A 144,179-nucleotide genomic window follows, 5' to 3' on the forward strand; every position below is an offset into this window, starting at 1 on the left:
AAAACTGTGAAGAGAGAAAATTTGCTCATTACCCTATATCCAGAGAAAAATCAATACTTAAATATATTTCCTCCTGGTGTATTTTTTGTATTTTATATTATATATATTACATTTGTCATATGATTTAAATTATTTTAAATCTTACTTATTATCTTAGCATTTTACTCTCTATTGGATATTTTTCAGAACCACAATTTTTAGCATTTTGTTTTGGGTTTACCATAAAATTATTTCATTATCCACCCTGGCAGGGTGGCTTAGTTGGTTGGAGCATTGTCCTGTACAGCAAAAGGTTGGGAGTTTGATCCCTGGTCAGGGCACATGCCTAGGTTGTGGGTGCAGTCCCCAGTTGGGGTGCATATGGGAGACAACCGATCAATGCTTCTCTCTCTCTCCCTTTCTCTTTCTCTAAAAATCAATAAATATCTTTAGGTGAGGATTTAAAAAATCATTTCATTATCCAATTACTGTTGGTTGTTGTATTATTTCCAGTGTATTATTATTATACATATACATGACCCATATGTCACTTGAGGACTCCCCTTCCTTTTAAGATAAGTATACCCAGGTGACTTGCTAACTCCATGAGCTTTAAAATACTAAAACTTTACCCAGATTTATGAAAATTCCTGGAATTTTTTTGTTATTGGAGCACAGACTGATTCTGCAAGAGTGGTCAATTCTATATTCATGATGTTAGTAAGAAGTCATGTGCATTTTTATTCTCATTGTCTCATAAAAGTACAGTGGAGTTTTCCAGGTGCTACATGACATCAGATAACAGTATCCTTCTCAGGGCTAATGGGATGTTTGATTGTACTGTCTCGGTATTTAAATTTTTTCAACTTTGATTTTGAATACAGTACAGATGAAGGTACAACACAGAGAAACAATAATCCATGAGGGTCCTGAAAACATTTTAAGTATGTGAGGGGTCATGAGATGTGAAAGTTAAGAATCACTAAGTTTACTGCAACAAGGCATTTTTCCGAAGCAAGAAGATTCTGTGTCAGAGAATTAATAGTGTGCCAACTCTTGTTTAAGAGTTTTCTCCATAGTAATACAGAGCTACTATTTAGATGAAAATTCCTAAGAGTTGAACTTTGGATGAGAGTGAGGAGTAGAGAGTGTGGCATCCTCATATTTTTCCTTTAGAAAGTTGGTGGAGAATGTGTAGAAATATGCTGAGGCCAGTTAGGAGACTTGTAAGCCTAGTGAGAAAGGATAAAGCAGCAGTAGTGTGACTGCTGCAGGCAGGATAAATGAGATGTATGAGCAGATACAACCCTACGCAGGTTTATTGCCTTCATGTCACAGAAGAGAAAACAAGGCGTGAAGTGGGGAAGTAATAGCCAAAGCAGACTTTGAGACGGATCTTCTGACTCCAAGTCTCTTGTTCTTTTTATAATAGCAGGACTCCTCAAGACGCAGTTGTCCTTGAGAAAAAACATATATGGTTGACGTGGACACAATGTGATGCAAATCTAAAAACTCACTCTTCTCAGAGCCTTTTTTCTCTATTCTATAACCCTCTCTAACATATTAACTCATTCATGAATATTATCTACGTGGGTCCATGAGTCTGATGTGGTTCTTATATTTTACCTCTGTCTCTAACCCTATCTCTGTCTTTCTCTTCCTCTCTCTGTGTGTCCATCTCTCTCTTTCTTTGTTACTTATTTGTTATTATTACTGCCCATGTAGCAGTATTACATGATGATCATAAGTGAAACATACTAACTTTGCATATATAATCTTCTTAAGACCTCTCTGAATCTCGTATGATTCTCTTGTTCCCCAACAGGTGCCCTTCGAGAGCAATACTTGGCAGAATAAAATATGGGCAACTGTAGCTTTGTTCAGAACTTCTCTGTAGGAGTGCTAATATGACAGAAAGTCACCTCCAAATGTCAGTTTGTGGTTTCTTGGTTAATATAGTTCCTTGGAATGACATGGAGCTTTTGATTTGACTTTGACACTATGAAAACAACAAAAGACATTAGGTCATGTCCATATAATGATAGGTGTTTGCCATCTCCATTGCCTTTTTGAAAGAACATCTTCTTCAGAAATATTACTTTCAATATTTTTCCATATTCTTTTCCATTAAATTATTAATATTGAAGGGGGAACTGTGAACCTCTGTGTACTTATTCTGTATAGTGAACTACAGTAAATAATTTCCATAAACTATAATGACTTTATGTCCAACTTCAAAAAATTTTATAATTAATATTATTCTTAAATAGTTTAAATGGTCTATTTTTGGAAAGAAAAAAATACTTGTAAAGGATCACAAAAGTAAAAGAAGGACTTCAGAGGAAAAGAAACATGTTTCATTCTTAAGATATTCTTCCTAGGGTCTGTCACATGAACATGTGCACTATTAAGAAATTACACATTGTCACAATTCTCTGCATGAACAATCACGGAAAATACATATTCACTAATACTGAAAGCAAATAAAGCTTAAAACTGGGCAGAAACAGTGGAAAAGTGATAAAATTGGGAAGTTTTTTATTCTTTGTAAAGTATATTTTATTGATTATGCTATTACAATTGTCCCATTTTTATTCCCCTTTATCCCCCTCCACCCTGCACCCCTTCTCCCACCAGCACCCCCCCAACACCTTAGTTCATGTCCGTGGATCATACATATAAGTTTTTGGCTTCTCCATTTCCTGTGCTATTCTTCACCTCCCCCTATTTTGTATCTACCAATTATGCTTTTATTCCCTGTAACTTTTCCCCCATTCTTCCCCTTCCTCCTCCCTGCTGATAACCCTCCATGTGATCTCCATTTCTGTGATTCTGTTCCTGTTCTAGTTGTATGCTTAGTTTTTATTTATTTATTTATTTTTACGTTCAGTTGTTGATAGTTGTGAGTTTGTTGTCATTTAACTATTCATATTTTTATCTTTTTCTTAGATAAGTCTCTTTTAATATTTCATAAAATAAGGGCTTGGTAATGATGAACTCCTTTATCTTGACTTTATCTGGGAAGTACTTTATCTCCTTCCGATCTAAATGATAGCTTTGTTGGATAGAGTGATCTTGGATGTAAGTCCTTGCTTTTCACAACTTTGAATACTCCTTTCCAGCCCCTTTTTGCCTGATAGTCTTTTGAAAAATCAGCTGATAGTCTTATAGAACTCCTTTGTGGGTAATTCTTCTTTTCTCTTGCTGCTTTTAAGATTCTCTCTTTATCTTCAATCTTGAGTAATTTAATTATGATGTGTCTTGGTGTGTTTTTCTTTGAGTCCAATTTGTTTGGGTCTCTCTGAGCTTTCTGGACTTGTATGTCTATTCCTTCACCACACTGGGGAACTTTTCTTTCATTATTTTTTCAAATAAGTTTTCCATTGTTTAGTCTTCCTCTTCTCCTTTTGGCACCCCTATGATTTGGATGTTGGAACATTTAAAGTTGTCCGGAGGTTCCTAAACTTCTCATTTTTTTTGAATTCTTGTTTTTTCATTTTGTTCTGGTTGAATGTTCATTTCTTCCTTCTGGTCCAAATCATTGATTTGAATCCTGGTTTCCTTCCCTTCACTGTTGGTTCCCTGTACATTTTCCTTTATTTTACTTTCCATAGCCTTAATTTCATCCTCTATTTTGCGACCATACTCCACCGTTTCTGTGAGCATCTTGATTATCAGTGTTTTGAAGTCTGCATCTGATAGGTTGGCTATCTCTTCACAGCTTAGTTCTATTTTGGGAGCTTTGATGTGTTATTTCATTAGGGCCACATATCTTTGTCTCAGCATGCCTATTACATTGTAAGGGGCAGAGCCTTAGGTATTCACCAGGGCAGGACAACCTACTACACTGCCTTGTGGTACTACTATATGTGGGAGAGGGGTCAGAGTGGAAATACTGCTGCTTGCTCAGCTCTTGCCCAGCTTTCAGTTACTACCCCCACTACCCACAAGTGAATTGCACTCTTCAATGTGCTGCCTTGGTGCTGATTCTTGGGTGGCTGGGCTTGTGTATGTTTTAGGACCCCATGAGCCCCTTCAACAGACTTTATGTGAGACTGGAAGTTTCGCCCGATGCCTATGCAACCCCCACAGGTTTTTACAGCCAGATGGTTTGATGCTTTAGTTTCCCATGCTGGAATAAAGTCTGTCTTGCTCCCCATTTGTTCCTTCCAGCTTATCTGCATGCAAATGTGGGCCAATCCGCCAGGTGCTGCCTGTCCCACCTAGTCCTCTGTCATCACCTTTCCTCAGCCCCAACTGCTCATCTTCATCCCTCCTACCAGTCTGGATGAATGTTTCTTCTTTAACTCCTTGGTTGTAAGACTTCCTATACAGTTCAATTTTCTGGCAACTCCGGTTGTTTTTTGTTTTTAAATTGGTTATTATCCTTCTTTTGGTTCTGTAAGTGAGTGAAGTGTATCTACCTATACTTTCATCTTGACCAGAAGCCCCAGGAAGGTTTATATTCTTATGACACAGTTAAACATATTGCTCATTAAGGATGCTCTTCATCATTGGAAAATTCTAATGAGACTACAGAAGTAATTATTTATGATGGTAAATACAGTAACCCTTTTCTACAGCTTACCTTCCATTTTAAGAGTTCCTGGTAATTTTCCAGCATCTTCAGATAGAAGATTTTCTCTTTTAATATAATCACATTTTACCTCAGATCTAATTGCTCATAGTCCAACATCTTGTGTTATAAATTAGTTCTTAATTAGCTTCAGGGTAAAATTTTATTTCCCATGAATCCTACCCTACTGTCAAAACTGAAGACATATGGAAGCCAGAAATGTTACAGTTTTGAATCAAAGTCCAGCCCTTCCAAGAGTGTCATATTCAACCAAAGAAATATTGTAAGATAGTCAACAATTTTCATGCCCTTCACCTCAAACATGCTGTAATGCTACACAAATATCCTTAAATTCCATTAGGATGTGTGTAACATCTGTGCTTGCAGCAAAGGTGACATACTGAAGACAAATTAGATGTGAACTTGGATTACCCATCATGAGGTAAAATATACATATGTAAGAATATCTCAGTCATTATAATGATCTTCATTTTTAAAGTTGCAAAAACTTGTAAAATACAAGTCTCCCAAATTTCCTGGGGGAGATGTTCCTAGAAGTTCTAATTAATCCAATTTGAGCTATGCACACAGGCACTGGTTCTGTAGGGAGCAAATCTGGTTCTGGGGCAGGGGGTTTGGGATCACACTCACCACTGTAGGACATACTATATATTTACTTGTTTATATTTTTATTTCTTATCTTTACCATTCTTTCCTTCCTTATTTCCTTCTTTTCATACTTCCTTCCTCCTCATTTCATTCTCTCTCTTACCCATGTGCTCTTCTTCATTCCCTTCTGTCTTTTAGTTTTTTGTCAGTGTTCATTTTGTTAGCATCTAACTGCTCTATGGGGGGTGGATGGTGGGAGCAACAGAGGCAGACTGGGCAGGATGCTGTTTCTGGCACCTTCATTGTGCCCCTACCAGTTCCTGGCACACAGTAGCACTCAGAGCAGGAAAAATATTTAATAGCGATAAGATGATCTTATAATACTGTTTACATAACGGCCCACCAATGTTTGCTTTCTATACTCACCATGGGCCTTTTCAACACCACCAAATATTAAACATGATGTGCACTGTCTGCTACTGTGTATGTTTTCCCCCATGAAATGCTACAGAATGATGTGGATTTTTTTTTTTTTTTTGTCTGTTTGACTCACTGACATATTCCATGTGCTTGGGGAAGATTGTTGCTCATTGTGGAGAGTCAATAAACTCTAATTGACTTAAAGGGTATTTTTGTCCTTTTCCTTTTGGAAACTTCTTTCTGTTTGCTTCTGAAAATTTCTTTAATTTAACAAATGGGACTTAAGTGGGTACACAGGGTGGGTGACAAGAACAGGGACAAAACAGATTTACTGTGACTGTGTCCTTGTCACTCCTCCCATAAGGACAGTTCCTGACAATCCTAGATCACAGCTGACAGGGTCCTTTGAATTTGTGTATTAAGACTTCTGCCAGCTTAGGTGGCAAAAAATTATGTTTATTTTTATGTTGTATGTTTACTTGTTTCCTTTCTAACTACTATTACTTTCTTCTTTTTTCCTTTATGTTTCTTTTGACATATTTTTCATAGATATTGCTCTTGCAGCCATTTTCTAAGATTCTTGTCTTAAACTTTTTTCCCTGCACTCCAGTTGAGGCCAGCAACTTCAAAGTGATCAAAAGGACTTGATTAGTCCCATATTTTTATTAGGAAGGCCTTTTCTAAAAGGTCATATGTTGTTAACATGCTTCATTTTGTCTGGAGTCTTGATAGAAAAATTTTCTGTTCAATTCTATAATTCTAACTTTAATCTTAAGCAACTAGCAAGATCAATTACCTATATGGTATTAACAGCTAAAGGAATGTAGATATAATGATAATTAAGTAATTAAATTATTCAAGGATGCTCTGTATTCAAAGAAACTAACCTAAAAGAGTCTTATTTTAAAATAGCAATACTTCAGTGCACCTACAATTACAACACCCTTAGTAAAAATACTGAATTAAATTTCACACAAAGCCTGCTTCTTTATAACTATCTTTCTTAAAATTTAATTTTATGTGCTCATTAACAGCTACAAATAGAAGATATTCCACATCTGTCTCGAAGACAAATAAAGTTTGCATAGGTAAATAGAACACACACATATACACAGAGCCTGTCTTAAAATAGACACACACAGTGAATGTTATCAGAGATAGCAGAAGAGAAATTAAAAATATTTGAAATACAAGAAACGTGTTTATAGGGGAATATTTTGTGAATCAAATTTCTATAATTGGTAGAAAATAAAAATGGAGTTATTTAGCCTTTTAGGGTAAAATGAAGAATTTGATGACAATAAGAAGTAGATCATGACAGGACTGTCCAGGAAAACTGTTTGATAACCAGTTTCATAAGCCATATGGCTACCATCATGAGGCTTGTTGGGAGGAGCTCCTACTAAGGGGCAGATGAGCAAAATCTGAGGGGACTGAGTGTGTGAAATACAGGCAATTATCTGGGAAGAAGGGTTGGCCCATGCCAGGAAGGAGGCAGCTGTCTGAATCACCAAGAGACATATTGGACTTCAGTTCAACTCAAGCTAAGATACTACTTGGGGTTACTGAGCTGATAAAAAAGGGTGTGAAAGCAGGAGGATTAATTCATCAGTATTGTTGACATGCCCTGGCCCCCAGATCCTGACAAAAAGTAGTAGTTTTAGGGAAAGCCAGGCAGGAGGAGCAGATAGAGAGGTCTAGGCACTAGTCCAAGAAGACATCTAAAATAAACATGAGGAATGAAGGTGAAAATCCAGTCAGACAGGATGGTCTAATTCATGGGGATCAGGTAGAGGAGCCATAATTGATGCTGTCCTAGGTAATCTAGTATTGCATCCTTATCACTACAGCCACATTTTAGGGACATTTTCTTTAGAGATAGCAGATTATTTCCAGATCCCTCTCAGCAATAAGAGCAGGCCCCAACAATTGATTAGTTATGATTTACATCAGGATAGTGGTCCACCTTCAACCAAATGGTCATTATCATTTGCAGAGGAGCAGGGCTGCAGGACACAGAAGCTGACAGGTTGATATTTGATATACTATGGGATTGTTGTAAAATCAGTAATATCAGAAGCCATAATCCCCTTTCTTAAAGATTTTATTTATTTATTTTAGATAGGGAAAGTGAGGGAGAAAAAGAGGGAGAGAAACATCAATGTGTGGTTGCCTCTTGCACACCCCCTACTGGGGACCTGATCCATAACTCAGGTATGTGCCCTAGATTGGGAATCAAACCAGCTACCCTTTGATTCACAGGCCTGCACTCAATCCATTGAGACACATCAGCTAGGGCCATAATCCTTTTCATGTTAGTGTTGTATTATATTCCATTCTGTGACTATACTGCTGTCTATTTATCTATTTCATTGATGAAAATTTGGCTATTTCTTTATTATTATTATTACAGTCAAACCTTGGTTCTCCAGCATGTCCCATGTCGAACAATTCAGTTTTTGACCAAGTTGTTCATGGAAAAAAATGTCTCAGCTGTCAAACAAAACTTCGGTTCTCAACCTGACAACCCTTTCATGCTGAAACTTGTATGATCAGTTATGCGTCTCTCAGGCAGCAAACAAAAGAGAGAATGTGCAAGTATGAGTATGATTCAGTTTTCCAACAAAGCACTTCTCCAACAGCCTTCTGGAACAAATTAAGTTCAAGAAGCAAGGTTCCACTGTATTATTATTATTATTGATAATAATGCTGCTTGAAGATTCTTAAATGCTTCCTTATGCACATGTGAAATATTTCTCCTAAAGTAAGAGAAAAATTGCTGGATTACATGGTTTGTATCTTACAAGATAATCCCAAAGTTTTTTCCAAAGTGATCATCCAATTTGTATTCCTAAAGGTTGTGCATGAGTACCCATTGATCCATGTTCTTACAAACACTTAATAGTGACAGATTCTTAATTATGTTTTCCAATTTGATAAGTGTGTTAATAGCATTTCATTAACATTTAATTTGCATTCCTCTGATGATTATATATCTCTTATTACTATTACTATTAGGATGATCATCTTTTTATTTTTGTCATAATCTCCTCATATTGTAGCTAAAACTTTCTAAGATTGACGCTTCATTTTAAACTTTTGACCCCTTGACCCACTTGTAATTTATAACTTTACTCACCTTTAAAATTCCAGATTAAAATAATTTAAAGAATGAAACTTTAGAATTCAAAGGCAATGTCAGTACCTCCTTATCAAATCTTCTAAATAATGTATCAGTCATTACTACATTACATGTGCAAAATGACATTGGGCCCTGCCTTATTTGTTTGCAGTAATGGGGACCCCACCATTTCAACTATGATAAGGTTCTTCCTAAAGATTTGCGAACATATAGCTCTCTGTTATTTCCAACGATTAACTAGAAGTTTTATTTTTAAAGAAACCCCAAAGAAAACTGTGTTAGATTGCAAAAATGCCTATGACCCTTTAGATATCACTGTATCTAAATCCCTTGCATCTCTTCCTATTAAGGGATGGAAATGATTTTCCTACCACATAAATCTGGGGTGGTCTTGTGACTTACTTTGACCAACAGAAAGCATCAGAAGCAATGGTGTATTGATTCTGAGCTCTGGTATCATGAGGTTTCACATTCATGGGGAAGAAAGTCATGAGAAGAAAGCCAAACTAGCATTCTGGAAGATTAGAGACCCCCTTCAGCCAAGATGAGTTATCCCAGTAAAGCCCATCCTAGGCCACCAGCCCACAGTAAACCCAGGAGCTGACTACTGACACATGAAGAGTCACAGAGGAGAACACCTAAAACCAGGAGAACTGATCATCTGAGACCTGCCTAAATTGAAGGACAGAATCGAGAGCCAAATAAATTGTTTTAAGCCACTAAATTGTAAAGCAGCTCATTATGCAGCTATAGCTAACTACTATAAAGACAATTTCCTTTCTACATAACAATCCTTACACCTGTGCTATAAAACATGACTCCATAGTGACTTTATTCAGAAAAATACCCTTTAGTTCAATAGCATTACCTTTCAAATTTGATGACACTAAGCTGTATTCATTTCACCATGAATGTCTTTGAGTGAATGATTTAATTATCAACTATGAAATTCCTGAATCAATTTCAAAATAATATACCATGGTAACAATAAAAGTAAAATGGAGTTCCAGAGATGAATAACCAAAATGAGCACATTAAAAATAGTCACAGATATATTGAATTTATAAAACTATTTAAAATAAAAGATTAGAAATGTGGAGATTTATATGTAATTCTAAAACAATTCCAATAAGCTAGGTCGAACTATTATCATTTATTTTACATATGGGTCAACCCAGACTTAGAGAGATTACATGGTGTATAAATGTTCACTAAGCTGGCCTGGCTGGTGTAGCCCAGTGGATTGAGCATGGACTTGCAAACCAAAGTGTCACTGGTTCAATTCCCAGTCAGGGCACATGCCTAGGTTGCAGGCCAGGTCCCCAGTAGGGGACACAAGAGAGGCAAGCACACAATGATGTTTCTCTCTCTCTCTTTCTCCCTCTCTTCCCTTCTATCTAAAAATAAATAAATAAAATCTTTTAAAAAAAAGTTCACTGAGCTAAGAAGTGGGTAAGGTAAGGTACAGAAAAAAATCCCCAGTTTCTCTGGTTCCAAAGTCCATGCTCATTACTACTATGCCAGAGGTTCTCAACTCTGGCTGTGTATTATCTGTATATTGGAATCATTTGTGGAAGATTTTTTAAATGTCAATTTCTAAGAACCCCTTCCCAGGATAATTAGATCAGTATCTGGGGTTCTTCAGAAACATAGGCTATTTTTAAACTTCTCAAATGATTATAAATATGAAAAGCTGGAGTTGAACTCTATTATGCTTTGGACTCACAATTAAATGGCAATCCTGAGAAGCCTAGATGGCTCCTTGTGGCTTAATCCCTGCCCATCTCCAGCTTCCTCTTGCATTTATTTCCATCCCATAGAGTATTAGTATTATTCAAATAGAGCTTCAATCTTTCCAGAATCATACAGATGTGATAATGGAGTTAGAATTCATATAAGGGCCATAAAATCATGTTGATTCTACACTCAAATTTACCACACATTTGTTTGTGTAACCTCAAACAAGTCCTTTAATACCACAAAGTATGGACCAAGCAGGTCTGGAGCTATTTCTTGTCCAACACCTTACAGTATTTTTAAAATATACTATAGTTCTAAAGAGAATCTATAATTTCACATGTTCATCCCTCAATCTATCATTAATCTCTCATTTTTATTGATGCAGATATCAGTGCGCTTCTTCCTACTTTAGCATTCATGTCACTAGCTAGCACTTAATATTTGTTTAAAATTATGTAAAATTTACATAAAATGTATGGGTGTCTTTAATTGGCATTAGACTAGGAGCTTACCACTGAAAGCATTCGAGTAAGAATTCGAGAATCAATGAACATTCTGTATTTCACTGCCATCTATTGGATTTCAGTTGTATCCCAACTGTTTTAGGTTTTTCACATACAGATCAATTTGTTTAAAACAGTCCTGTGTACCTTGGGCATGAAGGTGTGTGCTCTTTTGAGTAAAATGAGATCTTCTTGTACTATCTATCAAATAAGACTAAGCTTATTAAAATGACTAAATATTCTATTCAGGAAATATATCTGTGGTCTTCCATTCTTGCTATCTGTTATAATTATAACTTAACCCACCATGAAGGACTAAGGCCAAAATGAAAGGATTATGAAAAAATATCATCCAAAGTATCTTCTAGGACAAGATTGAATTGAAATGTGCTACTGAGGCATTCATATATTTAGGTTATCAATAGTTTAGGCAGACTTGCCAGTATTAGTACATTGATTTTGATTTTGGGTGAAGATATAAGTAGGGGGTGAGAAATATGATCAGTGGAAAGGACCAAAACGTTGAGAATCTACTTCCAAAAACCATTAAATACAGTTGCTCACATGGACTAGCATAACTGCCACAGCCTCCCTCAAACACTCGGAGGGGGACCATGCAACCTGAATCTCTGTCAGAAGACAGACAACAAAAAATTAATTTTTAATTTCTTGCTGTACCTTTTTTTCAAATTATGATACATTCTGAGACTAGAGAATTTTTCTTAATTGAAGATATATTGTAGCTAATATTCAGCATCAACTTTCCACAACATTTTATTTAAAAAATCAAAGAGCAGCTGAAATAATTTTACAGTGGACATTTAACCATAACCTAGATTGTCATTAATATGTTACTACACTTGCTTTATCATGTATCCATCCCTCCATCCATGATTATTTTATCTCACTTTCCTTATTTTATTGATGCAAATCAGTTCATCTCTCTAAATTCTTCAACATTCATATCATAGCTAGAATTCAATGTTTTTAAAAATTGTTAAACTTACATGTAAAATACATAAATATTATAGGGAAATTTGTTAAGTTTTGACAATTAAATATACTTGCATAACCCTATTCTTATCTTGACATATAGAACATTATGATGATGCCAACTGAAGAAAATAGACTATTTTCAATACTCGGATGAGAATCCTTGGATGCAGAGGGCTGACTATATAATTTTTATATCATTTTATATAAGAGATTTGAGATTTTTGGTATGCTCAGGGCAGGAGGCCTGGAATCAGTCCCCTGTGGATACCAAGAGATGGTTGACATTTGGGGGAGTCAAAGTTACACACATATTTTTATCTATGGGAGGGTCAGTGCCTCTAACTCCTGTGTTATTCAAGAGTGGACTGTACTTATACATCTAACTGTCTATATCTATATTAATCTAAACAGAAGTTCATACCAATGTCTCTAATTCTAATCCATTACCACATTCTAACCTTACCCCTTGCTTATCTATAATGTTCTGTTCCAACTGTGAGTAATGTAGCCCATGCTATCTGCCAGTTATTTACTTAATTTTTAAATTCTAGTACACATGTCTAGCACCAATAGAATTGTCAAACTCTATCTCCATGGCCAACAAATTTATGAAGTATAGTACTAATGTGCTATGAGTGCTTACTTACAGTTCTCTTTTCTTTCAGTTTCACAGAATCCACTTATTTCCAAAAATACTTAGGTTGTCAATTTTCCTCTCAACCCTTCAATAAGCTTGTTTCATACATAAGTAATACAGTTAAGATCACAGTCCGCATTCCTTTCTGGGATTCACTTTCTAAAACCCTTTATTTTATTAAAAGTGCACACATTGAAGTTCATTTCTGTGCTGTAAATTTTGTTGGGTTTTGACACAGCCATGTTATCTTCTATCCACCATTGTGGTATCATACAGAATAGTTTCACCATCCTGTAAAATCCTTCTTGCTTTACAAGTCTAATCCCTCTCTTACTCCTCTAAATCCTAGCAACTATTGATCTTTTTACTCTCTCTATAGTTCTTATTTTCCAGAATTTCATATAAATGAATTCTTATGAGTATACAGCCATTCAAACTGCTTTCTTTTATTTAGTAATATGCACTTAGGGAAAGTCCCTCAATTGAACTTCATCACCATGTTTGTATTGCTGTAAACTCTTTTACATTAATTACATTAATTGTCACAATATGTTTATTCATTTACTCATCCAAAGATAGCTTGGTTGCTTCAAGTTTTTTGGTGAATTTGAATAAAGCTTTCTAAATATTCACATGTAGGTTTTCGGGTGGACATAATTTTTCAAATCAGTTGGGTAAATATTTTCAAATACACAGTCTAATTAATATGCTGAGTATGTTTAGTTTTCTTAGAAATTATTGAACTGTCTTCTGAAGGGGCTGTGCTGTTTGCATTCCTACTAACAGTGAATGAGAGTTCCTGTTGTTCCATATCTTTGCTAGAATTTGATGTTGTTAGTTTTTTTTGGATTTTAACCATTCTGGGTGGACATACACGTACACAAAATTTGTGCATGGATTTTCATTGTAGCATTATTCATACTATCCAAAAAGTGGTAGTAACTTTAATAACTTATATGTCCTGAAACTTATTAATGGACAAATAAAATGTATACCATGGAATATTTTTTCAGGCATTAAAAGGAATGAAATACTGACACATGCTATTATTCTGATGAACCTTGAAAACATTATGCTAAGTGAAACAAGCCAGACACAAAAGGCAATGTGCTGTATGATTCCACATAAATTATATGTAACAAATGGGCAAATCTGTAGAGACAGATAGTTTATTAGTGGTTGTCAGAAGACGGATGAGGAGGAAATTGCAAGTGACTGTTAACAATTATGAGTTTGTTTTGGAATTAAGCAGCGGAGATGGTTGCACAATTTATGAATGCTACAAACCACTGAATTGCACACTATAAAGTGGTGAATTTTATGTTATATGAATTTTACCTCAATATTTTAAATGCAAAAAGAATAAAAATATAAATCATGGAAATACAAATTATAATTACAGTGCATACCACTACACTTCTGCGAGAATGAATAAATTAAAGAACTGATAATAACAATTAAAGGCAATGATATGGATTTCTGGGAACTCCCATACATGGCTAGTGGGAGGGTACATTTTTTTTCATATTCTAGGAAAACTCTTTCAGTATTTACTGTCTATTGATCTAATGATCTATTTGCACATGTATATCATTATATATTAATGTATAGTAATAAGTCTAATAAAATGTATGCAAGATATTCACGGAGAATGTATAAAACTTTATGTAAGAATATAGAAGTAAAACTTTAAGACAAGATTAAGTATTATGAAGGTACCAACTCTTTCCAGCTCATTCAATCTACATAAAAATATAAATTTTCATGTAAATTTAAAAACTGATTTTGAAATCCTAAACATCATTTGGGAAGGCACAAACCTCAACAGAACAATGCCAAAAGTCACATATACATATTTGCTTAACTTTACTAATAATTAAATTTTCAAAAATAAGGAAACCAAAGTTTGGCAATTCCAAATGTTGGTATTCTTGCAAGGAAAGAAGGTTTCTACTGCTGATGGGTGTGTAAATTGCTAAAGCTTTTTGAAATTAATTCGTTCAATGATAGAAATGTTGAACATGCTAAAACAAAGCTATTCCACTTGTCAGAGTCTATCCTGGAAAATTCATGGCCATGCTCAGAAGACATGTGAAAGAATGGTCTTTCTTTCTTGTAAGAATAAAAATGTGGAAAGAATATAAATGTCTATCAAGTGAAGAAGGAAAATGTATATGGTTATTCCTGAAATGGGAAGCAATACATCAGTTAAAATGAATGGCATAGAGCTACAGATGCTGGTGTGGAGAGATGTAAAATATAATACAGGGGGAGACTGGGTTGCTCAAAGATACGTGCAGTGCAGTCCTACTTATGAAAAATTTTATATAATGAAACAATTATTTTTTTACATTTATGGTGCTTTATTCAGATGGTCAGTGATCTGAGAAGGTAGTGGGGTTTGTAACCTAACAGATCATCTTAAATTCCATTTTAAAATGACCCTTTTTATAAGGAGACCAAAATGTAGGCAAGGGGTTTGGAATTCAGGGAAAAGTTACTTGGATTAAAAAAAAAACCCTGCATTTTTCTTCTGTTGATTATGTTTCAGTTAAAGATGCTTCAAAATAAGAAAAAAAAAACTGCAGCAAGTGGTTAAGGCCCTGGACTTAAAATCCATATAGTTTTTCAACCATACATTGATAGTGTTTACAGCCATACAACCCTGAATGTACCCAATCTCCTCTGATCTTGGAAGCTAAGCAGGGTCCAGCCTGGTCACATTTGGATGGAAAACAATTATTTAGATGCATAGATAAGTGACAAAAATCTTGGATATTAGGGTTATGTGTTAGAATATGGTTGTCCTTGAGGAATGAAGGAGGGGAATAGAGTTGGTGAGACTAAGAAAAGAACTTCATAAAAGTTTTGTGTAATTTTTCCAATAAAAAAGAAGGAGTTCTTATTTTAATAAAAGCAGGTTTAATTGCATAGTGAAGCAGTGGTCTTTTATTTTTCACTGGAACAGAGTAAACTGAGCAATCAGAGGCAAAAATGCATTTCACTGCTAATAAGAAATCTCACAAGGCAAACTAAGGTCACATCTTTCAATAATTTGAGCAACACAAGCACATGTGAATGAGGTGGAGAAAAGCAGCTGGCAGATGGGAGGAACTGGAAGATTGAAAAACACCTACATGAGGGATAGATATATCATGGAAGGGACAAGAGAATTCCTAAGTAGGAATCTGTAAAAAATAGGTAAAGATAGTTAGAAAATGCCTTCCTTGTTTTGAGAAAAAGAAAGTTAATTTATTTAGACAATATGTCTGTTTGTCAATACCATAACTCCATACCTTTTTGTCAGAATAGGGCCTTTAACCATCTGGTTCTAATTATTCCTGTCTTCCAAACTCTTATTTCTCTTACTGAAGGCATCATAGGAGATGAACCATACCCCTAACACCATACTTCTCTTCTTCATTAGCTCCCTGTGTCACTGAAACCTCCTTACAGAGCCCATGATCATGTGATTATTATAAACACAGTTCTATGAAGGCATATGGCAAACCACCAAAAGCCAAAGGATGTTTGTTTGTAGTAGGAGGAAGAAAAACAGAATTTTCCTCTCCCTCCTCCTCTCCTTCTCTCCATCATTGTCATCATTATAACAGTTCCTTCCTGTGAAATTCTGAAAAATTAAAAGCTGATTTCCTAGGACTTCAATCATCACTATGAAGAGCTGAGAGCTCTGGTTCAAGACCGTGCTTACTGACTGAATGGGAAGAATAAATGTCATGAGTCATATATATCCTCTTGGTGTTTAAAGTTGAAATGGGAACTCAAATTTCTGCCCAAGAAAATAACACTGGCATAAGTTATGTTTTTATATCTATGCCATTACATAAATATCCTTCTGTAATTTTCAGATACAAAATCTTTGTAAGGGGCTAAAGAATTCAGTGAATTACTAAAGGTTTGAAGTTTGTCACTTTGTAGCAAAATCCTGTGGGTTATTTGAGATTATCTTCAATTGGTTAGAGTCAGCCAATTACATGCTATTCTCTTATTTTTATTCTTATCTCTCATTTCAAAGGGCCTTGGCCAAAATCCCCCAGCTGGCTAAGGTTTCTCCCTTTGGGATCTGCCTTGGTAGTCATGATTCAAATTAGACTGTTTACTCTTTTACGGGTGAGAATTACACCCTGGAAATATCTATTATATAATCCTATTGAGTTAATTGAGCATGCTATCTAGATTAAATTCACTACTAAAATTATCTTTGAGTAATATGCCCATACAGCTTAATTTTTGGTAATCTGCCCACATTTTCTGCCTTGATGATCTCATCACATATGAACAGCATTAAATATCATCTATATTCAAGTAGACTCAAAATCTGTACATATCTTCATGTTAGAATGCCTTCCTGAACTCTTGATTTATTTATCCAACTGCCTCCATTTGGATGTGACGTCTGATCTTTAATATTTCTGTAGATGAACTCTTAATATGTCCCCTCATCTGCTCCACTTTTTACCTTCCCAACTCAGTGGACTCCCCATCATTAAAGCTGTTCAGAACAGAAAACCTGGGATTCTTTTGGACTCCTCTTCCTCACACATAGTACTTCCAAACTGCCAGGGAAATCTCATGACTCTACCATTAAAATACAGGGTGGGGAAAATTTACAGTTGTTCATAGTGGAAAATATAATAATAAATAAAAATACAGGAATAAGCTGTTTTGGCATACTCACAATGAAATATGTATATGTATATATATATGCAAAATACCTCTTACAGGCATATTTTCCACTTTTTGAGGAAGTTATTATCTAGTCATGTCATTTAACAAAAGAACAAAATCGACAAAAACACCTGTGACATGACAGGTGCTTTGACACATTATTTCTCACCACAAATCATGGAGATTTGATTTATTTTACCTGTTTTACAAGAGGGGACATGAGGTAAAGAAAACCCAGGTAGTTAATCTGACAGAGTGCAGTGATCTTAACTCAAAAGTCCTGACTCCAAGACCAGAGTGTCAGAGATGCTCCACTGCCATCTCCTCACCAGGCCCCCTAATTCTTTTCACACCCCCAGGGGAATGCTACAGCAGTAGAAATGAATAAATGGTCACTCTGCTCTTCAGTTATCTCTTGTCAACCTTACTGACAATAAAACCTTTCATGAAACTCTAAATTTGTTAACTTTGGGACTCTTTGGTTTCCCACTATAATTAATGTCACCCTCTAAGGGAATTTACACTGAAATGAATATTAGCTTATGCATCATTCAAAAACATACTAGAGAATATGATAAAAACAATATTATAATATCTATGATGGAAATTACATTCTTTCAACTTTTGGGATATATTTCTAAATACACACCAGCAAGGCTTGAACTGAGAAAAAGAACCAAAACCAAGTAAAATTGTGATTAAAATAGAAATGTAGAATGGTAGTTTCAAGGGCGAAATCATGCCCTTTTATTATTAACTTAGTATACACATTTTTCATAGAAATAATTTTTAGATGGTGCTCTTCAAAATTTAAGTTATAATAAGGTAAATTATTGTTGTTCTAGTACAGTTGTTTCCATTCTCCCCCATCACTCCCTGCTCCCTGCCCATACCTACCCCCGCCCTTGATCCTGTACTTGAACAACAGCAAAAAAGGTAGTGTTCTTGTTGACAGAATTATAACAATAAGTTTTAGCTGCAATGATAAAACTCAACTATTAGGCTCTAAAACTTGTGTTTCATATAAATCCCACAATTAAAATATTTACTTCTCAATGTACTTTAAATAAAATAATAAAATCTAAAAGAAATCAGTTATATGTCAAATTCTAGCCAACATAAGATAATCAAATCATTGTATTACCTGCCATGAGGAAACTTTTATTTATTTTTTGCTGGTAAATGGAGAGTATTTAATGATTCTGGGAGTGGTGAGAAAAATTACAAAATGTGTGCCATTGACGTAATGAGAAATGAAAGTAAAGTTAGAAACAAATTATTTATATTTTACATTTACTGTTAAGTCTTCCAATAAACTGGTTTACTAACAAAAAAAGAAGGTAAATTAGAGAGCTTATCATCTTACCAGTTTCCATAAGTTTCCTCAGTCGTATCTGATTGCCAATGAATTTCTGCCCCACTCTCTTGGATGAAGCAAAACATAAATAAAAGATCTACCTTGCTTATTGAACTTGAAGACATTTCAAAATACGTATTAAGTACTTTACACTTTGTCTAAACAAATCTTCCACACGTTCTCTCTGAGTCCTGCCCACTATCTTCTAAGGTTCTGTCCAGTCATTCAAATCATTTTAGAGCTTCCTTTAAACATTTCCTGTTTTTGCGTTTGAACATTAACATAAACCTAAAAATTAATATGACAATTTTCCTAATATTTAGAATCATTTGATAACAAAAATTAAAATAGCTTAGAGTATCTATATTATCCAAGAATTTATCTAACAACTTTTACTCAGATGACCCTAAAAATCAAGTCAAGCAGTTTTTCAAATGAATTTAGAAACATATATTTAAACATACTAAGATTGGCAGGGTTTTTCATACTGAAGAGCTGGTCTGTCAGAAGTTCAACATAAAATTACCATACAATCCAGTAGGAGATATCTGACATTAGGTATCAAAAACAAGAAAAATGAAACATGTTCACTCAAAGATGTGTACATAAATACCCATAGTGGCGTAACACATAATCACCAAAAACTAGAAACACCCACATGCCCATCTACTGATGAATAGATAAAACTGACATATGTATCATGTGATATCTAAGAGCTTTTTGGGTGACTTTTAGTCTTTTCATATGATGTCATCAGTAAATAATTATAAATGTTCTACCTTTTACCAGTATTTTTATCATTCTGTAACTATGAGATGGTTGTATTAGCTAACTTTTCTTGAATGGTGGTTCAAAAAAAGTGATAGGTGGCAGCCTTAGCTTGTTTCTCGTGAGCGTGGAGACTGCTGTGCATTTACCAAGGCCAATTCCCTTATCCTTTTCTGCATACAGACTGTATTTTCCATTCTCATTGACCATCAAGTGAGACCATACAATTGGATGGGGTATGGGCAGAAGTAATGTACATCACTCCCAAGCTCGTCCCCTAAAATCTTCAAAATTATCTTCCTACTTCCCCCCCGCCCCAATCTGAGGCTACAGACCAAAAGTACAGATTCCTTGGTGGGTGGTGGATATTGTGGCAAAAAAAGGAGGAGCCTGACTGCTTTATTGGGAAAGCCATTTCAGTTTGGGGGCTGCTTGTTTCAGTAGTGACCTTATCTTGATTACTGTGCTTATTTCAACAGGAATGGTATTAATCTGAACTCCCAAATAATCTTGGCTGTTTGTGTGAGTGAATAGAATTTCAAAGCCATTCTCTGATTCCTATTATATTAATAACTATAAGTCTAAAGTCAATCAGAAAATCTATTAAATAACTTTCAAATTGTATAAGATTATATAATTTTAATTGTTTTTTGTAATGAATTATAGCCAGAGATTATGCAATGTTCAATCATACTGTGTCCATAGAATAAAACTCTCTTGCTAATATTGAATGATTTCATGTTAGTACATTGCTGAATTCAATTTGTTGAATTTCATTTTTGATGTTGAGTCTCAAATAATGTGATATTGGCCTGTTGTTTTTAATTTTTCCATTATTTTTATTTATTTTCATTGTACTTTTTTGAGGTATTTCTACAATATTTTCTAGGGATTTAACTTTGTACATATCTTCAAGGAAAATATGTTTTCTGTGGATCATTTTAAATAGAATATGTACATTTATTGCTGGAAAGTTTGAAAAAATTTACTTTAAAGTCATCCTGGCCCAGCGTTCTTTGTGGAGTTATTTGGTAACTATTTCAGTTTCTCTCATGGTCACTTGATATTTAAATATTCTAACTCTGGTCAATTTTAGACATTGTGATTCTTCTGAAAATTACCCATTTTGATAATTAATATATTAATTTATCAATTCTAACTTGTTCTTCCATATTTTATTTATGATTTGAAATCAAAGCAATTCCATTGCCAGGTCTCAATGACATGCAAAAAATTGTTAAAAGCAACATATTCTAAACTAAACCTGTTTAGACTTCTTTTTCCTAAATGAGACAATTGTAAATAGTATTCATTTGGACATTCCTCATAACAAGCTGACTCCTATTCTCTAAGGTGAGGCAATAATAAACAGAACTTGGAAATATTCTTAATCATTTTTGAAGCAGAAAATAACTAGAATTACACTCACATAAATATGAGAGAATTGGTGTCAACAGAAGAGTTGACACCAAATCTGAAAGTCAAATATTCATCAGCTGAGTAATAGATGCTCAATAATTATCTGCAGAATAAGTAAGTGAGTGGGAGCCCGAATCACTATTGCCCATACTCTCTTGGATATTTCTGCCCACTGGCTGGAAACTGGGAAGAAAGTAGCGTCAGTTTTTAAACTTCAATATATTAAAAAGTGACAAAACATGGTTCTTGTAGAATATGTAAGTTCTATAGGAGAAGAGTAGCTCAAATGGAGAGGGTCCACTGTTTAATTCTGCCCCAAACCTAGGATTTATTTAAAAAGATTCTATTTGCTTAACTTTTATCAAATTATCAAATGTGTCTATATATATTTACTAATGTTTTGTTAGAAAATACAGCTTTTCAAAATATGGCTATCCTAATAAAAATGCCCTACTATATAAAATAATGGATTCCCATATGTCTAGTGGCCTAAGAGGAGGGGGGAGGGATTTCCTAAAATTTTCCCGAGATATCCCTGAATGCAATTTGGAAAAATAAAACCTTATTTAAACATAGTTTGGAAATTTAAGTGATTAGAAATATCAACATGAAGAATGAATCCCATGTCTTCAAAGCTTTCTAGCAATATAAGCTTTTCATTCACACTGTTCCATAATTTAACACCCATGAGCTAAGTTGATGGTGACAATTTTAAGAAAGGAAATGTAATGTTTGTAGCACAAAGAAATCTATTGTCTCAACTTTTCTAGCCAAGAACATGCCTTTGTAATGCCTCTAACATGTGCACCAACTCTGATGGTCGTGAAAAATTGGATCCTGTTGATTCTCTATATGTCCCTGTTCCAATTGTTCTCATTACTATCCCTTGGCTTAGAAGTAGCAAGTGAACGTTTTATTGACAAAACAGAGAGCATCAAGACTGAATTGCCTTGGAGAAGTGTCTGTTCAAGTCTTTTGCCCATTTTTTAATTGGGTTGTTTTTCTTCCTGGAGTGGAGTCCTGTGAGTTCTTTATATATTTTGGAGATCAAACCCTTGTCCGAGGCATCATTGGCAAATATGTTTTCCCATAGAGTTGGTTCTCTTTCTCATTGTAAAGCTGTTTTCTTTAGCCATGCAGAAGCTTTTTAATTTGATGAGGTCCCATTTGTTTATTCTTTCCTTTATGACCCTTGCTCTAGGGGGACATATCAGTGAAGATGTTGCTGCGTGGAATGTCTGAGATTTTCCTGCTGATGCTTTTCTCCAGGACTTTTATGGTGTCACGACTTATATTTAAGTCTTTTATCCACCTTGAATTTATTTTTGTGTATGGTGTAAGTTGGTGTCTTTGCACCCACTGAGTAAAGGCATTGCAGCCACCTTTTGTTATGCAGGGGAGGCAATTCTCCACATAATAGGTCAAAGTGTTCTTGATCCTTTCCTGACAAAGACGAAATGAAAGACAGACAATGTGCCACACATGTCTGTAAGTTAGTGTCCAACTTTAATACATGGTTCAGCAATGGCAAGATAGCATTAGGTTCCCATCTTTCTGAAAAAAAATATTTAACATATGTCCTGCTGTAAATTTCTTGCTTCTTCTGTCAGAAAAGTAAAGTTTTACTCCGGTAGTTGCCTATAAATTTGTGGGTCTAGTTCCATATTCCACATCTCTTAAGTTTTCCCTAAATGCACATGGCAAAACAATTCCCTAAAGTGATGATTAATTTAGGAAAGGACAACAAGTGGACTTTGGAAATATGTACTATTTGAAGAGTAGTGATGAGACAATTAATGCACGAGAGCATAAGACCTGGCTTAAGGCTGTGGGTGTATGCACAGCACATAAAAGATACTGAAATCTGTATTTACACTAGTCATGAATGAACAGGAAACTGTACACGTTCTTCATTCATACTCAATGATAGCTAAGAACGTCTAAGTGTAGAATCAATTAGTTTACTTGAAAATTAAAACTATATTAATTTTTTGAAGTTAGTGATATATAGAGAGTTCTGGAAATCATATTTTGTTGTTATTGTTTTTAGAAGAGAGTGTTTTCTTACTTTCTGGAAAAGCAAATACTCCAAGTTCATGTTACATTTACCTTCTTCCAGCCTTTGATATGATATTTCTCCAAGAAGCCTTGATTCTTCTTACTGGATTATGTTACTTCAAAAACAAGATCTATGATTTAATCCATTTTAAAATACACATTTTATTTATGAATAGTTTGAGATTTTTAAAAAAATTATAAAAGTGGTACCAAGTTACCACATACCTCATACTTTCTCATATTTTTAACATTTTATATTAATATGATATATTTGTTACAATCAGTAAACAAATATTGATACATTATAACGAACTAAAACCTGTGCTTAATTCTGATTTTCTGAGTTTTGACATAATGTCCTTTTTCCGTTCTGAAATCCCATCTGAGATACCACAGTACGTTCAACATTATGTCTTCTTAGGCTCCCACTTAGGCTGTGATATTTTGTCAGACTTTCTTTATTTTTACTGACCCTGATAGATTTGAAGAGTATTGGTCAAGTCTTTTATAGAATGTCCTTATTTAAGATTTGTCTGATGTTTTCACTATGATTAGACAGGAGTTAGATGATTTGGGGAGGAAGACCAGAGAGGTAAAATGCCACTTTCATCACATCATATCAAGGGTACATACTTCCAACATGATTTATCAGTGTTGATGTTGCCCTTGATTACCTGACTGAAGCAGCATTTGTCGTTTGTCCACTGTAGAGTCACTCTGTTCATGCTTCTTTCCACGCTGCATGCGTTCGAAGATGACCACTGCGCACAACCTGACACGAAAGGAGTGAGGAGTTCTGTTCCCCTCCCTGAGGAAAGATTAGCTACAGACATTATTTAGAATTCTTCTGCAAGAGAGATCTGTCTACCTGCCCCCACTTATTTATTTATAGGATACTTAATTTATGTATTGAGTTACAGTCAAATCTACTTTAGGTTTTCTTGTTCAAATAATTCTAGCTTTGTACAAATTAAAACAATTTCACTCAACATATAAAAACAGAGTTTAAAAATAAATCCTCTAAAACAAACTGTCCTCATAATAATTAGCTACTATTGCTGTGGTTTTCTATAAATCAGTCATTGTAGTTAATGTTATAAACATAGTTATATTTCTCAAAACACTGCAGGGCATCTGAAAATAAGTAAATAAGGCCCTTGCTAAGTCATCTCTAATAGTTTATGTACATGTTCAGGTTCACCCAGCTATGTAAGGCATGCTTCAAAATAAGGTGTGAAAAAGGAAAAAATAATTAGCTTTTATAGATTTGTGTGTATGACACCAAACTGACAGCCAGGGGATTTCACATCAATCATTTTTTGGCAATATTTTTAGTTTCTTAGTTCTGAAGTTAAAAACTACAACTTTATGTTACTGTGTCATGATTATATTAATATAGGCCCTTTAAATTAAACATAATGGGTATAGAAATTAATTAAAAACTGGAAAAAGAAGTTTGATGTGATTTAACAGTTCACTAGCCCAACTTGCAGAGTCATCCACCACCTTAAAAATATTTTTCCAGGTCATGAATGTCTTTCAAATATACACGATCTGAAATACGGACTTTCAGATAGGTGAACAATTCATTTATACTTATGTGAACTAGGACTTTTCTTTTGGATGAAGACACAGAATACTTGTGGACAGTTTTAGTATACACTGAATTGTCCAGATAGTTGACTACTATGTAAAATGAGGTAAGGTTTGGTCCGAATTTAATGAAGATGTTTTTACCTTTCTTTTTAAACCATGTTTTTGTGTAAATTGATAGGTTATTATTTTCATTGTTGGTTAGTATCCTACATCATTTAATTAATGTCAACTTGAATATTTAATGACTAAAACCTAAATAAGGTATCCTCACTGTAATAGTAAGAAGCAATAAAAGGAAAGTAATTTATAACAGAACTGCACTACCAATCTGTCTGCCTAGGTATCAATCTAAAGCAAGAAGGTCACAAACAGTGGTAAGTCTCTTAACCTAGGTTTAAAAGACTAATTAACATGTAGATGTAGTAAACATAGCCGACTGAAAAAATCATTATTATAACACCTGGAAAGAGAGAGATATTTTGTTTAGAAGAGTACTTTGAGAACCCACTTTGAATAAGGGCATTCATGGCTGTCTAACAGCCCTGGCCACTGGCCACACCAGGAGCATCTTCCCCACCCCCAAATAAACCATGATGAAACAGCATTCCCAAATTCCAAGCCCCAGCGCATTTCAAGAATAATCCTCTAGAGGGCGCCAGCTACCTCACTACTTCAGAACAAAGCTGGAAAAACAAAGGGGTTTTACCAAATCAGGTTAGCCAAAGAACATTTGTACATAACCCATAGACACTGACAACAGTGTAGTGATAGCCAGAGGGAGGGGGCAAGGAAAGGGTGGAGGTGAGCAAAGGGGAAAAAAATGGGCCAACTGTAATAGTGTAATAACAAAAACAAAATTAAAAAATCAATAAAAAAAGACAGAAATCACTTTCTTAGAAGTCCCTTATTCTGCTGACTCTTGGGCCGTTGCTTTTACCAACCTTTCTCCAAGGCTCTGGCCTTCTGCTGTATAGCTTGGGCTTTCTCTTACTGGTCTCCCAGTTCCCAATTTCACAGCACACAGCACACTTCTCATCTGGTGCTTTTTCACACTCTCAGTTCTCAGGGCCACAGCTTTTCCTCCTGCAAAGAAGCTTCTCAAGGCCTGAATGACTCTTCCTCTACAAACCAGGTGGCAGACTAGTAATTTCTCTTTTCTCCTGCATATCATGTTTATATTTTTAAACAATTGGTAGAGACACTAACCATCATTTACAGCCTTGATTCCCTGGGGGCGGGGAGAATTTACAAATTCTAAATCAATGATTTACAAATTGACTTAAGACACAATCCATTCATAAATAAATGCCTCTTGGTAATGACGAAATGTCAAAAAAGACAGAGAAAAAAATAACAAGAAGTTCATTTTCATAGTTTGTTCCAAAGTGCTGGGTTTGCTTCCCTTTGATTTTAAACTTTTTCTGTCACATGAGCCTCATTCCCTAATTTGTCCTGCTGAGCAAGAGTCAAATTAAACAAATAAGACCTCGGGAGAGAGTGAGTCTTGGTAATAACTTCTTTGGGGCCTCTTTATAAAGGATCCAAAAACCATATTTCTGCTTCAGTGGGTTCTCTCTCATCCACTTCAAGAGAGTGCTTACCAGACATCTCGAATTTAATCTGAATCAACATTATATGCAAGAGCATTGGTCAGAGAATACTTCATGTGCTTTCAGGGTAAAATTTTTTCATTGCTTACCAAAGGTCAAAAAAAACCAACTTACCTTTAGCCTTCAGAGATCCTATTTTAAAGCATGCTAGAAAGTCACAGTGTGGGGGCTCTCCTAACTAATTGTAATCTGTTTTAAATAGATTATTATAACATTTATTTCTTTAAATGATTAAAACTACTCTAAACTAAATGCCACAGATTCAATATTTGTTTGAAATTTATTGATTTACCAGAAGAGGGAGCAATCTATCTAGTCTCTAAATACTTGATCAGTCTGCCCTTCTATAATTTATATACACATAAAACCTTTGAATACTAGCTACTGTTTTATGTGAATGTGTTTTGGCACTTTAAATTTATTCTGTATTGAAATAAAAGGTAAGAAAAATTAAATTTCCTAATTGCATTAAGAAATTGCAATATGTTTTGAGTAACAAGTCACTTTTTAATTATATCCCTTTCCTGAAGAAATTAAATAAGCTATTGATACAGTTAAAATGGAACCAGAGAAAAGAGAAAATGCCAAAAGATAGTTTAATTACCCCTTGGTAGTTATTGCTAATCACTTCCTTTTTCCATTGCATTGATGGCATTTTTTACCATTTAACCACTAAGAGATTAAATGATGTTGGATGATGTTTTCAATTTACTTCTTGTTTTCACAACATCTTAATAAATGTAACAGGTGAAAATGGATTAATAGTTAATACAAAATTATTTTGAACTACTCACTTAAAGATTGGAAGAAAGGGATAATATTAGCTATAAATATTTATTTTTTATTTTTAATTGCCAATTATAATATTCAGCATATTATTTCAGATGATCTTGTTAAAAATGTGTCAATGGTTATTTTTCAGCTTAAATGATAAGAAAAATATTTCAGTCTTGTTTGTTTCATACCTAGGTAAGATGCTTTTGAAATTAAATTTTTCTGTATTTGTTCAAAAATAACAAATTATCGGACTGTATTAGGTATTAGAATTGTGGGAAATACATTAAACATAGAACCATGAATATACAAGTATAACACAAAATGCACCTGTTATTTAAATACAGAACTGATGTTTCCGAAGGCTATATGGAGGGAAGGTGAATTCTGGTGACTGTATCATGGATATATTGTACTATCATCCTGAGGACTGTTAATCAGGAAGAATTGATGTGCCTTTCCAAGCTATTCACCTGGTTTCTCTTCCCACAAGAACCAAGAGCTTTGCTATACTGCTGACTCTGTTCTTCAGTGTCTCTTTTGAGCAAAAAGGCACTCCTCAGCTCATTCGGTCTTGGGAGAGAGCCTTGGGAAGAGTGGACACGATCCAAGGGTGTTACTGGAATTAGGGCTCCACCGGGCCAGGTTAGTGTGAGCATGGCTGTGGTTTGGTTTTCAGAGGGTTTTTTTCCTACTTGCCTTGTGAAACTGTCCCCATTTGAACCTCCAGTTGCCTTTTTCTCCTGGCCCAGATGGAAAGGCTGGATTTTACATTGAGCCTTATTTTCCTCTATGTCTAATATACCCTCTGGCTATAATAACATGTATGTTATGTCACTTGTGACAGGTGACCTAGGCAGGCAGTCATGCTTTAAACCACCAGGGCTCCATGTAGCACATGGAAAGAAATATTAATGGTGATTCCACAGGCAATCAAATGCACACATGCCATATCCATCCCTCCCCTTCAGTGTGCAGGTCAGTAGCACAGGGCTGGAACAGGGCTGTCAGACCTTCCTAGCCTCAGACTGTTGAGGCATCTTCCTAACACATTAGCATGGAGTAATAAAATTCTCTCCAAAGGTAATAAAAGCCATTTCTGTCAGGCTAAGTTACTTTAAACGTCAATGAAATAGCATTTTGATTTTAATTTCTTTAACAGTAGAAGAGCATGAGCTTTGGCAGGAAGGTGATGTTCTGTTCTAGAATTTCCACTGCAGAGGAGATTTGAAATTCTGGCCCATTTTCAGTAAGGCTTGAAAACTAAGATTATAATGCCAACAGGAACGAACAGCATAGGGAGGGATGCTCCTCCTCTTCTTATCCTTTATCACCAACTTCTCCACTTTGCAGTCCCTTGGCCTATCTTCCTGGCTGAGGACAAACTGAATAGAGTCAGATTAACCCAGAGGTTGATGCAGATCAAGCTTCAGGGTGCATCCCCTGCACTCAGGAAAAGTACTAGCGATATGTTCATATGGTCTTACGTTTTTGTAAAATCTGAAAAGTATTGTATTTTGATAACAACTAGTTAAGAACACCTCTTCATTGCCTTTTGCAGGGTGAAGCTGACATGATCCCAGGGATTGTTAGGTGAATAAGAGTTGAATTGGGCAGTTATCCATCTAGTTTAAAAAAAAAGGGATATATTTATATAGATCACAATCTCTTCTAGGTATAGTAAAGGTAGTTCTGGCTGTCTGCCTTAGAAATGTCTTCTTTGATCAGCCAAGCTGGTGGGAAGACTAACTCTTTTTAGGAAATAGTACAAGATTGTTGTATGATGAGGTGACCGGAGACTATTCATCCAAACATTAAAAGATTAAGTATTATAGAAGTGTTTCATGTAGTAATTGATAAATGCATTGTCATTTCTCCATATTTTATATCAGTGGTGTTTGTTAGCTTTTTTTAAAAATTGCATTTTATGGTGATTCCTAATGTATTTTCTCATTTTAGATCAATATTCACCATTGAATTATTTTTGTTTCATAACATTGTTTACTTTTCTTAAAGAAGGTCCTGAGATTTGTTCAAGTTGATGGACTTGTCACAAAGGCTGACCTGAGCCCTGACTCTGAGTGGACTTCTGACCACACCTGGTGACTTGCTGCTTCCTGTCAGAATGTGGGCACCTTGTACCATGCAACTTACCACACCTAGGTAGTTTTCCCCTGCCTACAACTTCATACACTTCCCACTGTTTCTGCATTATCTCCAATCACGAATAGACAAGGAAGAGAGCAGGTAAGTGTATGATACAAACATCTTCCCAGTCCTGTTTTCTCCTCTCTCCCTGGGACCTTAGTAGTGTCCCAGCAGGACACCCTTTTGTGTTTCTTTCCAGAATGACTTTCAAGAAACCCACAAATGTCAATCTGAGATCCTTTACTCCTTTGTAGGGTAATATATTTTCATGGGACTTTGATGGACAGCACCAGTTCTGCTTGACTTCTAGGTCCCTGTGTGGACTAGGTCAACATCACCATCAAGAAATATCTATTGAGTGCTTACTATGTTCAAGAACTGTGTTGGGCAATGGGAATTTGAGGATTGCAATTCCTAATGATAAGAATTTTTTTCTTTTTCTTTGCATTGATAAAGTACATTATGTTTAGCATCACATTTGACCCATACACATTTTTGCAGCAAGTGTTATTGGAGTTCTTTCAGAGATGACGAGGAAACTAAAGCTCAGAGAGTCTCAGAGAGTTTCTGTGACTCTTCCAGGTTCACCATGTTCATAAGTGACAGAGGTTGGGCTGGATCTCTTCTCTGGACTCCTCCCCATGGCCCTCCCTCTGTAATGCAGATGCTTCCTAGCAGAGTATCCCCTGGCTCAGTGTTAGTTGTGGCTGGTGAATAGCCTGCCAGAAAATTTTCTTGCAACATTTTGGAACATTTCTTGGCTGGGTTCAAATTCTGATTCCTTCAATTGCTATCTTTGAGTAAGTCAATTCACATCTCTCAGTTTATGTTTCATTGTTAAGTGGAATAATAATTATCTTAACTTGCTGTGGACATTTATGGAGGTACTGAGAGCATGAGTTCCTAGGTGAGACTGCAAAGGACAGAGGTAAGGATGCTGAAGAATGTACACATGATCTAATAATTACCTTCTTGGCTTAGATCCATCTCTCTCTCTCTCTCAATTTAAAAGTGACAAATGCAGACAAAGCTTCTTTGGAACAGTATTATCTAATTACATTCTTCTGTCATCCTTGTTAAAGGCAACATCTATTCTAAGCTGGTGAATATCATTCCCAGGCATGTTGCATAACTTATTTACCTATATTTAAAATTGTATCAGTAATGCTATATACTTAGGAGAGCTTCTGGAATATAGTAAGTCCCAATAATGTTATTGTAAGTCTCTCTTTTTTCTGTACCCTGGTTAAATATTAATATAGCCAATATGATAAAGTTAAAATGATATTTATTATTTTAATTTGCATTTTCCTCATTACTGATGAGGTAATGCATTTCATAAGCTTATTAGCCATTCAATTTTCTTTTTGTTTTTTGATCATTTCCCCTGGTTTTCCTTTTGTGTTTTACTTATTGAGGTTCTTTGTTTATTCTGAAAGGAAATCTGTGACTTATGAAAGTTATACATACTTTTAATATCTGATTTGTCTTTTAATTTTGTTAATTCTTATTTTACCATATTTTGAATTTTTTTAGTCTTCACCTAAGGATATTTTTTCATTCCTTTAGAGAAAGAGGAAGGGAGAGAGAGAGAGAAACATTGATGTGAGAGAGAAACATTGTGTGGTTGCCTTCTGGTACATGCCCCAGGTGGGGATGAAACCCGCAATCTGGATATGTGCCCTGACTGGGAATTGAACCCATGACCTTTCAGTCTACGGGACAACACTTCAACCAACTGAGCCACACTGGCCAGGACCAAAGCTATTTTTATCACAGTTAAGTATATCAAGCTTTCTTTCAGATATTGTAGTTTTTCTGTCTTGTTCAATAAATTATTTCTTCAAACTTTGTATTAAAGAGATATTCCACCTATATTTATTCTACAAGTTTCAAGTTCCCCCTGAAAAAAGTATTTAATGAAACTGATATTGTCTTTGTTGGTGATGTGAAATAGGTATACAAATTTTTTTCCCATGATGAAAGCAATTTTTCACAGCAAGAGTTATGAATGATCTAGTCCCATTTCATTACATACAATGGCACACTTGTTATACACCATATTTCCAAATATGTAAGTTTATTGTGTTCTGATCTAATAGTCAAATAGTCAATTCCTATACCAGTAAGCACTTTTAATGATGGGTAGATAGAACTTTGTTAATGGAATGTAACTAGCAAGAAGTTCTGTAGCCAAGCACATAGACAGCACTGGTTACGTTTCCTTTGGGTTATACTTCAAGATCTTCAGCTACCTCACTTCTTATGCAGACATCATCATGCGGTACTTGCTACAAAACATGGCTCTCTGCCAACTTACTGCTGCCTTCCTGACTTGCTGACCTACTCAATGGATATTAAAGTCCTTTAAAAAGACACATGACAGTGATTCAGCTAAGCTTCCACATGACTGATCATGGTCCTCACTCCAGATGTGCTCCCTGGTCAAAAGATAAACTTGGAAATATAGAATCAGAGAAAATCTGCTGTCAGCGTTACTTACTACAACACATCTCCACCCAGCTTTGTCAGCCATGGTGCTCCTACCTGTGGGCGGGAACACTAACGTCTAATCTTTTTGTAAGGGTCTTGACCAGGACAGCAGGCCACACTCAAGTCACCTTCTCTGGTCATGACTAGAACTCTTTTCTATGTTTTCCAAAATCCAAAAATTCTAAAAATCTTAGAAAGCTACAGCTTGAATCATTCTATTGCTTCAAGATTTGTCCTTGGGAGAACTGGCATCTGTATAGATGAACTTGATCCTGTTTTAGGCTCAGAAGTTAAAAAGAATATGACTTTGCTATATGGAAGGAATTAAAATCTTCATATATTTATGAAACATTTACCTCCATTAATAAGGTTCAATAAAAAAACTATTAAAATATATTTGAAAACCTTCCTAGATAGAGTAATGGAGCGCAACCCACCGGCTCTAGTTTTGTAAACAGTTCACCCATCAACCTCATCAAAAAACATTTTCCCCATTGATGTTTTCCTCCCTTCCCTGTGGCAGGTAAGTATCTGGTGCTGAAAGTGTTCAAAGCTCATCACTTGGTGAGAGCATGCCTGAGAACCTCAACTGATACAGCCTCAAGGACTAATACTCAAACTTCATCCAAAGCAATGTAATGATTCCACTAGAAGCTCAGTCAAATGGCAGGTGCCTTGACCAGAGTCCTAAGCATTGAACTTTTAGACAGAATAAATACAAAGTTACTTGGTTGGGTTATTTGTAAACTATTCTTGTATGCAGAAAAGGAATAGCTTGGCTACAGAAAATAAAAATGGGTACAGAAAATTTCCATGTGTGCTGAGTCTTCCATTCTTTTGAATTCATTTAGTTATATTGGTTGAACTGAGTCTACCAGACTTGAGTCCATTAGCAAGGTTACTTCTTGGACTCAAAATCTAGAAAGAGCTATGAACTAAACTGAAAATAGTGCTAATAAAGCTGGCAAATTTAGTGAAAATATTATTTCATAATATAGAATCAATGTTGGTACTTGTCCTTAGCAGGTATGATGGCTTTTGAGTTTGCCATATTTAATTAAATCAATAATAAATTGATATATTGAACACTTCTATCTTTTGAGATATTATCCCCAGTGGTTAAATCCAAAGACTAGACTGACCTTTGATTTTTACTATTTTCTCATAGTCCTGAAAGACATGATTCTTACATTTGAGGATAGACCAAGTCAAACCAAGTCATGACACTTTCTTGGCAGAAAAAATTTAAGATGGTGAAGTGTTATGTTTTAAAAGCTGGTAATTTGGCTTAGTAAATGTATATGCATAAACACCAGTGAACGGTGATTTCTTTTACTTGAGCTTACTCTTTAATAAAGATAAAGAAAACTTTGTAATATGGCTTTTTACCTATACTTATGCCAATAATTAAAAGTTGCTCATTTTTATAATCACCCAAAATACTTACCATGTTATTATAAAATGAATATGTAGGTGAAAACTGAACTCATGAATATCATACATCTCCAGGGATTTTTGAAGCTCTGTGTAGGTATTTTCATGGTTCGATTACAAAAGGAAAACAATCAGAGTCATGTACACTTAGGAATCAGTAAGTCATAATTGCTGAGTACTCGTGAAATGACAAGACAGAGAACCTCTGTTTAAGGACATTATATTCTCCCTTGGAGAGCTGCAGGAGTGCCTGATGCCAGGTTTATGTCTCAAACTGAAGATCAATAGCAAGGCATGTTGTATTAAGTTAAATATCTAAAAAAATTCCAGAAAGTGATTCTTAATCAAATGCATGATTAAAAGCTAAAGATGTTAATATTAAAAGTAAAATGGAATGTTACAAAAAGTTGTCTTTTAAAAGAGAAAAAATGAAATAGCTGATAAAATAGTAAAAAAGGAACCAATGGAAGAAAGAGTACATTATATAACTTGGAATTCTTTTTCTTTGTGTTTGCACTCCTTTAATTCTATTCCTACCCTTGGTTTAACAAAGCAAGCCAAGGACAGACTTCAAACGAGGTGGGAAATGATGCCAAAAGTGTAACGGGAAACCTGGTTTGTTAAGATAAGAGCAATTTGTTTAACATATGGGAGCTTCATCTTCTTCATATATGGTCTGTGAACTGAATTTTTACTAACAGATAAGCTATTAATTTCAAAAGGAAATAGAATCCATCTTATGGGATTTGCAGAGTAATGGTTTTTCTTTCATATTCCTTTTCAGATGTTCTTTTTATAACTACAGATTATCTTAATTTTCAAATATTCAAAATGTATAATTAAAGTTACAGTTTCACCTCAATTTTAAAGTATTAAATCTTGTATAAATCTTGGATAGACTTCTGCCTTGGCAAAATGAAAAATGTGTCTTGAATTCCTCTGATTCCTCCTCCAGCCATCCTGTCTGCCATCTGGACAGGAATCATTCTTCACATCTCAAAACATACACACCTACTTCTTCCTCCCTGGCACAAGCATGGCCCTGCTTTCAGAACATAACTTCTCTTATATAATAGTGTTGAGGGCAGAAAGTGTTTGTGCTTCATTTTCCCTTTTGCAATATCAAAAAATATGTATCCCCTTGGACTTGAGTGTATACATTTCCTGTTGTTCATTTCTTTAGTCAAGTGAATATACTTCTTTGCACCATAGACCCTTCCAAACTGAAGATTCCTGCTTGGGATGGAACCAATATTTCAGGGCCATTTTTCCATCATGTAGAAAAACATAATATTATAAAAATATAACATTTTTATTTCTTAAAATATAACATTATCCTTGGATCGGCTACAGCAAATTTACCTAACAAATTTTTAAAGAGAAAAATTATTTAAAATGCTTGGCACATATGTTTTCTATTAACCTACTACTTTTTATCTCTTGTTCCCTACTTCTAATTTTTGCATTTTCAAAAGATTATATACTGCACATAAAAAAAATAAAAAGAGCAGTGGGATTGGAGCAGATGTGGTGGCAGGGAGAAGGATGTCATGGCAGGTTCCTTAGCCTCGAGGAAAAGATTTATCATGAGATTCTGTGCAGGTCACTTAATCTTTCTGAACTTCAATCATATATATTTTGAGGTTCAATCTTTCTTTTTAAAAAAAATTTGTTATTAAATTAGAGTTGTATGCCTTTTCTCCCCATCCTTCCACCCCACCCCAGCTGAACCCACCTCTCTTTTCCCCGCCTTCACCCTCCCCCTTGATTTTGTCCATGCGTCCTTTATAGTAGTTCCTGAGAGGTTCAATCTTTCTAAACCTCAACAATATATATTTAAGTTTATACATTAAATATAAAAGTATTTATCAGACAGTCTTTTGTCGTAATCATTTTGTGAAGCACACAACATTGAACTCTTAGAGGGTTATAAAGATATTAATTGGGTATTCAGGAATCTGACAGGCTAACTCTGGTCCTGACTGGCCTTAGCGGGACTAGGCTGGATTCCTGGGTTTAGATTGGCTCAGTCCTACCACAACTAATGGACCCACAGCCATCAAGGAAAGCTCTTCTCATGACAGAAGGCAGAAGCTCCAAGGAGTGGATGCAAATTTTCAAGCCTCCAAAGGCCTATGTTTTACCCATGTTTTATTGAACAAAGCAAATCACACAGCCAAGGCCAAAGTCAATGACGAGAGAGAGATTTGTTGGCAAATAATTCAATCTAAGACCAGTTATAATATTCTTGATTTTCAATGAATGCTTAAAAAAATGAAAAGCCACTTTATTTAAAATGTCACATTTTTAGACCCACAACTTCAAATCATATACCTAAATGTTTGTTATGAGTTTATTAGGGGTTTAGATTGATAAATATTTATTTTATGTAAAAGAGTTTGTATTTAAAGATCCTAATATCTGGACGACCAGTGTAAATAACCCTTCCACTTAAATACCAAGATCTATTCAAATCTAACAACATGTTTTACTCTTAACCTTGGCTTGTCCTCAAAGTTTCAGGGTCTATGGAAATTTTAGAGTATAGATAAAATACTTCTATATGAGGACTATTAGGATGATTTCTTGGAAAATTTAGCATTTGAGACAAAACCTTGAAACGAAGCAACAGAGAGATACTGAGAAGCAGCAGAGAGATACTGAGATACTGATGTAGCAACTGAGGGCAATGTTATAGTCTGGGGAAGAACTAAGGCAAAGGGCACAAAGAGAGGACTATTTAAAAGGCAGTGAGATGCCAAGAATAGGTACCTGCGTTAAGGGAACAACACGAAGCAAGACAGAGCAGAAGCATAGGGCACTTCCTGTGGGCATCACAGTTACACAATGTGCAGGGTATGAATGTTTCAGATCTCTTTGTAAAAGCTGTTTACTTAAACACATTTCTTATTTGTCCATGTGCTCTCTATTTATTATTTATGAAGTCATTATTTACTAAAGCCATTATTTTTTAGTGATTTCATTTTTTTCTGACCAAAGTATTTCTAAAATATCTGTTAATTCCTGGGCTTACTCTTAGGAGAATAGTTAGAGGTAACATCTGGCAAATGAAAAATTCCACATTTTCTTCCAAATTTTCTTCCTATAACTTATCTAATTAAAAGGAAATGTTCTTACCCTCTCCTGTTATCTAGGAAAATGATGTGTCTAATATTCAGATATTGCCCACATATGTACATATAAATACTCTTCATATGTATATAATTTTTAATTTTTATATTATGTGTAATTGTTTAATTATGAGAGTATGTATTTGTAGGAAAACACCAGGAATTTTAATTGTTTCACTTTTGTTAAATATAATTCTTTAAAGGTATCATTGAAGATGGACTGCAGGTGTTTTGCCAACTATTTGTGCAGAGGTTAGCTAATGGTAGTTGAGAAGGTTTTCCTCCTTTTTACATTAGGATGAAAAGCATTAATTCTGTAGATGAAAGACTAAATACTTTTCCTTTGATAGTGCTCGCCTTTCAGCAACCCTTCCCAGTAAACCTGAAAGGCGACCTCTAACCCGGGCACATGGTGCAGCTCTTCTGCAGATCCAGAGACAAAGTCATCATTAAAGCCTGAAGCTGCAGGCAGACATCCATGCCACTTTGGATGCACTTCAGAGATGCTTCTGTAATTATAAAAGCTTTTAGCATTACCTCCCGCTGATTTAAGTACATTCTGATTTAAAGAAGTTAAATACAGTGTTTCAACCGTGATGACCAGTGGGTATCAAGGAACACCCTTTTTCAATTTTACAGCTACAGTTCCTGCTGTGATGGGCAATTTTGCTGAGCTAACACCAAACTCCTGCCAGACCTTCATCTGTGCTATAAACAAACTTCTGAAAATATAAGCCACCAGGAGAAAGTATATAGCAGGATATCACTCACGTAGAGCATCATTCTGAAATATAATTTTTGCTAAATATTTGACTTCTCTTTTTTACTTCAGAAAGAACCATTTTCCCTGACTAGTGAGGCTCAGTGGATTGGGCATCGTCCCACAGACAGAAAGGTCACCGGTGTGATTCCTGGTCAGCACACATGCCTGGGTTGCGGGCCAGGTCCCTGGTTGGGGGCATGAGAGAGGCAACAGATCAATGTTTCTCTAGGACATTGATGTTTCTCTCCCTCTCTTTCTCCATCTTTTTTCTTCTCTTTAAATATAAATAAATAAAATCTTTTTAAAAAATCCACCATTTTCCTGTGACTGTTTAGAAATAATATACTGAAAAGGAGTTGTTAAGGACTAAATGGCATTCTTCTTTTTAAAAAGAGTCCACACATATAAATTCTTGCAATAAATGTCTTAGGGTAGTGCTACTCAAACTTTCCCAGTAAAGAGCCACTACTGGCAGTGGGTGTGGAGATAGTGTAGAGAACAGCCATGCCTGATTTTCATTTAAAATTAATGTGAATTGCCAGTGTGCTTTATAGATCACCTATGACATAAGATATTTTATTATGTTTGTTTCAATATAAGATACTACCCCTCCTGCCCCCCCAAAACAAAACAATCTCCAGGTGCTTGTCATCTATTGCATGACATGCTTTGTTTAATTTGTGAATTCTAGTGCTCCTGACCATGGGCTTATATGTCTAGGCACATGAATGTACTGTTCTGAGAAGTAGGGAATATTGCAAAAATCTAAATTCAATTGATTCATTTAACATACACTGTACATAGTACAAATGTCACATAAACATGATTTCTTTTCTCAAAGAGCTTTTAGCATTGTTGGAGAGATAAGAGAGGTAGTGAATAGCTATAATGCGTAGAATACAAAAAACTAATGAGATTTAGAAGAAAATAAAATAGAGACAATAGCTCGCTGGATCGGTGAAAATCTTTGTGGAGAAAAAGGGTTAGAGTGTGGGTACCCAGAAAGGGATGAGTGGAAGAGACTTTAAGCAGTGAAAACAATATCAAGAAAGGCAGAAGAGTGTGTACAGAAATTGTTGCATTCTTTTTTTCAAATGCAGAGAAGGCAGCATTGGTAGTAGAAGATAACTTTAAGACAAATCACTGCAGTTAGTGACTGCACATTATTCATACTTTAATGACAAAATAGGCCCTCTGCAAATTTAAAAGTAAGCTTAAAATAATCACTCCCTTGTACATTAGGAAACAGATTAAGGAGTTTGCAGGTTATGTTACCAACATGGATCTCAGTGTTCCTATTTTTTAAGGAGCCTGACTACAGCACCATAATAACCCCAGGTTAAAGAACAAAGGTGCTTCTCCATCTCTCAGTTCTGAAATTTATACTTTCTCCAAAACACATTTATAGAGCTTTATAGTGATGACTACAAGAACTGCAGGCTCTTAGTATAATCACTGCTATCTTTCTTTAAAAATTCATTTACTCCCTTGTCATAACAACACAAAAATCCCTTCCAGGTGGATGAAAACCCTGATTGTAGAATGTAAAAAAAAAAAAAAAAAATAAGGCTAGAAGATAACATGGAGGATTTTTCTTCATGCCTATGGGATAGGCAAATATTTCCCCCACAGGTCACACACATCATTAACTATAAAGGAAAAGGCTATAAAATTGGAATTCATTAAAATTAGGACAGTCTGCTCATCAAAAGACAAGATTAAGAAAGTGAAAAGGCAAAGAAAGAAGAGGAATAAAAGATTTATAATGTACTTTATATTTAAAAAAACACAGTGCCAACACTTAAAAAACATTCCTACAAATCAATAAATATACCAGGATATGTTAGGTTCCAAAGTGCTACTTCCAGATAAAAGCCAGTTTTTAAAAAGTATAAATGTATTTGTCTTTCATCACCTGGCTTATTTCACTTAGCATAATACTCTTCAGATCCATCCATGCTACTGCAAAGGGTAGGAGCTCCTTCTTTCTTTCTGCTGTATAGTATTCTATTGTGTAAATGTACCACAGTTTTTGATGCAATGATTTACTGATAGGCACTTAGGTTGCTTCCAGCACTTGGCTATTGTAAATTGTGCTTCTATGAACATTGGGGTGCATAGGTTCTTTTGAATTGGTATTTCTGGATTCTTAGGGTATAATCCCAGCAGTGGAATTGCCAGGTCAAAAGGCAGTTCCATCTTTAGTTTTCTGAGGAAATTCCATACTGATCTCACCTATAAGTGGAACCAAATCAACAAAACAAGCAAGCAAGTAAAATATAACCAGAGGCATTGAAATTAAGAACAAACTGACAGTAACCAGAGGGAACATAGGAGGGGATAATGGGGGGGGGAAAGGGGAAGGGTTTTCAGGAACACTTATAAAAGACACATGGACAAAACCAAAGGAGGGTTGGATCAGGGAAGAGAAGGGGGATGGATGGGGTTGGGGGAAATGGTGGAGGGAAAATGGAGACAACTGTACTTGAACAACAATAAAAAATATTTGAAAAAAAAAGTAGTCAAAAACAATATATAAATGAATGAGCATTCTTATATTTCAATACAATTTTATTTACAAAAAAGTGTAAATATAGAGTGCAGCAAAAGTAGGTCTTCAGTTGTTATGAAAAATAATAATAAATGTTAATACAACAATAAACTGTTTCACATACAGCTGTAAATCTACTTTTTGCCCCACCCTCTATATGTACACAAAAACGTGTTACCTGAATATTCTTAGCAGCATTAGTTTACAGTCCTAACCGGGGAACAACTTTAACGCTGAACAACGGAATGGGTAAATAAGTTGTGGTATGTTCATCAAAGAAACAGAACAAACCACTGCTATATACAACATGGATGAATACTGAATAAAAGAAACAAGACACAAAGGAAGCCAAACAGTATTGTCCACTGTATGATTCCATTTCTGTAAAGATTAAAAACAGGCAAAACTAATTTTACGTAAGAAGTTGAAATATTACTTCCCTTTGGAGATCATGTACCACGGAGGAGACAAAAAAAGGAGGCTTCTCAGAGGTCCTCTCTCGGCATCCAAGTGGTTTTTACACAGATGTGTTAACTTTGTAAGATTTCATTGAGCTGTATACTCATGAGAGACTATACATTTCCACCTGCAGGTTGAAAAAAGTATTTTCACATTTCAAACCACAAATCACCAACCATGGAGTCCGACCTACGGATTAAAAATACTGATTTCAAACCTCGGTTGGCTGGATTGGTGGGTGCAAAGGGCAGTCTGTAGCTAAGTTCTGACAGTTAAAAGTTACACAAGGAGTTTTGACTACGTGGAGGTAGGCATTCCTAACCCTGCATTGCTCAAGGCTTAACTGTATTTTCAGGTCTTGAAGCAGAGGCAAATGGCTGCTTTGGATAAAAATGGAAACTGTCCTATGGTAAGAAGAAGAATTGGAAACTGGATCAGTTGTGAGAGGAAAATCCACTCTACATTGCCAGAATATTATACACTATTTTCTATCATATCTGTAGCCAGTTACTTTTATCTTCTGTTTAAACACTGAACTTTAAAACTGAATAATACTTTGAGTAAAGCCCATTAAATTGATAAAATAGCAACTATAAAGCCTCTACTTCACTATTTATAATAATGATATTTAACTCATCGAATACCCTCTGTCTAAGTACTTTTATGTATTAACTCACCTTAACTCACAAACTCAGTGACAAAGTCATATAGAAACCATTATTATTTCACTTAAAAGAGGAAGGGTCTAGGACTCATAAGGGCCAAATAGTATAACCAAGGTCCCATGACTAGTGACAGATCATGAAATGAATTCGGGCATCTTAATTTAAAATTACATGCTTTAAAACACTGCACTACACTGATTCTCCTTCCCAAAACAACATAAATTCAATTTTTGTATTCTCCAGTGGAGGATGTACTCACTAGCAAACTGGTCACAGAACAGTCATAGAACAGGCTTGAGACTGATGTTTGGGTCATGCAAATACACAGTGGATGAATGCCTAAAGATGAATACATACCCACTTTTGCAAGTACACTGATAGAAAACACACCTGTGAATATATTTAAAGATAACTGCTAAGTATGCATGTGAGCATTAAATAATAGCAGCAGCAGCATAGAAAAGATATGGTATCCCCGGAGAAAAGTATTTTCTTTGTAAAAATATATCAGACATTTTTGAGCTGTAGGTAACTGAATATCCAAGTCATTGGGGCTTAAACAATGTATTTACTGTCTCTTTTTTTTGTTTTGTTTTTCAAAAAATTATATTTCATTGATTATGCTATTACAGTTGTCCTGATTTTCCCCCTTTGTCCCCCCTTTCCATCCAGCACTCCCCTTCCCCTTAGGCTATTCCCCACCATTGTTCATGTCCGTGCTTATAAGTTCTTTCACTACTTCATTTCCTATACTGTACTTTACATCCCCATGGCTATTCTGTAACTACCTATTTGTATTTTTTTGATATATTTATTGATTATGCTATTACAGTTGTCCCATTTCCACCCCTTCACTCAACTCCCTCCTACCCCCCCTCCCTCCTACATTCCCCCCCTATAGTTCATGTCCATGGGACATACTTATAAGTTCTTTGGCTCCTACATTTCCTACACTATTCTTACCCTCCCCCTGTCTAGTTTCCACCTATCATTTATGCTATTTATTCTCTGTACCTTCTCCCCCCCTCTCGCTCTCCCAATCCCCTATTGACAACCCTCCATGTGATCTCCATTTCTGTGGTTCCGTTTCTGTTCTAGTTGTTTGCTTAGTTTCCTTTTGTTTTGGTTTTAGGTGTGGTTGTTAATAACTGTGAGTTTGCTGTCATTTTTACTGTTCATAATTTTTATCTTCTTTTTCTTAGATAAGTCCCTTTAACATTTCATATGATAATGGCTTGGTGATGATGAACTCCTTTAACTTGACCTTATCTGAGAAGCACTTTATCTGCCCTTTCATTCTAAATGATAGCTTTGCTGGACACAGTAATCTTGGATGTAGGCCCTTGCCTTTCATGACTTGGAATACTTCCTTCCAGCCCCTTCTTGCCTGTAAGGTCTCTTTGGAGAAATCAGCTGACAGTCTTATGGGAACTCCTTTGTAGGTAACTGTGTCCTTATCTCTTGCTGCTTCTAAGATTCTCTCCTTCTCTTTCATCTTAGGTAATGTAATTAATTAGGATGTGCCCTGGTGTGTTCCTCCTTGGGTCCAGCTTCTTTGGGACTCTCTGGGCTTCCTGGACTTCCTGAAAGTCTATTTCCTTTGCCAAATTAAGGAAGTTCTCCTTCATTATTTGTTCAAATAAGTTTTCAATTTCTTGCTGTTCCTCTTCTCCTTCTGGAACCCCTATAATTCGGATGTTGGAACATTTCAAGATGTCCTGGAGGTTCCTAAGCCTCTCCTCATTTTTCCGAATTCTTGTTTCTTCATTCTTTTCTGGTTGGATGTTTCTTTCTTCCTTCTGGTCCACATCGTTGATTTGAGTCCCAGTTTCCTTTGCATCACTATTGGTTCCCTGTACATTTTCCGTTGTTTCTCTTAGCATAGCCTTCTTTTTTTCATCTAGTTTTCGAACAAATTCAACCAATTCTGTGAGCATCTTAATAACCAGTGTTTTGAACTGTGCATCTGATAGGTTGGCTATCTCTTCCTCACTTAGTTGTATTTTTTCTGGAGCTTTGAAGTGTTCTGTCATTTGGGCCATTTTTTTTTTTTTTGTCTTGGCGCCTCTGTTATTTAAAGGGGTGGAGCCTTAGGTGTTCCCCTGGGCTGGGTAACACTGGTTGCTGTGCTGTGACGCTGTACGTGGGGGAGGGGCCGAGCGGGAGCACTGGCGCCTGTTCCACTCTCCACAGGATTGCAGTCCCTCCCTCTGCTACCCACAATCAAATTGGGCCCCTCTGGTGCTGGTTCCAGAGTGGGTGGGCTTGTGCACACTCTAGGCCCCTGTGGGTCTCTCCAATGACCTCTCCTGTGAGGCTGGGAGTCTCTCCTGCTGCCACCCCAACCCCCACGGGCGTTTTCAATCAGAGGTTTGAGGCTTTATTTCCCTGAGCTGGAGCCCTGGGTTACTCGGTCTGCTTCGCTCCCGGTTCGTCCTGGTTTATCTGTGTGTGAATGCGGGGCTGCAGGGTGCTACCCGCCACTCTGTCTGCCCTGTTCCCCGCCACTCTGAGTCCGGCCCTCTCGGTTTATCTGTGCGCAAATGTGGGGCCGCAGGGTCTGCTAGTGGTCAGACTGCCTGCCCTATTGGTCCCACACTCCGCCAGTCTTGGTCCCGCCACGGCCACTTGAGTCCTCTCCACCCAGGTGCCCATTTGGCCCCTCCTACCAGTCTGGATGTATGTTTCTTTTTTATCTACTTGGTGTTGCACTGCCTTGCAGTTCGATTTTCTGTCAGTTCTGGTTGTGCGAGGAGGCGCAGTGTGTCTACCTACGCCGCCATCTTGGTTCTCTTCATTTAATGTCTCTGAAAACCAGAAAAATGGATGTTGCTATTCAATGATTTGTCAATGGCAGGAAGACTCAGACACTATCTTCCTGCTCAACCAAGATGATAGGGTTTTTTCCACAGCAAAGTCTGCATTTTTAAATTTCAAAGACTTACACAACAGCACCTGAAGGGACCTTTTCTTATTTTGCATTTCTTTTTATCACAAAAGAAAGTGCTTGCCAACCTTCCTCCTCACTCTCAAGTTCATTGCTTCCTTTCAGTAGTCGGGGTTGCATGGCTTGTCCATGCTAAGTCAGTCACTGGCAGAGGGATCCAACTGTAATGACTGGCTTTGACTAACTAACACTCACCTTCTAAGGATGCCAGTTTGAAGGCCTGTGCAAGGCTGCACACCCCCAGCAAATTGGGGACTATGGGCTTAGAAGAAACTGTGGAAGGCTGGTTTTGGTCAGGCAACCACCCAGTGTGTGCCACAAGAAAGTAGTAATGCTGAAAACAATCATGACTTTACAACCAGGAGCCTTAGCCACAAACCAAAGTGCCACTTTCACATTTCTGTGTGGAGATGTTTTTTCTGTCTATGTACATATTTCTCAACAGCACATAAAAATGTGAACGCTAAAAATTTGAGTATTTGAGAATATTGTTTGATTACTCTTTAAAATGGCATTTCCTGAATACATATTAAATCAGATATGTCAATGATTAATATGGTGAATGTTTAAATCATTTTTACTTAAAAGTATGACCTGCAGTACCATATTGGAAGCAAACAGGAACACTAAGACAAGGAACATAAACTTTTTAAAAAAATTCTTGCCTAGGAAAAGGTTTAGAATTAACCAAAATTTATTTTTGTTAATGTAAGCCTGTAGGTGTCTGATGTATAATGTGTATAAAATATATACAAAGTTGATAATAGAAACATTCAAGAGTCAATGCACTTAATTTCATTTATTTATCATCTTAACTGCCTTCTTCCTAAGTTATATCCTCTTTGAAAATGTTTCAAGTAATGTTACTACTTTTAACAGTATTGATACTCAGTATACTTTAAAATACCTCATTAAAACTGCAGTATAGAAACATGTTTCATTTTCTATGATAAATGATAGCTCTTATATCGTCAACTTTGGGGTCTTCCTTCACTTTTCAAGAGGGAAAGCCAGTTTTCTGAACCCTATGCAAGAGGGCTATTAATAATTATTTATAAAGTGTAAACAAAACAGTCTTCTTGTGCTTAAGCTGCTATGAAATTTCAAAATGACACTTCCTATGAAAGTACTATGTCACCAAAACCTTCTACAACTGTGTCCTTCTGTTAGGTGACATTACCATTTTCTTGATTTTGACAAGCAAGTTCTCAGAGTTACCAGATGCTTAGATCTGAATTTTTAGGTTTGATAAAAGTATAGTTGGATGGTGGAGACAGGCAGCAGTTTGGAAAGATTTGGGAGTTACTCTCACGGTGTTTTACTTTACTTGATCACACTCTAGCATTTAGAGATAAAGAAAATTCAGATCATGGCTCCTACAGAAGGGAAGCAAAGGCAAATTAATGAAATGTTTCTTAATTTTAAAAAATGTGCCTGTAGGAGCCATACCACACTCAGTAGGGTGAGTCTTTGTGAATTTAAAATTAGTGATTTTGCTACTTCAGATTATAGCATGAAAAAGAAGGAAACTCGCTCATTTCACCAATTCTGGGTTTGGGCTTTGAATTCCTGTCCACATAGCTCTGAAAAATAAATTGAGGATACACTTACTTTATTTCGACTCCATGAATGTCTATATCATCAGAAAACTTAAAAAAGTACAATGGTCACCTTGGGAAGCGAGTGCCATATATTTTATGGACGAAGTGGGGCCCTCAAGTGCCAGACAATCCTGGGTCACAGATCACCCCTCATTCTATGAAAACCCTTCCTCATCTGGTCACCACCAAGGTCTAAAGAAGCCAAACACAACAACTTTTGAATTCTACAGAATAGCTTTTGGAAACAAAAGTGATCCCTTGGGGAAAATAAAAGGAAAAGTCCTTCTCTCCCCATTCGCCTCTCCCTCTCACCATTCCTCTCCCTCACGCCCAAGCTCCCCTTCTGCCTCTGCAAACAGAAAAGTGCTAAAACCACCCCTCTCCCTCCGCAAGCGCTACGGGAGTAGCTCCTTTTCTGTAACGGTTTTTAAAACAATTTTAGCATCTCATCTGGAAGTAACTGGGAGGGGGGGAGTCGTGAGGGGAGGGAGAAGTTGGGGCTCTTTTTGTACACACCTCCCATCGGGTCCCCACAGAAGCCAAGCGTCCTGGCTTCACGGGGCCCTGGAGAGGCAGGTGGCTGCTCTTCGCTCCCACGGAGTGTGCCGGTCCAGGACAGGGAGAGGTGGGGGTGGGGTGGGGTGGGGCGAGGGGGGGGGCTTCCGAGTCACGTGCGCACGCAGGGACCTTAATAAATACCCGGGGCAGCCCCGAGCAGCGGAAGCTCTGGATGCCTGGCTCTGCATACAGCGGCCAAACAGCGCTGGAGCTCCTGGTCCTCTCCTGTCTTCGCCCCGGTGTCTGACGCTGTCCCCGCCCCCGCTTCTGGAGAAAGTGCTCAGACAGGCTCGGGCGCGCACGCTGTTCGCTGTTCGGCTAGGTAGGCGGCCTTCTCTGCTCTTCGACTTCAGGCTCCAACTTTGAATCGCTTTGCCTGCCACTCCGTGCAGGTCCCTAGAGGAGCGCAGAGGCCCAGGCTCGAGTCTCGCTGCAGTTGGCGCCCCGGTAGCCCTGGACGTGCGGTGCTGTGACCTTCTCGAAGGGGGCTGCCTGTGTGCCGGGGCAAGAGGCCTGTCCGCTCGGCTTGTCGGGCTCCGCTTTCGAAGGGGAACTTCACACTGGAGAGGTAAGGACATTTCTAAAACTCATCGCCGAGTCCTCACGCATCCTCCTTTTCCTAGCTACCTTCTTTTTCTTAACCCCTACTTTTAAATAAAACCTATTTGCAGAGCAGGGTCAGATGCGAGGGTGGGTGGGCTGCGTGGAAAGCAGCGGGGATGGAGAGTACGGGGAGCTGGTTCGTGTAAGTGACTGAGTTTCACCCCCTTCTCTGACACGCGCTTCTTTTTGGATAAAGTGAGCAGCGTGTGCGCTTATGGCGTGTGACAGGAAAAGCTCTGAAGTTGCGGGTGAATTGTCCATTCTGTCTGGTGCGGGCCACAAATTAGGCACACTTCCCAGAAAAGTGATTGAGTTCTTTTCGGTTTGTGCCTGGGAAACAGGAGACTTCCTCCGGTGACCGAACCATTCATTCGCATTCGCTCACTGGGCCCTCTGGTTTTACCAATGGGTGTATGCACGAATAACATTTTGTACTTCTTTACAATAGTCACTTGAATCTCAGAATGGTGCGGACATTCTGAATACCTGTGACCCGGAGATAGGACGCTGGGATAAACATAATGCTTTAGAACACAGTAACATGGACCTCTGATTGATACAAAACGTTCTAGGTAGGTGAGGCCCTTTGCAGGCTGTATGTAATTATAGACATTTAAAGTGTTGTAATTCAGGAATTATTTTCAAGCGTTAACTCTTTGGAGCTACTTTTGCCATTTCTTTTTGACCTCGTGCATATTATCTTGGAAACTATATTGTCCGTTTTGTGGAAACAACACATCGTGTTCAGTCCTCTGGAGGAAAAAGGGGGATTAATTGTTTCAAAGGTACATGTTTATTCGGTGGCATTATATGTAGACAAATCAAACTGGCACATTCCCTTTGTAACTGTTTTACTTTTATTACCAGAAAAGTCATATCTGCCTAGATTTTCACATAAATTACACTACATGTCGTTATAGCCAAAAGGAGTGGAAGAGCCTGTCTTGGAGATTTTCCCAGGGAGGTCCTGAGATCATTCATTATGAAGCCTTCCACACTGGAGTGGCTCAGAGCCGCCACAGTGCTGCTATTCATGGCCACAGCCATTCCAGCCATGGTGGTTCCTAATGCCACTTTATTGGAAAAACTCTTGGAAAAGTACATGGATGAGGATGGCGAGTGGTGGACTGCCAAGCAAAGAGGGAAAAGGGCCATCACAGACAATGACATGCAGAGTATCTTGGACCTCCATAATAAATTACGAAGTCAGGTGTACCCAACAGCATCGAATATGGAGTACATGGTAAGGAGATTTTTCTAATGATAAGTAGAAAGAAATATTTTTTTTAATGCTTTTGGCCTACTTGGCTAAATTCCCTCACACTAATATTTAATCTTTTACCATTTGTCTTGTATGAAACTTAAAAAACAATTTTCTTTGATAGTATCTTCCTATTCATATTCTTTTATTGGTGTTCACTTTATTCTAAGCACCTTTTGAATTTCAGAGTAGAATTAAATACCTTTAGATGTCAATGCTCATACCAAGTGCTCTAAATTCTACCATTACCAAGAACATTCCAATTTTGAAAATGTGAACAGCTGGTATATTTGCTTTTAAGTTACTTAATAGAACAATTACTTTCTAATGGTTAACTAATGGAACATTCTTATGAATGGTGAATCTGAAAATTCAGGGACCAGTAATTTGAAGAAGCTTTCAGAATGGCTGCTTATATAAAGTGGGGAAAAGTAGGTTTACAGTTGTTTGTATGGAAAATAACACAATAATTAATACATAATACACAAGAATAAACTCTGTGTTGCATACTCACCACTGTAAACATACTTCTGCTGCACCCAGTGTGGGTGTATGTAGACGTGTGTGTGAGTGTGTGTATATGTAATTTTTTCAAATGGGTCCTTGTTTCTTACAATTTGTAAATGGTATATTGTACAGGGTACGTTTCTCTGGTGGACTTATGTTGAGTGCTTGGCAATGACTTTTTTTTACTTCTGGATTTATTTGTGAACTTCAAAATGTGGAAATCAGCCTAGGCAAAGGATTAAATAAAAATATGTGACATATCCTTAATAACCTCTATACTTTTACAGTAAAATAGCCAATTTGGGAAACAAATTATTTTTTAAGGTTACTAGCATATGACTCATTAATATACTACTTCATACCCTAAATATTTGGAGAATTTTTTAAAAATCTGTTAACACTACTTGTATGAATTACAAAAGTATTACCCAAGACTGGTAAATAATCATTGGTGATAGCAAACTTATTTAGTGAATATTGGGAATAGCATTTCTTCTTGGATACATTGCAAGGTACAGTTAATTTCAGTGCATTCTAGTGTTTCTTTTTTTCTGCATTTACATTCATTCAGATTGGTTCTCTGTTGAGATTACTTTCATTGAACATGGGAGTTTAAACTTCACATTACCCATTACAAAGTGTGAAAATATATTATTTTAGCTTTCAATGGAAAAATATTTTACTCTAAAGACAGCAGGTAGCAATCAGACTGTCTGGATTTAAATTCTCGCACTGATACCCATTAGCCATGTGACTGTGGACAGTTTACTTATTTTCCTCTCCTTTTGTTTCCTTGTGTCAATTTAAAATAACATGTGTACTCGCCTCTAGGGTTGTTGTGAGGCTTGAATGAGATAGCTTGTGTAAAGTTTACCTCATTACCAGGCATATTGTAGAGTCTCGTGAAATGTTAATAAGACGTATAACTAATTTTATGTCTCCACATACTGTTTAAATAGAATATCTGAGGAAATTGTTAGCTCTTTTCAAAATTCTGTGCAGGAAATGACATTGGTAATGTCTCATATTTCTGCTTTTGGTATATTTTAAAGTGTCCAAGGTAAAAAAAAATATTCTATGACTTCATCCATGAGCTTTCAACCAGAAGGAGCTAATTATGGACCCTTTCCAAGTCAGCCACCGTACACTCATTCCACGTGGATAGGTATTCAGTTGCTGTTTACTTAAAATAAGGAAGAACTTGGGAGCTCAAACCCCCAAGAAGGAATCTGAGAATATTTATGTGTGTTGTAGTAATATGGAAATAATGAAAGAACAGTTCTGTGACTCGTTTTCATGTCTGACTTCCAAAGAAAATAACTGTCTATTGTCTGATGTCTGGTCTGGGCTGTTTATCTGACTTTCTTTTTAGTTTCACTGGCTTCCTTCTATCCTTGAATGTAGGTTCAGAAGGCAGCCAGGGAACTGTGACTGGGCAGTGACCTGGGCTGCAGAGCAGTTCAGTGCCAGCTGTGGCACTGGCACACATTTTCTAGAATACATATTTAAGGGGGAGTTAAAAGAACAACAATATTTTATTCAAAATACTGTTGATATGTGTATTACATGATAATATAAGTACAGATGTTTATCAACCTTGTAAAAACATAATTCATTCAGATAGTTTTTGAAAGTGAATTTATTCTGAGAAAAATCTAAAACCAGCTAAAGAGCTGTTTCCTGTGAAATATGTTGGCCACTTTTACTCTATATGCCATATTACATTAAAAGTTTCAGTAGCTAGTAACCTTATTTATATTTGGTGCTTATTTTGGTCTATTCTTTGTCCTTGAACCTATGGTAACCAAGCCGCACTCACACTTTTTAACATCACACCTACCTCTACTCTTATACACTCTGGAAAGTCACATCTTCCTTTGAAGAGCTTACAGGTTGATTGAGAAGAAAGAATAGACACATTTGAAGGTTTTCAAGTAAGCAAAGAAAACCAAATTCTTTGTATCTGTATGAATAACGGCAAGAGAGTACAGAACAATGGAATATTCCTAATGGTCAGAGTTAATCAGTGGGGAAATTATTTATATATATAGTGTATGTGTATGCATATGCATGTGTATATGTATATGCATGTGTATATGTATGTATATGTATATGTATATGTAGTTCCTGGAAGGTGGTCAGGAACGCGAACCGTGGCAGAGGGTGGAGGGCATATCTCAGGATGAGGTATGAGGAGCAGAGATAAGAGGATGAGGAGCAGATAGATTTGGGATGGCAAGCTGGTTGTCAAGAACTAGAAGCAGTTAGATTGTGGCAGAATCAGGTAGGGACGAATGAGTTATTGATTACGGAAACCAGTGATCCGAAGGGGAGGGATTACTTGTATTTCATTTAGGGTAAATTTAGAAATTGAAGCTTTTAGGTCATCAGATGGAGTGTTGCTGAAGAATCAATGGAGTGAGAGGAAAAAATACTGTCTCAGGATAGCAGTCAGTTCACCGTTTGTCTGTGCCCCTTACTGGCATGTGAACTCTGACAGTCAGTGACCATTCTGGGCTTTGCTTCACTCACAGGTAAAATTGGTGTAAGGATATAAGCCCCACGTGCTGTGGTGAGATAACACGTTTGAGCTGTTGAGCATATTCTCTTTGTTCAAACCTTTCCTTTCCATGGGTTTTAAGACCCCATCACTTGGTTCTTTTATTTTTCTGGTTAATTCGTCAACATGTCCTTGTTTTTTGCTTATTTCTTAAAACTTTGTTTCCCAGGTCTTCTCTCTTGGCTTCTCCCTTCATTCAGGACCTTATCTACTCCTTTGACTGTAAATACCATTTATATATTGATGACTCTAGAGCCTGTATCTCCATTCAACAATCCTCTCTGAGATTCATTTTCATGAGTCCTACTGCTGGGTCATCTCTGTGTAATACTACCCAACAGTTATTGGAAGCTTAAGATGTCTAAGAAGAAAATGAATTACTATCTTACCCTTTTCCTCTGCCCCTGCTTGTCATCATACTTCCCTTCATGGATTCTTTCTCATCCACACCTGCTCAGTCAGTCCCCTCTAAGCAAATAACAACAACAAGAAAAACAACCCGGAAAATCAGGCACATCTTCAACTCCTGCCTTCTCTCCACCCACTTTCACACAACATACACACACAAGCATAAATATGCAATTACTTGCCAATTCTGTAGATTCTGTCCCAGAAATATCTTTTGAATCCATTTCTTCTATTTCGTCCTAACTTTTGTTCACCCTGAGATTGGTGCCATGGCTCCCATCTAGCAGATGATACCCGTCTGTTCCTACTTTGTATTTTACTTTAGTCCACCTTCTTCACTGTTACTAAATCTTTGTTTTCCCTCAACAAATCTGTGATGGTTACTCAAATGCACAAAACTGGTGTTAGCTCCTTGCTGCTCACAGTGAAAACCCATGCTGATTGGCTTAGAAAAAGAAGCATGGCCAGTCCACTATGCCCTTATATCAGTGCCCTTGCATATGCATGAAGCTGTGTTCACACCAAACTACTCACCATTCTTAAAGATGGTGGTGTTCTTTGTGCTCTGTGCCTCCTTGCTCAGTGTCCTCTGTGCCCAGAGTGCCTGTGCTTCCTGTCTCCTTCCAAATGCTTCCTCAACACTAAGAACAAACATCTTTATGTAAACCTTTCTCTGATGCACCCATTCCCCTGCCCCACTCCTTCTGTGCTCCTAACATATTTTATTCAAGCCTATTTAGTATTAAAATTTTGTTGCAATTAAATATTTACATGTCTGCTTTCTTTTCCATGTCTCTGAATTCCTAGAAGGGTAAGGATTGTGCCTTATTTCTCCTTATGAGCACATGCCTGATGCATAAAAGAAGTACTCAGTAAATATTTGTTGATTACATATTGTTGAATGCTCAATAGATGTGTTGAATGTAGTGGTGGATGGAACAATCGGTGAGATTATATAAGAGACAAATATGGGGGTCAGGTAAGAAGGAAAAATATAATAAAAGTCTAGAAGGGAGGATATTACCAACACTAGAGATACTTACAAGGAATTTGAAAACACTAGAGATGAAGGAATGAATGCTACATATAACTCAGAGTTTTTTCCTGCTTCTTAAAATATTCATGGTATACTATGAATACCATAGTACTATCGAGCCACTGAGATAATAATAAAAATATTCAAATGTTCTAGAATTGAAATAATAAAATGAATTAATGGGTATTTACCTCTTGCTACAAATTTTTAACACGGATGACTAGAATCCCAAATAGTTCACTGTGATATACAACATACCTACGTCTAGAATGTGCTTTAGCAACCGGGACACCTAACATAAAAATGATACATGGGCCAATTATATGAGCCATTTTCCACTGTTATGGCTATTTCTAGTCTTTTAGAGAACTGTTGATAGACTGTGAGGGAGGGTGGATGTCTGTGCCTGCTTGCTCTCCCCTCACATATGGGTGACACTAGGGAAAACCTTGGCATGCATTTGTTCTACATTTCCAAATGCAGAACAAAATGCAGCTGGGTACCTCTCCTTTTGCTTGGCAACCAGAGGGTCTGAGCCAGCCAGAGACTCTGAGCCAACCAACCAGTGGTCCTCTTGGTCCGTGGTGTATGTTGGTGGCTTGGTTCCAGTTTGTAACATTCCTTCTAAGACCATGCTTCACACTGGAAATCAAGTTTCTTCTTCTGGGCTTCAGCACAGCAGATAATTCCAGAAACTGGACAGGGGACAACCTCGTTTGCTGAACAGGGTGATGCTAGTCTGTCTGGGTTTTGCCTTATTTCCAACTCTCTCTAGCCTGAATCCAAGCCTAAAAAAGTGTTCCTTAGCATGTGAATTTCTCTATTCACTGGAGTAAATCCATACCTTCTGATGATATTTGTTACTAATAGCATATATTCAGAATAAATGCAGATAATGAAATGATGGTTTCATAACTCATTTACTTAAAGTTCAGTGTTTACACATTTCTTATCTTGCTGAAAGTGGCAGGAATTCACTGCAACTAAGGTTTTATTGCAATTTGATTTCTAAAATTATAGTTTTCTCTCTGTATGCTGTCACATGCCTGGTAATTAAAAAAAATTAAAAATGTCAAAAATATCTGCATCCATCTATTGCTATATAATGTAATTTACCTGCACTGAAAGATATGTGAAATATCTTTCTGAGTCTAAGGAATATTATCATTATTTAAAATTATGAAAGCTTTTTAAATTCTCTATTTGAAATAGCTTATCTCAGTTTCCTAATATAATTTCATTTTAATAATATCATTTAGATAAAATAAAGTTATGTTTTAAGTATCTTGGTCTACAGATTTAAAAGTTTACAAAAGCTAATTTGGAGTAGATAGTTATTTTTACACTAACACTTCAAATGTATGTATTTTTTTTAATGTTGCACTGTAGATGACAATACCTATAAAAGAAAGTGACATTATAGTCCAGTTCTATGGAATTTAGTAATTACCTTGGAGTTCTGGGAGATTAAAAATTCCTCTCAAATGCAAGCAGCAAATCTAGGGTCTTAGCAAGGCAGGAAGTAAAAAGTAGTTTTAACAGGAGAATGGAACACTCAGAGCCAGAAAAATGCTACAGAATTTTGAAATTGTTACTGTTACTTATTCCTTCCAGGCATTAGGAGTTTACCATAATCCAGATGTCATCTAGGGCCTAGCAGTATACAACAAATCACTATCTGTTGCCTGGAATAGTGTGAAAGACTGCATCTCCAGACTCAGCAAGGGGGCCCCATGGCTGACAGGGAGAGAGGGTTTGAAGTGATGGAGGAAACACCGGCAGGGATGTAAGTGAGGAGGGCAGGCGTAGATCTCTGTAAAGGTTCACTGAGTGGTAAAATGACGTTCAAGCTATTTGAACAGATGAATAGCATGATCTTACTCCGAATCACTCTGGATTTGTTGAGAACAGACTTTAGGTGATGGAGGGTGGGGCAGAGATGTGAGCAGGGAGACAGGTTATTGCAATAATCCATTTAACAGCTGATGGTGGCTAGGAGTGGGGCAGTAGCTGTAAAGGTGATGAGAAGTGGCAAGAGGGTGAATACACACCTACCCCTCTTTGTAATCTCAACATCAACCTTGGAAAATTCAAGGAGGCCTTGTTGCAGGACTCATGACATTGACTCGGTCAGCCAGCAGCCTGTAGGGAGTTCCAGTCAGGTACAAGTCTAAATCCACCTGAACCCTGGCTGCATTTTTTTGAAAACTGGCAGAAGTTTCCACTTTGGCTTAAATAGCAATGGGGAAGATTCTGGATCTTTCAACTTAGATTCCAGAATAGTTAGATAGCTTCCAGAAATCACCCTCTTGATAACCCTTTTGCCAACCCAGTTTCGAGAAATCAGAGGAGTTGAAACCAATCTCTGCCTCCCTACTTCCAGGGTAAGGATGCCTGCTATTTGTTTCCTCCTGTGACCTGCTCTTTGTTTCCCTCCTGAAAGCTGGTCTATCCTTACTGCCTCCATAAACAACAGAAGATGAGAACGTTAGCCTGAGAAACACAGAACAAGACTGTGGCCCAATTCCTGTTCAGTAATTCCCATATTCCGCTTAAGGCTCAGCTATGATGCTCAGTAGGTTAGTTGTATTAAATACATTTTCGACAACAGCATTTTCAACTTACAGTGTGTTTATTGGGACCTAAGTAACCTCATCCTAAATCGAGGATCATCTGTACTCAAAGGAGGTGAGTGGGATTGAAAATGGGGGAGTACACACTTAAATTCCCCTCCCACCCTCTGACTTCCTGTCAGTATCTTCCATTGGCCAAATGCAACTGGAACCCAGGGCTCAGAGCTCAGTACAGAGAGTGAAGCCTTTTGGGACAGAGAGAATAGGGGCTGAGAAAGGCTATCTGGGAACAAACAAAGAATATTTAACACAATGTTCTTTCTCAGATTTTCAAATAAGGACTTTTGAAAACCATATTTTTTAAAACTATCACCTTAGTCATTGTTTAATTGTTGAAGAAGACAAAGCTGATGCCTGAAAATCTGATTGTGCCATAGTTATTAAACCAGCTTTGAGCTTCCTAGCAGCAGGAGAATACAGGAAACCATATGGCTTACAGTGTCCGTGACTGTTTGGAAGCATAACATTCTTGAAGCAGGAATTATTAGTGAAAACTTAACACAGATTTCTCAATATAGGGACAAATGAGCAGGTCAATATAGCAGTTTTATTAAAAGTTTGTGAATATATGCATTTTACTGTTTTTTGTATATTAGTCTTTGTTTGAATTGAGGTTATTGTGTTAAATTGTGTGTTTCAGTTTCTGTGTGTCCTTAAACTTTTCTTGTACTGATTTGTCCAAGAAGTTATTTATTTGCTAACCCAACCCTTCTTGAAAGTTAGAAAAGCATTCCTGAGCATGATAAATAAAAGCAATTAATCCTTCATCTACTTTCAACACCCAAGTTGTTGTTATTTTGATATTCAAATGTAAAATATAAGCTAATGCATAATTGGATACCATAAAGTTATTTACTTTGAGAGTTTATCTTTTCTTTTATATATTTTTCTGTGCTTGACTGTCATTTCAATCTTCAATCTATCTAAAATTAGTGGGCTATCAATAAACTAAAATACAGGTGTTCATTTTAATAAATTAAGCCAATAAATAAAGAACCAATAGATGGTACTTTCTCAATTCCCAAAGGATTTCCTTAAATACTGGGATCTTCTCAAGCATTGAGAACATAGTCTTGAAGATTACTAAATACTCCTATCTCAAATGACAAGAAAAAGAATGAATACATGGCCCTGAATTTATGACAGTCAACACAAAGATAAGGCATTTACAACAATACTCCAAGTTCAGCTTTTCAAGGGTTTCTGAACTTTGGGAATTGAGACCGAATGCATTAGGTACAGATCTGTCTTGTAATTGCTAAGTTATTTGATTAAGAAGGCTGAGGGAGGGGTGAGATAAATGGGGTGTTATCATTGGAATGACTTCCAAGAGGAGAGAGAACTGTCAATAGGACTCTGGTGAAAGGATATAATTTAAGTAACTAAAGAACCGAGGAGAGAAAGAACAGTTCCTTTAGGCCCCAGGGGAATATCTCTGATGGATTTAGTGGCCAAGAAATATGAATGGACAGGTGGTAGAACCTCATTTCTCAGCATATGGGCATGCAGTGTACAGTCCCGGCACCTGGTCTTAGAAATGTCATAACTTGAATTTCTCTGCTGACCTACCAAATCAGAATCTGCATTTTAAAAAGATCTCCTGGTGATCTGTAAGCTCTTTAAAGGTCCACAGAGGCAGCTTTGGGGAGGGGGCATGTTGAAGAGGGGTGGGATATAAGTGCCTTAGGTAAGTTATGGCCAGAGTCCGGAGGGCCTTGGCAATGGGGTGAGATGGGATGAATTAGCAGACATTCAGTAGAAATGCAAGGATTGTGTCCAGTTAATGACTCTGCTGCCTCACTAGGACAACCTACCCTGTGTCGTGCATTCAGTCTGTCTGTTTCTCATTGAAACAGTGGGCTTAACTGAAGTCATCTTGTGAGTGTACATATTAAATTTCCATTTAAAGAATTATTTTAATTTTAATAAAATGAAGAGGCAGTTTCTTAAAATTTTAGATTGCTACATTTTTATGACTTTCAGGCCTTGTTTTAAAGTGGATTTTAAGTACAATACTGTCACATCTGCCTCACATCTCTAACTTCCGGGAGACCCTCATAAGTGCATTGCCCCAGGTACTGCCACTTTCTCAGTACCTGGCAAGACCTGTCTGCCCACTAACACAGGTGTTCCCTTTGAAATCTGAGTCTTGTGCATTTTCCCTGCAACAAAAAAGACTGTTCAAAGAGGTGAAGCAGAGTAGTTAAACACCTGAGGTCATTTCTGAGTTGTTAGGAATGTATTGCTGCTGTTTTCCACAGTGCTTTTCATACCAGATGAGTTGGTGCACAAAATCATCAAGCACCCTGTCAGCATGGATGGACTTAATTCATTGCTGTCAGTTTCTTTACAGTCCTACACTCCCACCACAGAGAGAAAAGAAGTTGGCTTTAACGATTTTATAATGAGGTGATATACTTAAAATTTAAATCTGAAATCTCATCAACTGTCAAATGTGTTGCTTCCATAAAATAACAAATTGGTCCGTGAAGGTCAAGTTATTGCTGTTGAGAGGATCACATTGACACTTATTCCATCTGATTTTTGAATTGCACTTTCTAATTTAAATATGGAAACACAACAGTGATTTGGGAGTGTTTTCATTTTGACATAGAATGGACAATTTGAAAACCTATTTTTCCAGAAGTGGTGGCCCAGCAAGAATGATCTTCTAAAGGTGGTATGTAGAAAGAGATAACTCTGTATGTCTGATTTTGTCCAACGACTTCTGTTCATGACTTGGCTGAAAAATCCTGCTGTTCTTTTTAGCGGTGGAGGTAAAATTACTCCCCCCCCCCAATGTAGAAAACTGCTTTATTTCAAAGATTTTCCATTGGGTTTTTAGGATTAAACTGAAGAGAGGCTTGGTGTTATTTTTTTACTGAGAATATTTTCTTGTCTTATTCAGTCACATTTCCATTGTATTTATCAGTTTTGGATAATACTAAAACTTTCTCTAATAAAGACGGTTCAGAAACAATTGAGCTCTGCTCTAAACATATAATTCTTGGTTTTACAGTCCTGAAAACCACAAGACAGTTTTTTCTTCTTAGTTAATAAATGCCCTTAATTATCAAAAGAAAGATTATTTTACAGTTTGTATTGTTTTGCAAGCAACGTGGGGCATTTTATAAGAGACTATAAATACAAATAATGGAATTTTAAAGTTAAAAGAAGTTGAAGAGATTTTTTTTTCCTGCCTCCTAGTGTTGCAGATAAGGAAACAAACCAAACTTGACATAACAATGAGATAAATTTGAAAATACACGACTGCGATAGTAATGAAAAAAACTTCCAGGGTGGATCATGTGTCTATCCATAATTTGAACAACTGCAAGCGTACTTTTATTTCTGTCTATATAAGAAAAGGAGAGGAAAATTCATCACTAATGACCTCACCTACAAATGTCAAGAAAACATAGCCCCAGGCAGGGGACCTTCAATGCCATTGAAAGCAGGAGTGCTGCTGTTATTTCCAACAGCTCAGAACTGAAGTAGGCTTGGAGATGTAGGGGGTATTCTGAGTAAAGTGTGCAGATATACATACATTGCAAAAGAAGGATGTTTGTGGAATTCATCTTTTAAAATTTAGCTCAAATACTTAGATAGTTTTTAAAATAGTTTTTATGATGCTACTTATAGTTTTCAGTGGTAGGAAGGTAAGACCAAAGCTTCCAGTCTATATTTGGACTTCCAGAGAAATTGCCTTTTTAACACCACTGTTATTTCATGTTATTACTTTGCCAGAGAGCAGTGCATACTTTAAAAGTCCACATTAAATAGCAAATTATATCATGGACCAGTGTTGCTATTAATTCAGCTGCCTAATGATATTATAGTCAAAGACCAATTATTTTTTTGGATTTATCTTAGAAATCCATTAAAATTATATCAGTTTTGCAAAAAGGTATAATGAATTAAAATTTTATTTCTATATTATTTAGATATTCTTTAAAATTGTTAATTATATTAATTACTATTTTCCTTTTTTTTTAAGTATATCTTAATTATTTAAAGACATTTTTCTCAGCATGTCTTTGAAAAGACATAGTAGTTTCGTCCACTTAGGTGGGTTTCCTAGAATGGCAAAAGTCTTGCAATTCGATATTTCCTTACTTAGAATGACATTTAAATTATGGAATTATATGAGAGTTTCCATTCAGTACATCATTCCTGTGTGCATTTAAACATGTCAGGCCATGCCAGGCAATTTCCTATTAAAATTTCCTTATTCATTTATATATTGTTTTCATTGGTGAATGTAACTATAAAATAAACTGTTTAACAACCTCACTGTCATGCTCACTGGGATAGTCTTTTTGTTAGGCTACTTATCATGATATCTTCACTATTAAGTGCTTCCCAGTAACTTTTTGGAATAATTGATGCTTGCTATCTTTTCCCATACCATCCCACTGGGATGATTTGGGTGTGAAGCCTTAATTACATGAATGTGCATCAAAAACATAATGTCACAAAACTGTACCCCATGTTCTTTAGTACAGTCTAAAATGATAATGATTACAAAGTGCCTCTAACATTAGCGGTTGTGTGAATTAATGTGGATTTTTATTTGAAAATAGTCCACCTTTCACTTTAGTTTTTACTAATATTTTTGAAGCATAAATTACAAGAAAATGCTCATCTGTAGACAAATTATTAGTGACTAATTAACATTGGCTTTCAACTCTTATTTAATGCACTATAATAATTTTGAAGCTATAAAGATTAAACATTTCCCAGGCCATGAATTTTCAAATGATGTAAATTTGGAAACAGCTATAAATTTACTGTAGTAAAAAGGATGTATTTGAAAATACTGAATCATTTTTAAGAGAGAAAACTATTCCCATGTCAAAGGGAAAGAAAAGTTAACATTACTAGTGACTGTTTTTGCCTAGTTCACAGTACTGGTTTTTATTGTTTACTGAGGTACAGGTTTCAAGTACACAACTCAATAAAACATCACCTCCACACTGCATCATGCACCCATTGCCCCAGGCAGAGTACTGGTTTTGCCTAATGTACTGGTAAACCAGCAATATGGGGGAGGGACAAAAAAAGGAATTATCTTTTGGAGGGTGGGCCCCTTGTAGTACAGGCTTCCCCCAATAGGTGAGTGTTCTAGGAACTCATCTGTATCAGTGTACCAGCTGGTGTTTTGTGAGAGGCTATGTTCAGCTTTAGTGAATTTTTTTTGAAGACTTTTAACGCATTTGCCCATTTCATGATGGGTGATTTATGAGCGCATCTGCCCATACTACACTTAGTGTTCAACAGTTTTTGACCAAAAATGGCATGCCCCCCACACCCCACACTCCCTGTTCACCTGATATCACCCCCAGAGAGACATATTTTTGTTTCCCAGAATGAAAAAAGTCCTCAAAGGGAAACGTTTTGCTAGTGTGGAAGAGGTGAAACAAAAAATGGCAGGAGCACTAAAGGCATCAAAATTGATGAGTTTAAAAACTGTTTTGAGCAGAGGAAAAAACATCTGTATAGGTGTATTGCATCAGATGGAGAGGAAGTTTAAAAGTGTAAGAACATGTGTTAATACACAATTTTTATTAAGTAAATTCTGTTTTTATTTCAGTCCCTTTTCATATTAACTCTCTTTCAAACTACATTGTTGAGTGATTTCTAGCCTTCACTGATTGTCTGTTATTAATTAAAACAATATAGCAGGTATTCAGGTAGGAATCAGAATTGTATATAGTCATTCATACTTTCTAAATATAGCAGTCAGTGGAATTAACTACATAATTTACAATCTCAATGTGTCATTTTTAGCACTAAAATTACTATATATTCCTAGGCTCACTTTTGAAAGTTCTTTGGTAATATTTAAAATTTCTTATACACATGCACAATGATGGAGCCTCCATGTGGAACTGGCTTAAAGTATCTTTGGAGACAAAGAATGTCAACCTCTTTCTGTTTATTTCAGTAGTAAAACTTCGTTGAATGCTTTACTGTGCTCTAAGAAGGAACATCTTAGGATGTAGGTGGAAAATAGAGTAGTTTTTATTTCTATACACCTCAAGTATCCATCTTATGAAGAAATGGTAATTTTAAGTGTGGTTTGGCTTTAAATTACTGCTGGGTGAATAGTTCAGAGTGGATAAAAAGAAGCCCTTCAGGCCATCTTGATTTAATTTACAAACCTGAATTTAAACAGAAATGTATAGAGACTAACCTACATTTAAATGGGATTGGTATGAATTACTTGTGGTCTTAAAACCTGAAATGTAATGTTGTAGCATAAAATATACATTCCATGCAGTTATGTTACGGTGATATTTTTTCTAGGACAGTTATACTTTTAGTAAGTTTTTTTTTTTAAAGAAACTTCTTGCTTTGTATTCTTAAATTTGACCTAAGCACCTATACTTAATTAGACTTTAAGTAGATAATTACTTTTGAAATTGTCATTAATGTATATTTATTAAATATTGATAGAAAATTCTAGTTGCAGTCTTCTCTGCTTCAGTGCTTCCATTAATGTAGGTCCCTGTTTTACCCTTATTATAGTTTATTTGATGTATTTCCCTCCTTATTTCTAATGGATTAGATATAAAACTTGTCATGCTATAATAACAGCTTATGCGCAGTATATAATTATTGAATTTTAGTCCTCAAAGGGGCCTGAGTTATCTGCTATTGCAATTGATACATTTTACAAGTAAGAAAACTTAGCCTAAAGGATTTCAATAATGTTTTAGATTTTATTTTAATTTCTATACAGCAGATATGTAAACACATTTTTGAAATATAACATGTTTTGTGATTTTGGGACTGGCTGAATGTATATCCTCTCCAAAAAGGATCCATCTTCAACTTCATAGGAAAAACTGACATCTAAGTTTGTAGCACCATGTGCAGAAAAGAGTTAAGTGACCTTGAATACGGGTCTTATGTTCTCCTCGCAGGGCTCAGCTGGGTGGTTCTCACTGGGTCTTTCACGTGTTTGCAGTGAGCTGGACCTGTGCACTAAAGGTCTCATGCCTGGGCTGGGAAAACACAAACGAGGAACTCCTCCTGCATCTCTCTGTGTCTCTGTGTGGTCGCTCCACATGATCTTTCCAGAAACTTCTGCAGGGCAGCTGGGCTCCTAATTTTTTGGCCAAGATGTGTATCTTAAAAGAGGAAGAACCAAATAGATAGAAGCTGTATTTCCTAATCCAGCCTGAGACGCCTCTCAGTGTCATTCTATTCATTACAAGGGAGTCACTGTCCAGCTCAAGTTGAAAGGAAGGGGAGGCGATTCAACTCCACCTTTTTGCTTTAGGATCATCACAGTGCTTTCAAGGCATTTTAAAAATATTTTATTTATTTATTTTTAGAGAAAGGAAGTGAGGAAGAAAGAGAGGGAGTGTGGTTGGCTCTCTCACCCCCGCTACTGGGGACCTTGCCCGTCACTCAGGCATGTGCCCTGACCGAGAATCGAACCAGCAACCCTTTGGTTCACAGGCCTGCACTCAATCCACTAAGCCACACCAGCCAGGGCTCAGGCATTTATTTAAGCCATCTAGGAATTGTTTGTTTTTCTTCTTGCTCTTGGCTACTTTTTGAACATGTGGTTGCTGGATCGGAAACCTACTGATAAGTGCAGTCTCACTCTATCTGTAACCAAAGTGCTATGCGAGAACCTGATTTCCGAGACTGAATACAAGAATTTGTTTGTCTCTTAAGGACAAACTACTTTTCAGAAAATTTTACCTGAAAACTTGCTTGCTTTTGAGGGATGACTCTCTCTCCAGCCTACTGGATACAAAAGGAAATCAGCATCTTGCTCATTTTCTGGGGTTTTATAGCCAAATTCTTTTTTTTCTTTCTTACCTAATTTGTTTGGGTAATAATGACAGCAACTTGAATTATATCTTTGTATAATTACAAAAAGTATTTAATTATGTATAGTGAATTTAAGAAATAGTATGTGCATGTTTGGAAAATAAAGGACTGTTTATATCACAAAGCCTTTATCTTGAATATTTGATATAAATTCAAAGTAAAATTAAAGCTTTTATGAATATCAGCATTTTGATGCTCTTAATTTTTTAGTTACATGTAAATATATATTTTTGTAGTTTTGCTAGATAATAAGAAGTTACTATAATAAGAATGTACATATTCTGCATGAAAATGCAGACAATTGTAACTGAATAAAAATAAATAAATAAATAATGTTAAAAAAAGAAAGAAAGAAAAAGAGAATATACATATTCTAATTTTTGGCTTTAAAACATGAATTTACATATTTCAGATTCACAATTCAATGAGTAGGAATGTTCATTTATAAAAATTTCTATGAATGAATGAAGAAACTTCCCTCTGACACACATTCTTTCTTTCTCTCCCAAGTGTCCTTTCCTTTCAGATTAGTCATCATTAGGCTTCTGCTATCCTCTAAAAATGAAAGCCAGGAAACACATTCTCCCTAAATTCTGGCATCTTATCTTTTTAAGCCTCTGCCCCCTCTCCTTTCTTTTTCTCTAAAATATTATTAACAAAGATGCCACATTTGCTGTCCTTGCTTTCTCTTTCTTGTCACTTTAACCCTCTGTGTTCCTGTTTCCCTATTTAGTGTAGAGGGGAGATTGCTCTTAATCATGGATTAGTACTTTGCAGACCTCATCTCTCTTGACCTCTCTCTGGCATTGCCCTTGGGGCTCGCTCTTCCTGGAATCTCTTAACCCTTCACTGCTATAATTAATCCTTTTTCAGTTTTCCCTGAACTTTTCTGATCCCATTTTTCCTAGTTTATTTTACTGACTCATTGTTTTTACTCCCCTTCAATTTTGATATTCCAGAATTTTCTTTTAATTTCTTTTCTCATTCTGTATCATCTTCCTGAAGAAACTTATCTCTGAATGAATAACTTCAGAATTCATGTTCTGAGCATATTTTATCTCCTAGAACCCAGTCATACGTGTCTACTCTCTATTCGACATGTATAGTGTGTGTAGCACAGACACTTCACCCCTTACCCTTGAAATATGCATAGAAATACACAAACATTTCCACCACCACAACCCATTTCTCTTAATGTATTTTCATTTTCTCCATTTGGTAAACTTATAAGTCCACACTTGTTCCCTCTCACCATCTACCAAGTTCTGTCATTCATCAAGTTCTAGGATTTTAAATTCCTAAACATCAGTTTAGTCTCCTTGCTGTCTCCTTAGGTTGTGTTCTCATGTTCTCATTCCAGGACTCTTTTCCTTTCCTCTTTACACACCCAACACCCAGTATTGTGCAGAGACCGAACCCCATACTACCTGTGTTTTTGCCACCACACTCAATACACTGTCTCTTTATCAAATTAACAAATTAAGTATTAAACCCAAGGTAGTAGGCAAAATCATTTCAGTAATAATTTGTAATTTTAATTATTTCCTTACAAATTATTTTTAAAGTGTGGCTTAATCACCCACATTGACTTTTGTATAGAAAATGCACATATGTTTTTACAAGATTTAGACTCATTAATCATTCATGTATTCAACAAACATTTATTAACCAACTTGTCCATATGACACAAAAAAATAGGCCAAAGACACCAGCATGATTTAAGTAACTTTCCCAAGCAACTCACAGTCTCAAGAAAGAGAGAAACATATACACAAATACTAACATTGCAATGTAATAGCTACTAAACTTTGTTATGCTAAGGAGTATAACAAAGTTTCAGGGGCCCCAGGAAGGGAATAGTTGGCATTTGAGAGAATCGAAAACGTGTCAAGAATGTGTTACATAAAGCTGGGTTGTGAAGGAAGAGTAGAGGTCTGTCTGACAAATGATGGGGAGAAGGATGTTTTAGGCAAAGGAAACAATGCCAGTGAGAACAAGGAATAGCAGGGTTCGTGATAGGGAACAGTGGGTTCACGGAGCTTGGAATTCACATGCACAGGGATTTGTTGCATGTGTTCAGCCAGAGGAATCACTTAAGTGTGTTTGTGTTTACTCAGACAATTCCAAACATGTGTTAGAGCAGATTGGAAGGGATGAGAGATGAAGCAAGTAGATTAAGTAAGAGGCCAAGTCTAAAAATCTTGGTGAGAGATGGTGAGAATCCAGACTAAGATGTTCACTTTATGAATAAGAAAGAAGGGAGAAAAATGTAAGAATTGAGAAGTACCATATTTTGAAGAAATGTCCAACCTATACACATACATTAAATGTTTGTGTCTATATTTTCTTTTTGTTTTAAACTATAGACATGGGATGTCGAGCTGGAAAGATCAGCAGAGTCCTGGGCTGAAACTTGTTTGTGGGAACATGGGCCTGCAAGCTTGCTTCCATCAATTGGGCAGAATTTGGGAGCACACTGGGGAAGGTAGCTTAAAATGTAACATTTTGTTTCTGAAAAAATGTTTGAAATGAAATGCTTATTTATGCATGATGCTCATTTTCATCGGCTTAGTACTTGAAAGGAAAACAAGCAATCACACCAACATGAATAATAAAAAATAAATATACAAGAATGATAAGCAGTATTAGAGACTTATTTTTGTTTTATATCATTGATATAATGGTAATGTAATGGCCATAACTATTTAAGATTAATAACTTAGACAAAAATATCTCTATCCTTCTTTATCAATCTATGTTCAATATTTGGTTTTAAGTTTTCTCCAACTTTACTTGCTCTTTGTGGTTATTTTATTTCAAATAGGTATAGGCCCCCAACATTTCATGTACAAGCATGGTATGATGAAGTGAGAGACTTTAGCTACCCATATGAACAAGAGTGCAGCCCGTATTGCCCATTCAGATGCTCTGGTCCTGTGTGCACTCATTATACACAGGTGTGTTCTGGGTTTGTTATATTTCATTTCTCTAAGTTGAGTTTGTATAACTAAGGGAGAACTTAGGCTACTGACTTGGGTCTTTCTTATGTCTTTTGCTATGGTTACTAATTATTTCATTATTGATCTATGTAGAATAAGCATAGAAATTTCTATAAACAATAAAAGTAATGATCAGAAAAAGTGTCCAAACATATACTTAAAAAGACATTATTGCAATGATTTTACCTATGAAACATTTTTAATATGGCCCCAACAAATGCATATGGGGAGAAATGCACTAACTTCAAAATAGGTATCACTATTTTTAATTTTTAAAGACTAAAAATATAGTTTTATTTACCAATGATATTTGGTATTTACATGTTTGCAAAAAAACACTTCTCTTTTTTAAAAATGTATTTTACTGATTACGCTATTATAGTTGTCCCATTTCCCCCCTTTATTCCATTTCCGTCCTGCATACCCCCTCCCACCCACATTCCCCCCCTTTAGTTCATGTCCATGGGTTGTACATATAAGTTCTTTGGCTTCTATATTTCCTATACTATTCTTAACTGACCCTCCCGCCGCATCTACTTTCTACCTACCATTTATGCTACTTATTCTCTGTACCTTTCCCCCTCTCTTCACCTCCCTGTCTCCCGCTGATAACCCTCCATATGATCTCCATTTCTGTGATTCTGTTCTTGTTCTAGTTGTTTGTTTTTGTTTTTGTTTTTTTTGGTTCAGTTGTTAATGGCTGTGAGTTTGTTGTCATTTTATTGTTCATATTTTTTATCTTTTTCTTAGATAAATCCCTTTAACATTTCATATAATAAGAGCTGGGTGATGATTACTTTTAAATTTAATGTTTACATTTGGTATTAGCTATGTTTTAACTTTGAAATCACATAGCTGAAGGCAGATTCAATTAGATACAGCTCACCACAGATCTGAGTTTCCAGAACATCTATGGCTGATTATTAGGGGATATAAAGCAGATTCTTCTACATGCCTTTGTGTGTGACAAGATTAAGATCACGATTGAATTCCCAAATGACCAGTGGCGCGATGAAAATACCATGTTGTGTAAGAAATTCGAACACTTACATTTTTGCTCCAATACTTTCTGTTTAAGATGAGAAATTCTATTCTTTTGTTTGGCACATTTCTTCATAGAAATAATAACACAGAATTTAGGTTTGTGGGGAGATAACTTTGAATTATTGAACAAATTTGTATTTTGACAATGCTTACATTTTATAGCCAGATTGGGTTATTGAACTGTAGATCTATTATTTTAATTGAATTCAGCACTTCTCAAAGTCTCAGGAAAAGTATCCTCTTTGACATCGCTTCATTTCATTTTGAATGACAAATATTTATTTCTCAAGTTCAGTTTTATACATCTTGCTCTTCAATATGCTGTGTCTTGCTTCATCTCAACTTCTGTTTTCTGAGACCTTCTTTTCTCTCATGTAGGTTGTGTGGGCAACAAGTAGCAGAATAGGCTGTGCCATTAACTTGTGTCATAACATGAACATCTGGGGGCAGATATGGCCCAAGGCTGTCTACTTGGTCTGTAATTATTCCCCAAAGTAAGTGGACAAAACACTACTTTCGTATGTAAATTTTTCCAAATAATATAAAAATTACTTTACATTTCTGATTTTTTCTAATTTTGTCTGTATTTTTAATGAAGTATATTGTTTTTACCTATCTTTCTTAATATGATAATAATTATGATTGCCTGATATACGAAATTGGTACTTAAAAAGAATAAAAAGTTGAACATATGATCTTTGTAAAGACAGGGATAATATTTATGCCTTCAGTTTTGCTCAGTTAATTATTACATTGTGTAAATATCCAGTAATTTTGATTTATTAGATACACACAACTACAGATTAACTGAGAAATGCATTTACCTATGTAAAGTCCATTCAAATGATTACACTGAAAATATTATGCAATCGTATGTAGGGTCAAAGCTACATCTACAATCTGTTCTTATTAAAACAAATGAAATGTGGATGAATATCCCATAGCAGAGTTTGGTGTTTTGCAAAAGTTTGGTCTGGTAATTTTTAACAACATGCATAATAAATTATTTAGTGTATTTCAAAAGAACGAGGCAACAATTTATACTTAAACCTAGTAAACGAAAGATAAAAGACATAAATATCTTAAATCTAAACCTCAAAATCATCACTTAGGAGATTCTTACACAGTAATATTTTGCAATGTCTTATAAATGATGCTATTAGATTACCTTCTAAAAGAGTGCTGGTTTTTCTTTAAGGGGGAACTGGTGGGGCCACGCTCCCTACAAACACGGAAGACCCTGTTCCGCTTGCCCACCTAGCTTTGGAGGAGGCTGTAGAGAAAATCTGTGCTACAGAGGTATGTGCTCTTGTGTCATGCTATTTAATTTGAGTGATATTTTAATCTAATTCATGCATTAAGTTCTGTTTTAAAAAACAAATGTATATTTAATTACCTGAAAAGTTTCTAGAGCTCTGTTTTAAATATTATGAAGGAACCATTTAGAATATTTCAAAATATATTTATAATATTAATGCCTTTTAGACCAATATGTATTTAAAGGAAAGTTTCATTATTATTCCAGATAACTTCTAACTGTAGTTGGAATTATCTCAGAGTGACAGCTATATTTACCTTCTGAAAAGCCATCTTCATATATTGTTGACTAGAGTTACTTCTAAAACTAATTATTTTTGAAGGAGTTAACAATTTAACACAATTTATTTTTAGCACTTTAAAAGTTTTTCCCAAAATACTATAATTCTTACTTGAACCATACTGAATGTATTGTACTCATTCTCTGCTTTTCACTGTAGGGTACACAATATTTCATACCAAAATAATTTAAAAAGCTTTAATAGTGTTGTAAAACTATTGTAAATAGTGCTCTCAAACACATTTGATGTCTTAAAGGTAATTACAAATATGGTGTCCTATTTATAGCACATGAAGATAAAATGGATGTGACAGAGCTTTGTGAAAGTCATCAAGCTTTGGTTGGGTATCCAGCCGTATGAACATCTTTTACTTTCTTGTACTTTTTTGTTAATGATGTCTCAATGAAGATTCATGCAGACTAAGTGTATTAGAAAATCTGCGAATAAGTGCATTCCTTTTTTCAGGACCTATAGGGCAGTGGGCCTTTGTATCGCCCCTTAGTGACTCAGTGCTCATTAAGACAAGAAGTGACCATGTATTGCACTCTCTTATATGAGCCACTTTTAATTCCTGGAAGCATTTTTCACTGTGTGTCAGTCTGTCTGTTTCTGTCCTCTTTACCCCCAAACCTCCAATCTACTTGCCCCTTCACCACTGGCCACTATGTTTTCCTTAAGCCTGACTGTATTCTGACTTCCTTTTTCTAGGTTCTGCATCCTTAGACACACATGAAAATAATACACCATCCGAAACGTGCCAGTGTCAAGCCCTTGATATAATGCAACTTGAAAAAAATATTAAATTCAAAGTTTGACATTAATTTTCATTGTCGAGTTTAAATTTCTGAGCATTGAATTTCCATCTGAAAGGGAAGAACATTTTTAGGAAAACTGATACTGATATTGTAATAAATAACAAGGGCATATCAACCATTACTTAGGCTGAATTTCCTTATGGAAGAATTTTAAATGTGATTCCCCCCAAAATATTAAAGATATGATTTCATTTGGGTAAACAAATTCAAATTCGCTAAGTCCTGACTTGATTAGATCACTGGGTAGACATCATGTTGTCATTATGATAACCAGTCACTGATTACGTGTTAAAATATAAGCAAAGTTTAGAAATGGCTCCATTTAACACTGGCCAAAGGGTAGCATCAATAAATCAAGGACTCAAGGCTTATGTGTGTTTCCCTTACTCCAATGTAGTGCATAAGAGCACCGCCTCAAGTCAAAACTGGTGCCAAAAACAGTTTTGATTTTTCGATTTTTAAATGTTAAATAGGCACAAAAAAGATTTAACATTATTCGATAATTTGCACACATTTAAATAGGATTTATATTTCTTAACTCCATTCTCTAACAGAAGGATCAGAGAGGTACTACACTCCTCGAGAAGAAGAAACCAATGAAATTGAACGGCAGCATTCACAAGTCCACGACACCCATGTTCAGACAAGAGCAGATGATATTAATACAAACGAAGTTATAAGCACCCAACAAATGTGTAAGACTCCTTCATTATTGACAAAAATGTTAAGGCTTACGTAGGTGGCATATCTGTCTATATTTAAATATCTTTAATACTTTTAGGTAGGTAAAAGCTTGGCATTAGACTGAATGTGAAGAATTATAGCAGCTTTTACATTTTCTAAGTTAATTTGTTTTCTTTTAGCCCAAATTGTTTCTTGTGAAGTAAGATTAAGAGATCAGTGCAAAGGAACAACTTGCAATCGGTAATATCTATCATTATTCTCAAAATTAACTGACACACTGTAAGAAATATTTTCAGTGTATACTGACATTCAGAGAATGTCCTCATTTTCTCTCACTTAGATATGAATGCCCTGCTGGCTGTTTGGATAGTAAAGCTAAAGTTATCGGCAGTGTATATTATGAAATGGTAAGTATTATAAATACAGTTATTTAGGGGTAGAGTTATTTCATACAATACTTGATTTTTTTAATTTGAAAAATAATTTAAGTATAGATATTTTGCTCAGAAAAGTTTGTCTAATTTAAAGTGATATAAATAGAAACTAGCTCTATTTTATGCAGGACTCTAATATTTTAATATCTTTCCCCCCTTATTCACTAAGCAATCCAGTATTTGTAGAGCTGCAATTCATTATGGTATAGTGGACAATGATGGTGGTTGGGTAGATATCACCAGACAAGGAAGAAAACATTATTTCATCAAATCCAATAGAAACGGTGTTCAAACAATTGGGTAAGTACCCAAATGCTCTTTTGGACCAGGTGATTTCATATTGTAACAATGAGGTAGATTCTTTGGGGGCAAAGCATAGAATTTATGAAGAGAGAAGGTGGCAATTTTTGAAGTTCATTTTGGCTATTTCTGTAGACAAATAGATGAAAAAGCATCTAAATTCAAGTTGAACCCATTTGCTTTTAAAGAGCTTGCTGAAACTCCAATTTTTCTAGAGTTTCCTCAAGAATGTACAAACTTACAGTTATTTCCAATGTGAGCCAACAAACTCTTCTAGTGCAACAGAAAATACTGCAGAGAAGACTGATTTGCATATTCTACTTGTCCTATTAAGGGAGAATAGGTTATTTCCTGCAACAGTAACTTTGTTAATAAACTTAGTAAAAGAGCATTTTGAAAAGTTGATAAGTATGTAATACATCACATTTCTTTTGTTCATTTAAATGTAATTTAATCCAACATAAAAGCATTGATTGCTTTTAAAATGTTTCTCATGTTAAAAATACTAAATATCTTATAGAGTATATATATTTTTATATATATACTCTATAAGATATTTAGTATTTTTATACATACTAAATAGTATATTTTTTACTAAATAGTATATTTTAGTATATTTTATATACTATATAGAGTATATATATATACTCTATAAAAAGTAGAAAAATTAGGGTTTTGGAAACATTTTGTAATGTCTCTTCTGTGAAAAATAAACATTACTGAACCTCATAGGGAATGCATTTTTTTAGGACACAGTTTCTTTCTTTAGTAAATATATAATTACATGAAAATTCACAGTAAAGCTGGAACTCATAATGATAAGAATTTATTAAAAACTCTTGCAAATTTGTGGGATGATCTCTGTTACATCAATTTTGATGAAAGGCTGGATGTATAGTTTTCACTTATTAGCCATCACTCTCAAGTAAAAGCTTCATAAAAACATATATTAACTGATTCATTCAGCAAATATTTATTAACTTCCTTGAATAAATAATAAATATTAGTTATCAGTTTCAGTAAGTGCATACTGGATTTTAGATTATAAAACATTTATCCTATTTATTTTTTTCACTTAACTTACTTTTTGATTATGTTCATTATGGAAATTCTCCTAAAATTAGAAGGGTGTGTCATACAAAAGTACCACCACAAAGAAGCCTTGCCTTGTACAGTAGATGACTTCTGAAAATCTGGATATAGATAAACCAATGAAATTTTTGATATTTACTGGTATACGTATTCTTACTTTTCTGTTTTATACTAATGTATATAATGAAGGGTTCACTCATTTATTGTAGACATTTTACTGCCTACTAGGGGAATTAAATAATGCACACCGCTATAAGGTACTTATTATTTAGTATTTTTACAATATTAATTTGTATTTACTATTGTGAAAGAGTAAATCATCTGGTTCTATGGTGTCATGTAGAAGTTATGTAGATGATGATACTTATAAAAAAGCGATTGACATTTTTTATTTTCATCCTCAGCAAATATCATTCTGCTAATTCCTTCACAGTCTCTAAAGTAACAGGTTAGCACTGTTTTTCATCTTAACTTTCTTACCACTGTGTTGCATGTTACTATTTCCAAACAATTTGCCCCTTGTTTTGTGCTTGAATTCTGCAGTTCAGGCTGTCACTTGTGAGACAACGGCGGAGCAGCTCTGCCCATTCCATAAGCCTGCTTCCCACTGCCCAAGGTAATGTTTTCTGAATGTTCGCATTCCCTTTTACCAGTGAGTGTGTTCAGTGCTCTTGTCCTGTGGTAATTGGTTTTAACTAAAATTCTGGTGTCTCTAAGGTTCAAAGGGTGTGATCTCAAACTCTTAAGCAGCAGGGAGCCATAGGCTACCACAAGCTCCATGTTGCCCAGGCATCATTTATTTATTTATTTATTTAATAAGAGCCCATCAGTAAATGAGTGGATCAAAAAACTATGGTACATGGGCAAAGGACTTGAACAGACACTTCTCCAAGGAAGACATACACAGGGCCCAGAGACATATGAAAAGATGCTCAGCATCACTAGCCATCAGAGAGATGCAAATTAAAACCACAATGGGGTACCATCTCACACCTGTCAGAGTGACCAACATAAACAAATCCACAAACAAATGTTGGAGAGGATGCGGAGAAAAGGGAACCCTAGTGCACTGTTGGTGGGAATGCAGACTGGTGAGGCCACTGTGGAAAACAGTATGGAATTTCCTCAGAAAACTAAAAATGGAACTGCCCTTTGACCCAGCAATTCCGCTGCTGGGAATATACCCTAAGAACCCTGAAACACCAATCCAAAAGAACCTGTGCACCCCAATGTTCATAGCAGCACAATTTACAATAGCCAAGTACTGGAAACAACCTAAGTGCCCATCAGCAAATGAGTGGATCCAAAAACTATGGTATATTTACACAATGGAATTCTATGCAGCAGAGAGAAAGAAGGAGCTTATACCCTTTGCATCAGCATGGATGGAACTGGAGAGCCTTATGTTAAGTGAAATAAGCCAAGCGGTGAGGGACAAATACCATATGATCTCACCTTTAACTGGAACATAATCAACAGAAGAAAAAAGCAAACAAAATATAATCAGAGACACTGAAATTAAGGTCCAGGCATTCTTAGTGTTCTTTCTCCACATGCCAAGCACCTTCTGCTGCTTCGAGGTAGCTGGGCTCATGCCTATAATCTGTATGTTCATACAGGTTGTGAGAGTTCTGTCTTCATTTGCATGGGCTGCTATAAGCACAGACCAAATATCTTTGTTATTAAAGTATAATCTCTTACCAGAGCTTCTCTTACTATGCTCTTACTAGGTTTACAGATTTAATTAAAATCGTGGCGTGTTTTATAATCTTAGAAAATTTTGTGGAAGTTTTTTCCGATATCTGAGACCCCTATGTTTACAGATTGTATTTTTATAGAGAAAAAAAAACATTGGTAGGTGAAGCTGGGAAATTTTAGCATTGTTATACAATGAAAAAAAGCAAAAAATTTAGATTTTCATTTATACATTCATTAAATATCTACTACATACCAGTATTTTGCTAGACCCTATCTCAACCATGTGACAAGGTTTACGAGGACTACATAGTAAGAATCACACTGGAATGTATATGTGGAACAATAGCAATCATGTTTCAAAAAGAACAGATCATTCAAGTAAAATATTAATAAATAAGTTTTCTATTTCTTTGCTTATCTCAGGAAGGGAAATACAAGGACCTACTCCCCACAAGGGAAATGACATAATTTTTTAAAATTTAACTTTTACTGTCATCAGTTTAACAAATCAGCAGAAATAATGATTTATCCACAATTTTGACCTTAATTAGACTGGAAAGCTGACCCCTCCCAATGAAACAGGTTTTCTACCCCGAATACAAAATTTTTAATAGTTTCATAAATTAGTTCATAATGGTATTATTTATATGACAGTTTATGACTTTTAAGGAACCATATCGATGCTGCATTTGTTTTAGATTTTTATATCACTTAATGAGTTGAGGAATAAATCTATTCAAGGGGAAAATGCCAAGAAAAGATAAATTAAGGAGTAGTAACTAAAATTGAGCACAAAGAAACAACATTTACCTGGACAACACGTCCTTGAGAGGTTCTATAGCTAGCAAATCAGCCCAAAATAAACTGTCTCTAATATTGAGTACCGTGACCTTGGAGAAAATATGTGTGCCTGTGTGTGTCATTGGCAATCTTATCCTTTTTACATATATCTGTAAACAATTAGATTTTTAAAACCTGTTGCACGTTCACGGTGTTAAAGCAGTTATTAAAATCCATCAGCATGTTCATTCAAAGCTAACAAGTAATTTGTAGATAAAGGAACATTTTTACTAGATCACTATCTACATTCTAAGTAGCAACAAGGTGTTAAAACCAGAGATTAGAACACAAATGAGCAAAAACTTCCTCCCATCTTTCTTTGACTAGAAATCACAAGAGTAAAAACTAATTCAGTTTGGAGCTACTGATGACCTTACATAAACCAAGAACTAAATAAGGTCAAGGTAGAGCCCACACGGCATGATCCTAAGGGAAGAACAGATAGTTTTACTACCATAGGGTGGTCACTGAACACCCAACAGTTCTCAAAGACAAGGAGAAAATTTTGCAGTCAGTGGAGACACCCTTCCTCCTACAGAGACATCCAACAGTGTCCTTACAAAAATCAAACCTTTAGTTCAAAGTTATAAAAGCTTAGATTCATTTATTACTTATATGTAAATGGTTCTGGTTTAGATTTATAGGAAGTATATGCACTCTATATTGTACAGTGTTATACACATTTTAGAAATAAGAATTTTAAGTAAGAAATGTAATTATTTCTAAAATGCTTGAATTGGAAAAGGTAGCTGTCTTTGGAGTTTTCAGAATAGTTTTTGGGAAATCATCAATGCCTTCATCAAAGAATGGTTTTAGTCATTTTCTTGATATGTAAAGCGAATTATGTTTTTTCCAGTGTTTTGTATGAGAGAGAGAGACAGAGTGAGAGAGAGAGAGAAAGAAGGGAAGGGAAGTGAAAATAAACTCAGAAGACCCAATCAATTAAAAAAAGGAGTGCCATTTGACAGTTTCTTAAACTCTGGGAGTGAATTTTTTTAATATCATGTAATTGACTAAACACTGATAATTGGACCCTATGTTTAAATAGAATAGCTCTTGGCCCTTTTTAAAAGTGCCTAAGCCAATCAGATATCAGTAAGGCAGGTTGTAGGATATCTGGGGAAACAACATTCCATGCAGACAGAAGGGTAAGTGTAAAGGCCTAAGGAATAACCATTAGACCAATGTGGCTGTACCTGGGTGAGAAGGTGGAAGAGCAGGATATAGGGTCAGAGAGGAAATAGGAGGAGAAAATATGCTGGGCTTATTGACCACTGCATAGATTTTATTATTCTGAATGAGATGGAAAGTCACTGGAGTATTTGGCACAGAGGAATGGTATGATTGGACTTTTGTGCTTCAATATAAGTCTGTGGAAAAAGTAAATTGGAGGAAGCAAGTAGGAAGCAGGGAGGTCGTAGGAGAGCCTTTTGCAGTAAGTGAGATGTCAGGTGATAGAGTCCAGAGTTACAGTGATGAGGTGCTTAGCAATGGTCTAATTTAGGATATGTTTTAAGTTATAGCCAGCAGAAATTGCTGGCGGGTTGAATGTAAGGTGTAAGGATGGACATAAGAGGAAGTATTTCAGATAGAATAAAAGATTTTGGCCTGAGCATCTGGAATGATGGAGTTGTCATTTATTTCAGGAAACCTACAGAAAACATATTTGGGGGCTGGGAGGCAGAGATTCGGAATTTGTGTTCAAACATGCTACGTTCAAGAAGTTTATTAGATTTAGGTGAAGATATGGAATAAACAGTAGGAAATACAAACTTTACTATTAAATAATAATTTAATAATTATGGTCTCAACTATAGATGTAAATTTGGAAATCAACAGTTTATAGATAATAATGGAAACCATGAAATTGGATGAGATAGCCAAGGTGTGAACACAGAGAAAAGAAATTATGAGATGTATGAATCAAACAGGGATTCGAATTTTCCAAGTGACCTGTTCAGTAAATGCTTCACACACATTGGGTACCAAATACCCAGATACTCAGAGTTACTTCCTGCTGCCTCCTTCTGCTTTGAATCTCTACATTAGAAAGCCTTCTGGTTAAAAGGAAACACATTTGTGTTGGAAGTGGATAGTATAGGCAGAAGAAATTGTGTCCAGTGTGTGGCTTTTACAATTGACCTAGTTGAGAAGAAAAAAGTTAGTAAGGTTTAGAATGCGAGTTTTTACTTTTGTGTTCACATGTCTTGCTAATGAGAAAGATTGAAACAACCAGCTACTCAGTATTTATAAATATATATTTATTTTTCAGAGTATACTGCCCTCGCAACTGTATGCAGGCAAATCCACATTATGCTCGTGTAATTGGAACTCGAGTTTATTCTGATGTAAGTATTCTAATTTATGCAGCTCTCAGCATTTGTGTGTGAACGCCCATATGTGTGTGTACAGATGCCATAGGTTCCATACACAAACACATTTAAATGTATATGTACATTTATATGCAGCAGTCCCTTCACCTTTATCTAGGGTTTTACTTTCCATGGTTTTAGTTACCTGCAGCCAACCATGGTCTGAAAATATTAAATAAAAAATTCTAGAAGTAAACAATTCATAAGTTTCAAATTGAATGCTATTCTGAGTAGCACAATGAAATTTTGTTATGTATGGCTCTGTCCCATCCTGGACACAACTCATCCCTTTGTCCATGCTGTAGATGCTGCCCTCCCATAAGTCACTGTTGTCATGTCAACTGTCATGGTATGGCAGTGCTTCTGTTCAAGTCGCCCTCACTTTATTTCATCATGGCCCCTAGGGAAGAGTAGGGATGTCGGCAATTCGGACATGCCAAAGAGAAGACATAAATGGCTTCCTTTCACTGAAAGATGAATACAGTACAGGAAGATATTCTGAAGGGGTGTGGGAAGAAGGAGAGAGAGACCATGTTTATATAACTTTTATTACAGTATATTGTTATAATTGTTCTATTGTATTGTTGCTGTGAATCTCTTATTGTGCCTCATCTATAAAGTTAACTTTATCATAGTGCATATATAGGAAATATATAGATTATACAAGGTTTGGTATTGTCTGCTCTTTCAGGCATCTACTGGGGGTCTTGGAACAGTAGCCCCTGTGGATAAGGGGGGGGGCTACTATACAGAATAAGGAAACAGATTCTATGCTGATATATGAATTCTCAGAAGAGTTAACCATTAATAATACCAAAACAAAATATCCATATATATATATGGGTGCATAATAATTTAGTTAGATAAAATTTTTCTTTATATCCTACCCATATATTTTATATTAGACACTTAATAGTCTGGAACCTTTTTGGGAACTAAAATGCATTTTGCTTTTCTTTAATCTTCCTTTTGGTTCTTTAGCACTTGAAGTATAAACTGGATTATTAAGAATTTGTCAAATGTATGAACAGTATCTTCACTGCCGAAGGGGCATTTTAAAAGTAGCATAGAATCACAAACAAAAAAGGAAAAAAAGGGAGAGAAAGAACTCATGGACACTGACACAGCAGTGTGGTAACTGCCAGGGGGAGGGGGTGTGGAGGAGAGTAAAGGGGGGATAAATGCTGATAGAAAGAGATTTGACTAGGGGTGGTGAACACACAGTACAGTGTACAGATGATGTGTTGTGGAATTGTGCAGCTGAAATCTGTATGTTTTTGTTAACCAGTGTCACCCCAATAAATTTAACAAAAAAGGGAAAAAATAAAATCACAAAATCACAGATAATACACTAGAATACATACAAAAAGAAATCAGTTGAGAGGATGTTGTAATGGATGACATTCCTGGTATTGGACAAGGAACATTAGCTGTGATAGCTTCGGTATGGATGAGCGCTTCTTGAGCCAGGTGTCAACCGTGGGCTCCTAAAGAGGAATGAGGAACACATTCTAGTAGAGGGGATCAGGGCTGAGGGGGCGGGTGAATGGCATCTATGTGGACTGCAGGGGAGATCACTCAAGCTGCAGGCGAGCACAGCATGCAGGTCTGCTTGTCTCTGAGCTGGTGAGAATGCAAACTGAAAACGGCTGCGGCCAGTTAAGTGGACCGGGAGAGGGGTCCAGCTCTTGAAACATCTAAACGGAAAATCTGAGTGCATGCTGATGAGTTTATATTTTATGTGGCAGACATTTAGAAACTGTTACAGATTTCTAAAGCAGTGAGTTAGAAAATCAAACTTAGATAATAATACACTTGATGCATATATTTAGTCGAATACTATGGAAATAACAATTGTGGAGAGTGGCCTGAAATACGTATGCCACCACCTTTTTTCTCTTGCTAATTTCATTTAGGTAAAGGTGTTTCTTTCAGTTCAGTCCTACCATTGAAATTATTCTCCAAATCTAAGTCTCTTCCAAGGTCCAGTTTTGCAATGTTTTTATCTGCCGCTTAATCTTGATGGTATCTTAAATTGATACTTCTCACATTTGTTTGTATCTTGTTTCTATTTAAAAACATCCTTTTTCTACGTTTCTATCTGTCGAAAACATGATCACTCTTCACGCACTTTCTCTGTGAAGTGTATTGCTAGATCTCCTAATCAAAGGATGACGTCACCTTTCATTCAACCCTATTTGTTTTCTCCTGCTAGCACTTAGCTGATTCGGTTAAGTATTGTGATTGTTTCCCCATCTCTTCGATTAATTTTTAAGTCTGTTGAGGACAGCAGCTAGGCAATTCATGTGTCACTTTTTCATCAACAATTTGATGGGTGGCAAGCTGGGGACAAGATAGGTTGGCTTCCTGATTTAACAGAACTTAGAGCACCAGTTAACATCAGAAACTAGGCAAATACTTTGCACATAAATATTTGTAGAAAAAAACAAATTAATAAGTGTATGTGAATGAGCATATCTAGATCATCATAGAATTCCAAAGAAATCATTCTTTCCAGATTGTTCCTTTAAGCACCCAAACTTTTAATTTTACTTACATCTGGTGAAAATCTTTCACCGTATCCTACACACTTCTGTACTAATAAGCTCTTTGTCAGAGTGAAGGATTTGTTAGAGCTTGATCCTGAGATCATTTTGTCTTCCTATTTCAGTGAAATAATAAGGTAGATAATTATGTACTATTTTGTAGACCCTTTCAAGATAAGCTGGGAATATAGAGTTGACTATCACTGATAAATGCAGAGAAAGAGCTTCAACTATTACCTGCCAATCTTATTACCTCTTTAAATAGAAGATGTGGACAGACGAGAACCAATCCGTTAACTTCCTTCTTTCTTCCCTTCCTCCCCTTACCCACCTTATTCTCTTTTCCTCTCTCTCTCTTTCTACTGATAGAGTTGCAACATACATTTTATTGCTTTAACTTTTATTTCCCATTTGTGACAAATGAAGTTAATTTGTGTATTTTTTAAAAATGTTTCACTGGTTTCACAGATAAATTCTTTTATTTCATGATATATTAATGCTTACAAAATGTAGGCATGAACAGAAAATCTCTTCTGACCTTTCAACTTAAATAGGAATGCCTGCTGACAGCATACTTATGGGCAAAACAATAGCTTCAAAACATATTAAGTGCTTAAATTTAGTAAAAGTTATATCTAAGCACTGTTATTTCCTTGGGGAAAATGCTGATAATGCCTTTTAATGAAGCAAGATAAATACTGAAATGTGTATAGAATTATTTTTATTTCCATTTGTTACGAGCCATAATGGATGCAAACATTAATTCAGAAAGAGCCTTTAATTGGTGAATGAAATGCCTCCTAACAGTAAGGATATGAGGTTTTAGATATATGGCATTTTGTAAAAGAGCAAAACATGAAAAGGGTAGACCAGCTTGGCATTTGGGCTCTCTGACCTAATAAATACTGCCAGATGCTGCAAGGTTCAGAGCACAGTAATAAAGCACGGTCGCGTAAGGTGCATATGCTCATGTGATCTTTCAACAGCACGTTAAGCCACTCACATGTGCATGGAGATAAGAAAAGAGCACACCAGTGGGGTCAGAAAAGACCCGTGGGGAAATGAGGTGGGTCACGTGGCACTGAAACGGTTCGTCTTTCATTTATAGAATTTCCTGGGGCTGTACTCAGCTATTGACACATTTCAGCAGAGTATTTAGATTAAATCAAATGTTAAAATCCAGAGAAGACTTTTATGGACTGAGAAGAAAGAGTTGACTTCTAGAAGTCAATAGTTTAAAAAATGTGAAAGTATTGGACCTGAAACAATAATTTTCTCCTCCATAGAAATCCCATTCAATTCCGATTATACAACTGGCACAATGTAATAATTGTAGAAATTTCCCAGTACCTCACGTGAGACCATTCAAACCAGGGTGATGATAGACATTGCAAATCCAGGTGGAAGCCATGATTGTTCTTCATATTTTCAGGGGGATGGAGTTATTCGTTGGGTAAATTTTCTCTGAGGAGATTATATTTATTTAATAAGGAAAAAACTCCCAATTTAATACATACCTGTGTTCTGGAAAAGGGACCATAGAGGTATACAGAAATGTGTCTGAGCTCTTTTTAAGTCAAAACTGAACATTAGGTCAGAGTGACTCCAGTGGGGACTAACAAAGGCTGAAACTTAATAATAAAAGGAGCTAATTTGCATTTTATTACTTCAACAACAGAAAAAGCCTTCCATTTGGCTAGGCTTGTGTTTGCTAGACTAGATGGTAGGGGGAATTTTAGCACTGCAACCACCCTTAAACTCTGCCTTCACACTTGCTCAAAAGTGACTTTCACTTTGCGATTTTTGAAACATTTCTTTATTCACAAAACATCCTGTAGCTGCTCACTGAGAATCCACGTAGAGACACATCAGTAACTTCAGCACAACGGGAGAGTAAGCTGGATGAGTTCAGCAGGAATTTCCTAAAGGCAGGTTTTCCCTTGTCCCCTCAGCTGTCCAGTATCTGCAGAGCAGCAGTTCATGCCGGGGTGGTTCGAAATCACGGTGGGTATGTTGACGTTATGCCTGTGGACAAAAGAAAGGCTTACACTGCTTCTTTTCAGAATGGAATCTCCTCAGAAAGGTAAATTGAAAATCATATCTATATTTTATGCTTTTATGCTTGCTTTACAACAAACTCACTCCCGTGTGGGTTTGAGGTTCTGCGTCTGAGCCGGTATTTCCCTTGCTGATTGTAATAGTAGGTTTTCCAGGGATGGGAGAGTCTATAGTACCAGAGGTGCCTGTCTCCTGCAAGCTTATAAAAATCAAAATGAAAATCGGATTACAAGTCAGAAGCATTCTTTTGTTAACTGATCTTATAATAAGGAAATATCTTTTATCCTCTTTTGAATTTTCCAGATTAAGTTTTTACATGTAATTCTTTCTAGGTGAGCAAGGCACTAATTCTTTAATCCAGTTATCTGACAAAGTATTTGACAAAAACAATGGGTGTGGTTTTCCCCAGAATCAAATTTTCTTTTTGACTGGATGTTGGGTGGCTAATATGACGTACATAAATGAACTAGTTCAGGTCATCTCATAGTATCTGTCTCATTAATATTATATATTTTGGTGTATATTTTGAGAGAAGACATGTGGCTTACTTTATGGAGTATTAATAAAAGTTAATAGAACCCATAGTGACTGTTCAAACCACTGGTACTTGTGGAAATCATATTGTCTCATATATTTTGTATAGATGCAGAGAACTCCCTCGCTTTTAGATATTTAGTGAGTTCTTCAAATGGCAATGGAAGTTTTACATTATAGTAAGATTTCTTTAAAGGACACTAAAGGGTATGCCCTGCAGGGTATCTAGCTTGCCTTCCACAAAACTATCTGGGTGCCATCTTCATAAAAAATAGAGATTTATGTTTAGCATCTCTTTCCAGAGGAGACTACATTAAGGTGACTTCTCTACAACCTGGCTTATCTCCTTAAGCAGATATGATATATAAAGTAGATTCTTGAGTTATAAGATTTTGATATGCAGTTTTCTAAGCTAAACTGAGTGATGTACTTTTAAAAGATTTTATTTATTTTTAGAGAGAGGGGAAGGGAATGATAAAGGGAGAGAAACATCAATGTGTCGTTGCCTCCTGTGCACCCCCTACTGGGAAGCCAGCCCTCAACCCTGGCATGTGCCCTGACTGGGATTCGAACCAGCGATCCCTTAGTTTGCAGGCCCACACTCAATCCACTGAGCTACACCAACCAGGGATAAATTTATTTCAGAAACAATAAGATGATAGGTGATAGCCTAAGAAAACTTAGAATAATTATTTTGAGAATCTGCTCTGAATTTTTCAGGTGCCCTGGGCACTTTAAGTATATTAGCTCAGATCTACCAACAACCCAATAATGTCAGTTCTATAAATCCTAACTTATAGACATATTAACTGAGACCCAAGGAGGTTAATTGATGTGCCCCAGGCCATTTAACTGGTCAGTCTCAGAGCTCAGGTTCAGAAATCTGCATTTTCCCAGGATTATCACTGTGTACAAAGAAAACACATTCCTAGAACTTAGTCAGTCTGTGTTCTATAAATAAAATGGCTTTTGAGTGGCTATTTGTATAAAAAACTTGGCGTGAATGTTTGCTCTGTGTGCACATTTGTGATATGCTTTGTTCACTTTAAAATTCTGCCCTTTTCTTGTACATGAATAAATATAGAAAAGGAATTGTACTTTGTCTCCTCTTAGCATTCATTGTGTTGGTCCCTAACCCCTTTTTGATTAAGAAAATAAAATTTCATGCGAAAAGTATAAAGACTTCAAAAGTATACATTTGATTAGAATAAATAATGACTAATGGTATTATTAATCTGTTTTAAATTTTACATATTTAAACAAAACATACCTTGATTGATATTGCCAAATAAAATAAAAATAATTAAAAAGGAGTAAAATGTATGATTCTATATTGTTTTTAATTTGTTTTAAAATACCTCCAAAATGAGATTGAGTGCTGTGTGTGTTTTCATTTTAATGGAAAAATTCTTGGGATCTTTCAGATTTGATCATTAAATTTTCTAAGATATTTTGTGAAACTATAGATATTAAAAATATTAATAAGTATGATAGCAAAAAATGTAAATTTTGCCAAGCTTAGGAAATGATAATGTTAGTGGCCTAAAATATTGCTTAAATATCACCATCTTTTTAACTTGCAGTTTATTTTAACCACATTAGTCAGACAATAAACCTAGATCTCGGTATTGAAAGCAGCATCTCCATATTCCCCAAGTGAAACTGAATCGCAGCTGCTAACTATGCTCTATTAGAATCAAAGGTGGTAATATATGAAAATGTGATCTGGGATCAGTGAAGTTTTATGAAAAATATGATTTTACCACTATGCACCTTAAGTTTCTTTAGTGAACTTGCAGCTAAGCACAAAACCAAGATTTAAAGAATTACGTTATCCTCACTCAAGCTTTCCAATAACTATAAATTACAGTAGCCTAAGAAAGTTGGCCATCTAGATTCATAGAGCTGCTTTCTTGAATGTCATAAGAAAGCATGATGTATTGAGGTATTATATGTGGAGATGACATCAATATGCTTTTTGTATTTTTGCAGTTTACAGAATCCTCCAGGAGGAAAGGCATTCAGAGTATTTGCTGTTGTGTGAAATAGAACACTTGGAAGAGGATCATAAAAACTATTCCAAATGCCATATTTCTGAAGTTTGTATAAAATTGTAAAATTACTGTACAGAACATAGCAACTATTTTAAGTCCCCCCCCCCACCTAAAGTGCCAACTACATATAAACCTGGATAGACAAAGTCTGTAAAATAAAACATGGGACATTATTAGCTTTGGAAAAAGTAATGAATATGTAATGGTTTTAGAAATCCTGTGTTAAATATTGCTATATTTTCTTAGCAGTTATTTCTACAGTTAATTACATAGTCATGACTGTTCTACCTTTTATATGTTATATTACATGGTGCTTTGTATATGCCACTAATAAAATGAATCTAAACATTGAATGTGAATGGCCCCCAGACAATCATCTGGCATATTTAAAAACAATAATGACAAAAATAATAACTATAAAAATGAAAGAAATCATGTTATTACATTTTCCCCAGTTTAATACTATGCCATTACCTACTCCAAATAATCTCAAATTGTTTTTCACTTATTACCTGTATAGTTTTTCTCTTTTGTTAAGTGTAGGCATATAGGATATTAAGTCCTGATGCTACATTTCTTATTTTGTATAAAGTAATTCCTTAATATCCAAATGAATCTGTTACAATGTTTGATTCTCTAGTAATGGCCTTAATAGTAAATGCAAGGAAGTCAGCATGGTGGTAGGATGACACTCCTCGTGATTATACAGTAAACAGAGAGGTGTGCCCGGGCAGCCAGAGCCTCCCGTATATTGTTCACACTGACGTCCAGTCCTCTTTTGTATCCTGGCAAATACTCCTGCAGGCCAGGAAGTATTATAGCAAACCTTTTAACAAAGATGAATCAATGTATTGCATCACCATTGCCACTGACTTTCTTAATGATAAATGGCTGTGTGTATACATGTCGCCATATTATGGTACCTATAATGGTGATATACTTGTTTCTATGAAAAATGTATTGTGCTTTGAGACTAATATCTGAAAAATGTTTTTTTTTTTCTGCTGGTGAATTTATTCTTCCCATAAACATATTAAAATAATCGTGTTTCAAAGTATTATCTTCAGTCTCTTTTGCATCCTTATTTTGATTTAGAATTCATTTTAAATCTACAAAATTATTGCCTTCTAATTTGGGTTATTGACATGAACATAAATAACATCCTTAATACCAAAAGTATGCAAAGTCAACCTGACTATTTAGGTATTTGTATGTGAAAGGGAAAGCAATCATAACTTCAGAAGCATTTATATTAAGAGAAAAGTTGCATACAATGAGAGAAATGAATTTCTAAACTAGAAGGAAGTAATCTGAAAACTATAAAGTAATTATAAAAGATTCAACAAGACAATAGATACTTCAAATATTTTTTGTAGAAAGTAAATTATTGGGTGTTGAGTAGCAGAGAATAGAGGCAAATTACACTCAGAGATGAGGGAAAGCAAGATAGATGGATAATGCAAAAAAAGAAAAGAAAAGGAGGGCTTATAAAAACAGCTGCTTGAGAGCAAACTGCGAAAAATGAACATCATGATAAGTCCTATTTTTGTTCATCTCCATTCCTTTTCAATGCATCCTTGATTTGTTTCACTGGAATCACTCTCTTCCGTAAGTTGCCATTACAGTATTCAAGAAAACCAAACTGACAGCTCAGTGGTCACAGATACTTCTCCCACGTGGAGCCCGGTTTTGCCATGAGACCTCTGAGAATTCTGGAGGAATTTGCTTCATTTTAACACTCATGGTTAAGGATGGCCAGAAAGTATCTGTAAAAGTTAACCTAAAGCTTAATGGTTTATGTAAGAAGGCCTTTATAAGAATGTTTTGGTGATGTTATCGAGCTGCACAATTAAACCCCTCCCACTTCATTAAAAGAAAGAAAGAAAACCAAACCATCTTATAAAAGCATTTAAGGACCTCTGTTATCTTCTTTTCTATTGCTTTTCTATGCTCTTCTACACAAGGTGTGGTCTTGAGTGAGTTACTCAAGTTTCAATTACCTCACCTGGAAAATGAAACAAATGATACCTCATAGGATTGCTGTAGGAACTAATTGAGATATTACATATAATGTATTTAAAAGAACATCAAACACATAATATATGGTCAATATATGTTAGTTTTTATTGATATTATAATCGTTATTTACCTTAAGGAAACTATGCATCTATTATACTTCCCTACTTATTCTTCACCAAATGTGAAATCCTCTAGGAATTTCCCTGCAATTATCTTGGTAATAATTAAATAGTGCTCTTTAATAAACCCTTTTAATTTGACCATGTTAATTTTTTAAACTTTGCCTTGTATTATGTGTAGTTCCTTAAACTTAAGGATAAGCTCCATGAGAATAGTGCTTTTGCTTATTGAGCTCTCTATTCCAGAGGCACAGTAAATTTTTTACCATCTATGTGTTGAGTCGATATAACCAAGTGTATATTCAATAACCCCTAATTTTACTCTTATGATGACATAAATGAATATTTTTGCATATTATAAGAGCAAAAGATACATTATTATAGCTAATGAAAGTAGTTTATTGATAAACATTCTAAATGGGTATTTTAAGAAGGGGTCAATACTTATAAAATAATATTAACATCATTAATTTATTTTCAAAGTTTACCAGACTAGATTGTATTTATTTCTTTAATGTTTTATATCTAATAAAAAGTAATCCATGAATTACAAGCAAAGTAGAATTTTCTAAAAATTTTTCTCTCCTAATCTGTTAGGTAATTGGTATCTTAGTGTGTATGCTTTTTTATTCAATATTGTATTTTGAAAACTTGAATGTTTCTAGCATTTCTAATATTTTTTTTAAATGTGAACTCTTTTGAGGAGTGGGCTAAACAAAGAAACAGAGCTATCCTTTGCAAACATAACGAACTTCACATTTGGAATTTAAGCTAATTTATTGCACAAAGAATTACATTGTTTAGGTTAACTTAAAATACTTATCTGAGGTGACATTTCAGCCCTGGCACCATAATATTCAGTAGCTGAAGAAATAGTCTAGCCAAATAATCTGATCCTCTTTCACTAATTTGTTAGAATTAAAGGCTAAATCATATCAGTCTGAGATTTTTAAAAGGCAGGCCAACTTTTTAGAGCTCTATTATTATGCTTAGCAATTAGATACACTTTTCCTCTTATCATCCAATTCCTATGTCATATTCCACATAATCAGAGTGTAAAACAATGCCAGTCAGCAAACATCTTTGCATTAGACCATTGAGTTATGAAAACAAAAATTTCAATAATTACTAAAAATTTCTTTCTAATTAAAAATAATTGTCAATTACATTTATGACTATGCTGATGAAGATGAGAAACAGATCCTATACAAGGCTATATTTGACAAACTCAGTTTTAAGAAGCAACATGTATTAAAAAATGAAGTGGAAATTAAGGATAAATACTTAAAAGTGTTAGAAATAATTCAAAATACCATTAGAAATATAAAAATCACAACCTGATTGAACTCTTTAATTGCCCTAAAAGACAGATTTTTTTAATCCATGTGAGAAAAACTTGGTTAGAAATACTGTAATGAAAAACAAATAAATAAACAAATAGTCCCTCCTGAAACTTTCTGCTTTTATTCATTCCAAAAACATTGAGTTCCTACAATTTGCTTATGGACTGGCTGTTCACTGTAGATATGTTTATAGCAAAAATGCCCTCTATCTGTGTGTCTGTCTCTATTTTGCTTATTAGTTCAGTTTGTTCATTTGATTCATAGACAGAGAGCAGGCTGACAGCTGTAGAGGGGGATTGGGTGGGTGGAGGGATCAAACAAGAAAGATAAAAAAGAGAAAGAACTGATGAACAAGGACAACAGTGTGGTGACTGTGAGGAGTAGGGGGGTGAGTGGAGATGGAAAAGGGTGTGGGGGGTAAATGGTGATGGAAATGGTGAGACAAGATTATTTTTCTAAACTTATGTATTAGAACACAGATTCTAAAAGGTTAAGTAACACTATCTAAAGTCTTGAGTGTGTCCAGGGTCTCCATTTACCTAGCCAAAGCCCATGCTTTTCCTGCTAGACCACCCCCGCTAGACATTTATAGTCTATAGATTTTGAACCAGTGGACTACTTTTTCACAACAGTAGATTAAACACTTCCCCTCCTCCAATTCATTCAAAAGGTAACAAAGAGGAAGAAATATAATATACTCATAAAAACATGAATATCCTGAAAATGGATGACAGTTGGAATCCTAGTGATGACTGATTCAGAGCACATGGACCTGCAGTTCAGAGACTGCCCAAGAGAAGGCTGCCGCTGACAACAGGGCCTTTCCTAATGGTAGAGCTGTAAACAAAAGTGAGGGAAGTAAGCTTTCTTTCTTCCATTAAGTTGGCTTTCCCAAATTTATTCTTTACTCTCCAACCCTGACCTGCCCACATATCCTTCCTTAAATGACTCCAAATTATCAACATTTCAACATACACAAATGATGTTAAGTAAGACCTTTCTCATTCAGCAAACAGGTTGACAAGAAGACATACTTACGTTAATCCAACAAGTTCTTCAAATTTATGTACAAACAGACCACGGATTATCAGACACATGTCTGATATACACAGATACAGAAATATCACATCAATTGATACCAGATGAAACACACATTTCAAAGAAAAGAAGTGTATCTCTAAAAATATTATCATTAATATCCTCAAGAGGAGTTTAGAAGATATATTCATAAAACAAGAACAGGTTAGCATAGAAAAGAAACAACAAGAAAAGTGCCCAGTCTTAGAATAGATTAGAATACCTAAGAGTTAAGCTATTGAGCTCCAAGAAATAAGAAAGAAAACATGCTTCAAAGTTGTTGTGTGGTCTAAAAGTAGTAATTTTAAAAGAAGTGTAGAAAGGGAAAACAAAATAGAAAATTGTTAGAGGTAATTTTAGCTATTCAACATGTGTGTACTGCTATTTCACTGTGGTTTCACTTTGCATTTACCTGATGCTTAATACTGTTCAACATCTTTTCTTTTTTTTAATTTTAATTTTTTATTGTTATTCAATTACAGTTGTGTGCCTTTTCTCCCCATCCCTCCACCCCACCTCAGCTGAACCACCCTCCCTCCCCAACCTCCACCCTCCCCCTTGATTTTATCCAACTGTCCTTTATAGTAGTTCCTGTAATCCCCTTTCCCCACTGTCCCCTCCCCACTCCCCCCTGGCAATTGTTAGATTGTTCTTAACTTCAATGTCTCTGGTTATATTTTGTTTGCTTTTTTCTTCAGTTGATTATGTTCCAGTTAAAGGTGAGATCATATGGTATTTGTCCCTCACCGTATGGATTATTTCACTTAGCATAATGCTCTCCAGTTCCATCCATGCTCTTGCAAAGGGTATAAGCTCCTTCTTTCTCTCTGCTGCATAGAATTCCATTGTGTAAATATACCATAGTTTTTGGATCCACTCATTTGCTGATGGGCACTTAGGTTGCTTCCAGTACTTGGCTATTGTAAATTGTGCTGCTATGAACATTGGGGTGCACAGGTTCTTTTGGATTGGTGTTTCCAGGTTCTTAGGGTATGTTCCCAGCAGCAGAATTGCTGGGTCAAAGGGCAGTTCCATTTTTAGTTTTCTGAGGAAATTCCATACTGTTTTCCACAGTGGCCTCACCAGTCTGCATTCCCACCAACAGTGCACTAGGGTTCCCTTTTCTCCGCATCCTCTCCAACATTTGTTTGTGCATTTGTTTATGTTGGTCACTCTGACAGGTGTGAGATGGTACCTCATTGTGGTTTTAATTTGCATCTCTCTGATGGCTAGTGATGCTGAGCATCTTTTCATATGTCTCTGGGCCCTCTGTATGTCTTCCTTGGAGAAGTGTCTGTTCAAGTCCTTTGCCCATTTTTTAATTGGGTTGTTTGTCTTCCTGGAGTGGAGTCATGTGAGTTCTTTATATATTTTGGAGATCAGGCCCTTGTCTGAGGTATCATTGGCAAATATGTTTTCCCATACTGTTGGTTCTCTTTGTAATTTGGTGGTGTTTTCTTTAGCCATGCAGAACCTTTTTATTTTGATGAGGTCTCATTAGTTTATTCTTTCCTTTATGTCCCTTGCTTTAGGGGATGTGTCTGTGAGGATGTTGCTGCATGGAATGTCTGAGATTTTCCTGCCAATGTTTTCCTCGAGGACTTTTATGGTGTTATGACTTATATTTAAGTCTTTTATCCACCTTGAATTTACTATTGTGTATGGCGTAAGTTGGTGATCGAGTTTCATTTTTTTTGCAAGTAGCTATCCAGATCTCCCAACACCATCTGTTGAGGCTGTTTTTGCTCCATTTTATGCTCCTGCCTCCTTTGTCAAATATTAATTGACTGTAAAGACTTGAGTTTATTTCTGGGTCCTCTATTCTCTTCCATTGCTTTATGTGCCTGTTTTTCTGTCAGTACCAGGCTGTTTTGATGACAGTGGCCTTGTAATACAGTTTGATATCAGGTATTGTGATCCCTCCTGCTTTGTTCTTCTTTCTCAAAATTGCTGCAGCTATTCAGAGTCGTTTATGGTTCCATTTAAATTTCTGAAATGTTTGTTCTATATCTGTGAAATATGTCATGGGTACTCTAATAGGGATTGCATTGAATCTATAAATCACTTTGGGTAGTATGGCCATTTTGATGATGTTAATTCTTCCAATCCATGAGCATGGTACATGCTTCCATTTGTTTCTGTCTTCCTTAATTTCTTTCTTCAGTGTTGTGTAGTTTTCTGAGTACAGGTCTTTTACCTCCTTGGTTAGGTTGATTCCTAGGTACTTTATTTTTCTTGTTGCAGTAGCAAATGGGATTTTTTTCCTGATTTCTGTTTCTGCAGTTTCATTGTTGGTGTACAGGAATGCCTTTGATTTCTGAGTATTGACTTTGTATCCAGCTGTTTTGCCAAATTCATTTATTAGGTCAAGTAGTTTTTTGGTGTAGTCTATAGGATTTTCCATGTACACTATCATGTCATCTGCAAACAGTGACAGTTTCATTTCCTCCTTTCCAATTTGGATGCCTTTTATTGCTTTTTCTTGTCTGATTGCTGCGGCTAGGACTTCCAATACTATGTGGAATAGGAGTAGTGAGAGAGGGCATCCTTGTCTTGTTCCTGATCTTAGTGGGAAAGCTCTAAGTTTTTGTCCATTGAGTATGATGTTGGCTGTAGGTCTCTCATATATGGCCTTTATGATGTTGAGGAATGCTCCATCTATTCCCACTTTGCTGAGTGTTTTTATCAGAAATGGGTGCTGTATCTTGTCAAATTCTTTTTTTGCATCTATTGATATGATCATGTGGTTTTTGTCTTTGCTGTTGTTGATGTGAGGTATTATGTTTATTGATTTGCAAATATTGTACCATCCTTGCATCCCTGGGATGAATCCCACTTGGTCATGGTGGATGATCTTTTTAATGTATTGCTGGATGCAGTTTGCCAATATTTTGTTGAGAATTTTAGCATCTATGTTCATCAGCGATATTGGCCTGAAGTTTTCTTTCTACGTTGTGTCTTTATCTGGTTTTGGGATTAGGATGATGCTGGCTTCACAAAAAGAGTTTGGGAGTCTTCCATCAGTTTGGATTTTTTCAAATAGTCAGTGAAGGATAGGGGTTAGCTGTTCCTTAAGTGCTTTGTAGAATTCTCCTGTGAAACTGTCTGGTCCAGGACTTTTGTGTGCTGGGAGTTTTTAGATGACTGCTTCAATTTCGTCTGCTGTTATTGATCTGTTCAGGCTTTCTGCTTCTTCTTCATTCAGTTTTGGAAGATTATATTTTTCTAGAAATGTGCCCATTTCACCTAGGTTTTCAAATTGGCAGTTCTTCGTAGTAATTTCTTACAATCCTTTAATTTCTGTGGTATCAGTTGTAATCTCTCGTCTTTCATTTCTAATTGTGTTTATTTGGGTCCTGAAACTTTTTTTCTTGATTTGTCTGCTTAAAGGCTTGTTGATTTTGTTTATCTTTTCAAAGAACCAGCTCCTGGATTCATTGATCCTTAGAATTGTGCTTTTAGTCTCTATGTCATTTAGTTCTGCTCTGATCTTGGTTATTTCCTTCCATCTGCTTGCACTGGGCTGTCTTTGTTGTTGTTCCTCGAGTTCTTGAAGGAGTAGGGTTAGGTTGTTTGTTTGAAATGTTTCTATCTTTTTAAGGTAGGCCTGTATTGCTATGAACTTCCCTCTCAGGACTGCCTTTGCTGTGTCCCATAGGTTTTGGGTTGTTGTGAGTTCATTTTCATTTGTTTCCAGAAAGTTTTTGATTTCTTCCCTAATCTCGTTCTTGACCCATTCATTGTTTAATAGCATGCTATTCAGTCTCCATGATTTTGACTGTTTTGGGTTTTTTCCTTTGGTGTTGGTTTCTAGTTTCAGTCCCTTGTGGTCAGAGAAAATGCTTGATATGATTTCAATTTTCTTGAATTTGTTGAGGCCTGCTTTGTGTCCTATCATGTGGTCTATCTTTGAAAAAGTTCCATGCACACTTGAAAAGAATGTGTATTTTGCTTCTTTTGGATGAAAAGCTCCATATATATCAGTTAAGTCCATTTCATCTAGGGTATTGTTAAGTGACACAATATCCTTCTTGATATTTTGTTTGGAAGGCCTGTCCATTTTTGACAGTTGGATATTAAAGTCCCCTACTATAATTGTGTTGCTGTCAATATCTTTCTTGAAGTCCTCCAAGATTTTCTTTATGTATTTGGGTGCTCCTATGTTGGGTGCATATATATATTTACAATGTTTATGTCTTCTTGGTGGATTCTTCCTTTGAGTATTATGAAGTGACCTTCTGGGTCTCTCTTTATGGCCCTTCTTTGGAAGTCTATTTTGTCTGATATGAGTATTGCTACCCCTGTTTTTTTTTCCTGTCCATTTGCTTCAAAAATTTGTTTCCAGCCCTTCACTTTCAGTCTGTGTAAGTCTTTTGTCCTGAAATGGTGTCTTGTAGGCAGCATATGTGTGGGTCATGTTTTCTTATACATTCAGCTATTCTATGTCTTTTGATTGGAGCATTTAATCCATTTACGTTTAAGGTTATTATCGATAGGTAGTTATTCATTGCCATTTTTTCCTACCTGTGTTCCTCTCTTTTTCTCTTTTCCTTCCTTTCCTTAAAGCAGTCCCTTTAGCATCTCTTGCAGAGCAGGTTTGGTGGAAGTGTATTCTTTTAGACTTCTTTTGTCTGGGAAACTCTTTATTTGGCCTTCTATCTGATTGAGAGCCTTGATACGTAAAGTAGTCTTGGTTGCAGGCCTGTGGTTCTCATTACTTGGAATATTTTTTGCCATTCTCTTCTGGCTTGGAGTGTTTCCATTGAGAAGTCAGTTGCTAACTTTATTGGGGCTCCCTTGTATGTTACTTCCTGTTTCTCCCTTGCTGCCTTTAAGATCCTCTCTTTGTCTTAGAATTTTGCCATTTTAATTATGATGTGTCTTGGAGTGGGCCTCTTTGGGTTCCTCTTGCTTGGGACTCTCTGTGTTTCCTGGATTTGGGTGACTTTTTCTCTGCTCAGATTAGGGAAATTTTCCATCATTACTTTTTCAAACAGGTTTTCTGTCCCTTGCTCTTCTTCTCCTCTTTCTGGTATTCCTATTATATGGATATTGTTACGTTTCATGTTGTCCTGCATTTCCCTTAATTCCTCTTCATTCTTTCTGAGCCTCTTTTCCTTTCCTTGCTCTTTCTCGTTTTTTTTTTTTTTTTCTACTTTGTCCTCCAGCTCACTGATCCGATCCTCTGCTTCATGGAGCCTGCTTTTGATTCCTTTCACTGTGTTCTTCAATTCAGAACTAGTATTCTTCATTTCCTCTTGGCCCTTGTTGATAGTTTCTATTTCCTTTTTCATGTTGATATAGTTTGCAGTGAGTTCATTGTAGTTTCCCTGTAGTTTCTGGTAGTTCTCTGTGAGCTCAGTGAGCTTCCTGATAACCATTGCTTTGAACTCAGTATCTGATAGTTGACTTGCCTCTTTTTCACTTAGCATTCTTTCTGAGGCTTCCTTGTGTCCTTTCATTTGGGGATTGTTTCTTTGTGTTCTCCTTGTTTGTGAGATTCTTCTTGTTAGCCTCTGCTTCTTAAATTGATGTATTCTGACTCCCTGGGTTTATGGTATGAACTTCTATGGTAGAATGCCAATGGGATTCAGTGGTGCTGTCTCCTTAATCTCCTGTCCTCACTGGTCTTGAGCTGATATTTATGGGTGTAACATGGTCTAACTCTGGTCTTTTCAGCACTCCAGGTTTTCTTGTCTCACCTGTGGGAAAAAGAGAAAAGGGGGGGGAGGAGAAGGGAAGGAGGGGAAAAGGGAATAGAAAAGGATAGGAAGGAAGGAAGAAGAAATAAAGAAAGATCGGAGGCAAGATAAGAAGGAATTTTAACAAAAATTAAAACATAAGAATAAATAAAAGAAGGCAGGAAGAAGGAATAAAAAAGGTAAAGGATGGAAGGAAGAAGGGATAAAAAAAGAAAGAAGGACAGGGAGGATGAAGGGATTCAGGGGGAAAGGAGGGAAAAAAAAAAGAAAATAGAAAAAAAGGTCTTCTGCTGTCTTTAAACTGGTCAGGTTAGTTCTGCTGGTCTTCCTGTCTGTAGAACGGGAGGGGGTGGTTGGAAGGATTGGTTTCACTTTTCTCCCTTTCTGAGCCACACTCTTCGCTGTCATTCAGCCTTCAGTCCAGGTCCTCAGGGTCCTTCTGCTCCCCACTAGGCCTTTAGTTCACCAGATGTGCTGTCCTTGAGTTGCACCAATTAGGGGCAACTCACACTCCCTCTTCTTGCTCTTTGCTGTCTTAGATGCTAGGGGCTTTCGGTGCTGCTATGGGGTAGTTCAGCCCCCTACTGTGTCGAGTCTTTCCGGGGAATGCAGTCTCCCCTAGCCCTGCAGCTCCCCTCTGCTCGGTGTTCTGCCTTCGTCCTAGAGAGCCAGTAGGCCCTGCAGGGCTCTGTGCCCAGGGGCTAGGTAGGAGTTGTTCAGAACCAGTCCTTTTAGGTGTGGTCGCTTACAGGCAGCCAGGCCATTGATCAGCTGATCTGCCACTTTGGACCTGAGTCGCAGGGCTGGAGGGTCTGCTGCTTTGGGCTTGTGCCTGGGGCAGCTAGCTCTGCTCCTGGTGTGCACCCACCTGAAGGTGTGGGTGCCCAGCCGGGGTTTCAGGTATGGGTGGCTAGCTGGGGTTTCGGTTGTGGGCCCCCAGTCCGCTAATCTGGGTGCGGGCAACCGGGCTTCAGGTGAGCCCCAGGGCTGCTCATCCTGCATTCACAGTCCAGGGGCTGAGGGGGGAGGGGCACCAGAGGCCTCGGCTGCTGGGGAGAGTTCTCTAACTAGCAGCTGAGTGCCTCTATTTTCTTTTTCTTTTTGAGAAATTCTTCCTATTCAAGCCCCCCTGATCCAAACAAGCACCTGGCCGCTCACACAGCCCAGCCTGGCTCTCTCCCAAGAATCCTGCAGCAGACCCTGCGCCTGGGCCGGGGCTTCAGCTGCCCTGGTCCCCGCGCAGGTCCCAGGGACCTTGTTGTCCTTAAGCACTCTTCTTACTGTCAGATCTTTCAATGTCCTCTATCTTTGGTCTCTGATCTTCATATATGCTGGAATATCGTTGGCTGTTTGCTCTGCTCCTCAGATCAGCTAGGTGTTTCACTGGTGTTGAGGGGAAGTGGACTCCACTCCCACCTATCTCGCTGCCATCTTCCACCTATTCACAACATCTTTTTATGTGTCATTGTATATCTACTCTGTGAAGTGTCTATTCACAATTTTTGCCAATTTTAAAATTAGATTCACTGCTTTTTTATTATTGATTTATAATAGTAAAAGATTTTAAAATATATTTTTATATGGGCCTTTCTCCATATATACATATATATGCACACATATATATATATTTCAAGATTAATTGTATGATCCATTTGAGTTAATTTTTGTTCATCATATGATGTAAGAGTGGAAGTTTATTTTTTTCCATATGGATATCCAATTTTCCAAGCACCATTATGGAAAAAACCTAACCTTTCCCATTGAATTACCATGATACTTCTGTTACAAATCAATTGATTGTGTGTGTGTGTATTTCTGGACACTTTATTCCAGTAATGTCCAGTAAAAATTTAATTTATAGGTAATGCACTTATATATTTATGTAATTATGATATATATAACCTATTGTTTTAAATATATTAATTTATATAAGTAGTTGATAATTTATATAATTATTAAATATATTGGGTTGGCCAAAAAGTACATTTAGTTTTTTCCAAAAAAATAAAAGAAAAAATTTTGATTTTCACCAATAAATTTATTAATTTGGATATTTTGAGTATTTTGGGTATCTCCTTTGTGGTATAATGTTGATTGTTCTCAATTAATGTCTCTATTTGATCGCTATCCATCTCAACTGGTCTACCTGACTGTGGAGCCTCATCCAGCCAGAAATCTCCAGCACAAACTTTCGCAAACCATTTTTGACACATTTGATTAGATAACAGCACCTTCTCCGTACACTGCACAAACATTTTTGGATTTCACTTGTGTTTTTACATTTCTTGAAAAAATAAAGTATATTTTCTTCTATCTTCAATATTAAATAGCTACACAAAAATTGACCAATTTTCATGTTTTTATTAAATGCATGCTGATATGACAGCTATAGAATCTAACAAAACAATCTAACAAAATTGCTTTGATTGAGGTTAAAGACAACTAAGTGCTACTAGAGCCATCTTATGGAAAAAAACAAGTGAACTTTGGCCAACCTAATTCTTATATATATATATATATATGTATATATATATATAAAATTAAATTATATAAATGCTATAAGTTAATATCCAATTTATTTAATTCTTTTTCTCTTTTTTAGCATTATTAGGATATTATAATTGATCATAAGAATTATATATATTTAAGGTGTACGACTTGATGTTTTGATATGTACATACATTTTGAAATGATCACTAAAAGCGAACAGGTTAACATATCTGTTGTCTCATAGTTACTATTTTCTTTTGTGTGTGCATGTGAGAACACTTGAGTCTATCCTTTTAGCAAATTTCAAGGGTACTCTATAATATTCTTAACTCTAATCATTATGCTATACATTACATCTCTGGAACCACATATTCCAGATAATTATATAATTGTTTTTTAAACCAGCTGTGTAATTTACATTCCTACCAGCAAGGTATAAGGGCTCCAATTTCCTCACATTCTTGATGACACTTGCTATTATCTACATTTCTGACAATAGTATCGTAGTGGGTATGAAATGATATCTCATTGTGGTTTTGACTCTCTATTTTTGTCCTTTGGAGAAATATATATTAAAATCATTTACTCATTTTTAAATTGGATTGTTTGCCTTTTTATTGTTGATTTGTAAGTGTTCCTCATATATTCTGGATGTAAGTTCCTTATCAGATAGATATATGATTTGCAAATATTTTCTCCCATTCTATGGATTGAATTTTCAATTTCTTGATGGTGTTTTTTCAAGAATAAAAGTTTTAAATTTTATCGATTTTTCTTTTCTTCCTTGAAATTTTGGTTTTATATCTAAGAAGTTGTTTCCTAAACTAAAGTCATAAAGATCAACTTCATTGTTTTTTTCCAAGGGTTTTATAGTGTTAGTTCTTACATTTAAGTCTATAATCCATTTTAAGTTAATATTTGTGTATGGTATGAGTAAGCAGTCCAATTTTACTCTTTTGCCTGGGGATATTTAGTGTCTCAGCACTATTTGTTGAATAGAATATTTTTCCCCTAATGAATTGTCTGGAATTATAATTAGTTTTTGACATTTTAAATGTTTTTAAAATTTTTTTCTTGTATTTTTCCATTACCATTTAACCCTCTTATACCTCCTTGCACCTGCAATCACCACACTACTACTGTCCACGTCCATGAGTGCTTTTTCCTTTTTTCTCCATCCCTCTACCCCATAACCGGCAGCCCTCACACACACACCCAGTAGCTGTCATTATGCTCTTTATGAGTCTCTTTTATTTTGCTTTTTAGTTCATTTTGTTCATTAGATTCTACAAATAAGTAAAATCATATGGTCCTTGTCTTTCTCTGACTGGCTTATTTCACTTAATATAATATTCTCCAGGTCTTTCCATGATGTCTCAAATGGTAAAATTTTCTTCTTTTTTATGGAGTACTATTCCATTGTGTAAACATTCCACAGTTGTTTTACCCACTCATCTATTGATGGACACCTGGGCTGCTTCCATATCTTGGTGATTGTAAATAATGCTGCAATGAACATAGGAGTGCTCACGTTCTTTCAAATAGTGTTTTGGGATTCTTCAGATATATATATTCACAGAAGTGGAGTCACTGAGTCAAAAGGCAGATCAATTTTTAAATTTTGAGTTATTTCCATACTGTTTTCAACTGTTGCTGCACCAGTCTGCATTCCTACCAACAGTGCAAAAGGGTTCCCCTTTCTCCACAGCCTCACCAGCACTTCTTGTTTTATTGATGATAGCCATTCTGACAGGGGTGAGGTTATATATAATTGAGGTTTTAATTTGCATCTCTCTGATGATTAGTGACATTGAGCATCTTTTCATATGTCTATTGGTCATCTGTGTGTCCTGTTTGGACAAATGTCTAGTTAGGTCCTTTCCCTAGTTTTTAATTACACTCTTTGTTTTATATGGTGTTGAGTTTGTAAGTTCTTTAAAATTTTGTATATTAACCCCCTATTGGAAGTATTCATGAGTATGTTCTCCTATTATGTGGGTTATCTGTTTATTTTTTTGGATCATCTCATTTGCTGTGCAAAAATGTTGTAGTTTGATGTAGTCCCATTTGTTTTATTATTCTCCTTGTTACCCTTCCATGGGGAGATACATCAGATAAAATATTGTTATGAGCAATGTCTGAGATTTTACTGCCTGTTTTCTTTTTTTAAAAAGATTTTACTTATTTTATTTTTAGAGAGAAAGGAAGGGAGGGAGAGAGGACAAGAAACATCAATGTGTGGTTGACTCTTGCACACCCCCTACTGGGGACCTGGCCCTCAATCCAGGCATGTGCCCTGATGGGGAATCAAACCTATGACCTTTTGCTTCATAGGCCCATGCTCTATTATCCACTGAGCTATACCAGCCAGGGTTAGTGCCTATGTTTTCATCTAGGATTTTTATGATTTGTGGTCTAATATTTAACTCTTCAATCCATTTTGAATTTATTCTTGTGAATGGTGTAAGAAGGTAGTCTAGTTTCATTTTTCTGCACATATCTGTCCTATTTTCCCAACACCATATATTGAATAAACTCTCATTAACCCACTGTATGTGCTTGCTTCCTCTGTCAAATATTGACTGTAATTCTGTGGGTTTATTTCTGAGCTCTATATTCTATTCCATTGATCTATGTGTCTGTTTATATACCAGTACCTTGTTGTTTTGATTACTATAGCCTTACAGTATAGTTTGATATTAGATACATGATTCTTCCAACTTTGTTCTTTATCAAGATCATTGTTGCTATGTGGGGCTTTTTGTGGTTCCATATAAATTTTTGAAAGAATCTTGATAGGAATTGTGTTGAATCTGTAGATTTCTTTGGGTAGTATAGACATTTTAATGATATTAATTCATTCTGTCCATGATGTTTCCATCATGGTATATGTTTCCACTTATTTGTATCTTCTTCAGTTTTTTTCCTTAGACTCTTATAATTTGCTAAGTACAGGTTTTTTACATTGTTGGTTAGATTTATTCCTTTTGTTCTTTTTATTCTTTTTGAGGCAATTGTGAATGGTATCATTTTCTTAATTTCCTTTTCTATTAGTTCATTACTGGCATGTAAAAATGGAACTTATTGCTGGATATTAATTTTGTATGCTACTTTACTGAATTCATTTATTAGTTCTAGTAGTTTCTTGGTGGAATCTTTGGTATCCTCTATGTACAGTATCATGTCATCTGCAAATAAAGACAGTTTCACTTATTCTTTTCCAATTTGGATGCCTTTTATTTCTTCTTCTTGTCTGATTATTGTGTCTAGGACTTCTAATATTATGTTGAATAAGAGAGGTGAAAGCAGACAACCAGGTCTTGTTCTCTATCTTAAGGGGAACAATGAGCAATAGGTTTTGCCCATTGAGTATGATGCTGGCAGTGGGTTTGTCATATATGGCCTTTATTATGTTTAGGTATGTTTCCCCATTTTCAGTTTGCTGACAGATTTTATTAAAAATAGGTGCTAGATTTTATCAAATTCATTTTCTACATCTATTGATATGATCATGTGGTTTTTATCCCTCACTTTGTTCATGTGGTGAATCAATGTGGTTTCATTGATTTGCAAGTGTTGTACCAGCCTGCATTCCCAGAATATATCCCAGTTGATCATGTTGTATGATTTTTTGCTGTATTGCTGTAATCAGTTTGCTATATTTTGATAAGGATTTTAGCATATATTTTCATTAAGGATATTGGCCTATAATTTTCTTTTGCTATAGTGTCTTTATCTGGTTTTGGAATTGCTATAATGCTGGCCTTGTAAAATGAGCTTGGGAACTTTTCCTCCTCTTGAATTTTTTGAGATAGTTTGAGAAGGAAAGATGTTAGCTCTTCCTGGAATATTTGGTAAAATTCGTCTGTGAAACCATCTGGTCTAGGACTTTTGTTGGTTGGGAGATTTTTTTATTACTACTTCAATTTTACTAGGTGTAATCTGTCTATTTAGGTTCTCTAATTTTTCCTGATTCAGTTTTGGAATGTTGTATGTTTCTAGGAATTTATCTACTTCATCCAGGTTGTCCAATTTTTGGTATATAGTTGTGTGAACAACTGGCTGTTATTTCTCTTTTATTTTGGATTTTATTTATTTGGGTCCTCTTTATTTTTTTCTTGATGAGTCTGGTTAAAGTTTTGTCAATCTTGTTTATCTTTTCAAAGAACCAGCTCTTGGATTCATTGGTCTTTTGTTTCATTTTTCAAGACACTATTTCATTTATTGCTGCTCTTATCTTAATTATCTCTTTCTTCTACTCACACTGGGCTTTGTTTGTTATTCCTTTTCAGGTTACTTTAAGTATAAAGTTAGTTTGTTTGTTTGAGCTTTTTCGTGTTTTTTGAGACAAGCCTGTAATGCTATGAATTTCCATCTTAGGATCACTTTCCTTGTGTCCTACATATTTTAGAGTTTTGTGTTCCCATTTTCTTTTTTTTAAGGTATCTTTTGACTTCTTCCTTGATCTCATTGTTGACCTTTTCATATTTTAATAACATTGTATTTAGCTTCCATGTCTTTGTGTATTTTTCAGGGTTCTAGTGATTGATTTCTAGTTTCACAGCATTGTGGTTAGGAAAAGTGCTTGATGTGATTTCAATCTTCTAGATTTTTTTGAGACTTGTTCTTGGTGTTCTAATATGTGGTTTGTCCTAGAAAACATTCCATGTGTCATTGAAAAGTATGTATATTCCACTGTTTGGAGGTGAAATGCTCTGAATATATCAATTAAGTACAGTTGATCTAGAGTGTCATTTAAGGCTGCTGCCTCCTTGCTGATTTTCTGTCTGGATGATCTACCCATTGAAATCAATGGGCTGTTAAAATCCCTAAATATGACTATATTTCTGTCTATCTCTCCCTTTATGTCCATCAAGATTTGCTTTACACATTTATGTGCTCCTGAGTTAGGTGCATAAATATTTACTAGTGTTATTTCCTCTTGTTGTATTGTTCCCTTTTTCATTATGTAGTGTTACGATGTGTGTCTTACTATAGCCTTGGTTTTGAAGTCTATTTTGTCGGAAGTAAGCATTGGTATGCCAAATATTATTTTCTTTCCACGTGCATGAAATACATTTTTCCATCCCTTTAATTTTAGTCTGTTTGTATCTTTTGATCTGAGATGGGTCTCTTGGAGACAGCATATATATGGTTCTTGTTTTCATATCAATTCAACTGCCCTATGTCTTTTGGTTGGATTAAGTATTTGTCATAGTATTTAAGCTATTTACATTTAATGTGATTATTGGTAGACACATATTTATTGTCACTTTATTTTTAAACCGTTTTCCTTTTTCTTCTTCTTAAAGCAAGACCTTTAACATTTATTGTGGTACTGGTTTGGTATTAACAAAATCCTTTACCTTTTTCTTGTTAAAAGAAAAAGGTAAAGCTCCATATTTATCTTTGATTTTAAATGATAGCATTGTTGCGTAAAGTAGCCTTGGTTGGACTTGCTTTTCATTTCCTTGAATATTTCACACCACTTCCTTTTGTCCTTAAATGTTTTTATTAAGAAATCAGATGACAGTCTAATTGGAACTCTCTTGAAGCCTTTCTCTTCCAACTTTTAGGATTCTCTCCTTATCTTTAAGCTTTGCTATCTTAATTATGTGTCTTGGTGTAGGCTTCTTTGGGTCTATCTTGTTTGTGACTCTTTGCACTTCCTGGGGGCTTGTGTTCTTTTTCTTTCACTAGACTAGGGAAGGTTTCAGTTATTATTTCTTCAAATAGGTTCTTGATCCCTTGCTCACTCTCTTCTCCTTCTGGTATTCCCATGATGTAGATGTTATTATGCTTCATATTCTCCCAAAGGTTTATTAAGTTCTCCTCATTCTTTTAATTCTTTTTTTCTTTTTTGCTACTCTGCTTGGATACTTTTTTCTACCTTGTCTTCCCAATGATTGAATCTTCTGCCTCATCTAACCTATTGTTTATTCCTTCCAGTGTACCATTTATTTCAGATACTGAATTCTTTATTTCTCACTAGTACTTTTTTATTTTGTCTATGTATTTAATCATGCTTTGAATATCCTTAGAATAATTACTCTAAACTATATTTATAAATTGTTTGCCTCCCTTTTATTTAGTTCATCTTCTGGAGTATTCCCTTGTTGCTGTTGTTTTCATCTGGGGCCTGGTTCTTTGTTTTCCCATTTTTTGCTGCCTTTTTGTGTTTGTTTCTATGTATTAGGTAAATCCACAAGGACTCTGGTGCAGACCTATGTCAGACGTTGACTGAGACTGGCTCTGGGCAACCTGTTTGGAGCTATCAGTGATCCATATCATGTGGCTATTTATGTTGGGCTTACCTGTGTGAGGAAAGACCAGGTGCACACCAACACAGGCTTTTGGCAGCATTGGCCCTGGGGGAAGGTCAGCTAAAGCCTCAGAGCTCTCAGAGATCTGCTTCAGTTGTTAAACTTAATCACTGAGATAATCTCCAGTGGTACTCCTCAGTAACCTGATTTAGCTCCACAAGGTGGGGAAGAGTAATTCCTGTGGGTGGGGCTATGGCTTCCTCTCAGGCTGATGCCACTTGCAGGGTATTGCTCTGCCTGTGAAAGATGGCTCCTGCAGTATGGGGGTGACTCAGCACAGGAATCCTCCTCATGTTCCTTCAGTTATCTCCCCAGAGCCACCAGCCCTAGCATTTCCTTATGCATCTTAATTCATCTGCCCTCCCTCTACCAGAATCCAAATAACTGGCTGCAAACAGAATTTTGTGCATTGGCCCTTTAAGAGACTCTCTGCATCACCAGCCATCTCTCCCTGGTGTACAGAAACCTCGCTGCTTCTCACAGCTAGATGTTATCTGGATTTTTTTTCTCAGCTCTGGTAGATTAGGAATCCCAACTTGGGGTTTAGACCCTATACTTCTCTGCAGTAAGACCCCTGCCACTGAAATATCCCTCTGGCACTTCAGCTGCCACCTGAGGGAGCCCAGCCAGCCCTCTGGTGTCTCCTCTGCACTTTCTGCCAGTTATGTTGTCATGAAGTGGTTTTTCCTGTCTGTCCTTGGTTACAAGGTTTCTCTCTAGCTAGTGTTCAGTTGATTATTCAGGATGGTTTCTTTATAATTTAGTTGTAGTTACAATTTGGTTCTGGGAGGAGGTTTATGCTGCTTCCACTTACTCCTCTGCCATCTTATATCTAAATAATTTTTCAATCTATTTTCTGTTATTTTCATTTATGGTATCATTTTTGAATAGAAATACTTATTATTTATATAATCAAAACCATCAATATTCTACATTCTGATATTTGTTTAAGAAGTTCTTCCAATTCCCAAGGTTGCAAAAATACTTTTCTATAATTTTGTCTATTAGCTCTATAGTTTTACTTTTTAATCTAAATGTAATATGCCTTTATATATTGTGGTATGCATTGTATATCCAACATTATTTTCTCCATGTGGCAAAGCAGTTATGAAAAAATTCATCCTTTTACCACTGGGAGGTTTAACCTTTCCTGCTCAAATTTCCAATCAAAAGCTGGGGAAATTTATTAAGATGTGCTAAGTCAGAGTAAGAAAGCACATAGATTTTTGGCACAAGGTAGATAAACAATCTCTTACAATGGTGCATTGATAAGAATTCTTTCTTGCAAAGGGTGCTTAGCTAAGAGAAATAGTTTATATTAAAGGTAGTTTGGATATTGGTGTTCCTTTTCTTGAATTACCAAGCAATACTATAATGGTTGAAGTAATAATCCATTCAATATTATTGAAGGTGTCTCTCAAAGTTCATAGTTAATGGCCTTTAAAGAATATAGAATAGTCCCAGGTCTTGCTATTGTGGTTTCTTTTCCCATATATTTTCATTTCTATGCACTAGACAGGCCACACTGATGTTATGCCACTTACCTCACTAGATAATTATAATCCACAGAGGAAACTTAGAAGTGCATCCCTGTACCTTTAATTTATACTTGGTAAAATTATAGTCTATCTTATTAAGTGATTTAAAAGTTTAGATGACATATTATGGTGTAGTAGATGAGTTTTTAGCATTTTTATTTTTATTTTATTTATTTTTTTATTGTTGACATTATTACAGATTGTCCCATCCCTCCCCCATGCTTTGCACACCCCTAGCTAGCCCTCACTCCTCCCCCTTTCTCAGGCCATCACCACACTGTTGTCTGTGTCTCTAGGTTATGCATGTATGCTCTTTGCTAATCCCTTCTTTAATGCAGTATCCCTGCACCTGCCTCCCCTCTGATGGCTATCAGTCTGTTTCATGTGTCCATGCCTTTGTTTCTATTTTGTTCATCAGTTTATTTTGTTCATTAGATTCCAGATATAAGTAAGAAAATATTGTATTTGTTTTCCTTTGATAAGAACCTCCAGTACTTGATAGTACTTCAATTATAGATTTTTTAGTCACCTAATTGCATTTTTGTTCACTCAAAATTTATTATTACAGGTGTTCTTCAAAAGTATTTATTGTGCTTTCATTTTCAAGAAGCTTTTTTATTAGATATAGAATTCTCTATGTTGACACTTGTTTGCTTTTTGCATTTTAAAGATATCATTTTAATAACTTCTGGTTTATGTTATTTTCTGAAGAGACTTTTGCAATCATTCAATTTGTATTCATCTCTACATAGTAGTTTTTGGGGGGTTTTTTGGCAGCTTTTAAGATTTTCTCTTTATCACTATGCAGAGATAGTTTAGCCTCTTACTAAGGTCTGGCCTATCTGGATTCTCTATTATGTGTTCTCAGTGATATAGGAATCTCCACTCCAGTTGATCAGAGCTTGATTATTTCCTGCCCTCTGGAAATGGTTCAATTTATTCTCAGACTTCTCCTTTTTAGTGTCTTGGAAGTTTACTTTATGTGGATGGGTTAGTATTAAACAAACACTTAAAGTGACCCTATGAAAATTAGTGAAACTTGGCAATCTTTGCAGGTCATTTTCGTGGGGCCAGTGGTTCCCCCACAGCCCCCCTAGTTTGGAGTGGGGAAGGTCCTTTGGGCAGACCCCTTGTGGCCTGTGCAGGGAAGATACCCAGGGCCTCTGTGGGAGTCAGCTCTCCAAGGGGTCTCTAGTCAGCCAACTTTCCTACATGTTCTTGATGGCAGGACAAAGATCCCCTAAGATCTACTTCAGGGGAAAGGGCATCTCTCTTCTATATAGGGGCAGACCTTGGCATCCTGGTATGCTCCCCAGAACTTCTGGCATCCCCCAGAAGTTCCTGCTGGAGGGCCCATTTATCCCTACAAGGCCCAGACCCAGGACAGGCTGCAGGGGGCCTGGAGGCTGAGTTTTTCTGAAAGCTGGAGTGCAGTACCTCTGCCACCTGACCTCAAGGCATCAGGCTGTCTCCCACCAGGAAATCTTGGAGCCGGCCGGCCCTCCCAATCCTCATTGATTCGAAGTCAAGGGTGATTACTGTCATAGCCCATCTGATGCTGCTGACCTAATGGAACTCTGGGCCTGTCTGACAATTGATTTGCTGGTGTCTCCCATCCCACATAGGTCTGGTCAGATCTGGGATGGCTTCCCAGTTCTCCTGAGGTCTGGCTCAGAGATCCTGAGAGATCTGACTTCAGCCGAAGCAACTCTGCTCTGCAGCAGAAGGACTATGCAGCATTCTGGGGTATCCTGGAGACATCCCGGCCTGTGGCTCGGCTCAGACACCAGGATGAACCCAGGAAGCCTGGAAGTCAGCAGAGTACACATGAGCAATTTAGCAGTTCACTCCAGCCCAGACGCACCTGCGCTCCCGCATCCAGGAGTGCCAGGAATGCGAGGCCTTGTGCTGACCCAGCCCTAATCTCCTGGGACCAAGCGGTTCTCCCACTGCACTTCTGAAGTGGGGTGGGGGAGGTCTTTTGAGCCATCCCCTTTATGGCCTGTGCAGAGAAGATGCCCAGGTTGTCTGTGGGGGTCAGCTCTCAGAAGTGTCTCTCTAACCATCTGACTTTCTGACACTGTCCTAGATAGCAGGACAAAGTGGGTCTCCTGAGATCTGGCTTCAGCGGTACAGGCACCTTTCTTATGAGGCAGGCTGGACCCTGGCACCGTGGTGTGTGGTCCTGAAGTCCTAGCCTATGGCCCAGACTATCCCTCCACTGACCACTCTGCTGGGTGGCATGCTGGACCCTGCAGTTAGAAAAATGAGCCAAACCCTGTGTTTGCACTTAGCTGAGAGGTGAGTGTTCATTTTTAGTTGTTAAGTTCAAATAACCTTTGTTTTAACTTAAAGAATTCCACCAGAAGTCTTTAATTGACTTCAATTATCATATATCAGAGGAAGAAAAGAATTGGAGACTGTTGTTACTGCTTAATAAGGTATGTGCTCCTACTTGGCTTATTTGCCTGGCACTGCTAAGATGTTCAATGGAAGTAATAATAAGAATGTTATCTAGAACAGATGTGCTGGAAATTGTCCCATAACTTTGATATGGTTTTAATTGACAAGACAAAACAAAATCTAAGGCTCCTTTGAGAACTATGGTTGGACAACCTCTGCCTAGTTGGTGTGTGAGTTTATGTATGTGTATAAATTTACATTTTTCTGATGTAAATTTATCAGGCTGATGGTGTGTTAGATAAACATCTTCATGTTCCTCTAACTAACATTCATTCTGTCAGTTTGCAGATGGAAAAAGTGGAATATCACTAACTTTGCCAAAGTCACAAAGAGCTGTAACTAATTTTAAATAAGTTCTTCATATTTCCAATAATATTTTCTGTGTTTTCCTGAGGTAAAGCCAGAATAAAAGCACAAACCAAATGTTAGAGTTCTGTTGCCTAAATACTTTGACTACATCTTCACAATTTTTAGAAAGTATCAAAAGCCAGTGATTATATTACTAACACTCCACATGTAAGTGTAAGTACCATGATAATAGAAGTAAACTTAATGAAGTGGTTTAAAGTAATATGCAAATTTAGAAGCATATTTGTTGGTTGCATCAAAACATTTTTTAAAAAGTAAAAAAATCTTTATGACATATACACTCTAAGACATTTAAAAGGTACTAGAGAACTGGCATGTCTGTGTGAAATACTCAGAAGCCAATCGAATGCTTTCTAAAATAGCACTAATAATAGTCATTATCCGATCATGGTTATTTTGTGCCAGGCACTGTCTAAGCAGTTCGTGCATAAACTCACACAATCCACACTATAATTCAGTGAGGAGAGTACTGTTATTATCATGTTCATTTTATAGATGATAAGAGGAGTTCAGTAAGTTCCTCAGAATCACCCAGAAAATAAATACCGGAGCCAAGATTTAAACTCTTAAATTATCCCTTTAGGTTCTGTGCTTTTATTATTTCCCTTCCCACAGCCAGCATTTTTTCATTTGATATATGGGGAGTCTAATCTCTTTTTCAAAATTGGTACAAAGTATGCAGATATTTTCATCAGAAGCAAATGCCCAGAGGAAGTCACCCATGCAGAGGAGCTTCCAATAACCAGGCAGATAAGCTCCCTACCAAGCTGCTAACAGACATCATCTAGATTTTGCATAAGTCCCCTGCAATATATCCCAGCATCTAGGTTATATTTCCTCGTCTTTCTTTCCTACATCTTAGCCTCTCATGGGTCCCGGTTGTGAGGGGCGTCCCTTGTGCAAGCCTGTCCAAGCATTGTCCAGTGAAGCTAGGTGTGCTCCTGCCATTTTGTGCTTATATATTTGTCCTTGATCTGCTCTGAAACTCCTTGAGGCCCCTGTGCTTGGTGTATGGTTTTCATTTGCCCATATGTTTTTTATTCCTTTATCCCTCCTTTCTTGTCTTCTTTGGATGAATTGGGTGTATTTAATTCCATTTTTCCCTTCCTAATTAATGTTTTGACTGTGTTCCTTTAGTTTTCTTGCACTAGTAATGTCTAGAAACTGTACTATACATTTTTAGTATATTACTATCCTTAAGGTGGCACGTTAGTCACTTCTCAATGCCAGCCTTTTCAAGCAGCTTAACTCCCTTTGCCCCATTCCTGCATTTTGTGCTCCTGTTGTCATAATTTTACTTCTACTTTTATGATCCACCTTACAAGACATTATTGTTCATCGAAGTAGTCAATTCTCATTTATCTTTACCTTTCCAATGTTTGTCTTTTTTCACTTAAGTTCTGTGTTTCCTATATAGTGTCATATTTATTTAATGTGAGGAACTATCTTACACTGTCCACGAGTGCAGGCCTACTGATCATATATTTGCTCAACTTTGTCTGGTAGATTTTGACTTCATCTCCACTTCTGAAGGATATTTTGCTAGAGAGAGAATTCTAGGTAAGTTGTCTTTTCTTTTGGGTCACTGTAAAGATATCCCATTGTTTTCTGCTTTCCATAGTTTTAATGACCATTAAGCTATAAGTTTTATTTTTGCTCCTTTCAAAGCAAAATGTCATTTTCTTTGACTGTTCTTAAAATTTTCTCTTTATTTCTTGTCAGCCTGACTGATAACTAACTGGTATATAAAATATATCAATCACCTATAGATTTCTCTTTTTTTCTTATTTTTCTTTGACTTTTTGCTGTTGTTTTTCTTTTTTTTAAACTTATTTATTTACTTTTTAGAGAGAGGGATAGGGAGAGAGAAAGGGAGAGAAACACTGACTCTCACATGCCCCCAACTGGAGATCTGGCCCACAATCCAGGCATGTGCCTTGACTGGGAATCGAACCAGTGACCTTTTGGTTCACAGGCCAGTGCTCAATCCACTGAGCCACACCAGCCAGCACTGTTTTTGTATTTTTCTTTATGCATGCCTCATATGTTTGGATTGCATGAAAATTGTAAAAATTGTAAATGATGTTATCTTTCTCCACTTGGGCTACATTCTTTTGGAAGACAGCCAGAGCACTAATGGATCACCTGGTCCTATTAAAGTTTGCTTTTAGTCTATTTTAGGGCTACTTATTTTAACTTTGTCTTTATTTCCAAGGTGAGACCCTTACTATTAGAGCATAGCCCTTCTGGGATCTCAAATGAAAGCCTTGGATACTTACCAACACCACCCCACCATGGCAGGGATGAACACCAACTTTCTCCCAACCCCGTGTGGCTTCTGCCATCTCTGCTTTAGCACTCTAACCTCACAGATACTGTTTCTATGGTTTCAATTTTTTTTTTTTCCAGAGGTTTCCCTGTAAGTGCAGTTTAGGAAGTCAGCCGATGATTTAGGAGGGAATTGTTTCCTAATTTTTGAAATCCATCTCTGAGGTTTCCTCCCTTCCTGGTGTTTTCCCAGTATGGCGGCCCTCAAGTCTGGCCTCTGTCTTCTCAGCACAGTAGCACTGACACTGTCTGCTTATGCTGTTTCCCTTGTAGATGACTTCAGTGAAGTCTTTTCTTCCAGAAAGAATGTGAATCTCACATCGCATACTTCCCTTCTCTCAAGAATTTTAGTGCTTCAAGCCTGGCCTACATTGGATGCTTTGCAAATCCTTTAAATTCATGTTTCATCAATTTTTCCAGCTTTTAAGTTGTTTTGTGCTGAAGGGTAGTTGAAAAAAAAAAACCACAATCTACTATGTCTGCAACCAGAAAGCTACAAATGTTCATTTTTATAAACTGTATTTTATTTAGAAAAGGTAACATAACTCATGATAACAATTTCAAAAAATCAGAAATTCAAAAGATATATGATGAATAGTATATTACCTTGACCCTAGTTATTCTTCATAAATTCAACTAAGCTTTATATGCATTTATGATCACAGCTATGCATGTCTTTATATGTATTTATAGACTTGTACAGACATGCATGTGAACTCTTAATCATTATGAACTCTAATAAAGAGATTAATACTTTCTTATTAAATTAAAACACTTTCATCAGTCATTTTTTAAAATTTTGTATTTGTATGTTGTTAAATTTATTAAATCTTTTCCTTAATTATTTTTTACTTTTGTGTCATCTTGCTTAGAAGAGCCATTCTCACTTCAATCATATGTTTTAAAACATCTTCAATATTTTTGTTACAGATGAGGAGAGAGACTCAAGTCTGGAGGCCTTCTTCCTCACCTTGGTTCTTGTCTTGCCGGAAGAGACGAATTCAAGCAAGAGACAAACACGGTATAGTGGAAATGAGATAGCAAGTTTATTTATGAAACACACAAGCACAAAGCTGCAAGCAGGCACACATAAAGTTATTAGTAAATTTGTTAATAAGTTTGCTATATACACTTCAGCCGGGGCTACAAGTGGGTACTTAGCTAATCTAAGTACATTGACTATTGGGGTTCAGGGGTTATATACCTTAGCTGACCTCTAGGTTTCCCTCCTTCCCCCTTGGGAAGTTAGTAAAGGTTCTTTGTCTTAGTGAAATTGTTACTGAGGTCCCCTTTCCCAGCATAGGCCCCCCTCTTTTACCTGTGCAATTCCTGCTTGTGACATTTAGCACACCTAGCAATCTTAGTAAGATTTTTACAGAAGACCCTTTTCTCAGCACAGTATTAAGGACTCTCCCCTCCACCTGTGCTATTTTGTTTACAATGCTTGGGACACCTGGCAATCTTGTCAAACCTAGCTCAGGACTGCTGAGTTAATTGGTGAGATATTTCAGCTCATTATCAAGTTCTGCTTACAACAAGCTAAGAGTTGAGAACTTTCATAGTTTCAGGTCACTGGGGGACTCCAGTGAGGGGTCTGGAAGATCAAAACAATAGTAGGCATAAATTTTTGGTTGGTAAATTAGACTAGAGTCTGGAAACCTAAAGTTAATAAAGCAAGGTAAACATAATAGAAAAATAAAAACAATGAGGATGCAGAAGAGATTAAGAGTCTGGATAGACTTATGTGCCTGTGATGTCAAAGATAAACGAATGTATGGTACACCAGCCCAGGAGGCTTCTGTAGGATAGATAACAGGACGTGTGTTAATGTTTAGCTTGTGTACATTGCTGTAGGAGAGTTCATCATTATTCCTTTCCTTGTTGAAATAGTATAAGCAGTTGAACTGACTGACCTTCTAACTGCTATATATAAAGAAGTAGTAAGGCAGGTGATCTGATGTAGACCCACCTAAGATTACTAACAGAACATTAGTTCATTGCAAAAAATATTTATTTTGAAGGTATAACAGTTTTTAAGCAACTTGTTGCATTTTAAATCAGGGTTTAATTGACTACTGCCATATTTTAATCATTGAAAAATATTTTTTATTTATAGGATAGTGTCCATAAATACTTGCACATTTTTGATTTATGTGCAAGAATACATACACACAGTATATACATATTAAGATCCATTTATGTATGATCATAAGACAAATAATATGTGTCATATAATATATATTTCTTCTTTATCTGCACATACTCTATTTTCTCACAATACCATAAATATTAAAATTATAGCATTCAGCATATATTACAGTAGATGTATTTTACAAACACTTGAAAACTCAACTATAATTAGGAAACCCTTTATTTGCTCTTTACCATAAAGCATTACTAAATATAAACTTTGTTGCACATGCTGAATTGTTGTTCCTTCTCTATACAAGATATCTTGCTTAAACCATTTGAACATTTTCCTTGTGTCAACTGAAGGAATATAATGATCTTAAAGGGAAAAAGGAATGTTCCTTTACAGTGAAAAAAAATGAGACCAACACACAGATAATTTCTGCTGATTCTAATGGCTCTTCCCCAGCTCTTTTGGTCAATATGATGTTGTGTCTGACAGTAGTCTTCAGTGTAGCACTGCCAGAGAAAGCTAGCCTGAGCACGTACCAGCCGAGTATTCTTCCATGTCCTCACATGCTGAGTAAATCTTTGCTTACTGGCAGCCTTGCCCACTGGAAGTACTTGACTGGGAAGGAGAAACAGATATAGATGTGAAAACTTAGGCTAGGGTAAAAGAGAAGAAATGGAAAAGTTCAAGAAAAAACAAGGGGAAAGGAATCGATGATGTTTTTCCATAAAAATAAAAAATTAAAATTTTAGAATGTTGAGTCAAAGTGAGAAATATTCATATACAATTCATAGCCATCTACCATTGCTTTCTTGGATTTTTAAAACACCACACACTGAAAGGGTGGTCAAGTAACATGTATAAAGGACCCATGCCAAAGGGGGTTAGAATTGAGGGTGTGAAGTAGGGGGCAGTGGGGGGAAAATGGAAACAACTGTACTTGAACAATAATAAAAAATTTAAAAAATGTTTAGATAAAAGTATTTTTAAAGAACAAAATTCAGCCAAATACAAGCTTAGGTCCACACAATAACCAGAACATGGATATTTATAGCAAATTTATTTATGATTGCCCAAACTTGGGAGGAACCAAAATGTCCTTCAGTAGGTGAATGGATAGTAAACTGATACATCCAGACAATGAAATATTATTCAGTTTTAACAAATCAATAAGAAAAGAATGAATTGTTTAGAAGGTGTTGGGGGAACTGGATTATGATATGAAAATTAAAAAATACAGTCCAGCTTAACCTAATATCTACAGATGAATGTAGATTAATTAATATCTAATGTCCTAAATATGAAAGATAAAACATTAAAGATGAGAAAACTGAAGGAGAGAGCATATCTTTATAACAAATGGAGAAAGGACTTCTTAAAACTTAAAAATCACAAACCAAATTGATTATTTTAGTCATACCCATATTAAAATGTTCTGTTTAACAGGGAATAACATAGAAAATTAATAATAAATAATCAGAATGAGATTAATGATTAATATAGAGATTAATATTTAGAATATGCAAGAATCCCTACAAAAATTATATAAAATACAACAATACCAGTGCAGAAACAGGCAAAAGATCAAGAAAATTTACAAAAGAGGAAATCCAAATGGCCAAGAAAAATATGCAACAGCATGGAGGGAACCAGAGAGCATTATACTAAGTGAAATAAGCCAGGCAGTGAGGGACAAATACCATATGATCTGACCTTCAACTGGACCATAATCAACAAAAGAAAAAAGCAAGCAAAATATAACCAGAGACATTGAAATTAAGAACAATCTGATAGCAATCAGAGGGTAGTGGGGAGGGGACAATGGGAGGAAGCGTTTTCAGGAGCTACTATAAAGGACACCTGGGCAAAACTAAGGGGGAAGGTGGAAGTAAGGGGGGATGGTGGGGGGGAAATGCAGACAACTGTAATTGAACAACAATAAAATAATTTAAAAATATGAAGACACATTCTAACTCATAAGTGAGTAATACATATTACAAGAATAATGAGATACCACTTTACACTTCTTGAACTGGAAAAAACAGGTAACAGGAAAATGATGAATGTGGGCACGAGGGGGAATATGGACCTCTGCTGGTGCAGAGATTGGCTATTGCAACCACTCTGTAAGGCAGTCTGGCAGTTCTCTGTCAAAATACGCATGTGTGTACTCTACCTATCCATTCTCCCTGACAGATTTCTACTTGCCTCTTTAGAGTTGGGATGTTGGTTTTCTTGATTTGGTATAGATCATGAATTGAAGAACATTGCATGTTTGAAGAACATACTATTGTGTGTTTACTTACCTCTCTCTACTCTTTTCTTTCTTTTAACCCTCTTTTATTGTGCCTCACCACAATAAGACATGAAACTTCTGCAGTCATTTATTTTGCATTAATGTGTCAACTGATGGTTGTTGGTACAATTCAAAGCCAACAGAAATTCCCAATTTGGGGTGAGGTGAAGAAGGAAACATTATTCAGTGCAAAGAGCTCAGTTGTGATACAGCATGACTATGAGACTCAAGAACAGCTGAATAGTGTTACAGTTGGATTATGAAGCAGCATGGTTGTGGAACAGCCTGGCTTTGAGGTGGCCCTGGGGGGAGGAGGCCCTACCCCTCCTGGGCTAGGTGACTCTCTGGTAAGATTCCCCTCTGGCTAGAGAGCTCTTCTCTGTCCTGCTCCTCCTACTCTGTTCCATGACAGTTGGCTCTACTCTGTTTTCCTTTCCTCTGCCTTCTCTTCTCTACTCTGGTCTAGGTGATACATCTTTGGTGTTTTGTCTTCAGCTAGGGAAATGCAGTCTTCTGTCTTTGTTGGAAAGAAAAAGTGAGCTCCTCCAGCCAGCAAGGATGTGACTAATAGGCAGAATTCCTTGCCCCAGTCATTGATTGGTCTGTCCTTATGCAAATGAGAATTCCAGATTCTTTCATTGATCCAAAAAACAGTGTCTTGATTGGTCAGAATTGAGCTGCTCTGATTGGTTGGTAAAGGCACGGATGGAGCTATAGCTGTGCACATTGGATAGGGAAAATCTCAGTCCTATTGGTTGAAATACAATTCTAGGAACTCCTTTATAAGGGCTGACTCAGAAGGAAGGAAGATAGTGCAAGCAGGCAATTCAGTGTGGGAGGCAGGCAGTTCAGTGCAGGCTTCTTCCTGAATCATAGTTTGCATAAATGGCCCCTGTTTAGCAATGGCAGCTAGGCTCTGTTTTTTAAGTTTGAGCCCATTTAGCTACCTGGAGCCCTTCTTTATGTTAATTCTTTCTCAGGGTCCACAAATGGTAAATTAATGTTAAACATTTGTTGGAAGAATATTATACTTTTTTTTCCTAGTGCATAACAAACGTGGTCAGTGGTAACATGATCTTGTTGCTTGGTTTCAGATGAAAAAAAAATTAAGGTAATTTAGATCCTATGGAAACCATTTCTAAAATAAGAGAGGCCACAAAATTTTAGTTTCTCTTTTGATTCAGTATATATGGAATATTTACCATTCCTGGAAGTTACTAAGCTAAAATGTAGAGGTTGTTTTTATTTTGTTCTGAAAAGTAAGTATAAATGAGTAGAGTAGATTAGATTCTTGCATCATGTTAGTTTAAAGTCACTATAGCTAGAAATCATATGGTTTTTAAAAGAGAGAAAAATATACTGTATGGGACAATATCAATGCCACTAACACTAATAGTGGGTGTCAGTCTAGGGAAGTAGTCTTGCCTCCTTCATTCAAGGACTGGGGTTCCTGTTGGGTCCTTGTTTTTTTGCTCTTTATTTGGATGTTTCCCCATCTGTACAGTTAAATCTATGTCTCTGCTGTGAACACAGTTCAGCCCATCTACTGGGGAAAGAATAAAGATGAGGATAAGCATCCTGTCTTTCAAATCATAACAAGGACATTTTCCCCTGTACTTTTGTTCACATTCTGTTAGTTTGAATTGTTCTCATGTAGTATCCCCTAGCCTTGTAGAAACAGGGAATGTGACTTTTTTCTGAATGGCAATATGCCTGGCTAAATATTATTATGTGTGGCGGAGACTGGTTAGATGTTTAGCCACCCATTTTCTAATGTTTACTAATTTACTGTGGAAAAGATAAAAACAGATTATAGAAGTGCAACTAGTGGTTTGAAATGCCTTATGTTATTTATTGTGAGATTGAATATAAAAGCAAGGTCAACCATCTACTGAAAACCACCTTAAGTATAAATAGACAAGTATATTAAAGGTAAATACATGGAAAATATGTCATAAACACACAAATCAAAAGATAGCCAGAACGGCTACATTAATATCAGATAAAGTAGAATTTAGAACAAGGAATACCAGTGTTCACATAGTATGAAGGAGATATTTCATACTGATAAGAGGGTCAATTCATGAAAAAATATAGAAATTATAAATGTATATTCATCTAATAATAAAGCTTCAAAATACATGAAACAAAACTGATCTAATTGTGTAGAAAAATCAGAAATCCAAAATATGTTTGGTAAAAAAACGCATTCTTGTCTCCTAAGGTCAGGAGCAAGGCAATGATATCTGTCCTCGCTACTTCTGTTAAACATCGTACAGTTTAGTGCTTTTGGGGCTGTATCCAAGAAGGAGCTATGTTTTCTATCTAATAGTTTTACAGTTGCAGGTCCTAGGTGTAATGCTTTAACCCATTTTGATTTGACTTTTGGATATGGCATGATATAAGGATCCAATTTTATTCTTCTGCATGTTGTGCTAGAATAAAATTAAGGCAAGGAAAAGATGTATAAGTCATCATATTCAAAAGAAAAGTAATATCATTTTTGTTCACAGGAGACATGATTTCTAGTATTAAAAATATCTTAAGGACTCTCAAACAAGCTAATATAAAAGATCAACTTATTAATCATGTACACACTGAAAGCTCCACAAAATATTCCTGAGGCATATCAAAGACCTGAGTAAACGGAGGGATGCACCCATTCTTGTGCATTGTTTTGACCCTCACTCCGGGACCCACGCTGCCACAGCCTTGTCTGGGATATACCTGCTGATTCTGCTAGAGGAAAGAGAGAATGCAGCGAAATACTTTCGTTCTTAACACTTCTACCTACAAAGTGACTCATGTTACTTCTGGTCACATTTCATTAGCCAGAGCCACTGGCTGAGTTTATTTAAAGGATGCAAAGAAATATAATCTTTCCCCAGGAAGGAGCACTAGATATTGTTGAACATTAATACATTCTATCTCAACATCCAGGTTACTGATTAAAATAAAAAGGAGACATTGCTCTAGGATTTAAGGGTTGCAGTTTTGGCACTGGAATTAGTAAACCCTGTTTTCATTTGGGAAGAAAAATCCTCTAGATTGACTTTAAGATCATTTCACACATTAGGGGAATTTTCAAGGAGTTTATTCATTTATCTTGTAGATTGTAGAATTTTGCGCATTTTGGGGTTGAGTCATTTACTTTACTTTTTTGGCTGTTGAGTTATTTGAGTTCCTTATATATTTTGGATACTAACTCCTTATCAGATTTACGGTTTACAAATATTTTCTCCCATGCTGAAGGTTGTCTTTTTACTGTGTTGATTGTTTCCTTTGCTGTGCAGGAGCATTTTAGTTTAATGTAATCCAATTTTACTTTTATTTCCTGTGCTTTGGAGTCATAGGTAAAAATCATTGCCAAGACCAATATCAAGAAGCTTTTCCCCCTAAGTTTTCATCTAGTAGTTTTATAGTTTTTGGTCTTGTATTTAAGTCTTTAATCCATTTTGAGTTGATTTTGTATATGATGTGAAATAAAGATTCAGTTTTATTTTTCTTTTATGTGGACATTTAGTTTTCTCAATAACATTTATTGTGTGTTCTTGGTACTGTTGGTGAAGATTAATTGACTGTAAATGTGTGAATATTTTTTCTTTTTTTTAAAGGTTTTATTTACTTTTTAGAGAGAGGGGAAAGGAAGAAGAGAGGGAGAGAAACATCAATGTGTGGTTGCCCCTTGCACAGCTCCAGCTGGGGACCTGGCCTGCAACCAAGGCATGTGCCCTGACTGGGAATCAAACTGGCAACCCTTTGGTTCACAGGCCCACACTTAATCCACTGAGCTACACCACTCAGGGTCTAAATGTGTGAATATTTTTCTGGGCTATTTCTCCCATTGGTATATATGTCTGTTTTTGTACCAGTACCATGCTGTTTTGATTACTGCAGCTTTGTGGTATCTTTTGCTCAAGATTGTATTGACTATAATGAAGGAAAAAATTATATGATCATGGAATTTTGTCAAATGCAAGAGAAGTATGTGACACAATTCAGTGCCCTTTCATGATTAAAAAAAAAACAAACCCTCAACATATTGAAAACTCTCAATGTAGAAGGAATGCACCAAAACATAATTAAAGCCACCTTTGACAAGCCCAACACTAACAGCATACTCAATGATGAAAAGCTAAAAGCTTTCCTTCTAAGATGCTCACTTTCACCACTTCTATTCAGTATAGTACTGGCTGTCCTGGCTAGCGTAATCAGGCAAGAAAAACAAATAAAGGGTGTTTAAATAAGAAAGGAAGAAGTGAAATTGTCCCTGTTCACAGAGGACATGATCTTGTATATATAGAACATCATAAAGACACCACCAAAAAGTTTGAGAACTAATAAATAAAGTAATGTTGCAGGATACGAAATCAACACACAAAAATCACTGATGTTTTTATACACTAACAATGAACCTTGCGAAAAAAAAAACACAAAAAACCTAAGAAAACACTGATTTACGCTAGCATCAAAAAATATTTTGGAATAAATTTAACCATAGAGGTAAAAGATCTGAATGTTGAAAGCTATAAAACATTGACAAAATTGGCAAAAATATATCAAAAGTAATTCTGTATTCATACACCAGAAGAATCATTTTTTTCTTAATCGCTTTTTTGCTAACCACCCTGATAATGGAATAATAAAAAAGTAGTGTTTGAACAGATCTGCCTTCTTTTTGATCTTCTTTAACCACTGGGCATTTCCATTTCTTGTTTGTCTTATTTCTTAAAACATGATTTAAAAATTTTCTTTTTTATTAGGGAATTAAAAAAATTAGTCTTCAGTGATTCTATGTTCAATTTTCTTCACAATGTTCTTATATGTTCATGATTCCCCTATCCCCTGCATTTATTAGAGTATAAAGATGCTCCCCTCTGTCTTTGGAATATATTGAACTATATTTTTATTTACCTTAATTTTCTTATTCTCAATTGTCAACAATATTTTTTACAAATATAATATACTTTTTGTACAAAATATATAAAGCTAAGACAAATAATTATTCAAATACTGAATTTATGGAATATGGTGTGCCCCAATGGTTCTCTTTTAAAAAGTGGGGGAGAAGAAAACTTTGGCAGAAAAGCCCCATGCCAAGCAACTCTTTCTTCCTGGAAAACTGTGGGTATTAGCGATGTCTGATATTTTCATTAGTTGAAAAAAACACCAAAAATCATCTTTCTGTGGTTTTGTCTTTTTTAACTTCAATCTGACTTTCCATTTATCTAGGCAGCAGTTTCTTGCTCCTCAGTGCTTTACTCTGGCAGGGATGCTAGGCCTCTGAAGGAAATTTTGAATGAAACCACTCTGGCATTAGATATCCTGAGGATTGCTCATCATGAGTGATCTTCTTTAAACTTTATACCTGTCCCCCTCATAGATGTGTTATCCACAATGCCAAGTGGTGTTACTAAGTCATAAACCTGATCCATCACTTTCCTGCTTAGAAATCTAAGGCTCTCTATTGCCTGTTTGGTCTTACAAGCTCCTCCATCCATGTTAAGCTCTCTAGCTCCATGAAGTGAGTTCTTTCCTATTAGCCTTCCTATTTACTACCCTGGCCTCAGACACCAAAGTACCTTTAGGCATCCACAATTTGCACAATGCTTTTCACCTCTGAACTTCTGCTTGTTGGTTTTAGAAAGTCTTTCCTATAGGAATAGTAATAAATAAACATATTAATTGAAGTCATCCATTTAAATCTACATGATATTTGAATAACTTTGGCTCCAGCCCACTGACCTATATTCTGCTTCTGTATGTGTCAGGTCAGGGGCAGCACTTCAGAGTTTTCACCTAGGCAGCTATGCGTTCTAATGTCTTATGCTTTTATGGTGACTCTGGATCCCAGTTCAGGTCCTACTGAATGTTCATTTTCACTCGGTGTCTCACTTCCTGCAACTGTTTTCTTTATGTTGCTCCATACCAGTGGAGACGTGGGGGGAAAAATCACTTTTCTTCAGTTTTCTAAAAACCTTAAAAATTGTTGTGTGTAACAGACTTTATCTTAGTCTAGAAAATGAAAGCATTTAAATTGAAGCAATGAAAATGCTTTGTAATTGATTATAAGTTCTTGTGTATAGTCCTTTAGGCATCACATTACTTGAACTTCTCACTGTGTATCTTTCCCCCAGGGACTTCAACACCGTCCATGTTGCTTTATACTTTTACAACTTGTTATCCCTCTAATCCTCCTTTTCAGGCTTTCTATTCTACCAAGACACTCAAATACTCTCATCTTAGAATGTAAAACAATCTCCACACAATCGTCAATTCCGAATGGCTTCTTATGAACTCATTTAATCAAGCACAAAGGTTTTGAAGTTTAGACTCATTTCCCCCCCTACCTTAAACAAATCTCTGTGTATCAAAGTCTAAACCCATGTATTCCATTGGCTGTGAATTAAGCTAGCTCTTATAGAAGCATAGAGAAGAAACAGTGCGTTTAGCATTTAAAATAACCATCCATTTCCTCTCTGTCAACTCTGACACAGATGCCCACACTCTAAGCAGACACCCTCTGAAACATCACTCAGCAAGATATAAGATCCCTGAGGGCAGGGTGTTCTGTGTTTTGTTCACCATATTTTAAGCACTTGAATATTGTCTGATATATAGTAGCATCAAATATTTTAATTAAATTATATTTTGACTAGTTGCTGTATTTTTTCTGAAAGTGTTTTGCTTCTTAAAGTTATCCCAAAACTTGGATTTAATGGCTATTTAATTGTATTACTGAATACAATTATATCTTTTATTAATATAGTATTTTAGTGTTCTAAAAGCACTCTGATGCAAGTTAGTTTTTGATTAAACCTTACATGAACTTTGGGGCATGGATAGAACAGGTGATATGGTAATATTATTCCTGTTTCTCAGAATAAGACACTGAGACACAAAAATACTGTTTTTCTAAACAATAGTAAGTTGAACTCCAAACTTAAATCAATGTCTTAGCCCAGTAATTTTTTTTTTCTAAATAAAGGGTACATGCAATTAAAAAAAATCAGAATGCTTTGTTTTTGCCTTTAAACTGCCTGATATATAAGGAAATTATAAACAGAGGTGATTTATGAAAGCACGCCACAATGCAGAAATGCTATTTTCAATAAATATTTTTAAATTAAAATTTTCTGGTTACCAATTTGTAAAAAACTATTGAGGTGAAAATCACTGAGCATAAATTTAACCATTTTATAATGAATAATTCAGTAATATTTAATACATTCACAATGTTGTGCAACTGCCACCTCTACCTGGTTTCAAAACATTTTCATCACCCTAAAATAAAACCTCATCCATATTAAATGTTTTCTCCCAATTCTCTCTTACCCCTATCCCTTGGCAACCACCAATGCTCTCTCTGTCTCTATCAATGTACCTCTCCTAGATAGTTTTCATAAGTGGAATCATACAATATGTGACTTTTTATGTCTGGCTTCTTTCACTTAGCATGACGTTTTTAAGGTTCATTCATGTTGTAGTATGCACCAGTATTTGATTCTTATTTATGGCTAAATAATTTTCCATTGCATATAGGTACCACAGTTTGTTTGTCCATTCAGTCATTGAAGGACACTTGGGCTGTTTCCATCTTTTGGTGGTTTCAACAATGTTACAGTGAACATATGTATGTATGTATTGGTGTGGTTCTTGTTTTCAATTATTTTGGGTTTTACCTAGGAGTAGAATTTATGGGTCATATAATAATTTTCTTTCTAACTTTTTGAACAACTGTCAAAATGTTTCCACTACAGCTACTCCATTTCACATTCCCACCAGCAAAATACAAGAATTCCTATTTCTCATAGCCTTCTCAATCCTGGTTATCTTGTTTTTCTGACTATAGTCATGCTAGTGGGCATGAAATGGTACTGCTTGTGGTTTTGATTTTATTTTTCTAATAACAAATGATGCTGAGCTTCCTTTTAAGTGTGTGTTAGTTATTAGTATATCTTCCTTGGAAAAATGGCTATTCAAGCCCTTTGCCCATATTTTAATTGAGTTGTGTACCTTGTACTAGTTTAGTTGTAAGGGTTCCTTATATATTCTGGATGCTATGCCCTTACCAGATATATGAATATATATGCAAATACTTTTTCTCTTTCTGTAGTTGATTTTTCACATTCTTGATAATGTCTTTTTTGGTGGACAAAAGGTTTTAATTTCAATTAAGTGTAATTCGTCTGTTCTTTTTTGTTATTGTTCATGGTTTTAGTGATTATATATATGTGATAAATATGTATGCATTTAATACATATATAATAGCACATGTATGATAGTCTTTGTATTAAACACACTACACTGTGAATTTTTGGATTGTGTCTTGGAAGAAGTCATTTAAATATAAATGAACAGCTGGTCCCACAACATGAAAATACTTCCACAGGCATAATTTCTTCAAAAAGTCTCACTTGGGAAGAGGAGTAAGACTTTTGAATCATTATTTTGAAGACTAATTTCATTTTCTCACTGAATTATACAGTCTTTCTGACATTACAATAAAACACAATCTCTTAAAACCTACTTTTTAATTTTTAATTTTAATTTTGCCACATAAGTAAAAGGTTCAGCTGGGGTGGGGTGGAGGGATGGGGAGAAAAGTCATACAACTGTAATTGAATAACAATAAAAATTAAAAAAAAAGAAAGTGAAACATCAGTATTACATAGAAACATTTAACTAAGAGATCCAGGCATCATTGCCTGTCTGTCCTCTGACTAAGATTTATTTATACATAGTGGAATCAGATATTGAAGGCAGTGTTCATATGATCTGGAAGCATTCGTTAGTAAAAGTTCATGATTTATATGTAAATTAGCTGGATGAGATGAAAAAAAGTCTACAGTTGATTTCCTTCTGCTGCCTCACAGATTTCTAATTACATATTTATATTAATAATTAATTGTCTGAAATAAGACAATACAGAATGAATCTGTTGCTAAAAGTCAAGCATACCAGCTTTCACAAGTGGGTGTGTCTGGGTGTCCCTTTTCTCTATTACGAAAGTGTTTATTGTATAATTACTATGTATTATGCAGTATCCTGGCCACTATAAAATACAGAAAAGTCCTTATTTTCTTTGAAGTCCATTATAATGCTAAAATACAAACAATAAATATATTTACAAAATATCTAACCTAGATAGGAAGAAAATATATTTGGAATGTGTTCTGTAAGTTTAAAAAACAAAGTTCAAAATGAAATTCATTTGGTCTCCTTTTAAGGAGGAAGCTGTGGACCCCCTAATTCAAACACAGTTTAGCAAACTCGGTGGCTAGTGACTTTCAATATATAACTCTTTTTTTTGTATATACTTTTTAAGATTGAATTGAAACCAAGTAGCTGGAAGAGCTAAGGTGTGGCATTATTGCAAACACAATGGCACCAGCATTACTTTGTGTTTCATGCCAGCCACTGGTACTTCTGACCAAGAGGGTGAGTCATATGTGCCTCCCTAGAACTGAATCATCTTTTGTCAAGCTAGGAAAGAAAGCGCTGATGCCGCCAGGAGTTCCTCTGGGCAGACGTCATTTGGGTTCTCTAATTTAATAGGGTGCAAATAGATCCTAAAATTAAAAACCCAGTCCTCTGTTTATTTCTTCTGTTTGGGAAGCAGTCAATAAACTCCACAAAACATGAGCTCTGTGCTGTGTTTCCAATGTCAGCTGCCCCTGTAGCCAACTTTTGCTTGCTATGAAAGGATTCCATTGACTTTCACCAACCAGAAACACAGAAGACTGACTATCCAGGAACCCCACTTTATTTTCAGTTATGGCTTCTTCTGTTTCCATATTTAAAAACAAAAAGTCTTTCTTACCTCTGGTTTTCCAGTTTAGCCAGGTCTTCAATTTTACTAACAATAATGTGTTTATAAGGTGTTTCAACCCAAAGGAAGCCCAATTCCTTATGTGAATATATACAGTCTTTCCTTCTCCTTTTTACCTCCCCATCCCACAACCCTATACACACAAATCACGTCATTCATGAAATATGAACTCAAGGGTGGAGTATGCTTATTCTGAAGCAGCATATAACATTAGGTACTATGATTGACTTCACATGGGTCTGCTGAAAGACCAGCATGCATAAAAAATCCATCGGAAATAAAACAGAGTGAGGAATGAAAAAGAAATATATATTTTCTAGTTTAGGATTCAAAGAGAAGATTATTAGCTAAGGATTAAAGATATGAATGAAAAGAGGACATCACCTTATTAATTGGCAAAAATAACACAACTATACTTGTATAATTATGCTGCATGTAATGTAAAATTTGAGGAAAATATATTTTAATTATCAATGATTTCCTGGAACAATAGATTAAGTAGATAGATAACATTCTACCAAAGTAGTTGAATTAGGTTCTGGTTGGTATTTTAAAAATATGAAGGAGAGAAAGTAACAAGTACAAAAATTCAACAAAGCAAATTTTAATGGTAACGGAATTATATTAGATTCCTAATTATAACACTGATCTTGGAAATGTGTAGTGAAGGCATTAAAATAAACAAGTTCTTCTCTATTTTAGGAATAAAGATTCTTAGAGGGGCTAAACACACATGTGCACATGCACATATCAAGCAAATACTCCTTAAACAGTGAGACAGCTGCAAGAGAGATCATTTCTGTACACCTCCAGGTTAAACAACAACAACAAAAATAAAATGCATCAGCTACAATAAGAACAAAGGTGAAAAAAATTTAGATTTATCTTCCTTAAGTATTCCAATCACATTCATATGCTTGTCAAAATAGTCAGTGACTGTTTAGTGTATATCAAAATGAATAACACATTTTTATCCTAGCAGTTAAACTTTCTCATATTAGGGCACAATCTATTTTTCTTGGACTATCTCCCACCCTTCTTGATACCCCTCATGCCATTAGAAAGAAAACAAGGTCTTACCCTGCATGTTAGGAAAACAAATGGCGATTCCACTCACCATTCTACTCACACTCTTTGTTTTTAATAAGTTGCTCTGTTTCATAATCAATTTTGCATCTGGTGTCTATTTTGTTATACCTCAGCTAAAATTTTTATTTAACATTTTAACATTAGCATTTCAGAAAGTTACAGACCCACAGCTTCTTAGTTCTTAGATGTACATAGAGCTTAGAGGGTATTAAGTTCACTTCCCTTATGTTACAGGTGAGTAGAGTCCAGAGATGGCAAAGAACTTTTCCAAGATCACACGGTAAATTAGGACAACAGGATAGTGATTAAGCCCAGATTTTCTGTCTTCCTATTTCAGACACTTTGCCAAAACAACTTAATGTACCCATCAACTTTTTCTTTTTATAGATATTGGTTGAGAACCAAACAATATGAAGACTAAATTAATCCAAGGGAGACATGCTGTAATGTACCTGTGTGTATCTATGTGAAAATGTATATTCTCTGAGCCAAATATAGTGAATATTTTCATATATTTTATTAATGTAATGGGTGTTTTTCTTCCTTAGATTATTCTATAATTTTTAGATTTTCTATCACAGAACCATTATTACTTTTTGATTTAAAAAAATAGAACTTTAAAATGATTTCCCTTCCTTCTATAACATGGGAGAAATAGCTGATAGGAACAGTAATGCTTATTTACTGATGGAAGAAATAAATTATTTTTAGACATTCAATTTAGTGTGGATATTTTCAAAATTTGTGTGTTCTTGGCTTTGGGTCATGCAGGGATTTTATAGTAGGCCAACAAAAATAGGGAAAGTAATCTGTTTCCCTAGCACAGTAGGAGACTCACATAGGGGAGGGTTCACTCCCATAGAAGTGGCACAAAGTCCCAGTCGTAATACGGATAGGACTGTGGCAAACTCCTGTTTGACAGGGCTGAGATTGGGAGCCACTGGCTCCTAATTTTGTTTAGGGAAGCAGGAGTTATGAGCTGCAGTGATACTAATAAGCACAGTCAACACAGTGTTGACTCCAGGCGAGTCTCTCTGGGCTAAAGCAGGCCCCAAACCAGTTAAGTAGAGGAGAGAGAGGCAGTATGCAAGGGAAGAGGACAGTAAAAGTGAGACGGTGAAAGAATAGAAAGTATGGAGATGATTAGCACTGATCTCCCTACCCCTTCCTATCTCCCTAGCTCAGCATCTCAGTGCATATCATGGGTTTAGGACAGGCATCCAACCCAGAAGACAGAGCAGCCCAGAGGTTTGGACAAACATTGAGAGGTATGGAGATGGGAAAGGGTTTGGAGGACTGTGACCCTGGAAGGAAAATCCAGGTCAGGGAGGCACACCAGCCTTGCCAGGTAGTAGAATTCAGTGCCAGACCTCCCCTGTTGGAGAGCATGCATGTCCTTTTGTACTGGCACCCTGCTGATCTGGTTTATTTCCTGAACAGAGCTTTGCCTGCTAGTCGAAGAATTTCAATTCATGTGTTTTAGTAAAAATGAGAATACAGAGGCCTACAGGTACAATAGGATTGTTTCCTGGATGGAAAGGCAAGTTAACCTGTGATTAAGTAGATATTTTTTCACTGTTATATAAATAAAAGTAGAACATTTGAGATAAAAGATTTTTCTTAAAGCTGTTTTTCATTTAAGTTATGTTGTGTATATCTCAATAGCATATCATATACATACATGTGTTAAAATATAAATTTACCAGGAGAAGTATTCTCTAGGCAAACTTGTTTCTGTTTGAAGAGCTAAAACAAATAATTACTTAAAGTATTTTCTTAACCTGGAAAATATTTCAATATGAGAAGTATTTTAATTAAAATCATTGAATGTGATATAACTAGCAAGGTTAAATAGCAAATATTGTACTATTTTCACATTTACTATCCATCCACATTTGTACATTTTAACCCATTAAGTCTTTGTGGGTATTCTGAGGCAATTATGCTATGGTCATTTCACAAGTGAGGAAACTGAAATTTAAAGAAGTTGTTCAAGGTCATACAGCCAGTTTATCTTGCATTTTGAGGTCCAGTAAAGTTCTCCTTCCTTTGAATAACAATTTAACATAATAAAATGATCTTTCTAGATAATATGGCCCTTCCTAGCTAATGTCTTTGTCTCTATTCCAGATACAATAATCCATTAAAATATAGTAGATGAAAACATTTTTAATAAGTACATTTCCATCTTTGCTTAGTCCTTAAAACTCAAACAGGCTATTTGAGGAAGACAACTTGAACTTGAAAGTGCTTCATCTTCACCAAACTGTGGGTACCAGTGAGCACACACAATGTCTTTGTTGATTATTCCTCCCATTTATTCAGCCTAAAAGTCATCAACCCCAATCAAAATATTTCTTACATATCCCAGAAATATATTCATGAACAAAGCCCCACATAGTTGGTGCTAAAATCTTCTGAGGAGGATGTCATGTGCTTTTGTAAATATGAGCTGGATTCTTAACTCCATCCTGAAGGGGACATGTACAGTGAAAAGAGTATCACACTTGAAATCAGGATATCCAGGTAAACTTGCCATGTTTTTCCCTGTGAGATCTTAAGCAAGATATTTTATCTCTGAGCCTCAATTTATATTATTGGTAATATAATAATGCCAGTCAAAGGAGATGACTTGGAGATTTAAAATAGATAAATGTGAGAGATATTGGTCTAGTATATACTTCAATGTAGTTTTAATGCTTTAGATAAGAATCTTTTGGTTTCAAGTAGTAGAACATGTTTTATTGTAACTGACACCAAACAATACGCATTGCAAGTTTTAATGCAGCATGTCTAATTCTTGGCTCTTCTCTGTCATTTCACACACACTTTCCCCACAGAGAGGACAAGGTAGTGGCCAGCAGGTTTATAGCTTGAGATATGAATGGAAGAAAGTCCCTCTCTCACCCTGTGTCTTGGTGGTACATTTCAAGAAAATGTCTGATCAGCTATAGTTGAGTTTTGAGTTATGTGTCCAGTTCTTTGATTTCTGCACACAGCTTGGCTCACATGGCTATGGTTAAGGAAAGGCATCTCAGAATCACATGGGATGAAGGAAGGGCAGTTCAGCTCTGGAAAGAGGGTGCTGGGCAGAAAGAGACAGTTGTCCACTAAAACTTTGCAACTGGAAGATATTAAAACCCACATCCAACACATAGCTTTTTAAAAAAATTTCTTTAACCCTCATTATTTTCAGTCCCCACTAATGGCATTCAGTCCTAATTTAGCAAACACTTAACTGCCAGTGATGCCAAGTACTGGGAAAATAAAGGTAGACATGGCCTTCAATAACTCACTGCCTAGCTGGGGAGACTGTGATGATATAGTGCAACCTCCCTATGTTAGAGACAAGCACAGAGTGCAGTGAAATACCACTAGTGCAGTGTGGGCTTAAGTCCAGGGAAGTGCGGTAGATTGGGTCATGCTTCCCAAAGGACGAGTATATAAATGAATAAGAATTACCCAGGCAAAAATGGTGAGAAAGAACATTCCTATACAGTTGAACCACTTGGTATTCTTCGTTAAATAGTTTAGCCTTCTGCAAATCTGACTGTAAATTTCTCGATAGTGATCATATCTTCTAAGTCTTCTGTATCACTTACAGTGCTAGCTACTTTATTGACTCCTGCTGTCTAATATATTTAGTGTTGGTGAGTGTTCATTTTCATCACTGGCCACCTGAAACATTATTTTTTTCTTTCCTTAGGAAAATGACCAAATCATTAATAGTAATGGAATGGCTATGAAACAGATTATCAGTTTTCCTGGAGAGTTTTTCAGATTTTACCAGGTTTTTATTTTTTTCACACAAGGATTCTTAATATTACTCTAGTGATGTTATTTTAGCCAAATTATGAACCTACAGCCATTCATACATGCAGTGTCTCCTCGGAACCACCCCATTAACTGACAAAATAAAATTTGACTTTTGCCAACTGCTGTGGTCAAACTTTTGTTTAAAAAAATCTTAGGAAAATAACATCATGCAGCTCTGCCATGCCAGTCAAAATACCACCATGTCCAGAAAACACACTCGTGGGTGGTTTGATTTGCCTAGAACACCTAATTAAATTTTCTCTTCCCTCCCCCATGACATATTTACATTCATCAATTGGTTGCTAGTATTATATGAGTTTGTAAAACCACTGATCTCTAATTTAATTCACATGTAAGCCTTAGGTGCAAGAAAGACAATACTGATTTTGAGTGATCCCAGAGTCAATTCTCTATCTCTGTGCATATTTATCTATGTTTGGTGTGAGTGACTTTAGATATATATGTACCTAGACTGACCATAATGCTTATTACTAGTATATCAGATATTAAGAATAATTTTATATTTAAGTACATCAATAGACTTAGCCCCCACATATGGTTGGAGAAACACAGATATTTTCTCTGTTAGCGTGAGGTAATTGTCACTTGTTTCTTTTTTTTTTTTTTTTTGATTTTGGATATGAAAAGACAATGGGCAGTAGTGACATGCCATCTCTGGATACTGTCTGGCAGCACTTTGCATTTTCCAGGCCACTTTCCCAGTTCCACTCCTAATCCTCAAATTTGTTTTATGCACTTGTTTTCATAATAAAAAAATTACTGACATAATCATATTCCTCGACTCCAAAAAGTCATTGGTAGCAAAATCTCTCTTTGAACCCATTTAATTCAGTTATATCCAAGACATTTTTGAAAATGTTAAAGGAGGTCTTTCTTTATTTAACATATATTTCTCTTTCTGGGGCAAATAGAGGGTCCAGTGGTCTCTTCTTGGTTGGACTGTGGACACAGAGTGCCACTGACATGTACAGAATGAGCACAAGGGAACCCAAAATGATAAGATAAAATGTCCTGTATTAAAAAAAAAAAGCCAGAGTGCACAAGACCCTGAGGCCCAAGCAGGACAAGGGGACAGCCTCAGGTTCGGGTTTCCAGGTTGCCTGGGGTGTATTCGTGAATCAAGAGGAAAGTGTGAAGAATGCTCTGGCAGTATAAATTTTTTTTATGAATTGTGTGAGGTCAGGTTTCTTCACATTGTTGAATGTTTTTAATATACTTGGTAGCATTGTCATGGCAGGAGGTCTGTTCCCACCATTGCTTCCCTGGGCCAGGCATGTTCCAGTGCAACAGGCCAGCCTTGGAAGCAAAGGATGTTTTAGAGAGGTCCCCTCAGTTAGACCTCTAGGAAAGGGTACTGGCATTTGAAGAATGGGGTCTCTGTGGACTGAAAGCAAAAGGCAAAATGGAAGAATCTAGTGCTTTAAATGGAGATGGAAGAAGTCTGAAAGCAACAGGAAAATGACCTCATTATAATGAAAAGGCTCTCAGAGCTATTCTCCTGCTTCTCACTGGTCAGATTGTACAGGTAACATAAAGAAGGTCATGTGGTACCTTTCCCCGAAATGTCTTCTTGTTGGCCTTATGCCAGTTGGTGTGCTTATTACATGGTGTTTGTCCCCACCCCTGCCCATTTAGTTAAAATAATTTTGAGTAGTCTATATTTTGCTTGGGTATCAATTAGCTGCCAGTATTTTAGTGATCATGAGGAAGTTGAATGGGGTAGAATCATTACGTCTGATTAAAAATGGATAAATTACATAGAGAATGCCAGTAAGAAAAGGATAGAAGGGGGAAAGAGTGTGTTGTTGAAAGGAAAGATGATCCTTCCACACAGGGATAGAATTTTCTGTTTAGATATCTGTGTGTGGATTGTGGGAAGTGGAATATGGATGTGGACTTGGACAATATGAACTTCCTCCAAATGCAGAGCCTGTTGATACCCATGGTTGGGGAAATGGTCATTGTAGGAATGGTTACTGTCATTGATAATGGCCATGTGAGTTTACAGTAGCTTTCTCAGCAGTGCCTCAGGAACCTTCACTTACCTTTGGGTCTTAGCTGGAAGCTTGGGAAGGAAACGTGCTTGCTTTGGGAGCAGGTAGGCACTGGACTCTTGGAACCAACTTAATTGCAGTCTTCCTCACACAAAGATATAACAGTTCTTGACACACAAACATTTGTTGAAGTCTATGAAAATTACATTGAAACCCAGAAATTTTAGTCTTAATGTTATATTTATTCCAGCACTGATTCTAGTGGCTCAAATGATGCTTTTTATCACTCTTTCCATCCATGTTTTCATTTACTTATCTATAAAACTCTTTGTAAACTGCCCTAATTCCCTCTCATTATCTTATAGCAGGGCCAGATGTCAGCAAGCATCTCCAGGTTTATTTCTTTCAGCATACTGGCCCCATGAAAAAGAGAGCCTTCTGTGCTGTCTCTAATGGAAATTTTCTGAGAGGATCACTGTTTGAATAGACTTGGGTCAATGGCCATTCCTGAACTGGGCATACCCTGTGTGGCCAGATTTAAGTAACCTGCCCATTGCCATGGTTACTGAAGACTGAGGGGCATGTTACTGTGACCAACACCTCTACTTAAACTTCATGGTATGGAGGAGGCATTCTCCGAAAGAAACAAGTTGTTTTCAGTAAAAGAAGAATGATGTGGCAACCTGGGTAGATGAAACAAAAGCTATCAGTATACTACATATTTGCTAGCCCTAAAAACTGGAAAATTTATATCTAGAATAAAGAAAAAGGGGTTCAGAAGCCACTAAAATTATAGACATAATTTGTGTTCAATATTTGTATGTGATTTTTACTTTAGAATAAATTTTTGAAATTTTGTATTTTTTTTAATTGTTCAAGTACAGTTTTCTGCCTTCCCCCCACCCCACCAACCCAGCCTTCCACACCTCCCTCCATTGTTTCTACCCTCTCCCCTTGTTATTGTCCATGTGTCCTTTATAACTGTTCCTGCAAACCCTTCACCCTTTTCCCCTGTAATTCCCTCCCCTCTCCTCTCTGGTCACAGTCAGCCTGTTCTCAAATTTCAGTGTCTTTGGTTATATTTTGCTTGCTTGTTTGTTTTGTTGATTAGGTTCCTGTTAAAGGTGAGATCATGTGGTATTTATCTTTCACCATCTGGCTTATTTCACTTAGTATAATGCTTACCAGTTCCATCCATGCTGTTAGAAAGGGTAGCAGCTCCTTCATTCTTTCTGCAGCATAGAATTCCATTGTGTAAATGTACCATAGTTTTTTAAAAATTTTTATTGTTATTCAATTACAGTTGTATGCCTTTTCTCCCCATCCCTCCACCCCACCCCAGCTGAACCCACCTCCCTGCCCCACCTCCACCCTCCTCCTTGATTTTGTCCATGTGTCCTTTATAGTAGTTCCTGTAATCCCCTCTCCTCACTGTCCCCTCCCTACTCCCCCCAGGCTATTGTTAGATTGTTCTTAACTTCAATGTCTCTGGTTATATTTTGTTTGCTTTTTTCTTCTGTTGATTATGTTCCAGTTAAAGGTGAGATCATATGGTATTTGTCCCTCACCATCTGACTTGTTTCACTTAACATAATGCTCTCCAGTTCCATCCATGCTGTTGCAAAGGGTAGAAGCTCCTTCTTTCTCTCTTCTGTGTAGAATTCCACTGTGTAAATATACCATAGTTTTTTTATCCACTCATTTGCTGATGGGCACTTCGGTTGCTTCCAGTATTTGGCTATTGTAAATTGTGCTGCTATGAACATTGGGGTGCACAGGTTCTTTTGGATTGGTGTTTCAGGGTTCTTAGGATATAATCCCTGCAGTGGAAGTGCTGGGTCAAAAGGCAGTTCCATGTTTAGTTTTCTGAGGAAATTCCATACTGCTTTCCACAGTGGCTGCACCAGTCTACATTCCCACCAACAGTGCACTAGGGTTCCCTTTTCTGCACAACCTCTCCAAAACTTGTTGTTTGTTGATTTGTTTAGGATGGCCATGCAGTGTGAGGTGGTATCTCATTGTGGTTTAATTTGCATCTCTCTGATAGCTAGCAATACAGAGCAACTTTTCATGTGTCTCTAGGCCCTCTGTATGTCCTGGGCGGGGTAGTGTCTGTTGAAGTCTTTTGCTCATTTTTTAACTGGATTGTTTTCTTGGAGTAGAGTCATGTGAGTTCTTTATATATTTTGGAGATCAGGCCCTTGTCTGAGGTATCATTGGCAAATATGTTTTCCCATATGGTTGGTTCTCTTTTCATTTTAATGCTGCTTTCTTTAGCCATGCAGAAGCTTTTTATTTTGATGAGGTCTCATTAGTTTATTCTTTCCTTTATGTCCCTTGTTCTAGGGGACATATCAGTGAAAATATTGCTGTGTGAAATATCTGAGATTTTCCTGCCTATGTTCTCCTCTAAGACTTTTATGGTGTCATGATTTACATTTAAGTCTTTTATCCACCTTGAATTTATTTTTGTGTATGGTGTAAGTTGGTGCTCGAGTTTCATTTTTTTGCATGTAGCTGTGCAGATCTCCCAACACCATTTGTTGAAGAGGCTGTTTTTGCTCCATTTTATGCTTCTGCCCCTTTTGTCAAATATTAATGGACCATAGATACTTGGGTTTAGTTTTGGGCTCTCTGTTCTGTTCCATTGGTCTATGTGCCTGTTTTTATGCCAGTTCCAGGCTGTTTTGATTACAGTGGCCTTGTAATACAGTTTGATATCAGGTATTGTGATCCCTCCTGCTTTGTTCTTCTTTCTCAAAATTGCTGCAGCTATTCAGGGTCATTTATGGTTCCATATGAATTTCTGAAATGTTTGTTCTATATCTGTGACATATATCATGGGTACTCTAATAGGGATTGCATTGAATCTATAAATTGCTTTGGGTAGTATGGCCATTTTGATGATGTTAATTCTTCCAATCCATGAACACAGTATATGTTTACTTTTTTTTTTGTCTTCCTTAATTTCTTTCTTCAATGTTGTGTAGTTTTCTGAATACAGATCTTTTACCTCCTTGGTTAGGTTTATTCCTAGGTACCTTATTTTTCTTGTTGTTATTCAAATGGGATTTTTTTCCCAGTTTTCTGTTTCTGATGTTTCATTGTTGGTATACAAAAATGCCTTTGATTTCTCAATATTGACTTTGTATCCTGCTGTTTTGCCAAATTTATTTATTAAGTCAAGCAGTTTTTTGATGGAGTCTAGAGGATTTTCTATGTACAGTATCATGTCATCTGCAAATAATGACAGTTTTACTTCCTCCTTTCCAATTTGGATGCCTTTTATTTCTTTTTCTTTTCTGATTGCTGTGGCTAGGACTTCCAATACTATGTTGAATAGAACTGGTGAAAGTGGACAACCTTGTCTTGTTCCTGATATTAGTGGGAAAGGTTTTAGTTTTTGCTCATTGAGTATGATGTTGGCTGTAGGTCTCTCATATGTGGCATTTATTATGTTGAGGAATGCCCCTTATATTCCCACTTTGCTGAGTGTTTTTATCAGAAATGGGTGCTGTACCTTATCAAATGCTTTTTCTGCATCTATTGATATGATCATGTGATTTTTGTCTTTGCTGTTGTTGATGTGATGTACTATGTTTATCGATTTGTGAAAGTTGTATCATCCTTGCATCCCTGGGATGAATCCCACTTAGTCATGGTGTATGATCTTTTTAATGTATTGCTGGATGCGGTTTCCCAATATTTTGTTGAGGATTTTAGTGTCTATGTTCATCAGCAATATTGGCCTGTAGTTTTCTTTTTTCGTGTGATTTTATCCGGTTTTGGGATTAAGATGATGCTGGCTTCATGAAAGGAGTTTGAGAATCTTCCCTTTTCTTGGATTTTTTGGAATAGTCTGTGAAGGATAGGGGTTAGCTTTTCCTTAAATGCTTCGTAGAATTCACTGTGAAACCATCTGGTCCAGGGCTTTTATGTGTCAGAGCTTTTTGATTACTGCTTCAATTTCATCAGCGGTTTTCAGTGTGTTCGGGCTTTCTGCTTCTTCTTCAATGAGGTTTGGAAGATTATAGAAATTTGGAAGATTTCTAGAAATTTGTCCATTTCACTTAGGTTTTCAAATTTCTTGGCATATAGTTCTTCCTAGTAATTTCTTACAATCCTTTGTATTTCTGTGGTATCAGTTGTAATTTCTCCTCTTTCATTTCTAATTGTGTTTATTTGGGTCCTCTCTCTTTTTTTCGTGATGAGCCTGCTTAAGGGTCTGTCGATTTTGTTTACCTTTTCAAAGAAACAGCTCCTGGAATTATTGATCCTTAGAATTGTGCTTTTCATCTCTATGTTGTTTAATTCTGCTCTGATCTTGGTTATTTCCTTCTTTCTACTTGCTCTGAGCTGTCTTTGTTGTTGTTCTTTGAGTTCTTGAAGGAGTAGGGTTAGGTTGTTTATTTGAAATGTTTCTATTCTTTTTAGGGAAGCCTGTATTGCTATGAACTTCCTTCTCAGGACTGCCTTCGCTTTGTCCCATAAGTTTTGGGTTTGTGTGAGTTCATTTTCATTTGTTTACACAAAATTTTGATTTCTTCTTTGATCTCCTTCTTGACCCATTCATTGTTTAATAACATGTTATTCAATCTCCATGAATTTGAGTGTTTTTGAATTGTTTTCCTTGACGTTGGTTTCTAGTTTAAGTCCCTTGTGGTCTGAAAAGATTTTTGATAAGATTTCAATTTTCTTGAACTTGTTGAGGCTTGTTTTGTGTCCTTTCATGTGGTCTATCTTTGAGTATGTTCCATGTGCATTGGAAAAGAATGTATTTTGCTTCTTTGGGATAAAAAGCTCTATATATATGAGTTAAGTTCATTTGCTAGGACATTGTTTAATGCTGCAATATCTTTGTTGATATTTTGTTTGGAAGATCTGTCCATTTTTGACAGTGGGGTGTTGAAATTCCCTACAATAATTGTGTTGCTGTCAATATCTTTCTTGAAATCCTTCAAAATTTTCTTTATGTATTTGGGTGCTTCTATGTTGGGTGCATATATATTTAGAATGTTGATATCTTCTTCATGGATTCTTCCCTTGAGTATTATGAAGTGACCTTCTCAGTCTCTTTCTATGGCCCTTTGTTTTTAAGTCTATTTTGTCTGATATGAGTATTGCTATCCTGGTTTTTTGTTCATGTCCATTTGCTTGGGAAATTTGTTTCCAGACTTTCACATCAGTCTGTATAGGTCTTTTGTCCTAAGGTGGGCCTCTCGTAGGCAGCATATGTATGGGTCAGGCTTTCTTATTCATTCAGGTATTTTATGTCTTTTGATTGGAGCATTTAATCCGTTTATGTTTAAAGTTATTATTGATAGGTACTTATTCATTGCCAATTTTTTGTATCTATGCTGCTCTCTCTCTCTCACACTCTTTTCTTTCCTTTTCTTTTTTTAATATATTTATTGATTATGCTATTACAGTTGTCCCATTTCCCCCCCCCCCACTCCACTCCATCCTGCCACCCTCTCCCTCCCACATTCCCCCCCTATAGTTCATGTCCATGGGTCATACATATAAGTTCTTTGGCTTCTACATTTCCTACACTATTCTTACCCTCCCCCTGTCTATTTTCCACCTATCATCTATGCTACTTATTCTCTGTACCTTCCCCCCCTCTCCCCCTCCCACTCCCCTATTGACAACCCTCATGGGATCTCCATCTCTATGGTTCTGTTCCTGTTCTAGTTGTTTGCCTAGTTTGCTCTCGTTTTTGTTTTAGGTGTGGTCGTTAATAACTGTGAGTTTGCTGTCATTCTTACTATTCCTATTTTTGATCTTCTTTTTCTTAGGTAACTCCCTTTAACATTTCATATAATAAGGGCTTGATGATGATGAACTTCTTTAACTTGACCTTATCTGAGAAGCACTTTATCTTCCCTTCCATTCTAAATGATAGCTTTGCTGGATACAGTAATCTTAGATGTAGGTCCTTGTGTTTAATCTTGGGTAATGTAATTATGATGTGCCTTGGTGTGTTCCTCCTTGGGTCCAGCTTCTTTGGGACTCTCTGAGCTTCCTGGACTTCTTGGAAGTCTATTTCCTTTGCCAGACTGGGGAAGTTCTCCTTCATTATTTGTTCAAATAAGTTTTCAATTTTTTGTTCTTCCTCTTCTCCTTCTGGCACCCCTATAATTCGGATGTTGGACCGTTTCAAGATGTCCGGGAGGTTCCTAAGCCTCTCCTCATTTTTCCGAGTTCTTGTTTCTTCATTCTTTTCTGGTTGGATGTTTCTTTCTTCCTTCTGGTCCACACCGCTGATTTGAGTCCCAGTTTCCTTTGCATCAGTATTGGTTCCCTGTACAGTTTCCTTTGTTTCTCTTAGGATAGGCTTCATTTTTTCATCTGGTTTTCGAACAGATTCAACCAATTCTGTGAGCATCTTGATAACCAGTGTTTTGAACTGTGCATCCGATAGGTTGGGTATCTCTTTCTCGCCTAGTTGTATTTTTTCTGGACCTTTGAATTGTTCTGTCATTTGGGCCATTTTTTTTTTTTTTTTTGTCTTGGCGTGTCTGTTACTTTAAGGGGCGGAGCCTTAGGTGTTCACAGGGACAGGGTAATGCTGGTCTCTGTGCTGTGATGCTGTACATGGGGGAGGGGCTGAGAGGGAGCAATGGCGCCTGCCTCACTCTCCACCGGACCCCAATCCTCCACTCTGACACCCACAATCAAACTGGGTCCCTCTGGTGCTGGTTCCCGAGTGGGTGGGCCTGTGCATACTCTAGGCCCCTGTGGGTCTCTCCAATGACCTCTCCTGTGAGGCTGGGAGTCTCTCCTGCTGCCGCCCCAACCCCCACGGGCATTTTCTTTTCTTTTCTTTTTTTTTTAAATATATTTATTGATTATGCTATTACAGTTGTTCCATTCCCCCCCCCACTCTACTCCATCCTGCTCACCCCCTCCCTCCCACATTCCCCCCTACAGTTCATGTCCATGGGCCATACTTATAAGTTCTTTGGCTTCTACATTTCCTACACTATTCTTACCCTCCCCCTGTCTATTTTCCACCTATCATCTATGCTACTTATTCTCTGTACCTTTCCCCCTCTCTCCCCCTCCCACTCCCCTACTGACAACCCTCCATGTGATCTCCATCTCTATGGTTCTGTTCCTGTTATAGTTGTTTGCCTAGTTTGCTCTTGTTTTTGTTTTAGGTGTAGTCGTTAATAACTGTGAGTTTGCTGTCATTTTTACTGTTCCTATTTTTGATCTTCTTTTTCTTATGTAACTCCCTTTAACCTTTCATACAATAAGGGCTTGGCATTTTCAATCAGAGGCTCGAGGCTTTATTTCCCCGAGCTGTAGCCCTGGGTTGCGCAGTCTGCTTCACTCCCCACCGTTTGTCCGGTTTATCTATGCATGAATGTGGGCTCTCTATTCTGTTCCAGTGATTTATTTGTCTATTTTTATGCCAGTGCCAGGCTATGATTACTAGGCCTTGTAGTATAATTTCATATTAGGTGGCATGATTCTTCCAACTTTGTTCTTCTTTCTCAAGATCATTGTTGCTATGTGGGGCCTTTTGGTTCCATATACATTTTTGAAATGTTTGTTCTAGTCCTGTGAAAATGACATTGAAATCTTGATAGAAATTTCATTGAATCTGTTTTGGGTAGTATGAACATTTTAATGATGTTAATTCATCCTCTCCATGAACATTGTATGGGCTTCCTTATTTGTATCTTCTTCAATTTCTTTCTCCAGTGTCATAATTTTCCAAGTACAGGTCTTTTACATCTTTGGTTACATTTATTCCTAGGTATTTTATTCTTTTTGAAGCAATTGTGAATGGGATTGTTTTCTTAATTTCCATTTTTGTTAGTTCATTATTGGCATATAAAAATGCAACTGATTTCTGGATTTTAATTTTGTATCCTATTACTTTGTTGAATTCATTTATCAATTCTAGTAGTTTCTTGGTGGAATCTTTAGGATTTTCTATGTCAGTATCATGTAATCTGCCAATAAAGACATTTTTACTTCTCATTTTACAATTTGGATGCCTTTTATTTCTTCTTCTTCTCTGATTGCTATGGCTAGAACTTCTACCACTATGTTAAAAAAAGGGAAGTAAAAGTGGACATCCCTGTCTTGTTTCCAATCTTAAGGGGAATGCTTACAGTTTTTATCTGTAGAGTATGATGCTGGCAGTGGGTCCACCTTCTTACACCACACAAAAATAAATTCAAAATGGATCAAAGACTTACATGTTATACCTGAAACCATAAATATCCTAGAAGAAAACATAGGCAGAAAAATCTTGAACATAAATTGTAGCAATTTTTTTATTAGATCTATCTCCCCTGGCAATGGAAACAAAAGAAAAAATAAACAAATGGGACTACATCAAACTAAAAAGTTTTTGCACAACAATGGAAATTATCAACAAAATAAAAAGACAACCCACAGAATGGGACAATATATTTGAGGACACATGTGATAAGTGGTTAATATGCAAAATTTATAAAGTACTTTCAAAACTCAACACCAATGAAAACAAACAACCAAATGCAATACACACACACACACACACACACACAAAGGACCTGAATACCTGAATAAACACTTCTTCAAAGAGGACATACAGATGGCCAATAGGGATATGAAAAATGTTCAACATCACTAATCATCAGAGAAATGTGAATTGAAACCACAATTAGATACCATCAAATTGGTACGACCTGTCAGAATGGCTATCATTAATAAATCAACAAACAAGTGCTGGCAAGGATGTAGAGTAAGGAGAACACTTTTACATCATTGGTGGGAATGCAGACTGGTGCAGCCCCTGTAGAAAGCAGTATGGGGTTACCTCAAAAAGTTAAAAATGGATCTGCCTTTTGGCCCAGTAATCTCACTGCTGGGAATATATCTGAAGGAACCGAAAACACTAATTTGAAATAACATGAGCACCCCTATGTTCATTGCAGCATTATTTACAATTGCCAAGATCTAGAAGCAGCCCAAGTGTCCATCAAAAGATGAGTGGAAAAAAACAACAATAGCACATTTACACAATAAAATACTACTTGGCCATGAAAAAGAAGAAAGTTTTACCCTTTGTTACAGTATGGATGGATCTGGAGAACATTATGCTAAGTGAAATAAGCCAGTCAAAGAAAAACAAATACCATATGATTTCACTCATATGTGGAATCTAATGAACAAATTGAACTAACAAGCAGAACATAGACGGAATCATAGATAGACAGCAAATGACAGCTAGTGCGGGGAGCAGGTTCATGAGTGGAGGGTTTGAGCCAAAAGGAAAAAGGACTCATGGACATGGACAAGAGTGTGGTGATTGCTTGGGGGGAAGGGAGGTATATGGGACTAAATGGTAATTGAAAATCAACACAATAAAGTTTAAATTTAAAAAGAATTCTTATGTTTTCCACATAGTGCCTCATGTCATTGAAATAAATACTTACATTTTAATATGTAATAATTTAAATTAGGAATCCATTTAAAAGTGGATACATTACTGTTTTGTTTACATTTATTAATCTACACATTTCATTTCCAAAAAATGTTGGCAAGTAGTTGAAACATTTCATCATATATTCCAGAAAGAAACAGGTTATATGTGGTTAGTGATTTCAACACAAATTTTAAATCTGGTCCAAAGGCAAATGTTTAATTATTAGTATCAGAATAGCTCCTAAATTCAAGTAAGAAAAGTTATGTATTTCTTCTTTTCACTCATGTGATCAGAAGATATTAACAATTTGGTTCATTTCATTTCTGTTCTACAAATGTTTATTAAACAGCCACTGCAGGCCAACCATTGTGTTAGCCACTGAGGTGTGAAAGTATAAAGATGAATCTGTTATCCCAGCCATTAAAATACTACTGGCATTGGGAATAAAGTTAAGGTTAAAATTTTTTAAAGCTGCATTTTACTCTATTATCATAGGAAAAAGTATGTCTTTTAGAATTTTTCTGTTTTAAGATAAAATAAATCTTAAATAAAATCATCCAAAATGGAATGATTATTATACACTTTATCAAAATGTTAATTTTTTCCAAATAAACTAAAATTAGAGAATAAAAACAAAATACAGAGTGAGAAAAACGTTCATGCATTAAACTATCATTTTTGCTCTAGCCAGTGTGGCTCAGCTGGTTGAAGCATTGTCCAGTAGCTGAAGGGATGTGGGTTTAATTCCTGGTCATCCAGGCCACATACCTGGGTTTCAGGTTTGGTCCCAGGTCCTGGCATGTTCTATCTCAGGTCCAGGTATGGGAGAGTCCCTGGTCTGGGTGCATAAAGGAGGAAACCAACTGATGCTTCTCTCTCCCATTAAGGTTTCCCCCTTACCCTTACTTTCTCCCTTCCTCTCTCTCTAAAAAAATCAAGGAAACAAAGTCCTTGGGTGAAGATTAAAAAAAATCATTGTTACTCAAACTGGAATATAAAATTTCAAAAATTGAGAAGGAAGATGACAGTGAGATAGGTGAGCGGAGTCCACTTCCCCCTGTGCATGGGTGAAACACCTAGCCGATCTTCTGAGGAACAGAGTGAACAGCCAACAGTATCCCAACATATATGAAGACTGGAGAACAAAAATTGTAGAGGACATTGAAAAATCAGATGAATAGGTGGGAGCTGTGAACACAAGTATAACTGCTGGAAGACTAAACCCACCAACAAAGGAACCACCAAAAGATGACAATAGAAGAAATTGAAGGAGGGAGTGGAAACCACACTAGCTTCATACAGGACTGATCTGGAAATACAACTAAATCGTAGAGAAATTAGTCAGAGCAAACAACTGAACAAGAGTGAGAGAGAAGCCACAAAACTTTGTACACACAGAAGAATCAGCTTCAGCACAGCCTGTCCACACCTGCACAACAGAATACAAGACGTGGTGGATTGAGTGACCCTCAGTTAACCAGCTGGAGGGAAGGACCCAGCAAAGAAAGACCCAAAAACAATCAAAACCCAAAAACATACAGAGAGCCAACATAAATGACAGCCTAAGACCAGTGAGCTCAGGAGACTAAGGAGACAGCACCACTGAATCTCACAGACCTTCTACCATAGAAGTTCACACTAGGAACCCAGAGAGCCAGAACACATGAATTTAAGAAGCAGAGGCTAACAAGAAGAGTCTCACAAACAATGGGAAGACAAAGAAACAATCCCCAAATGAAAGGAAAGGAGGAAGCCTCACAAAGAATGCTACATGAAATAGAAGCAAGTCAACTATCAGCTATTGAGTTCAAAGCAATGGTTATCAGGAAGCTCAATGAGCTCACAGAGAATTACCAAAAAATACAGGGAAACTACAATGAACTCACTGCAAACTATATCAACATGACAAAGGAAGTAGAAACAATCAACAAGGGCCAAGAGGAAATGAAGAATACAATTTCTGAACTGAAGAACAGAGTAGAAGGAATCAAAAGTAGGCTACATGAAGCAGAGGGTAGGATCAGCAAACTGGAGGAAAAAGTAGAAAAAAACACCCAGAAAGAGCAAGAAAAGGAAAAGAGGCTCAGAAAGAATGAAGAGGGTTTAAGGGAGATGCAGGACAACTGTATATATCCATATAATAGGGATACCAGAAGGAGAAGACAGGCAAGAGATAGAAAACCTGTTTGAAAAAGTAATGACGGGAAACATCCCTAATTTGATGAGAGGAAAGGTCACACAAATCCAGGAAACACAGAGAGTCCCAATCAAGAGGAGCACAAAGAGGCCCAATGCAAGACACATCATAACTAAAATGGCAAAATTCCAAGACAAACAGAATCTTAAAGGTAGCAAGGGAGAAACTTGAAGTAACATACAAGGAGCCCCAATAAGGTTAGCAACTGACTTCTCAATGGAAACGCTCCAAGCCAGAAGAGAATGGCAAGAAATATTCCAAGTAATGAGAACTAGAGGCCTGCAACCAAGACTACTTTACCCAGCAAGGGTACTTTACACAGCAAGGCTCTCAATCAAGATAGAAGGCCAAATAAGGAGATTCCAAGACAAAAGAACTCTAAAAGAATACACCTCCACCAAACCAGCTTTGCAAGAGATGCTAAAGGGACTACTTTAAGAAAAGGAAGGAGGCGGAACCAAGATGGCGGCATAGGTAGACACACTGTGCCTCCTCGCACAACCAGAACTGACAGAGAATCGAACGGCAAGGGGGTCCGACATCAAGGAAATAAAAAATAAACATTCATCCAGACCAGTAGGAGGGGAGGAGATGGGCACTGGGGTGGAGAGGACTCCAGTGACTGTGGTGGGACCGAGACTGGTGGAGTGTGGGACGAACTGTGCAGGCAGTCCAAGCACTAGCAGACCCTGCGACCTCACATTCGCACACAGATAAACCCAGAGGGCCGGACTCAGAGTGGCGGAGAACAGGGCAGGCAGAGCAGCAGGTAGCACCCTGCAGCCCCACATTCACACACAGATAAACCGGACAAACGGCGGGGAGTGAGGCAGACTGCGCAACCCAGGGCTCCAGCTCGGGGAAATAAAGCCTCAAACCTCTGATTGAAAATGCCTGTGGGGGTTGGGACGGCAGCAGGAGAGACTCCCAGCTTCACAGGAGAGGTCACTGGAGAGACCCACAGGGGCCTAGAGTGTGCACAGGCCCACCCACTCGGGAACCAGCACCAGAGGGACCCAGTTTGATTGTGGGTAGTGCAGTGAAAGATTGAGGTCCAGTGGAGAGTGGAGGGGGCGCCATTGCTCCCTCTTGGCCCCTTTCCCACATACAGCATCACAGCAGCGCAGCGACTAGTGTTACCCCACCCAGTGGAACAGCTAAGGCTCTGCCCCTTAAAGTAACAGATGCACCAAGACAAAAAAAAAAAAAAGGCTCAAATGACACAACACTAGAAAGCTCCAGAAAAAATACAACTAAGCAAGGAAGAGACAGCCAACCTATCGGATGCACAGTTCAAAACACTGATCATCAAGACGCTCACAGAATTGGTTGAATCTGTTCGAAAACCAGATGAAAAAATGAAGCCTATGCTAAGAGAAACAAAGGAAACTGTACAGGGAACCAATACTGATGCAAAGGAAACTGGGACTCAAATCAGCGGTGTGGACCAAAAGGAAGAAAGAAACATCCAACCAGAAAAGAATGAAGAAACAAGAACTCGGAAAAATGAGGAGAGGCTTAGGAACCTCCCGGACATCTTGAAATGTTCCAACATCCGAATTATAGGGGTGCCAGAAGGAGAAGAGGAAGAACAAAAAATTGAAAACTTATTTGAACAAATAATGAAGGAGAACTTCCCCAGTCTGGCAAAGGAAATAGACTTCCAAGAAGTCCAGGAAGCTCAGAGAGTCCCAAAGAAGCTGGACCCAAGGAGGAACACACCAAGGCACATCATAATTACATTACCTAAGATTAAACAGGAGAGAATCTTAGAAGCAGCAAGAGAAAAGGAGACAGTTACCTACAAAGGAGTTCCCATAAGACTGTCAGCTGATTTCTCCAAAGAGACCTTACAGGCAAGAAGGGGCTGGCAAGAAGTATTCCAAGTCATGAAAGGCAAGGACCTACATCCAAGATTACTGTATCCAGCAAAGCTATCATTTAGAATGGAAGGGAAGATAAAGTGCTTCTTAGATAAGGTCAAGTAAAGAAGTTCATCATCACCAAGCTCTTATTATATGAAATGTTAAAGGGAGTTACCTA

At 36.4% G+C, this 144,179-nt stretch overlaps 1 protein-coding gene across 2 annotated transcripts; it reads left to right on the forward strand.

Moving 5' to 3' along the window:
• Window positions 1–45,803: 45,803 nt before the first annotated feature.
• On the forward strand, window positions 45,804–84,610 carry CRISPLD1 (cysteine rich secretory protein LCCL domain containing 1). 2 transcript variants are annotated; one of them, XM_045186124.2, is made up of 16 exons: window positions 45,804–46,191; window positions 46,675–46,798; window positions 47,147–47,469; window positions 64,849–64,967; window positions 65,307–65,439; window positions 66,904–67,019; window positions 67,724–67,824; window positions 69,493–69,633; window positions 69,802–69,862; window positions 69,963–70,029; window positions 70,226–70,356; window positions 71,853–71,896; window positions 71,992–72,064; window positions 76,259–76,334; window positions 80,857–80,987; window positions 83,489–84,610. In XM_045186124.2, exons 3-16 carry the CDS (start codon window positions 47,209–47,211, stop codon window positions 83,538–83,540), a joined length of 1,506 nt encoding a protein of 501 aa, XP_045042059.2. In that variant the 5' UTR covers window positions 45,804–46,191; window positions 46,675–46,798; window positions 47,147–47,208; the 3' UTR covers window positions 83,541–84,610. The 2 variants fall into 2 exon arrangements, with proteins under 2 accessions (XP_045042059.2, XP_053786423.1); XM_053930448.1 differs by lacking the exon at window positions 46,675–46,798.
• The last annotated feature ends 59,569 nt before the right edge of the window (window positions 84,611–144,179 follow it).

The sequence above is a fragment of the Desmodus rotundus genome, chromosome 8, assembly GCF_022682495.2.
Source record: "Desmodus rotundus isolate HL8 chromosome 8, HLdesRot8A.1, whole genome shotgun sequence".
NCBI lineage: Eukaryota > Metazoa > Chordata > Mammalia > Chiroptera > Phyllostomidae > Desmodus > Desmodus rotundus.

Coding starts and splice junctions, on each gene's coding strand:
- CRISPLD1 (XM_045186124.2), top strand. CDS start 47,209: ATGAAGCCTTCCACACTGGAGTGGCTCAGAGCCGCCACAGTGCTGCTA. Junction 64,968..65,306: donor TTGGGAGCACACTGGGGAAG/GTAGCTTAAAAT, acceptor TATTTCAAATAG/GTATAGGCCCCCAACATTTC. Junction 69,634..69,801: donor TATAAGCACCCAACAAATGT/GTAAGACTCCTT, acceptor GTTTTCTTTTAG/CCCAAATTGTTTCTTGTGAA.